The 144179-nt window shown below is 41.9% G+C and overlaps 1 protein-coding gene across 3 annotated transcripts; it reads right to left on the bottom strand.

Annotated features, from left to right (window-relative positions):
* Window positions 1–27812: 27812 nt before the first annotated feature.
* LOC124795036 lies at window positions 27813–97036 on the bottom strand. 3 transcript variants are annotated; one of them, XM_047258814.1, is made up of 5 exons: window positions 96921–97036; window positions 91999–92024; window positions 79730–79859; window positions 60631–60788; window positions 27813–28518 (listed from the first exon to the last, which is right to left on the bottom strand). In XM_047258814.1, exons 1-5 carry the CDS (start codon window positions 96964–96966, stop codon window positions 28291–28293), a joined length of 588 nt encoding a protein of 195 aa, XP_047114770.1. In that variant the 5' UTR covers window positions 96967–97036; the 3' UTR covers window positions 27813–28290. The 3 variants fall into 3 exon arrangements, with proteins under 3 accessions (XP_047114770.1, XP_047114771.1, XP_047114772.1); XM_047258815.1 differs by having other exon boundaries at window positions 60631–60785; XM_047258816.1 differs by lacking the exons at window positions 27813–28518; window positions 60631–60788 and adding an exon at window positions 76166–77253.
* Window positions 97037–144179: the final 47143 nt, after the last annotated feature.

The following is a 144179-nucleotide window of genomic DNA, read 5'->3' as shown; positions in this document are numbered from 1 at the left end:
TTCGAAAAAATTTTAGTTTTCAAACAATAGCAAACGTAGGATATAGCTCTTGCATAATTATTTTCATAAATATCACTGCCGGCCGAAGTGGCCGTGCGGTTAAAGGCGCTGTAGTCTGGAACCGCAAGACTGCTACGGTCGCAGGTTCGAATCCTGCCTCGGGCATGGATGTTTGTGATGTCCTTAGGTTAGTTAGGTTTAACTAGTTCTAAGTTCTAGGGGACTAATGACCTCAGCAGTTGAGTCCCATAGTGCTCAGAGCCATTTGAACCATTTGAAATATCACTTAGAAAGGCGGTATAATATTTTTGTAACACACTACACAGCAGACAATGTATTCACAGAAAATATACATATGCAGTACTGTATTCATATAATGATTCGGAGAAACTTAATTAAATGCTCAAAGTTCAGCTGAAACCTTAAATATAAACTGACCTGTTATAAGAACGCGTAGAGTAAGAAGCACTGTACTCGCTGTGTCGACAGCAGTGCTATCAAAGAGACGTTGCGTGATCTTGCGGATGACACACCACAAAAATGCACTGAAAACAGCAGTCGGTAGTAGCAAACACCAGACAGCTGAGGAGAATGGGAAAAACAAGTGTTTGTATAGGGCTATCGGCGGTGCTTTGGGAACAATAATACAATATGAGCATTTTTCGTACGGATATAGGAAATCTGCTTCGAATTCCTGCTCTATCCTGATAAATCTGCAGTTGACAATAAAATCCGAATGCAGCATTGCATGCTCACGCCCTGCATGTGTGTTGTCCTCATAGACCGTTAGATTTCGAGAGGCGTTAAGCAAGGAAACAAGAGTCTCATATATCCGAATATCTACTCCCCACATTTTACCTTTGCCGTCTACGATGACTTTAGGAGGGAAGTGCCATACGGTAGCTGTAATGGGATACCCGTTCATATTTCGTGCGGGTTCGTATTCGCTTTCGTCGTTAGCTGTCAAGTCTACCAAGGAGCCGATGAAGTTTACTCCGTGGTACGGATTGAAAGCTAGGATACGCAGTCCGTCGATTCCTACAGTTATCAATCGAGGATGAAAGAACTTGGATCTCAAAGCTTCAGCAAGCAATTGACGTGCAAAAACGTCGTCGGTGCCAGGAGTATCCAAGAACGAAACGACGACGAAATAGAGACGCTGACCACAGTTGGCGGGGACAGGTGATGGGAGCTGTTCATCACCGCTTAGTGACGTCACGATCTTCACCACCACGGACGCACTGCTCTGGGGCGCAGCCACTCCAAGCCGGTGCAGGTGATGAAGCAGTGCGGCGCCGAAAGACGCCGTCTGCTCGTCCGACGTTTCGGTGGTGGACACGTGAGCCTCTGCACCATCCAGGAAAATTAGGCGCGACGTTCTGAGAGCTCCCTTCAGTACATCTGCCTCTGGACGCTTCGGTGGTACCAGCATCGCTCCAGTAATGTTAGCCAATAGCCACGGTAGCATGTAGAACATATGCAGCATACTCCGCGTCTCATCTGCACAAAAATTTGAGAAATTCCATTTCTTTACTTCTTTGACGTTGATAAAGCAAGGTTATACTGACATAGAGTATAAGGGCCGTTCCGAAACCAACGCTGCGAGGATTCTGCAATTTCGAGGTTCACATAAATCCTGCATAAAGTCCAACAACCTTCTGCTGTCAATAACATACACTACTGGCCATTAAAATTGCTACAACAAGAAGAGATGCAGATGATAAACGGGTATTCATTGGACAAATATATTATACTAGAACTGACATGTGATTACATTTCACGCAATTTTGGTGCATAGATCCTGAGAAATCAGTACCCAGATCAATCACCTCTGGCCGTAATAACGGCCTTGATACGGCTGGGCATTGAGTCAAACAGAGCTTAGATGGCGTGTACAGGTACAGCTGCCCATACTGCTTCAACATGATACCTCAGTTCATCAACAGTAGTGACTGGCGTATTGTGACGAGCCAGTTGCTCGGCCACCATTGACCAGACGTTTTCAGTTGATGAGAGATGTGGAGAATGTGCTGGCCAGGGCAGCAGTCGAACATTTTCTGTATCCAGAAAGGCCCGTACAGGACGTACAACATGCGGTCGTGCATTATCCTGCTGAAATGTAGGGTTTCGCGGGGATCGACTGAAGGGTAGAGCAACGGGTCATAACACATCTGAAATGTAACGACCACTGTTCAAAGTGCTGTCAATGCGAACAAAGAGGTGACCGAGATGTGTAACCAATGGCACCCCATACAATCACGCCGGGTGGTACGCCGGTATGGCGATGACGAATACACGCTTCCAATGTGCGTTAACCGCGATGTCGCCGACCATCATGATGCTGTAAACAGAACCTGGATTCATCCGAAAAAATGACGTTTTGCCATTCATGCACCTAGGTTCGTCGATGAGTACACCATCGCAGGTGCTCATGTTTGTGATGCAGCGTCAAGGGTAACCGCAGCCATGGTCTCCGAGCTGATAGTCCATGCTGCTGCAAACGTCGTCGAACTGTTCGTGCAGATGGTTGTTGTCTTGCAAACGTCTACATATGTTGACTCATGGATCGAGACGTGGCTGCACGATCCGTTACAGCCATGCGGATAAGATGCCTGTCATCTCGACTGCTAGTGATACGAGGCCGTTGGGATCCAGCACGGCGTCTGTATTATCCTCCTGAACTCACCAATTCCATATTCTGCTAACAGTCATTGGATCTCGACCAACGCGAGCAGCAATATCGCGATACGATAAGCCGCAACCGCGATAGGCTACAATCCGACCTTTACCAAAGTCGGAAACGTGATGGTGCGCATTTCTCTCCCTTACACAAGGCATCACAACAACGTTTCACCAGGCAAAGCCAGTCAACTGCTGTTTGTGTATGAGAAATCGGTTGAAAACTTTCCTCATGTCAGCACGTTGTAGGTGTCGCCACCGGCGCCAACCTTGTGTGAATGCTCTGAAAAGCTAATCATTTGCATATCACAGCATCTTCTTCCTGTCGGTTAAATTTCGCGTCTGGTGTAGCAATTTTAATGGCCAGTAGTGTAATACGGGTGAAACAGTTACAATAATTACAGGCAGTCAGAGCTACCAAATAACGTAGCTACAATATAAGTCCTAAACTGTTGGCTCTTGGGACATCAGCTTAAGTGATTAAATTAGCGTGATCGATCAAAAATGTTCAAATGTGTGTGAAATCTTATGGGACTTAACTGCTAAGGTCATCAGTCCCTAATCGTACACACTACTTAACCTAAATTATCCTAAGGACAAACACACATACTCATATCCGAGGGAGGACTCGAACTTCCGCCAGGACTAGCCGTACAGTCGATGATTGCAGCGTCTAAGACCGCTCGGCTAATACCGCGCGGTCGAGATCGATCCATAAATACTGTAGTCCGATTAAAATTCAAGTATCATCTTCCACTGAATCAGTTTGAAAATTTTCGGACGAGTGCGACCAATTCGCAGCTCATATAGCACATGCACTTCGTTCACTCAGTGCCGGCCATTTCGTACGTAAAAGCTGATAAGGGTATAGAGCTGCACGAGTTTTGTGTTATTTCACATTGGGGAAGCATTGCCGCACATGAAACACGAAGTAAGTTCTGTGATACTTCGGCAGTGTGCAACAAAATATTTAAGCAATAACAGGTGAGAAAACTCTCTATGTCACAAGCAGAATGGAGGAGACGCCATATTGCTTTTAGTCATTGTCATTCGGAACCCATATTTGGTGAGTTTTATATTGTAACTTAGGTCCTATGGATATATACCATCTGACAGCACAAGTATATAGAGGATCTCTCGAAAATGCGTCGTTACTGGTACGATTTGTTGCAATAAAATGCCGGAAAACTTCATTTGATGGTTAAAGAATTTATGTAGTTGGATATTTTCGTATTATAACTTGTGTGTTACGGAAGAATGCCGTACCCAGGCAACGATACACTGAAAGTTCATCAAAAACGCCTTGCTCTTAGCACAGTTTGTTAAATTAAATATAAGTTAATAATACACTCCTGGAAATTGAAATAAGAACACCGTGAATTCATTGTCCCAGGAAGGGGAAACTTTATTGACACATTCCTGGGGTCAGATACATCACATGATCACACTGACAGAACCACAGGCACATAGACACAGGCAACAGAGCATGCACAATGTCGGCACTAGTACAGTGTATATCCACCTTTCGCAGCAATGCAGGCTGCTATTCTCCCATGTAGACGATCGTAGAGATGCTGGATGTAGTCCTGTGGAACGGCTTGCCATGCCATTTCCACCTGGCGCCTCAGTTGGACCAGCGTTCGTGCTGGACGTGCAGACCGCGTGAGACGACGCTTCATCCAGTCCCAAACATGCTCAATGGGGGACAGATCCGGAGATCTTGCTGGCCAGGGTAGTTGACTTACACCTTCTAGAGCACGTTGGGTGGCACAGGATACATGCGGACGTGCATTGTCCTGTTGAAACAGCAAGTTCCCTTGCCGGTCTAGGAATGGTAGAACGATGGGTTCGATGACGGTTTGGATGTACCGTGCACTATTCAGTGTCCCCTCGACGATCACCAGTGGTGTACGGCCAGTGTAGGAGATCGCTCCCCACACCATGATGCCGGGTGTTGGCCCTGTGTGCCTCGGTCGTATGCAGTCCTGATTGTGGCGCTCACCTGCACGGCGCCAAACACGCATACGACCATCATTGGCACCAAGGCAGAAGCGACTCTCATCGCTGAAGATTACACGTCTCCATTCGTCCCTCCATTCACGCCTGTCGCGACACCACTGGAGGCGGACTGCACGATGTTGGGGCGTGAGCGGAAGACGGCCTAACGGTGTGCGGGACCGTAGCCCAGCTTCATGGAGACGGTTGCGAATGGTCCTCACCGATACCCCAAGAGCAACAGTGTCCCTAATTTGCTGGGAAGTGGCGGTGCGGTCCCCTACGGCACTGCGTAGGATCCTACGGTCTTGGCGTGCATCCGTGCGTCGCTGCGGTCCGGTCCCAGGTCGACGGGCACGTGCACCTTCCGCCGACCACTGGCGACAACATCGATGTACTGTGGAGACCTCACGCCCCACGTGTTGAGCAATTCGGCGGTACGTCCACCCGGCCTCTCGCATGCCCACTATACGCCCTCGCTCAAAGTCTGTCAACTGCACATATGGTTCACATCCACGCTGTCGCGGCATGCTACCAGTGTTAAAGACTGCGATGGAGCTCCGTATGCCACGGCAAACTGGCTGACACTGACGGCGACGGTGCACAAATGCTGCGCAGCTAGCGCCATTCGACGGCCAACACCGCGGTTCCTGGTGTGTCCGCTGTGCCGTGCGTGTGATCATTGCTTGTACAGCCCTCTCGCAGTGTCCGGAGCAAGTATGGTGGGTCTGACACACCGGTGTCAATGTGTTCTTTTTTCCATTTCCAGGAGTGTATATTGGCGATTAAAGCCATCGAGATATCATAACGTAAAAGAGATCGTAACGTAAAAGATAGAGTTATGTGTTGCACAACTTTAGTGTGGTGTAAGTGACACAGGTCCAGAGCTATGAAATAATGTGTAGCTGTTTCCATCTCACTGTAACCAAAACAATTTTATTCCCGTTCACAGTTTCTAAAAGTTTTGGAACTTCCTTGTTAATTTAAGAGAAGTATGTTTCGTAGTGTTTGATGTTATGTAAATATAAATGTGCTCTCTCTCAGGGCCGGCTGGGGTGGCCGAGGGGTTCTAGGTGCTACAGTCTGGAACGCGCGACCGCTGCGGTCCCAGGTTCGAATACTGCCTCGGGCATGGATGTGTGTGATGTCCTTAGGTTAGTTAGGTTTAAGTAGTTCTAAGTTCTAGAGGACTGATGACCTCACATGTTAAGTCCCATAGTGCTCAGAGCCTCTCTCAGGGGTGAGACTGTTCAATTTTGTGAAAATGCTAAGGAGAATGGACCAACGAATTGCAGGGTTAGTTTTGCATCACTGCCTTGTTCCATCACACTCCCTTGATTCTTTATTCATCCACAAAATCTTATAGGTATTGGGATAAATATATTTGTAATGGAATTTTTATAATCTGATATCCTTGCTGACTGGATACAGAACTTTCCTTTTTGCATTATATCCTATTCATGCACATTGAAGGTTTAATTCATGTATACAAGGGTCATCACAACATGATTATCATGCGGACAAGGGTGGCGTTTTAATAGAGCTAACATAGGAATTTTTTGCCCGTTCATTTTCGTAAACAAATTGTATGATTTGCTAACCAGATAAAGCCGGTGAGTGCTGCTGAAGAGCGTTGCAGCTCCGTATCACGTTGAGCTTCAAAATCACATTGAACAGCACATCCAATGTGACTTGGGTGTTGTATGTCGTACAGCTAATTTTAGTGTGCCGACATCAGCTCACTCGCAATACACAAACGCCCTCTTCCTGCCTGCATGTATCTGTCCAGGCCCTTTGCCTCTTTCAGGAGAAACCACTCATTCCGACCACCAACGGCATTTCACACATTTACTAAATTCTTAGAATTTGTAACTTTAAAACACTTCCCATATATTTCACAGATACTTCATTGATACACAAAGCATTATAACACTGTGAAATAGAGCAAGATTTTAGCCGTTTGCTGTCGTTTTTCCACGTAATTATCACCATGCCAACGATACCCAAGAATCTGCAAGCTGTGCTCCTGAAAATCTGAACTAGCTGAAGCCAGCCACTGTCTTACAGCTTTGACGACAGCATTTGACTCTGAAAAATGTTGATCAAGCAGTCGGGAGGTCTGAAGGTGCGAAATAAGGACTTCTCGTTGAATGTGGTATCACAGTAAAGGCAAATGTACATGAATGGGTGTTGTCTGCTTCTCGGACATGTCCGAAAGAACAGACACCACGCAATCCTATAATAAATTCGCCTAGATGGGGAAGGAATGCCCCTTCTTCATCGCGGACGCACTAATAGGTCCCACCTCCAGCGGGAATCTCAGAGTAGGGAGCACGGAGGAAATGGAAGGGGTTGGGGGTACGTGGCGCTAGATGGGAGTGTGGGTCGGCCGAGAGGCGCGCTGAGGTAGTCCGCACAGGCGGCGCACCATGTTAGCGCATCTGCCTTAGTAAGCAGGAAATCCCGGGTTCGAATCCTGGTCTGGCACATCTTTTCACTCATCACTGCTGATTCCGGGTGAAGCGCCGATTCAGCTCGTCCTTTTCCTATTCTTTCATCTCCCCTCCACCTTCAATTTACACACAAGGTAAATTTAGCGATGAGTTCCATGGCTGCAAAACTATTGTGATGCCAGGCCTTATCGTGTAGCAACCGCGAATTTCTCTTCTTTTCTTGGCGGACTATGTAAATTCTGGATTTCTGCCTATTCATTTTCGCTGCGGTCTGAACCACAGCCTGTGCAATCGAGAAGACTGGGCTCACTTTATTTGCCTGTAGATGGCTGTTGTCTCGAACTCCTCTGTTGTAAAATTCACATGTCCGCACTCATGTCTTGTGGACACCACGTCTTCTGGACGCCACGTTTCATCTCCGGTGATGATGGTCGTCAGTTTCACCTTCATCATCGAATTGGTGCAATAGGTCACGACAGATTACAATTCCACGATTTTTCTGGTACTGTGTATGCATCCACAGCATTCATCTCACACACACTTGCCAGTAAGCAAGGTTGCATAACATCTCATGTAAGGCATTACAGCCGACATTCAGCTGTGCACACAGTTCCTTGATTGTAATTCGGCGATCATCACCAATAAGTTTATCGAGACGCTGTTCATTATAAAGGATGGCAGACGAACTATATCGATTGGGGCATGGTTTTCGTGTACGTACTTTTCACTACTACTAAAACGCAGTAGTCACCGTCTCACACTATTCGAACCCGCTGTACCGTCAATGGATGTCAGTTGGTGCCATTTGTTCAGCAGTGAGGAATTCAATGATACATAGGTGCGTCCATGTCTCACGCCACTTGCGAACGCTCACCTGCTGCCGCTGTCCATTGGACGTCAGAAAACCAACACAACATAATCAGGAAGACTAAAAAGTTACAATTAAGACAAAATGACGAGTCTCGGTCACCAAAGCAAAAAAAAAAAAAAAAAAAAAAAAAAAATTGGAGGCATGGTTTCAGAGCGACCCTCGTGTTCCACGTAGCAAAATTTGCTTACGCACCTCCCTCAAAAGCAACGAGCTCTCTCATTGACAGATCTTTCTCTGTTGTTTGCTAGTCTACACTTCCATTGCAGCAGTCTCATCACACACGCAGAAACCTGTATCTCATCTAAGAGCTGCAAAACGACAAACATAATCAATTCCAACGGTTCGAATGGCTCTGAGCACTATGGGACTTAACTTCTGAGGTCATCAGTCCCCTAGAACTTAGAGCTACTTAAACCTAACCAACCTAAGGACATCACACACATCCATGCCCAAGGCAGGATTCGAACCTGCGACCGTAGCGGTCGCGCAGTTCTAGACTGAAGCGACTAGAACCGCTCGGCCACCCCGGCCGGCCATAATCAATTTATAGCAGCTATACGCAACCTTCAGTATGCTTCTGAAATCATCTTTTCTACTGAAAAAATCAGATTTTGCAATCGAAAAAAAGTATATAAAAAAGAAATTACACTAATCGATGTAAGAACTGCTACACTCAGAAATAATGGCCCATTATGAGCATTCACTCGAATAGAAAAGTTAAGTTAGAGTAAGAAGTGTTATGATGGTATTACATTTAAGTGTCCTTGTCATTTGTGTATGACTGATAGACGGTTAATCATGACGTTGTCGGTACCACAGAGGAAATGTTGAATATATAAGCAACCCAATTAGCTGTGTTGCGAGGATATAAAGCAAATATTTATAAAGAAATAGCGACTGTGAGAGAGACCAGGCAGATATAGCGGAGAAAATAAATTTTAAGGAGAAGAACATAGCCTTGTGCAATAGGGTTACTCCAGAGCGTACGGAGAAGAGGAGATAAGGCGATGAGGGAAATGAGGCTTTCGGTGAGGTTTTAGTGAAAGGAGAAGGGTAGTATTTGTGCGGAAGTGGAAAGTGTGGAGAAAGAAGTTAATTGTGCAATTTTAATTGACACGAAGATTTCTAATGTGGTAGAAGTTAATGAGAGTAATGTGGAATTACCAACTACAAGAACTCGTAAAAACTTAAAAAGTTGAAATATTGTAACAGCCTGAATCATCTGTATTGCGAGAGTATGGGAGTAGCAATGTGGGTGGTGCTGATATATGGCAGTATTATGTACACTATTCAGTGGTTGTTGTTTCGTCGCCGTGGAGTCTGGGTCAGGTGTACAGGGAAGTGCATGTGCGGACGACTTTTGTTGTGTACCGAAAGGAACTGCAGATGGTAATTTATTTGCAGATACTGCATAGGATGCACAGGAAACCATTGATAAAGTTACTCTTGTTGTAAATAGTAAAAAATTGTTGGTAATGAAGTGATTCGGACGTATTTCATTCTGAATGACAAAGAATCGTTGCCACATGTAATGGTTCCGCCTCCTCAGAAATAGAGTAGGAAAAGAAACAATAAAAATGCTTGTGAGACTATTCACCGGGTGGAGGAGGCTAAATCCTCCTGTGTGCCAGAGGATCGGAAGGTTCACAAAAATGATAACACTCAAAATTTAACGCGTATTGGAGGTAGGAGTGAGCATCATGCACGGTGGAACTTCGGTGAACATTGTTCCAGCTAGAGTAAGTGGTTGCCAGTAACCAACAGCCCCAAAGTTCGTATGTTAAGAGGGAGCAACCAGTTAACTGCAGGCAAAATCGCTGAGCTTCAACTCGCGTGGTGCAGTACCACAAGTCTCAAGGAAACGTAAGACTGCAAGAAGGATGCAATCAGCAGTTAATATTACAGTGAGTGAAACAAGTGGAATTAAATGTCAACGTAATGTGTGTGGTAGTACCATACGTGATTCTAGGAGCGACCGCTACGGTCGCAGGTTCGAATCCTGCCTCGGGCAGGGTTGTGTGTGATGTCCTTAGGTTAGTTAGGTTTAAGTAGTTCTAAGTTCTAGGGGACTAATGACCTCAGATGTTAAGTCCCATAGTGCTCAGAGCCATATATGAACGTATGTGATTCATGTGCATACCAAAACAACGAGCAAAGAAACCACTGGACAGACGGAAAGAAAGGCCTAACGTAAGAGATCAGTTGAATACGACGATTTTCTGTGAGAAGACGATTGGTTAAGACATTTGCTAAGAGGGAAAAAGTTTTCCAGTATTCGTTTTTAACTTGTTGCGTGGTGGGTGAACTGAGTAATGTTTGCGGGTGAAAAACGAGAGAGTTTCAGTAAAATTACAACTACACGAGATTGACTGGATTACCTGTAACCAACAAGGAACAGTTAAATGCAGTTGAACATAGACACACTCTAATAAACGTAAGAAATTTATTGAATGAATCTATTTATTGATAAGTAATTACTAAGGGATGGATTGGGAGTAAATAATCGGTAACTACTGCCTTGGTAGTTTGTAAGTGGTGCTTCAACGGAGTAACTGTTATGTGTAAACAATAGAAAAGCCAGTGGACTAATCACGTAGGTTAAGTACACAGCCAGTTAATATTGTGGTTTAAAATTGTTAATTTATGTGGAAAACTGAATATACTATGCATAATTATGGGTTTTTTGCACTTACGTCGAATCCTTAACGGCTTACCATGAGGTGAGACGCGGAAGCAAGATCTGCCGAGGAAGGGAGGTGTACAGTGCGACCACTACTTTTTTGGCATAGCCGAGTAAGCGCTGCTAATGCAGATAATGGAAGAGGCCGTGGAAGTAGGTCACGCCGGGCTGCCCAGACGCAGACACAAGCAGGGATGTCTGCTGATATGGCAAGTGCTGACTTCAAGATATCGATTCCCACATGCCGCAGCTGAGCGAAGGTAACACTGACACAGCAGAAAGGCAGAGCCACTGTGGCCTGGATGACCTTGGTGTTCCATATCCAAGCCCCCTGATTTGTTGGGTCTTATTTGTTAGGAACTGATGCTGTAGCAAAACGAGTACAGACAAGGTTGGTATAAATACTCGTACTTTTTTTCCAGAGATAGTGGGGTCTGCCGGCCATTGTGGCCGAGCTGTTCTAGGCGCTTCAGTCCGGAACCGCGCTGCTGCTACGGTCGCAGGTTCGAATCCTGCCTCGGGCATGGATGTGTGTGTTGTCCTTAGGTTAGTTAAGTTTAAGTAGTTCTAAGACCAGGGAACTGATGATCTCAGATGTTAAGTCCCATAGTGCTTAGAGCCATTTGAACCATTTTTTACTGGGGTCTGCCATCCACCAGTCCAGGGAGTGTCCTACGACATTCTGTGTGTCTATATGGATCAACAAGTCACCACTCTAAACTCTGGCGCTCCTTACTGCTGCCTTGCACCTTCAGACAAGCAGGATGTTGTGGGCTTACCGTCCTCGAAACCACATGCCACTTAGGGGCGTTCTTTAGGTGCTACCCTGAAGGTCGACCACTCGCGCGCAGGGCCGGCTAGCCACTCAGCCGCCATCGCTTTTGTGGGCAAACTCCTCGCAGTCTGTCTCTGCTCGTGTGGTCACACCCCGATGCTTCTCGTTCACACTGGAACCATGGTGTGGTTCGGCGCACCTGGGCTCATCTCAGCTGGTGCATCTTGGCATCCGTGGTCTGCAATATACACAAATCGCTTGCCGCCCGCTGCTGTGGTCAACGTCGTTTTGTGGTCGCTGCCAGCATCACTCTACTAGAAACACGGCGCTGCCGATTGCGGCACCTCTCCTTGATCCACCCACAACTGGACCTCTCTGAGCATCGTCATGGCTGCTGTAGGTTATTGAGCAATAAACGAATCTACAACAGTGACATTTTCAAGTTGACGACTGCAGGGGTATAACTGCACCGTTCCACCCAGAATGGTGTAGGGGCTATAAACAGCTCCCTGACATTAACAACTCTGTTCCAACGAACACAATACTGGTCAACCATAGGATTTTCTGAGTTACTATATTCCCTGCTGTGTTCAGACAATGAACACCTAGAGATCAAAACTGCAACGTGAGATCCATATACATGTAAATTACATAAGGTTGCTTCTGCTGCTAGGTCCGCTCTCAAACTACCCCGGTCAACAGCCACTGTCTATGAGTTCTTTGGACTCAGGGCTACACACCAGCAGTGTTTCCACTGTCAAAACTGATGCCACAGTCCAGTGTAACTCCTCAGCCTTCGTGCCGTTGTAATACATGCACTAAAGTGATGTACAGTCTTGAAGACCGGTTCCTTTTGTTTGCCTTCTCTTCATCCGTACAAACTACTGAATTGTTAAGATGGCATCGTGATGATGTTTGGTTGACTGCCTCGTGGCCTTCTTGGATACTACGGCTGCAGTTTCGCCCAACATGATTCAGATAGATTCGTTCCTCAATCCTGCTTTGAGCCCCAGAGTTCTTAATGTCAGACTCCCATTATCCACTACATCTTCTTAGAACACACAGTCCGACAAAGTGTTATCCTGATTGCCCACACTTCACAGGCGCAATATCATTCAACTGTCTTCCGATTTTTCATAGATACGTAGCATATGGGTACTGACCGGGCAGGTATGTAGCACTAGGCTCGGCGAGTGGAGAAATTTTATTCTTGTTCACCCCCTGATGTTAGGGAGAAATTCGTACGTTCTCGTGAGTGTGCCTGAATTGCCCCAGCAGCAGTTGTAAAACGCAATCTTGTATTAATATTTACGTATCCAAAAATTTAATGAGGTGACTCAATACAGCTATCATAAATTTGAAGAATTGTGTGTTTGTCATCAGCTGTAAATATTTGTTATTTATTTACTGCTTCTTCAGAGGAATGTGGTTTTCCACTTGTTCAATAGAATTTGCACATTTATCTATTGTACAGCTTTTTTTTCCTGTGACGATGGTCGCTAGAGCGAAATTGTATAGCTGATGAAAAAATGCACTTCCTCATTTGCGTATTGATTTAAGTTAGCTCTCTAGATATCATTCTTGCGAGGGATCATAAAGAGAAGAATAGGCTAATTACAGCACGCACAGTGGCATTTGCCATTCTTCCCACATTTAATATGCGATTGGAATGGGAAAAAAACCTAACGTGTGGTATCTTGTTAGGTACTGTCTGTCATGCTCATCGCAGTGATTTTCAGAGTATGTTAAGTGACGTAGCTAACTTGCTATAATATAAATTGATGGTATGCCCCTATTGTTTTCAAAAGAAGGGGAAACTTTACTTCTGCAGTATTTACAATTTTGTGTATCACGTTTGTACCTTCTCTTACCAGTCTTCTCTATATGATGCTCTAATTTATGACGTTCATCCAGGTATATACCCCTAGGTATCTCATTACTAAGATTTTTTAAATCTTTACATTGTTTAATTTAATTTTAGAGTCTTACTAGTTTCCCTTCCAGCAGGAGGAACGTAGTTTTATGAGGTGCTAGTGACAATTTGACACATCGACACTACCCTTCAAGTTCATGGAGCGCAGCATTATACTTCTTTATTGTAATTCTTATCGACTCACTACTTACAACGAACAACACGTCGTACCAATAGAGTTACGATACCGCTGTCATGTAACTTCTGTAGTATGGGGTCTTGCGCTATATCCTAAAACTGGACCGCTCACTGACCCCTGCTGTTATATAACTGGTCAGTGCTTCTATCCCTGTCACGTATCGAAGAATACGATACCAGCATTAAATTTTTGAGATGATCCATCAGAATCAAAATTTGTAACTTGGTATTTATTGTAGTTCTAATAATATGAATAGCCGTATAGTTTCATGCACATAAATTAAATATGGAATTGACATGAAAGTTACTTTTCATACACATACATTTTTCATACTTCAAATTTACTTCGAAGTTGTAATCCTATTTTAAATTATCAATGTCATTCTATAATTTATCCTGTATAGTAATTTGACAATATTTGTAAAAAAATATTTAACTGTATATTAAATTCTTTGAATGTAAAACACTGGCGTATTTCAAGATCGCTAACTGCGACTTCTAGTTCAAAAATGGTTCAAATGGCTCTGAGCACTATGCGACTTAACTTCTCGGGTCATCAGTCGCCTAGAACTTAGAACTAATTAAACCTAACTAACCTAAGGACATCACACACATCCATGCCCGAGGCAGGATTCGAACCTGCGACCGTAGCGGTCGCTCGGCTCCAGACTGTAGCGCCCACTCCGGCCGGCTGCGACTTCTAGTACCTCTGTTCTTTTTCAGTAATAGTAGGTCTGTTATGGCACAAGTAGTTGTTATGGAGCTGGTGCAAAAAGTAATTACGAAGAAGAATTTCAGATGAGTTGATCTGATGAGTTGATGATACCAGAATGGAGGCGGAATTTGTAACACTATACTGAAATATGACCTGATGAATGAAGTGTCAAAACTGTCAAACGTAAACGGACCTAACGATACTGCCTAGATAAAAGTATTGTTTTTAGAAAGCCATGTTACCAGAGCGCCATTATATCGACGAGAGTCTTAAAGAACCCAAAGAATACACTTCATTTTAGTTATTATTTCAGTCCTCCTTCTCGCTTAAAATTCCTGCAGTGAATTAGTGTAACTATATCTGAAAAAGTGTACACGAAAAATAAACGATGATTTTTAATAATAATGTTGGTGATATTCGTCTTTTTCGGTCCTGAGCACTTGAACAGACGTGTCTCACGTGGTTAGAGTCTCTCAGGCAGCTGTACAGCACCTCCGGACACTTCAACTAAGGCAGTCAAAGAAATACAGCAACCAGATGTTATTCAAAGCGGTAGCAGTATCAGTCTGATCGCTAGAGTGAATGTAGAAGGTCTGTCACTAGTGAGATCACCTTATTTATTGACGTACTGGCGAGGCCTCATACCGTGTTGTAATCAATGATTTTGTATATTTTTCAAAATAATTTTTGGATATGTTACCCAGAATGTTCAGGAAACAAATTGGACTGTAGGATTTGGTTATCATAGGGTCCTTACCTTTACCAATAATCACTAATACGTCATTCTTTCATGGTGCAGGGATATCTTCGCTGCAAGAGACACCTTTTGTAACGTTGCAAATTGAGGAATTGGAGCACGTATGGTAGCACTCTGGGCGTCAAAATGAAGTAAATTGTGGAACTAAAATGCAGATGGTCCCAGTACAGGCACCAAATATAAAAAATAGAGGCGCTGGAATGCAGATGGCCCAAGTCAGGCGCCAAAGGCGTAGTAAAAATAGAAAATGATAATTAAAGGATACATATATTACAATCCCCGACAGGAATCCGCCCGGCGGATTAGTGTCGAGGTCCGGTGTGCCGGCCAGTCTGTGGATGGTTTTTAAGGCGGTTTTTCATTTGCGTCAAATACATTATGTCGGCGATTGCTGTGCAAACACTGTCTCCACGTACCCGTACACCATCATTACTCTACCACGCGAACATTGGAGTTACACTCCTCTGGTGTGAGACGTTCCGGGAGGGTCCACTGGGGGCCGAACCGCATAATAACCCTAGGTTCGGTGTGGGGCGGCGGTGGGGTGAGTGGACTTCTGTAGCCTGTTGAGAGGTTGTGTACAGCTGCGGGCTACTGCGGAGACGAAACCTCTCCGTCGTTTCTAGGTCCCCGGTTCCATACAATACAATACAATACAATTTCGCTGATAAAGCTAATCGAGTTGTGATTTAGTTCTACTGGAATTTCCATTGTCTTTGTCAATCTAAGATCAATTGCAAGCAATGAGTCTACATTTAATCGATACCATCAGCTAAAATACTCTTCGTTCATGATAAACTGAATTTTCACTCAGTAAAAGTTGGTTTTAACCTAATGTAACAGAAAATTTTTCATACAGCTTAGAACTGCTTAAAATTATTAATTGCTTAAAATTATCAGTCTGTTTTCATATCAGTCCATTTACTCTGTCAGCTCTCATCGTGTGATTCACGTTTCAACTTTTGGCTCCCTTTTAGAAATTGTGCGTAAAAATTCTGATATTTTCTAGAAGTCAGAACCACGTCTTATGGATCGTGATGTAATAGGTTTCGTGGAAGACAAATTACGTGAACTAATCCCACCAAGCACAAAACATGAGCAGTGCTCATATCATTTTTACGATGCTTTTTTTAAGGATTTCTAAGTTATTCTGGCTTCTCAATCAAAATATGAGGTAAAAAGATTTTAACTAAGATAAGTAGTTTCACCTAAAATTTTAATAAATATTAAAGCCGTAATCCGTGCTCGTAGAGCTTAACGTTAAGACGACCACGCACAATAAGCGGGAAATCCAGGTTCGATTCCTGGTCCACCACAAATTTTCATAAGAAGCTGGTACCGGTACAGATATCACTGGTGATCTTGCAGCTCTCGAAGAATGAAATTATAATGGAACCTAGACCTCTCACTGCTTACAGGGGTTGATAAATATCGACGGGGACAGTTGAAAAATGTGCGCCCCGACCGGGTCGAACCCAGGAAGTTGGAAAGTGTGGGTCTCACAGGGATCGTGCCAGAGATAAGTCCCTGCAGTCGCACTGTCGTCTGTGTCGTCGGTGCGACGGTGCGTCGGTGCAACAGAGCGTCTGCCATGTAAGTAGGCAGTCCCGGGTTCGAGTCCCGGTCGCGACACACATTTTTCAACTGTCCCCGTTGATATTTATCAACGCCTGTAAGTAGCAAAAGGTCAAGATCTCATTAAAACAACTTTTCATTGTCGTCAATCAGTTATACAGGTGATAGTTGTCCATATTCGCAACCGCGAATACATTTCATGAGATTCACAAACTAGTTGAAGAAGAGGCACAATTAGACTGCAATGAAAATTTTCAAAACATTAATATTCTGGTATAAAAAAGAGCACACAATTAAAGAACATTGAATAACTACTAAGATGATAAAGAGCGCACGAAACCTGGAACACGAACACAAAAACAAATCCAGCAGACATGCAAAATGGTTCAAATGGCTGTGAGCACTATGGGACTTAACTGCTGAGGTAATCAATCCCCTAGAACTTAGATTTACTTAAATCTAACTAACCTAAGGACACCACACACATCCATGCCCGAGGCAGGATTCGAAGCTGCGACCGCAGCGGTCTCGCGGTTCCAGACTGTAGCGCCTAGAACCGCACGGCCACTCCGGCCGGCAGCATACATTACTAAGATAATTAAATAATAGGTATCAAGAAATCTTAAGTTACAAGGTGAACGACAGAGAGAGGCTGACGAGTTGTCTGTCACGGCAGTAGAACATTTTGGCTGCTTCCTGTACGGCAGTGCGACTCACGAGGCCTAGCGGTGATGTTCTGTTCTTAGCGCCATCGTTCAGTTACGACATGTGGTACCGCGAGCCATAGTTAATAAAATGAACCAGGTAAGTGCTCACCGGATTAGCTGCCTCCCTACTCTTCTGAAACTTCAGCACTCAGTAGACAGTGTACCAACACTACATCTACATCTACACCCATACTCCGCAAGCCACCTGACGGTGTGTGGTGGAGGGTACTTTGAGTACCTCTATCGGCTCTCCCTTCTATTCCAGTCTCGTATTGTTCGTAGAAAGAAAGATTGTCGGTATGCCTCTGTGTGGGCTCTTATCTCTCTGATTTTATCCTCATGGTCTCTTCGCGAGATATACGTAGGAGGGAGCAATATACTGCTTGACTCCTCGGTGAAGGTATGTTCTCGAAATTTCAACAAAAGCCCGTACCGAGCTACTGAGCGTCTCTCCTGCAAAGTCTTCCACTGGAGTTTATCTATCATCTCCGTAACGCTTTCGCGATTACTAAATGATCCTGTGACGAAGCGCGCTTCTCTCCGTTGGATCTTCTCTATCTCTTCTATCAACCCCTGTCTGGTACGGATCCCACACTGCTGAGCAGTATTCAAGCAATGGACGAACAAGCGTACTGTAACCTACTTCCTTTGTTTTTGTATTGCATTTCCTTGGGATTCTTCAAATGAATCTCAGTCTGGCATGTGCTTTACCGACGATCAACTTTATATGATCATTCCATTTTAAATCACTCCTAATGCCTACTCCCAGATAATTGATGGAATTGATTGCTTCCAGTTGCTGACCTGCTATACTATAGCTAAATGATAAAGGATCTTTCTTTCTATGTATTCGCAGCACATTCACCTAACGTTTATATGTTCCCTGCAGTGTCACCACATACACTGCACGGCCCATTTTTCTTCACTAAACTGTTTCAAAAAAACGTCTACTTGGAAATATTTCAGCTAAGGCTGACGCCAAAACTTGATCCGGATTGAATCTTTCAGGTAGATGGAGGGTTCACACATTGTTAAATCAACGAGTTCAAAGCCGTTGGATGGATCGTACTCGACATAAGGACGCTGTGTTCCGCTCTTGGCTACCTATATCTCAGAACCTAAAACCCATTATGTTTTAGCCAACACTTTAAATAGGAAATGTAAATTTTCTTAAGTATAACGATGGGTAACAACGGGAAGTCTGACCCAAAGAATGCAAAAGAAGCTGTAGTAGTACACTCAGTGTGGATAATGCTAGTCGTCAGACCTGAGGTATTCTGCACTGAATTTTAGCCACACGTTTTGGTTTTGAGCACACAGATTTTCGCGTTTTCCCTCAACACTTGCGGAAGTTTACGAATTGAGTGGCAGTCTAGACTCGTCATTTATATGACATACATTTTCAAGCTTTTACACTAAGTAAATACTGGGAGTCGGCTTTTGTATGTAAATAAAAGTGTGAGAAGCACAGATTTTGCACTTATGTGGGTTCGTGACAGCTTCTACACTATGAGTCTAATTGTAAAAGAACAATGTAGCGTCAGTTTCTCCCACTGAAAACAGTGTACCCCGCAGAGTACAGGAAAGCACGTCTTCTCCATGGTACAGCTAACAATAAGAAACAAAAACCACATGGAGCAGATAACAGTAACAAGAAAGTAAAAAAATTGTTTATTATCAGCATCCGGCACAATTGAAAACATATCAGATGCATCCAATATGTCCGCCATCAGTGCTGCCACCATACTTACACAGAAACGAGTATATAGAGCCATATTAAACTATGCACAGGTCTCGGCGTCACACCAGCCAACATCTGCGCCTCCCATCTCTCTGCTGTAACTACCCACACTGCCCACTTTCTGTTACAAAAGTGTCGTGTGACGTCATTCTTAAGACATCAACCAAACCATACAATATGTCTTTTCATTCAAATAATATTTCATACAATTTAAAATGACACTGTTGGCCAATTAAACGGAAGATTTAGTGCATCATAAACAAAAAGCGGGATTCTTCACTGATTTTTCGGTTCTGTTTGTGTGCAAAACTTATTTATAATACATTACGTGACCCAAATTGACATGGGGATATAAGGACTAAAATATACAGAAATGAAACACACTACAAAATTGCCGAAATAAGAGAGTGAACATAATGTTTTTGATATGTATACCACGAGATTGCATTTGATGTGTGGAGTACAAATCCGAAATCGGATTCTGACAAGGTAACGTATTTCGAAAGTTCTCTACGCTGTGCTTCGAAAGTACATTCTCAGAAATTTCTTCCACAAATTAAGGCCAATGACACCAGTAGACTTATCTCGGCCAGGAATGCCCTCTTTGTCTGTGTTACTCTGCTTTTTATATCCTCCGTCAAGGGATATTTTTCGTCCAAAGTAGCAGAATTCCTTAACTTCGTCTATTTCATGACCAGTAACTTTGATGTTAGGTTTCTCGCCATTCTGTTTTCTGGTACTTCTCATTCCTTTTGTCTTTTCCTGATTTACTCTCAACCATATTCTATACTCATTAGATTGTTCATTCCATTCAAGAGATCCTGTTATTCTTCTTCACTTTCGCTAAGGATAGCAATGTCACTAGCAAATCTTATCATTGACATCCTTTCACCTGAATTTTAATCCCACTCTTGAACATTTTATTTCCGACATTGATTCTTCGATGTATACATTGAACAATAGGGGTGAAAGACTGCATCACCGTCTTACATGCTTTTTAATCCGAGCACTTCCTTCTTGGTTTTGTAGATGTTGTGCATCACCAGCCTTTTACTCCTGTATTTCCCAGAATTTCGAATATCTTGCAAATGGTTCAAATGGCTCTGAGCACCATGGGACTTACCTTCTGAGGTCATCAGTTCCCTAGAACTTAGAACTACTTAAACCTAACCAACCTAAGGACATCACACACATCCATGCCCGAGGCAGTATTCGAACCTGCGACTGTAGCGGTCGCGCGGCTCCAGACTGTAGCGCCTAGAACCGCTCGGCCACACCGGCCAGCGAATATCTTGCACCATGTCACACTGTCGAACGCTTTTTCTAGATCGATAAATCCTGTTAGCGTTTCTTGATTTTCCTTGGGCTTTCCTTCCATTATCAAGCGCAACGTTAGAACTGTCTCTCTGGCGCCTTTATCTTTCCTAAAGCCAAATTGATCGTGAAGTAATGGATTTTCCATTTTCTTTTCCGTTCTCCTATATATTATTCTTATCAGTAGCTCGGATGCATGAGATGTTAAGCTGATTGCGCGATAATTTTCGCACCTGTCTCGCCTTGATTCTTCGGAGTTGTGTGGATGATATTTTTCCGCAAGTCTGATGGTACGTCACCATTCTACACACCAAATTGAATAGCCATTTGGTGCCGTTACCCCCAAAGACTAGAAATCCCGATGCAATATATCTATCCCTTCTGCTTCATTTCATCCCTAGTCTTCCAGAGTTCCTTCAAATTCTGACTCTAACACTGCATCGTCTATGTCTTTCTTACCAACTCGAGTTTTTCCTTCTGTCAAATCATCAGACAAGTCCCCTCCCTTATACAGGCCGTCAGTGTATTCTTTCCACCTTTCGCTCTTTTCTCTGCCTTTAACAGTGGAATTCCGATTCTACTCATAATGTTATTAGATTTGCTCTTAATATCAACGAAGGCTGTTTTGACTTTTGTGTATGCTGAGTCAGACCTTCCGACTAGACTACCATTTTTTTCGATATTTTCACGTTATTCCTACAGCACTGCACGTAGAATGCTGTGTACTCCCTATATATATATATATATATATATATACTTCGTACTTGGTCTTAAATTCTTATTTTTCCTGCTAGGTTCTTGTACTTTTATCTTCCGTACTAATCTAACACATCAGTTTTCTTTTTCATTTTTCTGTACATAATTCTTGTCAACCACCTGGTTGCACGATATGTTAAGCTGAGTGTGCGATAGTTCTCGCACTTACCTGTTATTGCTATCTTCGGAATTCTTTGTGTGGCATTTTCCCGAGAGTGTGATGGTATGTCTCCAGACTTATAGATTCTACACACCAACTTGAGCAGATGTTTTGTTGTCCATTCTCCCAATTATTTTAGGAATACCGAAGGAATATTACCAATGCGTTCCGCATTATTTGATGCTACACCTTGCAAACCACTAAACACCGAAACCCCTATGACATCATGTCGATTTCAATTTCTTCTTCTGTCACGTTATTAGACAGTGCCTCCCCCCTTGTAGATGCCTTCAATTGATGTTAATTGTTTTGTGTTCTCGATGGCGACAATTATCAAACCTTCGCTATGTACTTATAGTGAGGATAACGCGGCTACTACATGCTCAGAGGTTTATATTTCCCTCCGTGTAGCCAAAACAGCTACTGTCCATCTATTTCTTGTTATCGTGGATTCTCAGTACTTGTAGTTGTAATCTATTTCCGGAAAACGTTCATTTACGCCAACAGTTGTAAAGGATTAGTGGATTGTGTCCTTTTATGTTTTCTTCACAGTGATATCCGGTCAACGAGTTACATTAGCGTCGAGGGAAGCACAAAACTGAAAGAATGTTGCAAAAAATAGTAATCCAAATTTCCAGTAACAAAGCTGCGATGTATGAATTATATCAGAGGAAGACACATAAACAAAAACAGAGTGCACAGAGAATATTAATTCAAATTCCTCTACAGGATGCTATAAGTTCACGTAGAGGCCAGAAATTAATACAAAATACTGGTGATATTTACAGGCTATCTATGTGTAGTAGCTAATGTCTAATGTAGTATTATTAGAGAGACATTATCACAATTATTGTAGAGACCCTAGCGTGATTTAGATCTTCTGTTTCTTATTATGCTCTTATCTACCACCAGCCACATGAGATTATTTCGGTGCTCTAAATATACAAATGTCATCACAAAGAGCTGTCAGTATTGCTGGACTACTCAATTATTTGTAAATCACACCTCCTGTCTCAATATCCCATCGATCTGCAGATGTGTGATGCTAGTAAGGACAAAGAGGGCAATCTTATTGGAACTATACACAGTACTGTTTTGTTGTCCACACTGTCATTTAAACAAACCTACAAATTACACATGAAGATTTTTAACAATTCTTTGAAATCATTCAGTCACACAAACATACCCTCTATGGAAAGCTATAATTATTAATTATATAATGCTCGTAATTCTTAACTCTCAGACCGTATGCTTTGTGTCTACAGAAAACAATGAATGTATGAATGGAGACGAACCATGGTTTAAAACTTATTTTGCTTACACAACCACTTTCCCCTAATTTTTGCATTTTTTCAGCATTGTGTTCACAAAATGTTTCTCTATTATTGTTTGGTAAAACAAATAATGACGTTAGTTAATAACTTAGTCCATAAACACTATTCTAATAATGTGTGCTTACCAGATCATGATTTTAGTTACAACACCGTTTTCTGAGCACATTCAGTCCGACTCGGCTGCGTATCCGCAACAAACTACCTTGTCAGCAATCCTTCCTATAGACCTCTTGCTAAGCGTTGAGCTGGACTGAGGCCGCCACGTCAAACTGCCGTCATACATTCTCTGTAGCTTTTAGGCTCGCCTTTGTGAGTGTACTCTCTCTGCTCGCTTTACTGGTAACGCCTGATGTATTAGACCTGATACACCCTCTCACTGAATACGGCAGCCTTTTAGTTGGGAGTGGTGGCTTTAACGTATGCTCGTTCATCTTTTTTTTTTTTGCTTTACTTCGGAAGTGACAAAAATATATAGTTCCGTTATGAATTCACGGACCAATGTCGGTTTAAATAATGTTATAGATGAATGACAAGAAAAAGAAACAGTCTAAACATCGTGAACACAGTGTGTTCTCTATAGACAAATGGTAGAAATTTTAAGTACTGAAAAATACAAACGATAAAATAATACTATCAAAGTCCTGTCTAATTTCACCTTTGTGAGCGTTCTCGACATCAAAGAAAAGCTAATTCTTAAACTTACAGTTTAGCTTTCGAGAGCGTTCATATACTGAGAAAGCGTTTTAAATATGACTGAAAATGTATGTTATTCTCTAGATAAGAAGCTACTGGCTACTGGTATTTGACCTGTCAGAGGCATTTGAGTATCTAAATTACAATTTCCTTTAAAATAAATTAGAATGTATCGTGGTAACTGCAAGTACTGCAAAATGTTTAAAATCGTTTTTTTCTGGTAGGAAACATTGTCAGTAGGGAAGAGATATGTATTAAGGTATTGGAAACTAATTACATGTGGTGTCCCACACTGTTCCATCTTAGAGCTTTTACTATTTCTTGTGTATGTTAATCACCTGTCATCAGTAACATTAACAGACTCCAAGCTTGCTTTGTTTACAGATGATACAAAATTGCAACAAACAGCAAAAGTATAGCTTAAGAAAGAGCGGTTGGTGAAATTTATGAGGCTTACATACGTCACAGTCGCTATCTACCGCTCACCAAACCTTTCTGCTCTTTTAATCCTGGCGACAGGTCCATGGGCATCCCGCGAGAAGCTACATTCCGAGCTGAGTAAATCCCATCCGCAATCATTGCATGCTTTTTGGATAGTAACCGGGATTGCTTGCCGAGGACTTAGGTTCGTTGGGTTTTCGATGGCTTTGGGTACCTACTATATCTGAATTGTTACTGCTTTCCTCTGCCTTCGTGGTCTCACGATTTGCTCCTTCAGAGTCGGCACATTTCCTGGTTCTGCTGCCTTGGTTTGTGGATGCTGAACTGCCAGTATTCACTATGCTGCCAAGAACTAGAGTAGAAAGAAAAACAGTGAGCATCTTTCGTTACAGTGCTGATCGTTCTTTGAGTGATGCCTTCCTGTAGATATTGAATTCGAGTTCTGCCCTACAATGATCCCTACCTTTTAATAACGACTGCAATAACGGTAGTTTTGATTTTAGTTCTCCAAGATGAATCAACATTCAAGGTTACCAGTACAAGGTGAGTTTTTTAATCCTACTTGTAAAAGGTAAATATAATTTAGATTTCACTGTTGATTGTTTTAGAAGTTTTATTTCTGTGTTTAAATTGTGTGTATCTTTTTAAAGGCCCATATGTAAGAACTTGGAAGTATTTGTTCTTTTTAGGGTTTTGTACCTTAATCGGTAAAAATGGAACTCTTATAGGATGACTTTATCGTCCATCTGTCCATCCGTTTATTAAGACTTTTTCTCCTGAGGAATGGGTAGAGGTATCGAGCTGAGATTTTTGTGATAGTCCTTCTCGCATTTGTCCGACTTTTTAAACACACATGTGTCAAATTACTATCGCCGTTATCGAGCCACAGTTAAAACCTGAAAGCGTCTCACGGGATTACAGTACTGCGAATTGCAGTTTATTTCTGTTGGTGTTAGCTTCGGCCCATGTGGTTTCAAATTTTGTTGTGTGTGCGTGTGTGTGTGTTTTCTAGAATTCCTGACCCAAGCTGAATGAAGAGACTAAACGCTATCTGGGCTAACCTCGACTTAGTCGCCATGTGTTACCGTATCTTTAATGAACAGATGTGTAGTATGTGATCAAAAGTATCCGTACAGCCACAAACACATACGTTTTTCATATTAGGTGCATTGTGCTGCCACCTACTGCCAGGTACTCCATATCAGTGACCTCAGTAGTCATTAGACATCTTGAGAGAGCAGAGTGGGACGCTCCGCGGAACTCACAGACTTCGAACAAGGTTCAAATGGCTCTGAGCACTATGCGACTTAACTTCTAAGGTCATCAGTCGCCTAGAACTTAGAACTAATTAAACCTAACCTAGCCTGAGGACACCACACACATCCATGCCGGAGGCAGGATGCGAACCTGCGACCGTAGCGGTCGCACGGCTCCAGACTGTAGCGCCTAGAACCATATGGCCACTCCGGCCGGCACTTCGAACAGGGTCAGGTGATTGGGTGTCACTTGTGTCATACGTATGTACGCGAGATTTCCACACTCCTAAACGTCCCTAGGTCCACTGCTTCCTATGTGATAATGAATTGGAAACATGCAAGGACACGTACAGCACAAAAGTGTACAGGTCGATCTCGTCTGCTGACTGACAGAGACCGCCGACAGTTGAAGAGGGTCGTAATGTGTAATCGGCAGAGATCTATCCAGACCATCATCACACAGGAATTCCAAACTGCATCCGGATCCACTGCAAGTGCTATGACAGTTAGGCGGGAGGTGAGATAACTTGGATTTCATGGTCGAGCGGCTGCTCATGAGCCACACATCACGCCGGTAAATGCTAAACGACGCCTGGCATGTATGGAGCGTAAACATTGGACGATTGAACATTGTAAAAACTTTGTGCGGAGTGACGAATCACGGTACACAATAAGACGATCCGATGGCAGGGTGTGAGTATGGCGAATGCCCGGTGAACGTCATCTGCCAGCGTGTGTAGTGCCTACAGTAAAATTCGGAGGCGGTGGTGTTATAGTATGGTCGTGTTTTTCATGGAGGGGGCTTGCACCTCTTGTTGTTTTGCGTGGCACTATCACAGCACAGGCGTACACTGATGTTTATAGCACCTTCTTGCTTCCCACTGTTGAAGAGCAATTCAGGGATGGCTATTGCATCTTTTAACAGGATCGAACACCTGTTCATAATGCACCAACTGTGGCGGACTGGGTACACGACAATAACATCCCTGTAATGGACTACCCGATTACAGTACTGACCTGAATCCTATAGAACACCTTTGGGATGTTTTGAAATGCCGACTTCGTGTCAGGCCTCACCGACCGACATCGATACCTCTCCTCAGTGCAGCACTCCGTGAAGAATGGGCTATCACTCCCAAAGAAACCTTCCAGCAGCTGATTGAACAATTGCCTGCGAGAGTGGAGGCTGTCATCAAGGCTAAGGGTGGGCCAACACCATATTGAATTCCAGCATTACCGATGGAGGGCGCCACGAACTTGTAAGTCATTTTCAGCCACGTGTCCGGTTACTTTTGATCACATAGAGTATTTGTTTCGGTCCTTTAAACTGAGAGTAATATCGTCTGTTGTTTTCTGCTCAAAATTTTGTTAAAACTTATTCCCGTATTGTAAAGTAAGTTGTGTGCGTTTAACTTTAAAAATGTCTAAGTATTTAACGACCTGAATTATCACCTTCATTGTGGCATCTGTTAAATGTTTTATGATGGCTTTTCATCGTTTATTTTGTTAATGTCAGAACGCCGCTAAGGCAAACAAATATTGTTAAAAGTCTTTTAATTTTTTTCTCAGCATCTTTCCACTCCCAGCTCTATGAACTTTGCCATTTCAACTTTCAGAGACATTATCACTAATCTTTGAAAAGGAACACTGCATGTAGTTAACACTGCATGTAGTTCAGAATTTGGGAGTGACAGTCAGGAGGTTAGCAGTGTTAAATTCTTTGGATTACAATGGATAACAAATTCAGTCTGGAGGAACAAACAACGGAACTGACGAACTACCTTAGCAAATCTTTATTTATATGCAGCTGCCAGAAACTGTAAAGAGCAAACACTCGTATTTCGTTTACTTACATTCCATAATGTCATCAGGACCACTTTTGTTGTAGTTAAACAGTCCAAGCTTAAGTTTTATGACCAAAAAAGCATGTTAAATGAGTTATTTGTGGTGTGAAGTCAAGACCGTTCTGCAGAGGCTTGTTCAAGGAATTGGGGGAACTAATTACTGCTTCCTAATATATTTTTTTCTTTAATGAAATTCGATATACCTTTTTCTCAAACCAAAAGTCCTGTTCATGAGATCAGTACTAGAAGCAAGAATGATCTACATAAATATTTCAAGTCAATTACTCTGGTTCAGCAAAGTGACCCTTATTCAGGAACATACAATTTCAATAACGTGCCAGTAGGAATAATTAGATTAGCTGCAACTGAAGCGTAGTATGAGAGGAACCTACAGGATTTATTGGTGGGCAGCTCCTTCTACTCTGTTGATGAATATTTTTTTTGATCTTGAGGAGCCTTATGCCACAGCTGAACAGGTCGCTAGACTAATTGGTCACTAGTTGTTCAAAAATTCTAAGCTACTGACTAATCAGAACATCAAAACCAGAAGTTTTCATACACAGCATGAAGACTTATTCTCCTCAAGTTGAGTACTGATGCTGATAGCTGACACATGGGACTCTACACTTTATATGAAGACTTTTGTTTTTGATGTTCTGATGATGGGCTGCGCACCAAACGTATCATTAAATAAGCATTTCTGAACAGCTGGTGACCAGTTATTCTAGCCACCTAGTCAGCAGTGCTATAGTTCTCCTCAAGTTTACATCATTGTCACATTGTTACAGGACCCCTGCGCGATTTCGTGTTTCACATTAAGTTATTTCATTTGAACCAGGTGGTGTAAATACTGTTCATAATGTCAGATAACGTAGTCATTAAGTGAAATCCGACTCCCGCTCATCTTCAGTGCAGTAAGGCGACCAACGTAAAGAAAAAGAAAAAAATGTTATAAATAAGTGCTGAAAAGCTTTTTCAGTTTAATGATGTGTGGATATAATAGATTAAGAATTACCTTAAGCACTCCATTGTTAATTACTTTTATATGTTTGAAACAAGTGTGCTATTACGCTTGAAATGAAAATATATTTCAGATATTTTATCAATTCCACCGCCACGAGTGCCATTTCCCCCAGGATTTGTTGAAGGAACATTGGCAATCTCAGTTTTTTTGTAAATATGTATTATATATTCTTTTTTTCATGACATATTCTTCGTCCTATGTATCTAAGGAACAAATCATATAACGTAACAACAGATTTTTAAATTTTTCGTTTACAGTCTCCTGCACGTTCTCAAAACCTACTCATTTGTTGAATTATGTAAATATGTCACGCAACGTAGTACGTCACAGTGAGCTCTATGTTTATACAGAAGAATAATACTTCAAGACTACATCACTACATGTTGCAATCCAGTGCCCAGAGTTCAAGACTAAATCTTCCTGTGGCTGACCCTAGAAGATTTATCACGTCCATGTTTTGCTACAATAAACTTTTTCGCATTTTGAATGCCGAACTTCTTTGTAGAATCAGCGTCAGACTTCCCTAGAACTTTGGGTTCGCTTCTAGAGATCCCATTTCCTGGCCTTGACGAAGGGGTCAAGGTCAGTTCGTTTCGATTATTGAATCTGAAACCATCTTGATGCTGCGATGTCGATCTCTGGAAAAAAAAAGTGGCGTTAGATTTCATTCCATTTCCTTGGAAGGAGCTTCTTTTTATGAGGCTATAAGTAGTAGAATCATAAACTGCTTCTCAAATAAATATAACAAAATTTACATATCTCACCTTACAGAAATTCTCTCTCACAAGGGGAGGCTACGACTTTCGGATCACGCATGAACTTCGAATTTTGTACACCTCTGACGGCCCATCAGGAAAAATGTGCAAGGAGTAAGGCGTACTACTTAAGCGATTTAGAGAAAATCGCAAGAGAAGTTGTGCGCGCCAGTGATGTACCGCTACGATGCGAACCTGAGCACTAACTGGCCGCGGTCACGTGGTTAGCGTTCAAATTCCGTAATCGGTCGATCCCTGGATCGAGTCCCGGTCATATTTTTCTCTAAGTTACAATTTTTTCGACACTACTCACATTATTTCGCACATACTACATTTGAAATATAATATGATGGCCGGCCGGGGTGGCCGTGCGGTTCTGGGCGCTACAGTCTGGAACCGCGTGACCGCTACGGACGCAGGTTCGAATCCTGCATCGGGCACGAATGTGTGTAATGTCCTTAGGTTAGTTAGGTTTAAGTAGTTCTAAGTTATAGGGGACTGATGACCTTAGAAGTTAAGTCCCATAGTGCTCAGAGCCATTTGAACCTTTTATAATAGGATGAAAAGACACGTGTATTTGCACGAACTTTTATTGAATTTTCAATGTTATTATTAATATAATAAATATTGTGCGACTTTTATTTCTATAGGCAACTCAAAAACTTTATCTCAAGCACCTTCAAATTTCTTCATATCTGATTGACAATGAACGCACCTGATGATGGCAACATGGTCGATTGCCGAAATATTGTGTCCTATGCACACTCATACCAGGCTGTTCATCCGAGATTTATTTAGTCAAATTACTTTTCGTGAAGGTGTAATAAAAGTACATCAAAACGTACATCGCAAATTTTCAGCACCAATAAAATGTTGCACTACGCATAATTTGGATCCAAATTGGCGGAAGAAAGAGAAATTTTTTCAAAATGTTAATGAGGTTTGATTTTCCTTGGAAACTCCGAAGATTCCTTGGGCGTGCGTTAAAACTGCATTCATACGATGTAATAATGCCTTCTCTGTACGAAAAATATCATCCTGCAATTTGTAATGTTGAAAGCATGTGCGACGTTACCTCATATTATGGCATATTATGGCATATTGTATGATGTCATTTACACTTTTATTTATCGATGTTTGACTTATTTGTTTTGGTAATAAGAAAATTTGCAAACAACCAAATATCATTGGAAATTCAAGTTCTTGCAAATACACGCTTATTTTCATCATATTACCTTTGAAATGTAATATGTGTGAAATAATATGACTAGTGATGAAAAAATGTGAATAAAAAAATAAAAAAAGTGCTACTCAATCCAGCGATCCACCGATTACGCAATTTCAAGGTTAACCATATGACCGCCGCCATCTTGCACTCAAGAGTCGCAACACACCGGTACAACATTGACGCATAAGACTTCTCTTGCTATTTTCTCGAAATCGCCAAAGGAGTACGCCTTGCTACTCGCACGGTATGTTGTCCTAACGGCCACTAAAAGTGTACAAAATTTGTAGTAAATCCGTGATCCTAACGTCTTGGTCTCCCATTGTCAATCTCTCTCTCTACCCCCACTGCTCTCAGTCTCTCTCTCTCTGCCAGCCTCTCTCTCCCTTCCATACCCTCTGTCTCTCTTTCTCTACCTATCTCTCTCTCTCTCTCTCTCTCTCTCTCTCTCTCTGTCTCTCTCTCTCACACACATACACACGCAACAGACACACTGATGAGCCAAAACGTTAAGACCAATGCCCTCCGCGAGATTCAACGCCGACTTGTGGCGCTGGCGGCACGAGATGCGGTAAAAGAGAAGTTCGTCTGGCATATTTAGCCGTGAATCTACTTCTGGGGAGCTCGGCCGCTTGGTGCAAGCTTCTTTATTTGACGCCTCTTCAGTGACTGCGCGTTGATGAAGATGCTGAAATGTTACTGAGAGCATCACACACACCCCATTCCGACCGGCAACAATCCTCAACGAGACTGGGAATCGAACCCGGGGTCCCGTGATCGAAAGACAGCAACTGCAACCACAAGAACAAATGTGGACCAACTTGCTATTAAGTAGCTGGTCATAATATTTTTGTTATCATTGTGATGAAACTTGTATCTACGAATGCATGCTCTCTCTGCGATATCCATTAACAAAATGTTCCCAAGTTTCAAGCCGTGTCAAATGGTAACTGCCTACGAGCTTTCGGCAGAGATCTCCTCTGTCATCGTCAAGTGGTTGACAGCTGTGTGAATGCCGCGCCGTGCTTGGCCACGTCGCCACCAGTGACGTCACTGATGCCCAGTCCCGCACCATATACGACAATGTTTTGGTAGCGGGACCGCCGCGCCCGCTTCAACTCACCAATCACAGGACCCTGGGCCCGACTGAGTTACAATCCACCATCTTTATTGAGGGTGGTGTCCGATATTTTGATTTATATTTCTTAATTTATTACGCTGTCTCAGAAGCCGTTGGTCCATTTACTAATAGAATTATCGTCGAATGAAATGTGGTGTCCGTTTTCCAGTGTATGCTCCACTACAGCCAATTTTTCTGGACAGCGTAGGTGGAAACATCTTTCATGTTCTATGTGTTGTTCAATAGCGCATACAGCCTGATCGGCATAAAACGGCCACATCCACACGGTATTTTATCTATTCCAGACGTTGTGAGCCCTACATCGTCTTTGGTAGGCCTCATTAGATGCCGGCTCTTTGCTGGGGGCCTGAAGATTGTGTCGATTTTGTGTTTCTTCAGGAGCCAGCTCACCTTTCCTGTTTTGAGCCAAAAAACGTGTCCTCTTCGTAGGCCTTCTGCTTTCGCGGGTTTGATAGAAATGCCTTCGAAGTTTGTCTGTTGTTGTATAACAGTCTGTTGTTGTAACTTTGTATTCCCTGCACGTTCCTGTCCACCGTAAACCCAGTAGGGGTCTCGGTCACAGTGTTCACCGGGAGCCCACATACACGCCACCAGCTACCACCACCCAGCACATAAATGTACTGATGAACATGGTACATCGAGCTGAAGCTGTCTCAGACGCCAATAGCTGCCGCTGGAACTAATCCACTTACTTAAAGTTTTCAAGGAAAACGGTTACAACAACAGACAAATTACGCAGGCAGTTTCATCTCAGCAGCAAAAACAGAAGGCTTCCGAATAATACACGAAGAAGATTACGTTTTTACCGTTTTGTAGCTCAATAACAGGGAAGATTAGCCTGCTTCTAAAGAAAAATGGAAACGACAGTCTTCAGGCCCCCAGCAAAGTTCCGGAAACTAATGAAGCCCATGAAAGAAGTGTAGGCCTCGGAACATCTGGAATATATCTTGAGGGTGTGGCAGTTTTATGTCGGTCAGATTGTCTGCACTATTGAACAGCACCGCAAAGAACATGGAAGGTGTTTCCGCATTCGCTATCCAGAGAAATCGGCTGTAGTGGAGCATGCCTTGGAAAAGGGACACCGAATTGCATTCGACGGTACTTGTATTATTAAGCGGACCAACGGCTTTTGAGATACTGTAGTAAATTAAGCAATAGAGATCAAAATGTCGGACATCTCCCTCAATAAAGACGGTAGACTGCAGTTGAGTGGTGCCTGGGGTCCTCTGGTTGGCGAGCTGAATCTGGCGCGGCGAGCGCACCACCAAAACATTGCCGTGTGTGGTGCGGGACTGGGCATCACTGACGTCACTGGTGGCAGCGCAGCCACGTAAGCACTCCAGCGGTATTCACTCGACTGTCAACCACTTGACGATGGCAGAGGAAATCTCTGCCGGAAAGCTCGTAAGCAGTTACCCAACTAAGCCGGCTTGAAACCCGAGAATATTTTATTAGTGACACTTGTAGATTCATTGACAGGAGGAATACTTTGGTGGAACGGAAACTTGTGATTGGTTGATTGCTACACATAATTATGCTACGGTCAACGTGTATCCTGTTGTCGTCTGAAACATGTGAAGTGTGAAACTGAAAACTGACCTACTGTTAGAGTGTGATATGTGCTCTGTCGGAACGTGACGTTAAGTAATTGCTATGCTCCAGGAACTACGCTCTGAAGATTTAGATCACCTGCACAAAAGGGAAGACTCTGGGGAAAATCGCGGTATGCAGAAGAACTATGGTTACTTCACAAGACAGATTGTAGAAGTTTTCTCTCTACGTGGATGCGGATGAGATCGCAGTTAAGCTTTTTAGCTGTACTTGTTATTTAGTACTTCATGGGGTAGGTTCCAACTCCAAAACGAAAACCATATGAATCTTATTTACTTATATTTTTGTCTGAACTATTAAATCATCAATAAAAGGACAGCTTCTATTTATGAAAAATTAATCATTATGAAGATAGAAAAACGTGATCGTACAAACAATTAAGGCTCTTACATTAACGTCAGGCTCTTAAAAAATTTTTTTGGAGTTACGTTAGAAAACAAAGAAAGCTCACTTCAACTTCGTTGAGAAATACGTGCTGAGATCAAAAAATGGTCAATTAAGTACACTATCAAGAAAAAATAAACAATGAGTTTCAATGAAAATGACAGAAGGTGTATGCAAGAATCAACTAAGCCTTATTTTCATTCTTCGCAATCAAGACATACAACTTTTCGTTACAGAAAAAAACAAATTTTTCACATGTATTTTTGGCATTTAGAGAATGTTTTGGTAGTTTTTGTGTCCCTTAGGGTGCGGACATATTGTAGCACCGTAATGCCTTGACTTTTTGGCTGATTTGACCCCACTTTTACCTGCACTACAGATTCGTCAACCTTTCTGTCATTTTCAAAATTTTTGCAATGACCTTTGTCCATTGCACTATGCAAGTCCCTAGAAAATTCATGAATTATTTTCCTTTCTTTGATATTTCCATTATCAACGTCATGCTCAGTTGTTTTATAAGGTGTCGACGCACCGTCTTGATTCTCTTACTGAAACGCTCTTTTTCCATAAAAATAACCAGATTATATATATAAGTTCGTGTAATAGATTTCGACCCCGACTGGTACGTACCTACGGAAATAATGGTCGCTGGTTAGCACGCGCCTGCGTAGTGCAAAAGCACAGCCGGTACTAAATATATACGGAAACGGATTGGTACCTTTGCGATAGAAACGGAATTGTAAGCAAGAGAGTTACACGTGGGGTAATAAATTACCGCCTGAATGTAGTTAAAACTCAGTAATGTAATAAATCTCTAGCATCAGCCTTAGACAGTTGCATAACCGGTTTTATAATTCTTACATTTTAAATGCATATAAAAAGGTGTAGTGTTGTCCACGTGCTGTATTTGAAACATTTCAACTGATGGTTATTTGACTGCTAATAACGTGTGAACTCTAATATATATACATGTGGAGGCAGTCACTTAACTGACAAATTTATATGAGGTAGCAACTTATATTTGCATGTTCACTTTTGTTCGTTGCATCTGCTCGGGGCGGACGTCGTAAGACATCCGTTTAAGTTAGTTGTTGATCCATTAACTCAGTTTTTTATTACAGAGGGTAGCTAAACCCTCTGACCGAACACGCTCGGCTACCGTGTCGGCTGTCCATCTGAGCCACCGAGGACACAGAGGATAGCACGGCTGCAGGGATTTAACTCTGGCACGCGAAACCCACATTCTCAACGTATTGTCCCGCACTACATTCGTAGTGCCCCCGTCCATTATACTCGTTACTCGCGGCGCGTTGCCGATTCCCGTAAGAGTTCGGGCACTGTTTGTGCATTCGCACAGAAGAAGAAGATGGTCAAGTAGCCGGTGAGCCTTAACTATATATTTACTAAGATGGTATCTGTTCTTTCGGACATGTCCGAAAGAACAGATACCATCTTAGTAAATATGAAATAAGTGTATATATGGATTACCATTAGCAGCCTTCGTTTCGTATTTGCTATTCGCTCACAATTTTTTATACCAACTATACTGTTTTCAACAATATCCCTATTCCAGTATAAGTTTAGCAATTATGTTGTATATATTGGGATAGGTGAACCTTAAAATTTCCCCGTATCGCTCCCACAGAGAGAGCACTCAAATAATGGCCTATCACAATGACACATATTCCTTTGAGTAAACAGCTGCACGTACACTGAGATTGGACAGACTAGTGCCGATCAGTTACATGATGATGATATTGATGACGATGATTCTGAAACTGAGGATGTGGATGGCAGATCTCAGACTTTGTTTCAAATGCACAAGTCTGTGAGCTTCCCCTAAGGAGACCTGCGAAAGGTGCGCCATGGTATCACACATGGGAGATGTGTGTAGCGCTTTGGTATATGCCTTCATTAACTTCTGCAGTAGTTCTTCGGTAGGGCACAGAGTGGGCTCCCTTTTTCCTCGACCACAGGAAAACACAGATTCTCATGCTTGGGAGGAGATTTTCATTTGCCAAAGCCGAAAAGAGACGCAAGACTTTCCATCAACCTCGATTTGAAAACTTCTTTCTAAACACCAAATTACAAGGAAGCTGCATCAACACACGTACCAACATACTCAGAGAGACACAAACATTTGCTCATGTAATGCTGCAAGCGTGTCTTTCCCGTCACCCACGATGTTGTTGTTGTTGTTGTTGTTGTTGTCGTCGTCGTCGTCGTCAGTCCGAAGACTGGTCAATGCAGTTCTCCATGTTTCTCTACTTCAACCAACATCCTTCCGAATATGCTTACTGCATTCACCTCTTGGTCTCCTTCTACGATTTTAACCCCCCATACTTCCTTCCAGTACTGAACTGATGATTCTTAATGTCTCAGAATGTGTCCTGTCAACCAGTCCCTTCTTTTAGTTAAGCTGTGCCACAAATGTATTGACTTTCCAATTCTATTCGGTAGCTACTCATTAGTTACGCGATCTACCCATCTCATCTGTATCATTATTCTGTAGCACCAGATTACAAAGCCTCTATTCTCTTCTTGTCTAAACTGTTTATCGTACGTATTCCACTTCCATACATGGCCTCACTCCACACAAATACCTTCCACACTTTCTAACACTTACATCCGTATTCGATGACAGCAAATTTCTCTTCTTCAGAAACGCTCTTCTTTCCCTTACCAGTCTAAATTTTATATCCTCTCTATTTCGGTCATCATCAGTTACTTTGTTGCCCAAATAGCAAAACTCATGTACCACTTTTAGTGTCTCGTCTCCTAACTTAATACACCCGGTATCATGTGATTTAATTCGACCACATTCGATTCTCCTTGTTTTGCTTTTGTTGTTATATCCTCCTCTCAAGACGCTGTCCATTCCGTTCATCTGCTCTTCCAAGGCCTTTACTGTCGGTGACAGAATTACAATATAACAGGCAAACCTCAACGTTTTTACGTCCTCTCTCTGAACTCTAATCCCTACTCCAGTTTTTTGTTTGTTTCCTTAACTGTCTGCTCAATGTGCAGATTGTATAACAACTGGGTTAGGCTATAACCCTGTCTCACTCCCTTCTCACACGCTGCTTCCCTTTCATGACTCTCGACATGACACCGTCTCGTACTGTACAAGTTGTTCACTGTATTTTTCCCCTACTACCTACAGAATTTCAAAGACTGCGTTCCATTGACATTTCCAAGAACTTTCTTTAGATCTACAATTTCTATAAACGTAGGTACGCCTTTCCTTTACCTATATTCTAAGACAAGTTGTAAGGTCAGTATTACCTCGTGTGTTCTTAGTTTTCCCCGGAACCCAAAGTGATGTCCACTTAGGTCGACTTCAACAGTTTTTATGTTTGTCAGTAAGAATTCGTTTTAGTGTTTTGCAACAATGACTTTACAATTGGTTGTTGTTGTTGTGGTCTTCAGTCTTGAGACTGGTTTGATGCAGCTCTCCATGCTACTCTATCCTGTGCAAACGTCTTCATCTCCCAGTACTTACTGCAACCCACATCCTTCTGAACTTGCTTAGTGTATTCATCTCTTGGTCTCCCTCTACAATTTTTACCCTCCACGCTGTCCTCCAATACAAAATTGGTGATCCCTTGATGCCTCAGAACATGTCCTACTAACCGATCCCTTCTTCTAGTCAAGTTGTGCCACAAATTTATCTTCTCCCCAATTCTCTTCAATACCTCCTCATTAATTATGTAATCTACCCATCTAATCTACAGCATTCTTCTGTAATACCCCATTTCGAAAGCTTTTATTCTCTTCTTGTCTAAACTATTTATCGTTTACGTTTACTTCCATGAATGGCTACACTCCATACAAATACTTTCAGAAACGACTTCCTGACACTAAAATCTATACTCGATGTTAACAAATTTCTCTTCTTCAGAAACACTTTCCTTGCCATTGCTAGTCTACATTTTATATCCGCTCTACTTCGATCCTCATCAGTTATTTTGCTCCACAAATAGCAAAACTCATTTACTACTTTGAGTGTCTCATTCCCTAATCTAATTTCTCAGCATAACCCGATTCATTTAGACTACATTTCACTATCCTCGTGTTGCTTTTGTTGATGTCCATCTTATATCCTCTTTCAAGACGCTGTCCACTCCGTTCAGCTGCTCTTCCAGGTCCCTTGCTGCCTCTGACAGAATTACAATGTCATCACCGAACCTCAAAGTTTTTATTTCTTCGCCATGGATTTTAATTCCTTCTCCGGATTTTTCTTTTGTTTCTTTTACTGCTTGCTCAATATACAGATTGAATAACATCGGGGATGGGCTACAACCCTGTCTCACTCCCTTACCAACTACTGCTCCCGTTTCATGCACCTCGACTCTTATAACTGCCATCCGGTTTCTGTACAAATTGTAAATAGCCTTTCACTCCCTGTATTTCACCCCTGCCACCTTCAGAATTTGAAAGAGAGTATTCCAGTCAACATTGTCAAAAGCTTTCTCTAAGTCTACAAATGCTATAAACGTAGGTTTGCCTTTCCTTAATCTTTCTTCTAAGATAAGTCGTAAGGTCAGTATTGCCTCACGTGTTCCAGTGTTTCTACGGAATCCAAACTGATCTTCCCCGAGGTTGGCTTCTACCAGTTTTTCCATTCGACTGTAAAGAATTCTTGTTAGAATTTTGCAACTGTGACTTATTAAAGTGCTAGTTCGCTAATTTTCACATCTGTCAACACCTGCTTTCTTTGGGATTGGAATTATTATATTGTTCTTGAAGTCTGAGGGTATTTCACCTGTCTCATACATCTTGCGCACCAGATGGTAGAGTTTTGTTGGGCCTGGCTCTCCCAAGGCTATCAGTAATTATAATGGAATATTGTCTGCTCCTGGGGCCTTGTTTCGACTTAGGTCGTTTAGTGCTCTGTCAAACTCTTCACGCAGTATCATATCTCCATTTCATCCTTATCTACCTCCTCTTCCATTTCCATAATATTGTCCTCAAGAACATCACCCCTGTATAGACCTTCTATATACTCCTTCCACCTTTCTGCTTTCCCTTCTTTGCTTAGAACTAGGTTTCCATATAAGCACTTGATATTCATACAAGTGGTTCTCTTTTCTCCAAAGGTCTCTTTAATTTTCCTGTAGGCAGTATCTATCTTACCCCTAGTGATATATGTCTCTACATCCTTACATTTGTCCTCTAGCCATCCGTGCTTAGCCATTCTGCCCTTCCTGTAGATCTCATTTTTGAGACGTTTGTATTCATTTTGACTGCTTCATCTACTGTTTTTTTATGTTTTCTCCTTTCATCAATTAAATTCGATATATCTTTTGTTACCCAAAGTTTTCTAGAGGTTTTCTACTAGCCCTCGTCTTCTTACCTACTTGTTCCTTGGCTGCCTTCACTATTTTATCTGTCAAAGCTACCCATTCTTCTTCTACTCTATATCTTTCCCCCATTCTTGTCAATCGTACCCTAATGCTCGCCCTGAAACTCTCTACAACCTCTGGTTCTGTCAGATTATCCAGGTCCCATCTCCTTAAATTCACACCTTTTTGCACTTTCTTCAGTTTTAATCCACAGTTCATAACGAGTAGACTGTGGTCAGAGTCCACATCGTCCCTTGGAAACGTGTTACAATTTAGAACCTGGTTCCTAAATCTCTATCTTATCATTATATAATCTATCTGAAACCTTCCAATATATCCAGGCCTCTTCCAAGTATACAACCTTCTTTCATGATTCTTGAACCAAGTGTTAGCTATGATTAAGCTGTGCTCTGTGCAAAATTCTACCCGGCGGCTTCCTCTTTCATTCCTTACCCCCATTCCATATTCACCTACTACGTTTCCTTATCTTCCTTTTCACACTATCGAATTCCAGTCACCCATGACTATTAAATTTTCGTCTCGCTTCATTATCTGAATAATTTCTTTTATCTCATCATACATTTCATCAATCTCTTCGTCATCTGCGGAGCTAGTTGGCATATAAACTTGTACTACTGTGGTAGGCGTGGGCTTCGTGTCTATCTCGGCCATAACAATGCGTTCACTATGCTGTTTGTAGTATCTTACCCACACCCCTATTTTGTATTCATTATTGAACCTTCTCCTGCATTACCCCTATTTGATTTTGTATTTATAACCCTGTATTCACCTGACCAGAAGTCTTGTTCCTCCTACCACCGAACTTCACTAATTCCTACTATATCTAACTTTAACCTATCCATTTCCCTTTATAAATTTTCTAACCTACCTGCCCGATTAAGGGCTGACATTCCATGCTTCGATCCGTAGAACGCCAGTTTTCTTTCTCCTGATAACGACGTCCTCCTGACTATTTCCCGCCCGGTGATCCGAATGGGGGACTATTTTACCTCCGTAATATTTTAACCAAAAGGACGTCATCATTATTTAACCATAGAGTAAAGCTGCCTGCCCTTGGGAAAAATTACGGCCGTAGTTTCCCCTTGCTTTCAGCCGTTCGCAGTACCAGTACAGCAAGGCCGTTTTTGTCAGCATTACAAGGCCAGATCAGTCAGTCATCCAGTCTGTTGCCCCTGCAACTACTGAAAGGGCTGCTCCTCTTCAGGAACCACACGTTTGTCTGGACACTCGCAGATACCCCTCCGTTGTGGTTGCACCTACGGTACGGCTATCTGTAGCGTTGAGGCACGCAATCCTCCCCACCAACGGCAGAGTCCATGCATCACGGGAGGGATTCACACCTGTCAGCACCTGCTTTCTTCTGAATTGCATTTGTTACATTCTTTTTTTAGTCTGAGGGTATCTTGCCTATATCATACTTCTTGCATACTGAGGGAATGGTTTTTTCATAGCTGGCTCTACCTTGTTTCGACTTAGGTCATCAGCGCTCTGTCAAATTGTTCTCGCAGCATCATATTTCCTATCCCATCTTCATCTAACTCCTCTTCCCTTTCTACAGTATTGCCTTCAAGTTCACCCCCCTTGTACAGACCACCTTCCACTTTTCTCTTCTTTGCTCAGCACTGATTTTCAATCTGAGCTCTTGTTATTCATACCGTTGCTTCTCTTTTCTCCAAACGCTAATTTTCCAGTAAGTTGTATCTATATTTCCTCTAGTGAAATATGCTACTAGATCCTTACTTTCCTCCTCTAGCCATTTCTTTTTAGCCATTTTGCACTTCCTGTTAGTGTCATTTTTTTAGACATTTGCATTCCCTTCTGCCTGTTTTACTTGCTGCATTTTTATATTTTCTCCTTTCATCAGTTAAATTCCATATCTCCTGCGACATGCAAGGATTTCTGCTAGGCCTTCTTTTTTTACCTATTTGATCCTCTGTTGCCTTCACTACTTCTTCTTTCAGAACCAACTATTCATCTTCTACTCTATTCATGCCTCCTGTTCTAGTCATTAGTTCCTAACACTCTTTCTGATACTCCCAACAATCTCTCGTTCTTTGAACTTACGCAGGTTCCATCTCCTTAATCTTCTACCTTTTTGCAAAAAAATGGTTCAAATGGCTCTGAGCACTATGGGACTTAATTTCTGAGGTCATCAGTCCCCTAGAACTTAGAACTACTTAAACCTAACTAACCTAAGGATATCACACACATCCATGCCCGAGGCAGGATTCGAACCTGCGACCATAGCGGTCTCGCGGTTCCAGACTGTAGCGCCTAGAACCGCTCGTCCACCCTGGCCGGCACCATTTTGCAATTTCTTCAGTTTTAATCTGCAGTTTATAACCAATACTTTGTGGTCAGAGTCAACATCTACTCCTGGAAATGTCTCACAATTTAAAAACTGTTTCCTAAATCTCTGTGTTATATAATATACTGAAGCGCCAAATAAACTGGTATAGGCATGCATATTCATACAGAGATATGTAAACAGGCAGAATATAGCGCTGCCCGTCGACAACGCCTATATAAGACTAGTGTCCGGTGCGGCTGTTAGATCGATTACTGCTGTTACAATGGCAGGTTATCAACTTTTAAGTGAGTTTGAACGTGGTGTTATAGTCGGCATACGAGTGATGGGACACTGAATCTCACAGAGATGAAGTGCGGACTTTCCCGCACGACCATTTCACGAGTGAACCGTGAATATCAGGAATGCGATAAAACATCAGAGCTCCGACATTATTGCGGCCGGAAAAAGATCTTGCAAGAACGGGACCAACGACGACTGAAGAGACTCGTTCATCGTGACAGAAGTGCAACCCTTCTGCAAATTGCTGCAGATTTCAATGCCGGGCCATCAACAAGTGTCACCGAACGATCATCAATATGGGCTCTCGGAGCCGAGGGCCCATTCGTGTAGCCTTGATGACTGCATGACACAAAGCTTTGTGCCTCGCCTGGACCCGTCAACGCCGACGCTGGAATGTTGATGACTTGAAGCAAGTTGCCTCGTCGGAAGAGTCTCGTTTCAAATTGTATAGAGCGGATGGACGTGTACGTGTATGGAGATAATCTCATGAATCCATGGACCCTGCGTGTCAGCAGCTAGAGCGCCCGTCACTTCTATTCGGGTTTCCAACAGTGAGATCGTAGGTACCTGCACAGTTCAGTTGGCGAGAGCATTAGCCAGAAAATTGCGGGTTTGGTCGTTGCAGCTATCTGTTGGTGGTGGCTGCTTGCTGGAGATTCCTGATGTCCACGTCCTCGTTCGTTCTGCTCTTCAGGTGACACATAGGTGTCGACGGAAAGAGTTACGTGGTGCAGAACTAATAACCATTTCTTTACGTGAGAATTGAACTTGTTTCCATATATATTTATAAATCTTTGTTTTTCGCAGGTTCGTCCTCGGCTGTGTGACAGTGAAAGGATGTGACGCCCTCACCAGCCTTCTACATATGTGAAAATCAGTCTGAGGAAGGTTGTTTGGTGCAAGCACTAACGGACGTTTTGCATCCTACTCACACTCGTCGATGATGGCGGAAGCCGAAACTGGCCATCTTCGTTTAAACCTCACGGAAAAAATCCACTAAACGTACTTCACTGTTTGAAAACCTGCAATTCACACGCAGATAAAAAAGTTAAATACAAATTTCAAAGATTTAGTCTTTTATTGAAAATAATACAAACCAATAAACATAAAATATTAAAAAAATAGTTCTGCTGCAGTTTTGAGGTATGAAATGAATACTACTAGAAGTTACGAAATCTATATGTTTTAGCAAAAACGGGAAATGAATAAAATTCAAAGGTAAAATTTCCTTTCAGATGTATGTCAATCAAGTTTCTAAGAATAATTGTTTCCATTTTAGGAAGGAAAACCTGCCATTTTCTTCTACTAAAATTACTGTTTTTCTGAAGTTCGACGATCTCAATGAAACGTGTGTTAACGCCATGAAGCCAAGTTGAAACATAGCAATGATATTTTCTACGTAACTGACAACTCCAAGGGGGGTCCCACGGAAGACGGAAAATGATTTATACCTCTACTTTGTGACCACCTTAGTGCGACTGAAGCGCCAACCTACCGCAATTTAAGTTAGCGTAAACAATTGATTTTGAATTCCCTCCTTATTTTTACTTTGTACAAATACCACGTAACTCGTGTGTAATTTTCACATAAAACTGTTTCCAAATTCCAGTCTTTTAGACTTGACATAATTTTGCAAATTTCTGAACAAAATTTGAATTTTCTTCCATTTTTATACAGGACAAATGAGTCATTTTAAGTAGTGTCAGCAGAAGTGGAAACTGGAACTGCAGGGCCGCTGCTGTCTACTTGTACTACATCTTCATCTATAAGCTGGAAGCAGGCTTACTATGTATAGCGGAGTGTATTTCTTGCACCACTAACATTTACTCCATGCCTCACTCCAGTCACGAGTAGTGCACTGGAAGAACGATTTCTGATAAGCCTCGGTGTGACCTCGGGTCTCTCTGATCTCACTTTCAAGATATTTTCGCGAGATATAGCCTACGTAGTAAAAACTCTTATAGGAATGTTCGCTCTCGGAATTTCAACTGCAAAAAAACACCGTTACGCGAAGGCGTGACGAAAAGGGTTGCTCTTCTTTCATTCTTCTTTATATCTTTTGTAAATCATGCTTCGTAAGGATCCCAATGTGAGAAGCAATATTCAAGTAACGACCGAACGGTAGCATTGAACGCTATCTCCTTTGTGGGTGGATTACATTTTACGAATCTCAGTCTGGAAAAATTTGAAAATTTGTGGTAAGGTCTTATGGGACCAAACTGATGAAGTCATCGGTCCCTAAGCTTACGCACTACTCAATCTAACTTAGACTAACTTACGCTAAGGACAACACACACACCCATGAACGAGGGAGGACTCGAACCTCCAACGGGTGAAGCCGCGGCGACCGTGACAAGGCGCCCTAGACCGAGCGGCTACCCCGCGCGGCTCTCAGTCTGGCATCTGTCTTTCCTACGTTAGCGTTGTACTTGGTGTCGAACATGGTCAGTCGCTCTCAGACAGTACCAGAGGGTTGCCAACCTTAACGTGAACGTACTATGAACGAAATGTCATCAAGAGTGTCACGTGCGCTCTCCCAATGAGACTCTGGGGAAGTTTGACATTTAACACACGCAAGTCTCGCTAAGTGTAATGAGTAGTAGTTTCCCTTTGTAAACAATATTACTAGGCATTAAAATTTCTAAAACTTAAATTCGAACATTCTGCTTTTTGGCGGAGTCTCACGGAATTTTCAGAGAAAACGCGAGGAATGTCGTGAGTAATTTTCTTTACTATGCTAATGCAGAGACTTCGGTTATAGGTAGAGTCATACGATTTAAACTGGTGCCAGAGACAGGCATTCGTCACAGATTGTTCTGAAATTGTTGCCTGATTATTACTTCTAGCAGATCGTTAAGGAACCGACTCGTGAGGTGGTGGCAGTGGTAAGTTCCTAAGGGACCAAACTGCTGAGGTCATCGGCGCCTAGGCTTACTGCTGGTCCCGGCGGATGTTCGAGTCCTCCCTCGGGCATGGGTGTGTGTGTGTGTTTGTCCTTATGATAATGCAGGTTAAGTAGTGTGTAAGCTTAGGGACTGATGACCTTAGCAGTTAAGTCCCATAACATTTCACACACATTTGAACATTTTGAACATTTGCTTACACACTAGATTAAGATCTAACTTAAACTAACTTACGCTAAGAACAACACAAACACCCATGCCCGAGGTATGACTCGAACCTCCAACGGGGGTAGCCGCGCGAACCGTGGAAAGACGCCTGAGACCTCTCGGCTACCCCGCGGTCTCGTGAGGACTTACATCTCCCAGTTACAATCAGAACTGAAATTTTCGGATCAGGACACTAGCGGTCACAAGAATGTCACAACATCAATGACTATAGGTGTTGTATGTCATACTGAGGAAAGTAGGAGATTATTTTTGCTTTGCAAAAATGACTGAAAACTAACTGGAGATTTTTGCATCGTCAGCGTCAAATATTCAGCTCAGAGAACGGAAATGTAAATCACAAATAGAGAAAATTCAAAAGTATTGTACAACACGCCTTTGCCTAGTGTACGTCAACAAAGCTCGTGAGGAAAGAGGAAGGCCAACTGTTGTTCAATGGCCCTGTTAGAAATTTTCTACAAGACCAAAGATAGCATCATCACGAATATATACGAAGTCAAATGCTAGGTGACAAACTGACGAAAAGCGTTAAATGAATTTAAAGAAAAATTTTGTCAACGCTAAGAATCCTAATAAGTGTTTGTCTTAAGTAAGGTTAGTATGCGAAACGAAATAATATATTCTGTCGCTCAGTGACCATATCGTCACCGAAACGGAAGATGACAGAGAAAAGGCCGAGAAACTAAATTTGGCCTTCCGAAATTAACTGACGGAAAAAAAATCGCAAGTCCAAAAAGGAATTGTGCGACGTAGAAGAAAGTTAGTAGGCGTGTTTCTACCTCTGAAAGATATCTATTCAGATTTCGCGCCATTCGCATAAGAGCGGCCCTAGAAGCTCCACTATGAGGATGCAAATCAGGTTTGCTTTAAATACACGCTATAAAGGCTTGAGCGTCAGTTACCTTTGAGATGGACTTGATGAGTTTATGTCAGTCAAGAATGTCTTTAAGGCGACGAAGACGCCATTGTCATCATCACGCTAAGTTACAACGAGGTCGTGTAATAGGGCTATGAGAACCTGGATGATCCTTTTGCGATATTGCAGAATAGCTTGGCAGAAATGTAGCCACTGTACATGATTGCTGGCAGCGGTGGTCACTGGAATGTATGGTCGCATGAAGACAGGGCTCCAGACGGCCACGTGTCACTACCGAGAGGGAAGACCATCGTGTTCGGCGTATGGCTCTGGCGCATCGTACTGCATCTGCAGCAGCAATTTGAGCAGCATTTCGCACCACATTGGCACAACGAACTGTTACAAATAGATTACTTCCAAAACAGCTCCGAACCAGACGGAATGTAACGTGCCTACGATAGACCCCAAACTACAACCATTTGCGACTTCAGTGGTGTCAAGTGAAACTTCATTGTAGTGCCTGGTGGGGGTCTAAGTGTGTTCTGATGAACACTGGTGTTGCTTTGATACTAGTAATGGTCATGTGTTTGTTAGAAGGAGGCCAGCTGAGGGGATGAAACCAACCTTTCTGCGTGCTGGACCTATTGGACCCACTCCTCGAGTTGTGGTCTGGTTTGTAATTTCGTATGGCAGCAGGACCACCTCGAGGTTGTCTCACGCACCCTGACTGCAAATCTGTAAGTAAATCTGTTGATTAGACTTGTCAATCAATTGAGCTGCCATTCATGAACAGAATTCAAGGGGCGGGTGTGTGTGGTGGGAGGGGGGTATTTCAAACTTCCAACAGTATAATAATACTCGTCCACATACCGCCTTTGTAGCCCAAAATCCTCTATAGAGCGTCGACACATTCCCTGGCCTGCTCGATCATCAGATTTGTCTCCAATCGAGCACAAATGGGACATCATCGGACGACAAATCCAGCGTCATCCAAAAACGGCATTAAGTGTACCTGTTCGACCAAGCAAGTGCAACAGGCATGGAATTCCATCCCGCAAATTGACATCCGGCATTTGTACAACACAATGCGTTCACGCTTGCATCCTTGCATTCAACATTGTGGTGCTTACATCGGTTCTTAAAGTACCAGCGTTTCACATATACAATGGCTTATCTCGTGCGTACATTAACCTGCGATCTTGCAAAGTTAATCACTTAAATATGTTATCCAGACAAATGTCTTCCTGAAATGTCATTACTATAACTATTTTTTTGGTATTGCGATTTTTTCCATCACTGCGGTTTCACCGCCTACAATCATAACACGGCTCCACCTTTCTATCACCATATGAAAACCTAAATAGTAACTATTTAGATACGCCATCGTGGAAAAAGAAATTTCCGCACTGTTACTTACCGAGTATTGGATGCAGAACTTCGCAGCAGACAGAACCCCAATAGATGTAAATCTAATTATACGCGTGTCCGCCAAGAGAATGTTGCATATTGTATGCTAACCGGGGACCCAGAAACGACGGAGAGGCTCCGTCCCCACCGCAGCCGCAGTGGTCCACAACACCACGATAACCGCTGTCCACTTCATCCCTCCGCCGCCCCACACCGAACCCAGGGTTATTGTGCGGTTCGCCCCCCCCCCCCCCCCCCCCCCCCCAGGGAACGTCTCACACCAGACGAGTGTAACCCCTATGTTTGCGTGGTAGAGTAATGGTGGTGTATGCGTACGTGGAGAGCTTGTTTGCGCAGCAATGGCCGACATAGCGTAGCTGAGGCGGAATAAGGGGAACCAGACCGCATTCGCCGAGGCAGATGGAAAACCGCCTAAAAACCATCCACAGAGTGGCTGGCTCTCCCGACCTCGACACAAGTCCGCTGGGCGGATTCGTGCCGGGGACCAGGCGCTCCATCCCGCTCCGGTAAGCCGTGCGTTAGACCGCTCGGTTAACCGGGCGGACAAGAGAATGTTACTGGGCCATATTTATAATATACAGGGTAAGTCATACAAAATTGTTTTTCGGAATATTTGTCGAAATACATGTCGGATTAAAAAAAAGGTGGTAATAAACGTTGTTCATCTCGAAAAGGGTCATCCGTTAACATAACGGTCTACTCCCTGCACCACCCCCAGGGGCGGAAGGGGGGAGTGACTTTGAAATCTTAAATAGGAACCCCTACTTTTTATTGCAGATTTGGATTCTCCTTGAAAAAATATGTAACTTTTGTACGAAACATTTCTTTCGTTTCATGATGGTTTCGCTGTAATCGGCAAACGTGGAAATAAGTTGACAATTATTGCAAAACGGTACTTTCGCAAAAAAATACACATCCGATTAAGACAATCGAAGTATTTTATTGGTATTTTTGATAATGCTACCATGGACGCCTCCCTCACTCGAATGAAGCACAAACCGTGATCATGTGCTCAGTCCGCGGTCAGACTGTTCATGTTACTTAATGATTCGGACTGTACACATACCGTGGAAACTGCTCCACAATGTTAACGGTTGCAGAGAGGGTCGATATCAGTGCCGCGTACTTTGAAGCTCATAGAAATCCTGACGAAGCTCGTCAAAGGGATTTTACTCTGTTCCCCTAAAGGAATGTTCCGTCTGCAACGACGTTTCGCAGTATTTTCCACCTCTTTACTGAAACGGAAAGTGTTAAACCCAGAGAAAGAGTCCGCCCGCGGCCTGTTCAAAATGGTGCGAATGGCTCTGAGCACTATGGGACCAAACATCTGAGGTCATAAGTCCCCTAGAACTTAGAGTTACCTAAACCTAACTAACCTAAGGACATCACACACATCCACGTCGAGGCAGGATTCGAACCTGCGACCGTTGTGGTCGCGCAGTTCCAGACTGTAGCGCCTAGAACCGCTCGGCCACCCGGCCGGCCCGCGGCATGTGACAAAGGAAAATAACACAGTGAATGTTTTAGCTGCGGTTGCTGCAAATACTCACATGAGTTCTCGGCAAATTGCACAAAGTTCAGGAATTTCGCAAAGAACTTCTCTACGCATACTCCATGTACACAAATGACATCCATTTCATCTGTCGCTGCCTGAAGAACTGCATGGCGACGATTTTCACAATATCCTGAATTTCTGCAACTGGATGCAGGAACAACTGCCAGTCAATGATAATTTCATTTCACAGATGCTTCTCTGCGGTGAATCCAATTTTACGAATCATGATCAAGTGAATCGCCATAATATGCATTATTGGTCAGTGGAGAATCCCTATTGGGTAGGCAAGTTGAACATCAACGCCCATAGAGTGTCAACGTTTGGTGCGGTATTTTAGGTACGCAGGTAATTGGCTCATACTTCATAGAAGGTAATCTGACTAGTCAAATTTACAGCGAGATTATGGATAATGTTTTACCCCTACTAATGGTCGATGTTCCACTTAAAACAATTCTGGATTAGCGGTTTCAACACGAATATTGCCCAGTGCATTATTCACGAATAGCTCGAGAAGTTTTAAATCGGAACTATCCGTGTCGATGGACTGAACGAGGAGGTTCTCAAACGTGGCCCGCACGTTCACCCGATTTGACTTCTGCCGATTTTTTCCCGTGAGGATGGCTAAAAGAAAGAGCTTACATGGATGTACCAACAACCACCCACGACATGCGGCGGCAAATTAACAACAACGGACAACAATTCGAGCATTTGCTGCACTGAAACACTTGTGAGAGGCAAGGGGACTCACATTAATCAAGCACCCCGAGATAGTGAGAGGCAAGGGGACTCACCTAAATTAAGTATCCCGAAGGGAACACATTACTACTACGTACACTTCGTTGTTCCTGGGTAAAGCTAAATGCATTGCGGGAGGGCAGACGGTGTCACATGATAACATTCTTCCAAATATCAAATAATGTACTTTGATTTTCCAAATCGGACGTGTACTTTTGTGAGATATTACCACCGGCCGCTGTGGCCGAGCGGTTCTAGGCGCTTTAGTCCAGAACCGCGCTGCTGGTACGGTTACAGGTTCGAATCCTGCCTCGGGCATGGATGTGTGTGATGTCGTTAGGTTTAAGTTTTCTAAGTCTAGGGGACTGACCACGTCAGATGTTACGTCCCATAGTTCTTAAAGCCATTTGAACCATTTTGAGAGATTACCGTTTTGCAGCAATTGTCACCCCATATTCATGTGACAAGATTACAGCGCCATCTATCACGAATCGAAAGACATGATTCATACAAAAGTTATATATTTTTTCACGGGTAAACCAAATCTGCACTAAAAAAATGGGTTTTGTATATAAGATTTCAAAGTCACCCCTCTTCCGCCCTTGGGGGTGGTTCATGGGGCCGAGCGTTATGTTAATGGATGTCCCTCTTCAAGGTGAACAACGTTTATTTCCACTTTTTTTAATCCGATGTGTATTTCGCCAAATATTCCGAAAAACAACTTTAAATGCCTGCATATTTCCGGATAACGACGGAAGCTTCGTGAGACTGGTCACAAACGATGGTAGTAGTAGAAAGATGACATTTCGAGGACACTTTTGATATCAAATTGATATGAAAATTAATTAAATTGATCAATTAATTACGTTACCCCATCCCCCTCTTATCATGCCCACATCCACCTCCACCCCAGGTGACGTCACTTGTTTTCTTCAGCCTGCACGTGGGTCTCCGTCCCCTCCCCTTCCCCAGTCTCCCCCACCTACCCTGTTGGCAGTAATTTCGAACTTTGGTGGGAATTCAGAAATTCGACGGGAATTTCGAATGTTGGCGAAACTTAAAAAATAATTGCTGGAATTTCTTCCCCCACAGCTGTGCTGATGTCCCACCTAAACTCCCACCTGGGAACTGAAGGGAAATTGAAAACGGCGGTGCCCTTTCCAGGACTCAAACCCTGGTCCTTCTGGACAGAAAGCCGAAGTGCACCCTGCAACACATGGAAACTAGACAGATGTAGGTAGGGGAGGAGGGTTAGGGTAGTGTACTTTATTTTGGTTGGGAAACTGAAGTAAAGATTGGTCATTATTATGTAAATGATCATAATGATTGGGCGTAATTACACAACTCCATGCATAACGTCACAAAAGAAGTTCCTAAAATCGCAATACAGCTCCAAAATTGACGACGCCATACCATTGATGTTATACTGCTGGGAAAAAATTTCACAATACCATTCGAAACTAGTGGCAAACGTATTCAAAAACACTACCCTTCACCTACAAGCTGGCAGCAAAAAAGGCTGGAATGGAAGGTACCACCTTTTCTTTTGTGTGGTGGGAAATATTTTCAACTGAAGAAATACTGGTGTTGGACAGAGGAGTTTAATAAGTGTATTACCTGTAAGCATACAGCTGAGGATTCTATCCATCACTGTTTGACATCAGTGTTCGCTATAGATGCTTCAACCTGCACTGCTCGACAATCACCCTACAGGTAAGGCAATTGAGGTCAATACACGCTATCACAGATGACGGAAAATGCTTCACTGTTCTAATTACAGACCGAAAATGTCGTGAAAAGAAAAACAGTACTTAATCAATGGGTCATAATGCAACACATGTACTGGGGATTGGGAAAAAATCATGGTAATAACACAATGAAAGCAAAAACAGACCCCATAAGATTGCAGACTCCTGTCCTACCACCACTCATCTCTCTCTCCCCTCACCTTCGGCAAGGATGGAGGTCTGTTCTATCTTGTCGCTGACGGTCCACAAGAGAACTTTCTGCTGGCATTGATGTACTGCCTCCAGTCTGCGGAAAACAGTCACAGACAGACAAAAGACAAGAACAAAACGCTTCATGCAATCTGTTAATTGTATTTCTCAGAAAGACTGGACTCCCCCCCCCCCCCCCCCCAGGAATAACAACGAATTTCTAGAGAACTCTCCAGACTGCTTTTTCAAACATCCACTGCTTGGAAAATAGGCAGCTCACAGCCTATGGCGACCGCAGTTCAAGGAGTAGACTCCAACTGATCTTTTGCACAGTCTTCAGTACAATGTATCCCCAATGAGCATGTTGCTGGACGGTCAGCGCTATCGACGTCGTCCAAAGCTACACATACAATAAACTGTGATGCCAGCATCCCTCAGAACAAAAGCGAGATAAATGAACCTACTCCAGTTGTGTGTGGTTTGTGTAAACGATCAGCTGCGACCTACTGAGCATGCCAACCACACCCCTAGTAGTTCCGCCAGCAAGTGCACGGCATTCTGAGTGGGAAAATAATTCTCTGTATCAGTAGTATTTAATGTCTACGCACCTCCTACAAGCGCGCGTCTATTAGAAAGGAAAAAACAATCAAGACGATAATAAATGTCCTCTTGCCATGAAAATAGATGCAGTCCATTTTCTTTTAATTTTATAAGCAAAATCGGTATAGTTTTTACGTGCGACTGTAGGGTAGAATCGGCATCTCATTGTTTTGCGGCCGCGCGGGTTTGTCGCGCGGTCTTGGGCGCCTTGTCACGGTCCATGCGGCTCCCCCCGTCGGAGGTTCGAGTCCTGCCTCTGGCATGGGTGTGTGTGTTGTCCATAGCGTAAGAATGTTGAAGTTAGATTAAGTAGTGTGCGGGCTGAGGGGCCGATGGCCTCAGTAGTTTGGTCCCATAAAACCTTACCACAAAATTCCAGTTGTTTTGCGACATCCAACCAAGTGTACAGCCGCCAATTACAGATAACCAAAATTCAGAGGTTGGGATATACACCCCCTATATATGTCCACCTTGCACAAAATCGGGAGAAAAAATTCCACAATTTTGCTGCGAAAACTACCGATCACCACAGAATGTCCTCAGTATTTTGAGACCATCATCGACGTAAATAAAAAGGGAGAATTAAACTCTGGAGAAAAAACGTCTATTATAAGCAACTTCTTTCAGCTTTATGGACAAATTACGCAACCTGAGAGTATCTCTCGCGTTCGAATTAGCATATGTAAATAAACTGTCAGGCACGTATGTATTACAAACATTTCAGACACATGAAGTAACATTAGAGAATACAGTCTTTCATGCCATTTTCTCACATCTCGGAAAAAAAACACGATCATTTTACATTTGACAACAAGAAACTATAATTCAAGAGGAATTCCTGTTTTGCGCACTATGGCAAGTCCTGTTTAATGAATGTGAAGCTATATCATACTGGCGTTTATGAAAGAAATCATGAGAGCCTATCTTGTAATACAACCTTCTATATGACTTTACCGCGTCTCTCTTCAGTTACATCGAAACCAAATACTGTCTGTGTGCTTACGTTTGACATTTTTGCTCCATAACTCCCCTCTGCCGATCTGCATGTAATATTCCTTTCATCAAGCAGACAACTTCTCACAGTAGCAGCAGATCCTTGCATTCTAGTTTTATAAGCAATTTATCATCACGTCTGTTTCCCGAAATCTACTCACATGTTGGCAAAAACACTACCATTTCGAGGTTCCACTATGAGCTATAACTCAAGTGGTGTCTACTTTATATTTAGAGGTTATGAAGTATGAAATAATGTAGGACTTGGGGTATTACCAGTTTTTAAACACGCACTCGTGACGATACTAACAAAAACAGTCATGATTCCACGAGAATAGATACAGCTGATTTCTATTAGTTTTACGAACAAAATAGGTGTAGTGCATCCAGACTTTAACCAGTTACATTACTACTTATAATAGAACCTGTTATAAGATTTTGCCGTGTCCCTGTCTTTTCCGCTATATCGAAAAACAAATGCCATCTGATTGTTGACATCAAGCATATTGCATATACACATATCGCTCCATTCGGGCTGGTGGCCAATGGTCAAAGTCGCTTGCACAGATCTGCGCAAATTTTTGTCGAGGAAGACCATATCCAACAAACTATCAACCATAAGAGTAGGTTCCTTCATTGTTTCTTCATAAGCAGCTTAATACATTATTATATTTTTTCGGATGTAACACATCCAAGCAGTATACAATCACAGCTTTTCACACCGTCATACACTTTGTTTTTCTACCATGACTTTGAGGACTTTGTCAGGTGCTAAATCGACAGTAACACTTTCGATCCATTGGCTCTCAGAGAAAGCTGAGCATGGAATGGTGTAAACTATCATTAGTAATGAAACTCAGAAATGATATTTCTCATTGACAAAAATATGAGAGACATTGCAACATATGAAAACTGGATGAGTTTGCAGCATTGTAGAGTGTTTCCAACAGCTATTCAAAGGTGCTGACCTAAATAGTTAATCTCATTTTTCACAGTGATCAGGTAATGGATGTCTGAGTGTTCCATTTCAAAGGGCATTGCTTCCTCATTTTGCAGTCATTTACATGATTACTGTTCCGATGTTGACCTTCGCTGGAAGGTGCTGTTCACAACACGTGCAAGGTAGTAGAAATAAAAAGAGGTACCGTTATCTTATTGGTGAAAAAAAAAACATGTGGAGGGCATCGCAGAATATGGAAATAGGACGAGTCTGCACCGTTAAGTAACACTTCCAACCAACTGTCTGAAGATGATGACCTCTACATTTAATCCCATGCTCCACAGTGACAAGTAGCAGATATCCAATGTTGCACCAAGGATCTCTCCATATCAACCAAGTGGTGCCAGTCAATCACTATGTGGTAATCAACAATATACTGGTGGATGGATGGGAAAGACACATTTGATACGGGACAATGTATTGTGATATGCACTGCAGCTGATAGCATGATCAATTTTAGCAATTCTACGGGTTGTTTGTAATTTCAACAGCAGCCAAAATGACACAGCAGAAGGCTTCCCAATTTCTGTATCATCGCTAAATCAGCCCTCCACTACTTTGTAAGTACCATATACTAGATTGCGAATGCAGATAGATGGCTGCGCAGTACGTCCATTCAGCCATATACACCAAAGTATACCAGACAGCGTCTTATACTGTTGCAATTAGCTTATCTACATATTTTCAGCACATCGACCATAGTGCAGAATTTACGATTAGACTGGCCATCTTTCCATGTGTGAATGGGCATTACAGAGTATTCTTGCAATCATAAGGTCGGATCCCTCCCACATTGTGCTTGATCAATCCTCCCTGCAACACGGTTGCCGATTTAATCTGCAACTGACCAAAAGTGCGAGGGTCCTACACCCACTACGTTCCACGTCTTGTGAAGGAACAGGGCGAGCTGTGTCCGTAACTGCTGTTCAGCAATGATTGTCCCACGCCAGTCTTACCCATGATACCCATCGAAATGCACAAAATCTCTACAGATACACGCATGCCGAGCTGGGTAGCACCTCTTATCACTGTAGGTTATAGTAGACATGAGAGCATTGCAGTGATATAACAGATGGTTAAGAAGAAATGTGTGGTTTATACATTATTGAGCTCCAGACAGATGGAGTTTGAAACATTTCACGTAAATCAATTGTGCTATCAATTCTGAAGTATTATTGCACTGTCTGGAGTCAGTACCAGGAAGGTACCAGAGCGAAAAAACTGATTGTAGAACATAAACACACACTCCTATGGTTACACAGTTCTGCGCCTAAATATGCTATATTGTTAAAGCCACATGGTTTCCTAAGAATTAGTCGTGTGGAATGCAAATGCAGAATATATTTGTCCAGCATCAGACATACAACCATCCTGCAAGTTTCCTACCCTAGTCACTATGGTGACAAACTTCAAAATGATGAAACTAGTTATTTCTACACTATTCTGGTGTCCTAGTAAGGTATCATTAGTGTGTATCCACCGCACAAGCTGCTTATAAACCAACTAGAATGAAGTCAGGAGATTGCTATAATGTCTCTTAGGAATGTAATGGATTTTATACTGCTTTTAAATCTGAAATGTATGTACCCTCAATCACACTTTCCACAACAGTTGTGCTTATTGTTAGCAGTAGTATCGCTTTTGACCGACGCGTGCATGTCTCACTAGGAAATGGAGCGAGGAAAAATCGACATGAAAATTCTCTAGAGCTGACACATTGAGGCACCACCCACGCCCTGATGCACGAAAATGCACACGAAGAAGCAGCAACTTCTCATTAGGGAATAAGCACCATGATCAGCAGCCAAAGGAGATATAACGGTCTTATTACTGTTTACAGCAGCGTCACCACGGCTCTGGTAGCATTCCTCTTACACAAGAAGTCCTGGTCTGATGTTAGATAGTTTTGCTCATGTGTAGAATAATATAACAATTTTGTCCTAACACCAAGATTCTCGAGTACAGCCCCCTGTGTGAGAACACAGCTGTGGACTGGGCTAGAAATGTTTCACTTGCTCTAATATAGCGCCTCTGTGTAACACTTATGTCGTCTCCGTTGAAGTATGCATTACGAAAACCAACGTAGTTGACGGAGGCAGGGGGAGGATTAAAACTGAATGCAGCCAGAGCATAATTTTTAAGCTTTTCTCAGGTAACCCCAATCCACCTCAATTTCCCGAATTTTATAGTACTTATTCTCAGTTTTATGTGCTCTCGGTCAATTTACGTAATTTTGCAAGTTGTTTTCGCGAATTCACATATGTCGTCGTATTTACCTCAATTTTACGTATTTCCCATCGATTTGTCACAATTACACCAGGTTTTCGTCGATTTTTATCGAATTTATGTCATTTTTTGATATTTTTTTGTTAGTTTTCCGAATGTATGTGGTCATATTGTTGGCCTACCCGTGCGTTGTTTGATTTTATGTGAGTATATTTGGGTGTCCTATACACCAGCCTACCAAAAAATACTAGGAATTCCGCTCTTCCCGATGATCTACATGCACGCATTGTGGATAGAAAGATCATGAAAAGTATAGTAACTCGCGACTCATACCTGCATGAAACTCAACAAGTGGTACAGATGGGAAACTCGTAGTCCAGAAATAAATCCGTATACTCTACGACACATCAGAGAGCTTGTTTGTAGATTCATGTAGCGTTGATTTGATGGAAACTCAAAGTCTTTCACAGTTCTGCATGCTCATATGACTTCCACTCTAGTGTGTAGCGATCTGCACCAGGGAGTTGACATGTGTATTGAGTTGATTTCTGCTACTGCACTGACATTTTTTCCCATAAGTTCAAATGGTTCAAATGGCTCTAAGCACTATGGGACTTAACATCTGAGGTTATCAGTCCCCTAGAACTTAGAACTACTTAAACCTAACTAACCTAAGGACATCACACACATCCATGCCCGAGGCAGGACTCGAACGTGCGACCGTAGCAGCAGTGCGGTTCCGGACTGAAGTGCCTAGAACCGCTCGGCCACCGCGGCCGGCATCCCATAAGTATATGTCCTTATTGCTTAGCATATGAGCTTCGGTACTTTTGTTTACACCTTTCAACTCTGCTATGTCACCACAAGCATGTCAAGACATCTACAGACTGTAGATTTCAGGTATTTTTTATGCTAGTAATAAGTTATTCGTTAGTTGACAGTGTGCCAACTGCACACATCCTGGTACGTAAGAGTTTCTCTTCTCTGTACCTAAAGAGTGCGCACCTCTGGCAATGTAATGTATAAATGAACAGTTAGAAAGTTATGCATTCAAACCGCAACCGTCCGCCAATGGCAGCTCTACACACATACATACAGAGACTATGAGTGCACACTACCAATCTCGAAATCTCGACTTCAACCATTATATGTTATTTTCGATAGTGCTACAACCCCGCAAATAGGGAAAAACTCTTCACAAAAGGATTCTGTAGGGGATGTAAGCACAGAAGAATCTCTGGTGGACCATCAGCGACAAGATGGAACAGGCCTCTATCCCTAGAGAGAGAGACGAGGGGTAGTAGGGCAGGGGGTTAAGACTGCCTCCAAGTTGGTTAGTTCGTGACAGCCCGTCAAGGACGACACAGCTGCAACTATTGCCCCTTTACACTCTTATGAGGTCGTTTCTTGCTGTAGTTATGTAATTACAATTATTTTTATCAATTCCAAGTACATGCGTTGCATTATGACCCATTGATTACGAGTGCTGATTTTCTTTTCATGACAATTTCGATAAGTAATTAGAACAGTGAAGCATTTTCCATCAGTTGTGGTAGCCTGTATAGGTCTTGAATACTTGGATTGCAGGGTGATTGTCAAGCAATGCAGGGTGAGCTGTCTGTAGCAAACTACGACGTCAAACAGCGATAGACGCAGACTTAAGCTGTGTGCTTACAGGTAACACACTTATTAAACTCCTCTCTGTCCAACACCAGCATCTTGTCAAATGAAAATATTTCCTATCAAATAAAACAAAATAGTACCTTCCACTTCAGCCTTTTTCCTGCCAGCTTGTACGTGAAGGATTGAGTTTGAGTACGTCTGCCACTAGTTTTGAGTGGTACTGTGAAATTTTTTCCCCAGCAATATAACACCAATGGTATGGCAGAGTCAATTTTTTAATTGTATTGTGATTTTAGGCACTCCTTGAGTGGCGCTATGCATAGAGTTGTGTAATTAGGCCTGGTTCTTATGATAAATTACATAATTAGGACCAATCTTTATTCCAGTTTCCCAGCCAAAACAAATAAAGTACAGTAACCTAACCTTACTCTCCTGCGGCTGGATAGTTTCCATGTGCTGGGGGCTGCACTTGGGCTTTTGGTCCAGAAGAACCAGGTCCTGGAAACGGCCCCACCATTTCTAATTTCCCACCAGTTCCCGGATGAGGAGTTGGGGTAGGTCATCAGCAAAGCTGCAGGAGAAATAAATTCCCATCATTTTTAAATTCCTCCAAAATTCGAAATTCCCGCCAAACTTCAGAATTTCCACCAAAATTCTAAATTCCCATCAATAGAGTTGGTGAGGGAGGGGTGAGGATGAGGAGGGGGAATGGATGGGGACCCATATCAAGCTGAGGAAAACACATGAAATCATCTGGGGGTGGCTGTTTGGGTGAATATGGTTGGGCAGGGTGAGGTAATTAATTACTAATTTATCAGTTTAATTAATTTGGATATCAATTTGATATCAAAAGTGTCCTAGCACTGCCATCTCACTACTACTGATTGTGCTCTCCTTCGGAAAGTTGCAACAACAGAGAACAGTAGCGAAATGCAGGAAGACTTCTGAGAGATCAATGGTTGGTAGCCGGCAGAAGTGGCCGTGCGGTTAAAGGCGCTGCAGTCTGGAACCGCAAGACCGCTACGGTCGCAGGTTCGAATCCTGCCTCGGGTATGGATGTTTGTGATGTCCTTAGGTTAGTTAGGTTTAACTAGTTCTAAGTTCTAGGGGACTAATGACCTCAGCAGTTGAGTCCCATAGTGCTCAGAGCCATTTGAACCATTTTGAATGGTTGGTACAACTGAACATTCACGTGAGTAAGCGTAATGTATTGTGCATAAATAGGCAAAAAGGTGCTGTTGACAATAAATCACGGGAAATGGTAACATCCGTTAAATTCCTAGCAGTAATAATCTGAGGCGACCTAAACTGGAATGAATGCGTAAAACTGATTGTAGGAAAAGAAAGTGTCATGCTTAGGTTAATCAGAAGAATATTAAGGAAACTCGATTCATCTCAGGAAAAAGTAACTAGCAAAACACTTTTTCAGTCGATTCTTCAGTATTATTCATCGGTCTGGGGTCTTTAAAAAGCTGAATTAGAAAAGGAGATGGGGAAAATCGAACGATGAGCTGCGCGTTTCCCCGTGAGATTATTTACACTGAAGAGCCAAAGAAACTGGTACACCTGCAGGGCTCCTGTGAGCACGCACAAGTGCCACAACTCGACGTGGCATGGACTTGACTAATGTCTGAAGTAGTGCTAGAGGGAATCGACACTATGAATCCTGCAGGGCTGTCCATCAATTCGTAAGAGTATGAGGGGGTGAAGACCTCTTCTGAACAACTAATTGCAAGGCATCCCAGATATGCTCAGTAATGTTCGTTTCTGGGGAGTGGACTCGACTAATGTCTGAAGTATTGCTAGAGAGAATTGACACTATGAATCCTGCAGGGCTGTCCATAAATCCGTAAGAGTATGAGGGGGTGGAGACCTCTTCTCAACAGCTAATTGCAAGGCATCCCAGATCTCAGTAATGTTCATTTCTGGGGAGTGGACTCGACTAATGTCTGAAGTATTGCTAGAGGGAATTGACACTAAGTATCCTGCAGGGCTGTCCATAAATCCGTAAGAGTATGAGGGGGTGGAGACCTCTTCTGAACAGCTAATTGCAAGGCATCCCAGATATGCTCAGTAATGTTCATTTCTGGGGAATGTTTTGGGCAGCGGACGTGTTTCAACTCAGGAGAGTGTTCCTGGAGCCACTCTGTAGCGATTTTGGACGTGTGGGGTGCCGCATTGTCCTGCTGGAGTTTCCGAAGTCCACCGGAATCACAATGGACGCAAATGGATTCAGGTAATCAGTCAGGCTGCTTTAGACAGGGTTCTTACGTACGTGTCACCTGTCAGAGTCGTATCTAGTCGTGTCCCATATCACTCCAACTGCGCACGCCCCACACCATTACAGAAACCTCAACCAGCTTGAACAGTCCCCTGCTGCCATGCAGAGTCACTGGATTCACGAGGTTGTCCTGTACACGTCATCCGCTAGACAAAATTTGAAACGACACTCATCCGACGAGACAACTGGTTCCCAGTCAACAGTCCAATGTCGAAGGACCCAGGCGAGGCATAAAGCTTTGTGTCATGCAATCATCAAGGGTACACAAGTCAGCTGATTGTTGATGAGCTAGCATTGAAATCTGCAGCAATTTGCGGAAGGGCTGCACTTCTGTCGCGTTGGACGATTATCTTCAGTCGTCGTTGGTCCCGTTCTTGCAGGATCTTTTTCCGGCCGCAGCGATATCGGGAATTTGATGCTTTACTGGATTCCTGGTATTCACGGTACACTCGTGAAATGTTCGTACGGGAAACTCCCCACTTCATCGCTACTTCGGAGATGCTGTGTCCCATCGCTCGCGCGCCGACTGTAACACCATGTTCAAACTCACTTAAATTCTGACAACCTGTCATTGTAGCAGCAGTAATCGATCTACCAACTGCGTGAGATACTTGTTATATAGGTGTTGCCGACCGCAGCGCCGTACTCTGCCTGTTTATATATCTTTGTATTTGAATACGCTTGCCTGTACCAGTTTCTTTGCCGCTTCAGTGTATTTGGTGCGAGAGCGTTACGGAGACGGCAACAAACCCCAGTGACCCAATGGTAGATGCTACAAGAGATGCTTTGTTTATCACGGAGGCGTCCACTATTGAAAAGAGTCGAGCAATAGAGTCCTTCCAGCACCGTAGTCTCGCGAAATGACCACAATGAGAAGACGAGAAATCACAGACATTAGAGCTGTTACAGATTTTTTTCAACGCACCCATCTAGAAAGGAACCGGGTAGGGAGGAAATGTTTGTGCTGTCAGAAGTAGCCTAAAAAACGCATGGTAATGATGGCTTGTGGAGTATAGGTGTAGATGTTCATTGTAAATGAAAATGTGTACTCAGATACGTTGGTGACCCCGTCGATCACGGTGGTGAAGGCTGTAGAAAGTGCTCAGACTTCTTTTGGCAGCGTAATGTGCAACTATTTTATGCTGTGAAAACTGATAACGCGTGCCTTCCCCATCTCGCACTGTGATGACACCGTTCCTGCATGCATATGTATTCAAGAATCGTTCTTGTATACATTTCCATCAGTGTTTGTGCTGATTTGGAAGTCAGCAGTTCACAAATGTTTAGGATAGTCGTTGTTTATTTTTTTTCTGTACCTCGTCAGATGTCCGTGGGTTGGAGCAGTAATTCGCACAGACACGTAGGTGTTTCCTGCGTCCAATGAAGAGGCGACTTTCTGGAGCCTCACTGGGGTAGTCGTTTCTGTGAGACTCTGTTGCGTTTCCTCCGAAGGTCGGGTACATCCGGTTTGCTGCTGTAAAAGAAGTAAATAGTATACAGTTATCTGCAATAAGGTGTTGTTCGCTTTTTAACCCATATCTAATACGTTAATCTTTATTGGAATTTATTTTTACACACTGCATGACGATGAGCTCGCTGGCTTCCAAATATACTGGAGACAAACATGTTAAAGAGATCAATATTTCTGACAGGCTGCTATTATATGAGGTAAAAACTACGTAAAGAAGAACATCGAACTATGGGTGATTGCGATCAATATTCGTACTCAATTAAAAGACCCTTTTAACGACAAATGTATCTTCTGAAGACATGGTGATCGACAGTAGTGTGGGAAAGTGTCATACGGCACGCAAAACACAACTGGATCCTTATTACAGCGAAGTATCAATTCCCAGCTCTATTCCATTCCGCCAGAACCATGAGTGTATTTCACAGTACATTAGAAGTACTTTTTTAATTATGTGCTTCTGGTAGATATTAGACCCAGCAGTTATCATGATGCAGTGTAAGGTTTAACACATTTGTTTTCACTTACTTCTTCTAAACACCATATTTGCACATTAAATAATCACCAGAGCATTACAGTTTGAGATCCAATCTTGAAGACGGATGTAGAATATCTTTTCATCTGAATAGAAATAATAGTTGTAAATTTGATTGCTCATTATGTCAACAAACATGTTCCTTGAGTAACAGTTAGATGTACAATGATCGAAATTTTGAACTTTCTTTTACATTCTCTGTAAGTTTTAATGATGTATCACTATTATAGTTGCGCTCTACCAAAACTACGGTTTCGGTTATTTGGATACACTGCGTACATGACATGGTAAATGGTAGTATTGGGATCAACTTCGTCCTGAGCCACTATGGATTGTTGCCAAATTTATTCAACATGGCGGCCTCTCTCCCATCTCCTTTTCCCTGAGGAGTAGGCGCGGCAATGTCGAACAGCTAACATCACCACCCCTCCATCACCACTCCTCCCCCATATCCCACTTTCCCTCCCCCCTCCCCTCCCCTGAATTCCATCCCCTTCTCCACTTCCCACCCCCTCCACCACTTGTGAATTGGCAGGAAAAAGTCTGGCCGGCCGCTGGTAGCCGAGCGGTTCTGGCGCTACAGTCTGGAAACGCGCGACCGCTACGGTCGCAGGTTCGAATCCTGCCTCGGGCATGGATGTGTGTGTTGTCCTTAGGTTAGTTAGGTTTAAGTAGTTTCTAAGTTCTAGGGGACTTATGACCTCAGCAGTTGAGTCCCATAGTGCTCAGAGCCCTTTTTTGAAAAAGTCTGTGCTCAGCTGCTCCCCCTGTCCACGCTATTTCTGATGTATATGTCCACCTGTAATTTTGAAGACCGATTGCTTTAGTTCTCAATATCGCCACCAGAGGGTGCTCGAAACTGTCCTACAGCCGCCCCCACACTTTCTGCCGCCCACTGCATCCACTTTTTCCGATCGCGTGTGTATTGTTCACCCTGTAGTCTGCCCTAATCGACAATACCTCTCGAAATTGGCAGGACAATGCTAAAACGATAACTAAAACAATTTATAAACTGATCCACACTTCGAAAAACGCTTTGTAAATGGCCTGAGCATAGCCGCATATCGCGAAAAAAACTTCGACCTTTACACGGAAAAATTTTGAAGAAGAGGAAACTGCTTGATCTTGGTGAAAAACAGTCCATCTGTACTATATATCAAATTAATTGTTTAACAATTTGCAGGAGTCAAATAGATCACTTAAAACACCACAATCTTACGATGATTCTTCTTCGTACTAAAATATACTTTCGACGCTTGATAATCACATACAAACATTTTGCAAACCAAGTAATTAAATTTCTGTCACAAATAGATGGTAGCGTCAAATATATCTCAAGTCTTGTACTCACCAACACTTGAGAACACAAGCACTCTCTTCCACCACAACATTTCCACCTTACACTGAACATACCTGGCGACAAAAACCAGACTGCATACATTCACGACCACGAAGCGCGCACCGTCCCCCAACTGCTGGGGGAACGCGCCGGCTCTGGCCGGGAGAGGCCCGCACATACTTCAGCCGCGCCAGCAGTTGCGGACGCATTTCCAGCCAGCTCATAGGCCAGTGAGACTGTCATCGTGAACGCCAAGCGATCAACCAGTCAGTTTACATGGCGAAAGGGGGGGGGGATAATCGTCCAGCACAAACACTCACCAAATTGATTCTTCTCATATTTCCACCTAAAAATTGGAGAACACAGGCAACACACACGTTAACTTACTGCTTAGTGCACTAGTCAGCCATCTAGATGGCGCTAGGAGGGCCGCCGCCAGGACTTGCCCCCGCGGCTGCAGGCACGAGTCGATTAGGCGGTAGCCGAAATCTTCCGAAATCTTTATTTCTACCCGCCGGTCGTGTGAGGCTAAGCTACCGCTTCCGGTCGGCCACTGGCCAGACGCTGTGAGACAAGCAGGCCCGGCTTGGACATTTAGTTCTAACAGTATTTCCACACAGACATAGACGCCCTAATTTAAAAAAATCCACCTTATCCAATCTCAGAAAGGGATTTTGTTGTTCATGAAACTTGAAGACAGAAGAAATCGGAGCATACACGCGTTTTCATATCGCTAAAGTATAGTTACTTCCTGGAAGTCTAAAACTATACAGTTGTATCCTCTGCGTCGGAGGTCACAGATTTGTCTGAAGCACATCATTATGATGTTGGCAGTGATCTTCCTCAGAGAAAAACAATGCTTAAAAATGGTTTCCAAATCAGTCAGAAATCTTTAGATATCTGCTTGTCAAGGATGGCGACGATGGAGGAAAGCGGCATGTTGGGCAGTTAAGTGGCAGCTTGCCTGTAGGATAAAGACATACAATACGTATCTCTAGCATTCATCATCTGCTGACCTGTCTCAGCTTGTTGATCGCCGTTCCTGTATTCCTATCGGCTGCTCCCAACCGTTACATTTATCTACATGCACCTATACATAAGAAGCTGAACGTAAGATTGTCGTCAGAGAGCAGAATTACCTATATTTAATCTCACGTTCAATTTTGGAAGAGCAAAACCCAGTGCTAGCAGGACAAAGGCCGTGCTCGCAGACCAGTGTTCTCAGATCAGTATTCATGAACAGGCTGGGTTGCTGCCTTCCTACTGGTTTCCTGAGGGAAATGGTGGGCGGATGGGTGGAGGGGGACAGAGGTTATATATACTCTCATCGTGGTTCAGTCGCCCTCATTTTGGCTCTGTCTACAGCTGCGCTGTTTTGAGTTTTCGCCGCCAAGATCAAAAGCTTCCCATCATCATCATCATCATCAGACACCAGCAGTGCTAGCAGCAAACGCCTCCGAGTTGAGGAAGAGGAAGTACTGTGTAGTTACAAAACATGCTTTCATCTTCGTGTGTGTGTGTGTGTGTGTGTGTGTGTGTTTATATTTAGGAACAAGTTAGAAACGGCAGTCATTTGTATTTCTGTTAGGTTTATTTTCTCAGCAAGTGTGTGATGGCACTTCACACTGCTGAAACTTCTCACTCAGTACTTTTCCCGTTGGATTATAATAGTTCTGTTAGGGTTTTTGTCAGAAAGTCTGAAGACTAGCCAAGGATGATTTTTGGTGCTTCCACTACTGGAACTTCTCGCTGCAGACTTTTATTTACTATGATGCGTAGAAAAAGGTGTTATTCTAATTGTTCTGTGTGAGTGTGTGTGTGTGTGTGTGTGTGTGTGTGTGTGTGTGTGTGTGTCACTATATTTTTGACAAGTAGTTCTTGTTATTTTTGCACCTTCCAGCTGTATTCCAGTCTTTTTTTCTCTTTGTTTCAGCGTACATTCATGAAATGCAAGAGAACTAAGTCGCGAGCTGGAGGATGAAAGAGAAGTTGCCTGTACAGAGCCTCAGGAGCAGTCTCCTCCTGCCGTGCCTCCACCAGCACATCAACCTTGTAGGTACATAATTTTTTTCATTTTCAAATCTTGCGGTATATACCCACGTCAAAGGAAGAAGAAGAAGTGAGTTTATACTTCTTGTTACAATAGACGACCTCAACGAAACTGACGCGGCAGTTGACAAATATCTTAACGGGGAACATTCCTCTCTCCCACTCTCTGCCGTACCACTCTGGCGTCTGTGGGTCTCCACCCCTCTAGTTAGTAGATCTCTGACACCACAGGCAACTGAGTCTGGCAGTAGCTTTCTGTCCCATCCTGTTAGTGACGGATACCAGGTTAGTGGCACCATACTGCAACTAAACTACTCAGTGATTGAGGATGCTTTTGAGGAGCAGATCTCAGTTACCCCTACAGAGAATGCTGTGAGAGGGTACTATGATCCGAGCAGCTTCCTTGAAGCAAGCATTCTCACTACAGAAAGGAAAGTCACCAAAATCATTAATGATCCACGATATCGGTCAATGAAGAGTGCTGCATTATTGCGCTGTGAAATAACACAGCCCCTCAAAAATAAAAAAAAGAATAAAAAAGTCTTGTCTACGTTTGGAGGGAGATTAAAGTGATGTCCTGGATCACCTCAATCGCTGAGTGGCTCCGTAAATTCGCCTTGAGTGCTGTATGGACCCTGTTTTCCGAAATGGAAGTTAGAGGTTCAGTTAAAGCACTCAGCTGTGTACTATATCTAGACAACCACTGTCATGTCCATGATACAGTCAATGGCGGGCACAGCTACATCGAGCTTCCTTAGGATATTTCACCTAAAATGGCTCGTATTAATGCCCAAAATAAAGAAGACAGCTATTGTTTTGCATGGTCGCTGCTGGCTTGCAAGAGAAATTACAATCATAAGGATCATCCGAAGTACCCAACTCGATACACTGGAGGTACTGACGTTCGTGGACTTTATAATTTTGATGGTATCGAGTTCCCCTTTACACTCCAGGACATTCCTAAAATTTAGGCACAGAATACCATGCTTATGGGCTGGGCGCTTGTAGCTCAGGTGATAAGTATAGAACAGAGTCGTCAGACCCGTTCATTTCTCGAAATTTGCTAATCACCATAAGATGCATGTGAACTTGCTGTTCACATATGAGGAGCATAAGGAGAAAGGATTATCATTACAGCTGGATCAAGTATGTGTCCACCCTCTATGCCCCCAATTGTCAGAAGATCATCATATGAAGCATATTTGCTTAAGATGTCTGAATTATTTTTCCACGAGTGACCCTTTGGCAAACATTAAGCTGATTGCTCTATCAGGAAATCGATACGTGCCATAATGCCTACCAAGGAAAACAAATTCTTTAAGTTTAAGAAGGCATTCCACCAGGAGCGATGCCGCTTAGTAGTTTACACTGATTTAAAAACGCCAACCTCGCTCCTGTGACACGCTGAGAAGGTGACCCCACAGTCTCACATAGTAATTTCACAGAAAAATATGTACCGTATGTGGCAGCGTACCAGTTTGTACCGTCCTGCGATTCGAGTCTTAACCACTACAAATCATGACTGCAGCGCCCAAGACCGCTCGGCTAATCCCGCGCGGCTACAAATCTTATGTCGTGGATAATACTGCGGTATGGTTACTTACTGAGCACGAGCAACTTTCGTAGGATATTGATAAGCTTTCAGCACCAACATTCCCATGACCACGTCGATGGAGAATGAAATTTTATGAGGAAGCGGTTGACTGTTACACACACATCAAAAAAAGTTTTGCATCACCCCGGTTCCCAGAACTCCTGAAGGCAGACGTTGACTGTGCATGCTGCATCACAGACACAGTCCCTTTGACTGTCCAGAGATGTCACTAAACTCCTCCAAAGATGTAAACAACCATGCATGGCCTATTACATGGAGAGGCTCTGACAGCCGATCAGTTCCAGTTATTCCACCACGAAGGAGGTACATGGCTCATGTTGTCTGTAGTTCAAGCATGCCTAAACGGAGAGTACCGCGGTTCAATCGCGTCCGCATTGTTTCTTTGTGCCAGGAAGGGCTCTCAAAAATGGAATTTCCAGGCGTGTCGGAATGAACCAAAGCGGTGTTGTTCGGACATGGAGGAGATACAGAGAGAGAACAATTGTCGATAACATGCCTCGCTCACGCTGCCCAAGGGCTACTATTACAGTGGATAACCACTACCTACGGATTATGGCTCGGACGAACCCTGACAGCAACGCCACCATGTTGAATAATGCTTTCCGTGCAGCCACAGGACGTCGTGTTACGACGAAAACTGTGCGCAATGGGCTGTATGATGCGCAACTTCATCCCGTCGTCCATGGCGACGTCCATCTTTGTAACCACGACACCATGCAGCGCGGTACAGGTGGGCCTAGCAACATGCCGAATGGACCCGCTCACCATTGGCATCACGTTCTCTTCACCGATGAGTGTTGCATATGCCTTCAACTAGACAATCATGGGAGACGTGTTTGGAGGCAACCCGGTCAGGCTGAACGGCTTAGACACACTGTCCAGCGAGTGTAGCAAGGTGGAGGTTCCCTGCTGTTTTGGGGTGGCATTATGTGGGGCCGAGTACAGCGCTGGTGGTCGTGGAAGGCGCCGTAACAACTTTATGATATGTGAATGCCATCCTCTGACTGATAGTGCAACCATATCGGCAGCATATTGGCGAGGCATTCCCCTTCATGCACGACAATTCGCACCCACATCATGCACATCTTGTGAATGACTTCCTTCAGGTTAACGACATCGCTCGGCTAGAGTGGCCAGCATGTTCTCCAGACATGAAACCTATCGAAGATGCCTGAGATACATTTAAAAGAGCTGTTTATGGACGACGTGACCAACCAATCACTCTGAGGGATCTAAGCCGAATCGCCGTTGAGGAGTGGAACAATCTGGACTAACAGTGCCTTGATGATCTTGTGGATGGTATGCCACGACGAATACAGGCATGCATCAGTGGAAGAGGACGTGCTACTGGGTATTAGAGGTATCGGTGTGTACAGCAGTCTGGACCATGACATCTGAATATCTCGCTGTATGGTGGTATAATATGCAATGTGTGATTTTCATGAGCAATAAAAAGGGTGGAAATGACGTTTATGTTCATCTCTATTCTACTTTTCTGTACAGGTTCCGGAACTCACGGAACCTGTAACGCCGGAAATGCATATCCTCCTATTTCCATCTATTGTACTATTATTTTTTTCCTTGTTTTGTTACCTCAAGATATGACATTTCTGTCTCTTTATATATTGTAATTGCTTTACTGTTTGTATATATATTTATGCATTTATGTCGATGTATAATTGGTTTGTTTCGTAAATATTATTTGTATTTTTACGCTGGGTCTTGCCTAGGGAAAACTGCTATCGAACGATTACATTGATAGGTCGTGTGAAGACTAAAAGTGTGTAGGATCTTTGGTAGTGTTAACTCTGCCGCGTGAAGCGCGGGCAGAACAGTGAGAGTCTGGCGGGAGTAGCGAGTGGAGCAGGTGTTGTGTGACGCTCCCGCGAGTTGCCGCGCTTTCGGGGTTTGGCAGCATGTAATTGCGCTCGACTCGCGATGATAGTTTCTGACATGGTGTCGCGGACGGGAAGCATTAGCTGGCGCACATCAAGAGCCCGTTTCGCCTGGTGACCGTGTCGAGAAGAAGGCGCGCCAACATCCAGCTTCTGCAACAGCGACGGCCGACAATGAGTGACTGTCGCCACCTCCTCGATCGACGGCTTCAAACCTTCAATCAACCAACAAGGAAGACTAAAAGCACGTAAAGTTTCAGAACTGTATGGCAGACCTCAGCTTTTCAAATTGGTCCATTTGCCTCGCAAAATTACAGCAACTTAGCATGAACCTTTGTTGCTCATTGTCCCAATTGCATTGCCAAGCAGGGTCCCTTCCTTTTCCGAAATGAACCCGAGTGTCGTTGAAATTCAAACGCCAGCATTAAAATAATATATTTAGATTTCACTGCTTTAATTTCAAAGTTCAGTAGCTGGCTACAATATTTAGGTTACACGAGCACAAATTTAGAGTGCGAGTTTTGTTAGCATATTTTAGCTTACCTGTGACTGCAGCTCAGCTTGGTACGTACTAAATTTTACTATTGTTAATAGTTCAGAATCATTTAATTCAAGTTCAAAGTAAAATCTCTTGTTTCTAAATTGCGTAGAGTCAAGTTGCTTTTGAAATGATTGTTGAGGTAGTCCAAGACTAACCGTATTTTACTGGATTTCGATGTGCTTCAGAAAGAAAGCTCACTATTAACTTCAGTCACTAAATTAACTTTCGATTTTCCGGTTTTATTAATTCTTTTGCTAAATTAAGTCAGAGTGTAGCGAAATTTATTACTTCTGACAAACTTTCAGTTTTCACACTACACGTGTCAACCTTCAGTTGCCACGCTTCTAGTGTTAATTATATGTGTAATAACCTTTCTTTTTCAGTTACTATAGTAATTGTCCTTAGGACTGGCGACCGTGATTTCCCCCAAATCTCAAATATCTAATTACCGCTAGTTAATTGTTAACGTAACGGCCGCACATTTACTTTCTTTATTAACTTTACCCCTTTTCAAAATTAATTTCCACCAGTTTCATTTGCATTTTTCCTTTCATTTAGATGTAACCCTTTCCTCCCTCTTTACCGACAGGTTAACTTCGGTGACGATTGCTTTTCCAAAACTCCCATTAGGTACACGCGGTTTCATTTTTCACTGTCATTAAGGTCGGTAAGTGAGGGGGAGGGGAGGTTAGGCAAAAATTTTTTTATGTCTGTATTTGTGCGTTATGTTACATAGAAAGGCGGAAACCCCTCGTAGGGATCACTGCCATCTTACAGGGAAGATCTATGATACAGCTCACAATACATGCAACTTGAAGTACCATTTACAACGAACATACCCGTTTCCTTTCAGAATTTAAGCGTATATGACGCTCTTGTTGGCTAATTTCGGTGCGCAGAAAGATCAGGTTTATGTCCTGCGTGAGAATTTTGAGAAGTATATTTCATGCTCCAAACGAATGACGCCAAGACTCACTCTCCAGTTCCTTGACTCGCTACGCTTTATTCAGGCACCACTCCAGAAACTTGTTTAAACTGTAGCTCAGAAGGACTTGCAAATCACTTGAGCCATAGTTCCTGACGGGGAGAAGTATCTGCTTGTGACTAGGAAGTGTTCAAAAATGGTTGAAATGGCTCTGAGCACTATGAGACTTAACGTCGGAGGTCATCAGTCCCCTAGAACTTAGAACTACTTAAACCTAACTAACCTAAGGACATCACACACACCCATGCCCGAGGCAGGATTCGAACCTACGACCGTAGCGATCACGCAGTTAAGACTGAAGCGCCTAGAACAGCACGGCCACACCGGTCGGTCACACTTCCTAGTCTACAGAGAGAAAAGGACTATTTACAACGTGTACAGAAACGAGACGGCAATTGTAAGAATCGAGGGACATGACAAAAAATGGTTCAAATGGCTCTGAGCACTATGGGAATTAACATCTAGGTGCTTCAGTCTGGATCCGCTACGGTCGCAGGTTCGAATCCTGCCTCGAGCATGGATGTGTGTGATGTCCTTAGGTTAGTTAGGTTTAAGTAGTTCTAAGTTCTAGGGGACTGATGACTTCAGATGTTAAGTCCCATAGTGCTCAGAGCCATTTGAACAATTTTTGACTAGGAAGTGTGTTTTCCCAGAAGAGTGTCGAGATTTATGCAAAACTCAATGAAACTAGATTACCTGACATAAATGCATTCTGCAGCAACCTTACAAACAATGCCATAAGGAATGCAGAGTATGGGCATGCTGTGAATGTCTGGTGAGAGTTCTACATATCCACTTTTGGAGAGTATGCACAGCTGTATATGGAGACAGATGTGCACTTGCTTGTAGATGTTTTCGCAAAATTCCGGAGTCTATGCATGACCACATATACCCTGGATCGTGCCTTTTTTTACGCCCCCTCCTGGGTTATCTTAGAAGGCTATGCTGAGTAAGTGAAGCGCAGAATCGAACTGTTGACTGAGGCTGACATGCTTCTTTTCTTTGTGTGAGGGACTAATGGATGGGTGAGATGTTCAGCACATCCGATAAATCGAGTTACATCATGTACGTTGATGTGAATAACTTATATGGGCATAACGTGCAACAATCGCTGCCAATTGGCGAGTTTCGATGGTCCAATGACGAATGCGTCGGATTAAGTAAAAATTTCCGCAGTGGTGGGGGTGTGGCGACTGATTCTGGCGTAGGGAAGCAAAACTCACGTACCCTATTAGTATAAATGATGCACGTAGCGACTTGTCACTGTGTCCAGAGCAACTAGTTCTGCCAGGAGGCCCCACCCCAAAACAATGCTGTCGTATTCTCCAGCAATATCTCAGCTTAGGGATGGAACTGGTTAGAATCATCTGGGCTATCACCTTCAAGTAGTCCCCTGATTGAAGCAGGATATTGATTTGAATTCGAAACAGAGAACGTCCACGACAAGTACTTCGAGAAATATTAATGAATTAATAAATAACTCAATTTTCGGTAAAACAATGGAGAATTTGAGGTAACATCGTGACATATTGTTTAGAACAGAATGGGATGGTCTTTGGGAAGTAAGAAAATGCATCTCCAGACCGAATTTTAAGTGGGTGACAATATTCAAAGAGAACTTTGTTGCTGTGGAGAAGGCGAACGTTCACGGAACCTATGTGTGTGGGGATGTGCATACTAGACCTATCCAAACTCCACATGTACCGATTCCACTACAGGTGTGTGAAAACTCTTTTCAAAGATCCAAATTTACTGTATATGGATAGAGATAGCTTCACCTTATGGCGCGAAGGGCCGCAATCCATATAACGTAATGAGGTACTATGATGAAGCATGCGACACTGCTGGGTACGAGGTTGATAATCCTTACGGTACTGTTCCACAGAACAAGAAGGTTATCGGACTTATGAAAGACGATGTGAATGGGTCACCTATTATGGAGTTTGTAGGTCTTCGAGCAAAAGTGTAAGCATATTGCACGTTGGAAGAAGCCATCGAGAGGTCGGCTAAAGGGGTGTGTGGCATCGAGAGCCCTCTTGATGGAAGATTATTTGACTATTTCCAGTGCCTGTAAAAAGATGTTTGCAGTGCTCTGCTGCAGCATATGGCGCGGCAAATTAGTATTCGATCGAGTGGACACAAGGCGCACACTGTACTGCAATTTAAAGTCGGTCTGTCGCCTAATGACGATAAACAGGTCATTTGTGAGAACAGTATTGAAACTAGGCCTTACTCACATTATTCATTTGATGAGACTTGAGTGTGCGTGTGTGTGTGTGTGTGTGTGTGTGTGTGTGTGTGTGTGTGTGTGTGTGTGTGTGTGTGTGTGTGTGAGTTTAAATGTTGTATGGATAACCTGTTTAGCATAGTGTAAATATTTTTAGTTGTGTATCATGTACACTTATGTAAGTATCACCTGCACATCATAGGAGCTTACATAGCTGTGTACTATGTGCACCTACAGATATTCCCCAGCACAGTGTGTCATTTGTAAATATTTCCGTGTGTGCTCATGTAGACATCGGTCTGCATATATATCATATATGCCAACAACGACAAAATGTCATTCCTAAATATACCTTGAATACAAAATGTGTGCTCCCATTGCTATGTACCGTGTACACTTGTAAATAGATCAGTTTTTAAGTTTCTCCCGCTGCCAGTCATCTAGCCCGATTAGGTTTTAGTGTAGATAGCTCCCACTTCATCAAAAACATTCTCAACCAGTGGTACTGAAGAATGTAAAAATATTCTCAACCATTGCTACAGTTTGGTGGACTGTGGAAGGTTTTGATTTGTCTAGTCATAGTTATTAGTAATAGTGTGTAAGCTGAAAGTGGTAGCAAGTCACAGTAATAATTATCTATGCACTGAATATCGGAACCAAATTGCATCTCAAGAACTAAACTGTACCCCCAGAACTACATTGTATCAACCAAACTGAATCAGAAGAACTAAATTGTATATCCAGAACTATATTGTATCTCAAGAATCAAGCTGTAACCTCAAGAACTAAATTGTTTCTGCGAGAACTGAATGAATGAAAGATTCATAACTATTCAAACCTACCCTAATTGTGTATATAAAAGACGTGCAAGACACAGCTGATAGTTCTGAACATGGGTGCCGTTAAGGAGCTGAAGTTTAAGATGGAGAATAACAAAATATATGTAATAGTTCCATGGGATTACGCCTGTCGTGCAGCACGTGTTTCCTTATGGGAGCAGGAGGCATGCGTCCAAGTCTGAGTCCATATGCATATAGCAAACGTCTAAAATTATTATATTTCCTGTGCTTGAGGAGAACCACAGATGTGATACGAACTACCATAGTGTGAAAGAAATAATGTATACATATTTTGAGGGAAAAATTCATTTATTTTTCATCCAACTCAAAAGTAATTTTATATTTTCATAAGCAGACACGACAATCTTTTCAACCATCTTCTTCTTGAGTTGGTGGAGAGCAGGGGACGCATAGAATTCCAGGTCTTGAATGGTGGCAAACTAAATGATTCGAAGCTTTCATGTGATCTTCCCCTTGCTTTTGACGTAAATGGTGGTATCCATGTGGTCGAATATTTGAAGCGACGTCACCATATCTTTATACAGTATTCCAGGATCATCGCAGCGAATTCCATTGTAGAAACGTGTTAACCTCCTTGCACGCCTCTGTGTTTTAGCACACTTTGCACTCTTGAATGACCTCTGTAATGCATTGTTTGCTGAAAATGTCTCTATCACACTAGCATTTCTGTGTTTGCTATGAATGCAACTTCTGTAAATATGAACTGCCTAAACTGATCATCATAGAAACCCTGAACGTCTGTAATGATGTTCACGCCTTGATATACCATTGTGAAATGTTCTGGATATAGTGCAGCACTTGTTGATTTATACAACTCATTGCACAACACCAGTGAGCAAGCAATAGTTAATCACACAGTCATGTAGAACTAGAGCATACGCTGCAATGTGTTCTGGGAAATGTGCGAAGATTCAAATTCAGTTCATACATCTATAGGTCCAGATTTAATTATCTCGCTCTGTTTTCAGCAGTCTATTACGATTATTGGCTTCAGATCCTTGAATTTCCGTGGGCATAGTAGACATCCCTTCTCTTCTTCATAGTAAGAAGCACGGAAACTCACACACACGCCATACGCTAGACTGTATACCTTTTCATCCCATTGCAGGTGTAAATTGTCATATGGGTATAATCTAGAGTTGGTTAACCTAAAACTGTCAAATTGGATGGAATCATTTGGTGTAGTCTCTCTTCCAGTTGTCTGAAACGAAAGTATGATGCATCTGGGGGTCTCTAATTGCACAGAGGTTTTAATAGACTGCCGGCCGCTAGTGGCCGAGCGGTTCTAGGCGCTTCAATCTGGAACCGCGTGACCGCTACGGTCGCAGGTTCGAATCCTGCCTCGGGCATGGATGTGTGTGATGTCCTTAGGTTAGTTAAGTTTAAGTAGTTCTAAGTTCTAGGGGACTGATGACCTCAGAAGTTAAGTCCCATAGTGCTCAGAGCCATTTGAACCATTTTAATAGACTACGTTTGTCTGCTTGCAGTTGGTAGCGCTGGGTACTTAATAATCTGCCATGACTGGAAGATAAAAGTAGAAATACACCAGCATTCCAAACTTTTAAAAGCTTCAAACGCTGCTCATCAGATACAGTAACGTCTGGCATTTTCCATATTATTTTATTGATGGTGATCTCGTTCTTCTCTCAGGCGCCTTGAGTGTATGAGTTACCTGTTGCACTCTGTACCAGAACAAGTTCCTGTTTAGAATTCAGAACAACTCACCACATGTCCTCAAATTATCCCATAAGCAGTTTCAGAGGTCTGTGTGCAGAAAATTTCTTGTAATCCTACACTGTTCTACCCACTGTCTCATGTATGAACCATCCAGCATTTTCTAAACTGTTCAAATCCAAGGGAGAAAAAGGGACATACATTATAAGAGTTGATGTTATACCTGTATTGTGTGTGTCGTCAATCTTGACCCCTTTAACATCGTACCATATCTCATGAAACAGGAACACGAAAGCATTACACGTAAGGTTCGATGTCACTGGAGGTACTATCTTTTTTGTAAATGATCCATTAAGATATATGAAACTCCTACAAGGGAAGATTACAGCATCTTGGTGCTTGATGACAATCCTAATTTCATAGTTCTTGTGGTTGAGGCATTAGGTCTGGCGTATAAAACACTCATCGTATTGCACTGTGATAGTTATATTGCGAGATTTCAGACCTACTGTTTTAAAAAACTTGTAGTTTGCACGTGCCTCGCTGTTGTGCTGTAAAGTGTGAAATTGTGCGTTGTGTACATTGGTTTTATTCCTGGTGCCTATACTGTCTTCGTTGACAGTATGAGGATGATGGGAATCTGGTGGCTGCTGCGAGTCCTGGCTGATTGAAGACCACCGTCGCTTCCAGTGCCGACAGGTTCCAGTGAGTTGAATGTTGTCGTAGTAGTCGTCGTCGCTTTAGCCTTCGACAGTTCCCAACTGGTTGAAGCTCACCGCCGCTTCCGGGTCCTTGCACATTCGAAGTCACTGCTGGTTCCATTTTAGATGCAGTTGTACAAAGGTCCCTCACCACTTATCTTTTGTCTTCTTCCAGTTGATGGGGAGAATCTGTAAATTGTATGAATCAATCTATTGTTGAGATAGGAGTTGGCAACTGTGTAATTTCGCAGAGAGTTCATCAATAGATTCAGTAACTGGTTTAAAGGTTTCTCTCAGTGTTTGGCCTCAATCCAAATGTACTAACTTTAACAGCTGTAACTTCTCTCGGACAGCCTTCTGTGTCACAATGACCTTATGCTTAGTCGACATTTTCAATCTCCACATATTTTTACAAATTCACTGAATGACACATCAATCGCTTCATGTTCTTAGTAAATGTGCTTTAAATTCAAATTGTCTTGTGAAGGCTATAGTGAAGTTTACATTATCCCTCATCAACAGTTTTGGGATTCTGGAATATGTCTGACTCAAATAAAACACATCATCATCCATATGATGTCAACAACTGAAACATCGTAGATTTTGATCCTGGTTTTCCACAGCAACATGATCGAACTTGAAGACAGTGCGTGGCTTTACTTTCTGTGGTTGGAGGATTTCACTGCTTTAAGTGAATGTCGTGTATGTTACGCCATGTATCTCATTCTTCCTCTTCCTCTTCTTCTTCTTCTGGTCTTCCTCCGCGCCATCACAGGACCAGTCACTTACAACAAAGTCCTTATGTCGTGGACGCTTCATCCATCCTGCCATGATACCGACTACATCAGATATTGACATGCATTAGGCTTTTTTAGAAAATATATGTCATCAACTAAGCTAAAGATTATACATACACCTGAAAGTGTCGTTTATCATTCACTTTATCAGTGACTTAAGACACTGACGTGATTCACACAACTTGCTGCTGTTGTAGTATTCTAGATATTGCACTGAAAATACTGATAGCAATAACATCATTATTATTTTTATTCAGTAGTCGTTTACAGGGTGCACCACTTCAACAAAATCAATTGGTTCTTTCTTCATCTTCATGCTTGCACAGAATTTGGCAAATAAAGCTTTCTTGCATGCACAGAATTCAGCTTGTATTTCCCTCAAAGTGATGGGTATTCCTTCAGTTTCTTCTTTTGGCACCGTGTTGATGATGTGTTCTAAATCGTCTACATGCACACTATACGTATGGAGACAGTTCAAAATGTCTTTACACACAGTTTGAACATGAGGCAACCGTCTATTAAGTCTGTCCAACACAATGGTTTGCACCATCTGTAGACCAAATAAGTTCATAATGGTGGAGTGCTGAAAATAAATGGACCGACCACCTCATCTCAGCATGAGTGCACCACCGACGTAGAATGATGATATAGATAGCGTCAGACCAGCACACCAAATATCTGGGAGAGAATGGGATGGATCAGACTCTGTGGTCATCTGTTGACTGATGTAGGGTTCTGCATTACACAAGTCATCTCATTCCAACTCCGTAAAGTGCACTTTGTCAGTTCTCGGTGCATTTTTGATCTCTAACATGACATGCCAGTCACTATCCACTGATGCTTCTATACCAATATTTGAGCGCTTTGAAGCGCTAGCTGTTAAATTATAACTTGAAGTGAATAGTATTATAACACTGGAAGGAACTGGCACCTACTCATCCACCACTAATACACTCTGTCCTTGTAGTAACACTGGAATGTTTTGGGATGGTGCATATGTCAGAGACCAGCACTGACCTGCACCGTGTGGAGTAGGACTCTCAGTACACTTGTTCTTGGAGTCAGAGGGTGGCTAAGTGTCTTCGTTACACAAGTCGACGTTGAGGATAGATAACAGCAGCTTGTCCTGCTCCAAATGCTGGTGAGGTGCACTACAGGATCCCATGGTGCTGCAGGTACTGAAAAGTCTGAGGTTGCTGCAGGTCCCAACAACTTGGTGACTGCTGCTGCTGCCAGTCTGGACGCATTGGAGGCTGCCGAACAAAGAAGGGAAGCAATAAGCATCCGCTATAAAGACATGGAGTTAGACAAAGTGATGGAACTTGACAGAGAAAAGGAAGAAGTACTATGTGCAGTAATAGTAGCACAGACATTTATAGAGTACTTACTCTTCTGCTTCTTCCTATTCTGATGGGAGACGCTGGATGGTCTCAGCTGCTGCTGCTGCTGTTGTTGTCGTTGTTATGACTGAGACTGATGGGCTACGTCGTTCAGCTTTTGTCCTCTGCATCACTCTCATGTGACTGGAAGTACCATTCATGCATTCTTATTGGCTTTCAGGTGGTGGATGGCAGGAATGCGTGTTCCTATTGATTCTCGAGGGTAGTATATTGGAGGGGGGAGGGGGCAAAGGCCATTTCAAGTTCCCTCAGTGGCAGATTTGTGAATTAACTCATTCGTCCAGGATTGTTGGTGAAGAACACACATTTGTCTCTTACAAATATTGATGGGCCATTTCGGAAAAGGTAGACAGTTCGTGCGCAGGTTGCAATCTGTATGAGCTGCGAAATGCATCTTCAGCCACCCTGCTGCAACACCATTATTTGCTGAAAAGTATTCTTCTTACGCTCATCCATTATATTTTGTTACCAACCATCATGTAGAGGGCTATTGATGTAGTTCTCAGCTGCATGTTTACATGCGGTACACTTACTAAATTCCTCCCTGTTTGACACCAGCATCTCATCAATTGAACACACTGTGAACACAGAGATGCTTACGCCAGAGTGGAAGAGTGGCTTGTCTCTTTGCGCTTTGGAAGACTGACTGGACTTATCATGAAAGATCAGCAGCTACAGCACATGTATCTGTCAGCATGAGTTGCGAAATGCACCTTCAACCCATCCAACTGCATCACCGTTATTTGAAGGAAAACATTGTTCTTACCCTCACCCAATATCTGTGCTTTCCAAGCCTCATGCAGGGCGCTATGGACACAGTTCTCAGCTGCATGATTATATGTAATATGGCTGTTCAACTCTTCCCTGTCTGAAACCAAGATTTCATCTACTGAGCACATCGTACAGACAACTGGTGAGATCCTTACACACCAACAGCTCAGCACAGACTATTTTCCCACCAATTCACAAGTGGGGGAGAAGAGAGGAAGTGAGGGAGGGTGGGATGTAAGGGGGGGAAAGGAAGGGAACTGGGAGAGGGGGGGAGGAATGGATGTGGTAATGACATCAGTACGACGTTGTATATCAACCCCCAGGGAGAGGAGGTAAGAGAAGCTGTCCTTTTGAATAAATTTTGCAACAATGCAGAGTGGCTCAGGACGAAGTTTATCCCACCACTAATGATAGGATTACCAGTGGTATTGGTGCCACTGGTAAGGATAGAAACATGAATGTGTGAGAGAGAAACTTGTAACCGATGACCTCTCTTTGTTTTCTGTTGATTTGTTTTGGACATAATTAGAATCACACGTCAGTCAGTGTTAGTCCACTGAGTATTTTATATCCTTACGAAATATAAATCCATTTTATAAGTAATAAAAATTAGAAGAGCAAATAATTTCTCTGCTTTTATGCAAGCAAAGCAATTACTTCTGACGCAAGGACAGTTTACATGTGCAAACATAAAAAAATCTATTTAATTTTTGTTGTTATTTTGTATTCAACAGATCGTTTTTCATCTCGATTAAAGGAAAAAGTGTCCTGTTATTACAAGTAAGTGCGGAAGTTGTTTATGAATAACGGAAAGATGTTTGTATAGAGCTTTTAATTATTTTTTTTTAGGAAACTGTGTTTCATAGCACTGATGATGAATCTGTATTGTTTTCTTTATTTCTACTACAACATACCCCTGTTTCATTTTACAAATCAACATTTTTCGAATAAGACCAGAATTAACTTCGACAGTTTCAATTTTGCAATACATACCATTTATTTTTAAGTAACAGACAGAAGGATAACGATGTAGAACAAAAATATTCCATAACTTACGCAGCCCTTATATGTCCTCACTCAGTTTCTAGACGGTTCTCCCTTCTGGTTTCTAGAGGAACCTAGCAAGAGACTGATTGCATACACAAGCAAAGCAATCGAAATTAGGTAACGCCCTATAGGTATGCAACACACTTAACATACAGGTAACGCAGCTACGATGTTAATTGTCCAAAGTTCCTTTGAAAACTATCATAGTGTACAGTTACTTATGATAATCTACAGTAGTTTCACAACTCTAATCATTAGGAATTAAATAGACATGCTCGTTTGTAATCACTATATTAATATTAAATTTCTGTATATTAATACTTGGCGATTGCGATGTCACTTGCTTTGTCCTATAAGCGACAGTATTTAGCTATGTCTGTAACAGTCACGACGAACAGTGTAGTCAAACAATGCATGAAGCCATTCAAAGAAATCTGTAAGACTCTGGACTGTCTGCTGCGTGCCTCAATTACAGGTAGTGTATCTCGTTGTTGTTGTAAGTCAGTCTTACCGCTGGAGGCTGGTGGGTCGTGTACCAGCTGTCCCAGACTCTCTCCCGTAGAAGACAGCCGCAGAGTTAGCAGCCTGCCACCCGCAGTAGAGCTGGGATGGTCTCGGCAAGTTACCGAACAGCGGCCATCCTACAGAGACAAGTGAAATACCCTGAAATAAACGCCTGAAAACAGAAATATTGGATGGTTTATTCAAGAGAAAGAGCTGAACAAACTGTGCAAGTCAACAACGCGTTGTTTCACCTCTGTCCCTTAGGCAAACAGTTTCCACAATTGTTGAATGTCGTTCTGAGGGATATCGTGCCAACTTCTGTCCAAGTGTTGCATTAGATCGTCAAAATCACGAATTGATTGAAGGGTTCTGACCATTATGCTCCAAACGTTCGCAGTTGGGGAGAGACCTGGCGACCTTGCTGGCCGAGGTAAGATATGGCAACCATGAAGACAAGGAGCAGAAAATCACACCGTATGTGGAAGGGCATTACCTTGCTGAAATGTAAGCCCAGCATGGCTTGCCCTGAAGGGCAATAGCATGGGGAATGAGATTTTCACTCTGCAGCGGAGTATGCGCTGATGTGAAACTTCCCGGCAGATTAAAACTATGTGCCGGACCGAGACTCGAACTCGGGACCTTTGCCTTTCGCGGGCAAGTGCTTTACCATCTGAGCTACCCAAGCACGACTCACGCCCCGTCCTCACAGCTTCACTTCTGCCAGTACCTCGTCTCCTACCTTCCAAACTTTACAGAAGCTCTCCTGCGAACCTTGTAGAACTAGCACTCCTGGAAGAAAGGATATTGCGTAGACATGACTTAGCCACAGCCTGGGGGATGTTTCCAGAATGAGATCTTCATTCTGCAGCGGAGTGTGCGCTGATGTGAAACTTCCGGGCAGATTAAAACTGTGTGCCGGACCGAGACTCGAACTCGGGACCTTTGCCTTTCGCGGGCAAGTGCTTTACCATCTGAGCTACCCAAGCACGACTCACGCCCCGTCCTCACAGCTTCACTTCTGCCAGTACCTCGTCTCCTACCTTCCAAACTTTACAGAAGCTCTCCTGCGAACCTTGTAGAACTAGCACTCCTGGAAAAAAGGATATTGCGTAGACATGACTTAGCCACAGCCTGGGGGATGTTTCCAGAATGAGATCTTCACTCTGCAGCGGAGTGTGCGCTGATGTGAAACTTCCTGGCAGATTAAAACTGTGTGCCGGACCGAGACTCGAACTCGGGACCTTTGCCTTCTATTTGTTGGAGCTCTTTCTCTTGAATAAATTATCCATTTTTTCTGAAACTTCAATCACTTGTTTGTCTGTACACTTAAATCATATCTGCCGATTTGTGTCCCATTCGGATAATTCTTTCGGTGTGTGCCTTTTTTAGTGTTAGAGTCTGTTTCAGTTGCAAAAATATTGTGTTTAGGCCAACATGATCTTTTCATGTTACAAAATTACTTTAATACATACCTTTATTGACAAATGAATGTATGTTTTATATGTAACTAGCTGTATAGGAATCGTTTGCATTCTGAAGTGGGTAATAAAGTGCAATCAGTTATTTCATTTGTATACCATCTAACTATTTCAAAATGTATAGCTGCAAACTAGAATTGCTATTTTGCTTTCGGGTACAAAGATCACTAAGTTTTTTGGCTGTCCAAAACGCAGACGCTGAACATGTAGTTGTCCTGCAAGGAACATGAGTCTTTCAAACCAACTCCACACCACTGGAATGCTTGTTCTTGAGTGTTATTGATAGACATACTGTACGCTAATATCACCTGAAATTGATAAGTTAGCTGAAAGGAGTGGAATTGTTGGTCTTAATATTGACTTGCGTATTTCACTTCCGGTCAATTTCTCTGCTTCTGAGATGTTGTTTAGAAGCTTTCCTGCGAGGGCATACCGGGAACATTGAGCGAATTTAGGAATTATGTCGAGAAGTTTAACTTTTCATCCTGGTTCATCACTCCATCAACAGATTTTGTTACACCTGCTAAAATGCAACAGACACTCTTTGTTACACGGTAACTATGGGTACACAGTTATCAATTGACAGTTCTCAAAAAAGTTTACGCTGGGCCGACGAGAAGCTGTAGATTCAAAACAAGAGAAGAATCTTTATCATCTGTGGTCACGCAAAACCATCGTTCATGTGTGTATTCGCAGTCCAAAGAGGGATGCAATAAGCAGCTCCGTCAAGTATGCATAGTGTCAGCGAGGTAGATACTGGAGTAGAACACGGTATGAAGTGAGTTCACTGTGGCAAGGCGACCGGTTTTGTTTCCTGTATGACATAAAAGCCTAGGTCCACGTGACTGCTCCAGTGTGCCTCTTATTGGTCGCTTCTGAAATCTTTGGCATTGTATATCGCGGACTATCGATCCGACAGTCTGGGGTAAAGATACAGAATCGTTCTCCACATTTTAAGGCGTTTAGTGTCGAAAGTGTCACTGTCAATCCTCTCGGTAGAGGGATCGACGCACCAGCTTGTGTGATCTGGTGTCTGTGGTTGCATTGTGCTTTCTAGGGTGGGGGAGGGGAGGAGGAGGAGGGGGGGGGGGGGTAAGCGGCATCGTCATGATGCTTCTGTTTCGGTTTCCTGGCCCTCACTGCTAGAGTAGGAAAGTGTTCCCACCCAACGAATGACTCCCTTAGACGTCGCTGGACCTATGGTTGATTGCCTCTGCCTGGTGTCGAAAGCAGTACCAAGCCCGCTCCAGAGTTGGTGGCGGTTATATCAAGGTGGAAGCTGCTAGGTGTAGTCGCAGCTGGTTTTGCAGTCATACCAGCCTCGTGCCATTGGCTTCTACAATCATCTGTCGTCCTCGGGCTGCTCTCATGACACCTAGTAGCCGTCCACGTACTTTCCCGAAATTGCCTTGTCCTATCTCTGTGACCAGAGAGCAGCGAGCGCGACGCTTCAGCTGGCGAGATTGTGTCGCAGACCGCAAGGGGTCTCAGCGTGTCCGGGGTCAGTGGCCATGCAGCAGTTTGCCATGGTGCGACTCTGAATGGGTGTTGTCCTGCAGGAGGCCAGTAACTGGGTCAGGATCTCGGCTTTGGATGCCTCTGATATAAGTTCTCTCATCTGCACTTGAAGGTGCGGACGAAGCCCTCAGCTTCATCATTGGAGTCTGTGTGGAATGGAGCTGATGTCAGGTGTGTTATGCCATTTCGAGAGAAGAAAAATACTATATGAGAATTGAGGGCCATTGTTTGAAGAGCTTGTTTCTGGGGCCCCTGCAATAGTAAATATTTTCTGCAATGTGTTTATTGTTTCCCTTGCTGTGGCATTTGGTATCCGAATGACTTTTGGGAATTTCCAGGAGGCGCCAATGACAATGAGCCACATCTTTCTGAAGAATGGATTGGCGAAGATCTCAATTATACACACACACGGGCGCTGCGACACTGGTCTGGCATCGAACCGTCGCGGGCGGCCAGAGTGGCCGAGCGGTTCTAGGCGCTTCGGTCTGGAACCGCGCGACCGCTACGGTCGCAGGTTCGAATCCTGGCTCGGGCATGGATGTGTGTGACGTCCTTAGGTTAGTTAGGTTTAAGTAGTTCTAAGTTCTAGGGGACTGATGACCTCAGATGTTAAGTCCCATAGTGCTCAGAGCCATTTGAACCATTTTTGAACCGTCGCGTGGGTACTGACAGTTGACACGCAAGCGGTGCAGGAGCGATCCGTCCTCTCTTCGACATGCGCGATGCCGAGCAAATAGGCGCGCCGCCTTGCAAACGTCTTCATGTGTGCCGTTCCCCAACAGTAAGCATGTTTGGAGCCTATGACATGCTGAGGCAGTGGCAGCGTGATGATCATTTGCCAGTCGTCTGTTGTCAGCGTCAGTACTTCATGTACGATGTGTATCATATTTTTGAGAGAAAAGTACATGCAGAGTTTTGCAAGGGAATGTAACTAACCTGACCCTCCTGAGGACTCATAGGTCGTCTCAAATGCCTGGGGGTTGCTTGACTGCCCCAAGATTCTGTGACTTCCAAACAACTCCCGAAATGGGTAAAATGTTCAGGACAAGGGAGCTAAATGACTGGCTTTTGATTCACACCCAAACTTTCTCATTGGTCATCATCTTTCTCCTGTAAGTAACATTCCTCTCGCCAAAGCTGCCCGTAATGTGAACCCATTTTACTTCTATTAAGGAAGACCGCCTCATTATCTCATCTTCAAATGCAAGCTAGTGCCCCTGGCACTTTGACTTATAGGTCTCGCAGGTATCCCGCCAGACGCGTCCCGAGGCAGATTTAAAAGAATATAAAATCACTGCTCGAATTTAAATGTAAATCAGATAATTGCTTCCCTACGCACTGATAGCAACAGGTATGCCACCATCAAATCCTGTCACACGAACTGTCTTCCAATCACGAGAAATAGTGGTCGTCTTTTCAGGCTACCGTTGGCACAAAAAATAAGTGTCCAGACAATCTTCGATAATTTTAACAAACTCAGCTGTCCAGGATGCAATATTTTCTTAAAATTTAAATCTGGTTCAAATGGTTCAAATGGCTCTGAGCACTATGGGACTCAACTGCTGAGGTCATTAGTCCCCTAGAACTTAGAACTAGTTAAACCTAACTAAGGACATCACAAACATCCATGCCCGAGGCAGGATTCGAACCTGCGACCGTAGCGGTCTTGCGGTTCCAGACTGCAGCGCCTTTAACCGCACGGCCACTTCGGCCGGCCATTTAAATCTGGTTATTGTTTCAATTTTCAGACAGAGGCTCCAGATGACATATGAAGCTAGTGCACGGAGCCGCTTTATACTATCGGTCTGCTACCTGTTATGAACCGCTAGCTACAACTATAGTTCAATTCTTTTATCTTGGCGGCTCGCGCATGCCCGCCCAGACGCGGGAGATTGCTGCGTTGCCAGTTGCACACGACGCACGCGCCAAGAGAAGCAGCGCCATAGTATAGCATAGTTCGCAAGCTTACGTTTAGGAGGGGAGCGCGCAGTTCATGAAGTAAAGCCATCACGGCCGTATTAACCCTTTCGCTGCTACAAAGACGTGTTCCCTGCATTCCGCACTGTGCTCGATTTTGTCACTGCACTGCTCGCCTATGCAGACACATGGTGTTCCGACTACTTTGACACTCTTATCATTCGATTCCACAAAAACTATTTGGCCCAAAAATTTGATTTTTACACATTTTCTTGACTGATACCTTCCCACCATAAATGACTTAATTTTGTTTCGATGTTCAATGCAGTTATTATGCAGCATTAAATATAGTAAACCACTGCACGAAATTTTGAAGAGTTTGCAGAGGTAAAAGTCTATAGCGTATACTTTCCGTATGGTCGATTTTAGTTGCCACAATGTTGAGAATGAAATGTGGACAAGATACCTAAATTTCATATAAAATTTACTGTATAACAATATCTCATTTCATTTAAGTAGAACATAGGTGTCGTATGTAATATTGAGAAATATTCCATCTTTCGCGACTGTAATAAAAGTTTTATTTACACCGGGCATGTTTAGCTTTATTTTAAAGCACTTCAATCAATCAAAAGGATGTAGACAAAATACATTAATGAAAACTGTAGACTTACAAAAACATTAGGACTTGAACATACCGTCTATCAGTGAAGTGCTCTGAGCTATGTCAAATATAATTTTTGTGTGTGGCACACACAAACAGCATTTATTTGCTAAAACACTGATCAGCCGACACAAACGTTGAATATTGTGTTACCGCAGCACAAAACTACGAAAGGTGACTTGGCAATGGAAAGAGACAAAATACTGTCCACTGAAGATGCTTCAAAAGAGAGAAATGCGTCTGGTCTAAATAAGTCGCTTATTACAGTTGCAGAAGAGGAATATATTTCAATACCATTGGTAAAGCTGCGACTGTGGAACAAACTAGACAGATAACATGAGTACCATTGTGTATATGCCATATCTTTCATTGATTGAAGTGCTTTAAAATAAAGCCAAAAGCGCCTGGTGTAAATAAAACTTTTATTACAGTCGCGAAAGACGGAATATTTCTCAATATTACATACGACACCTATGTGGTACTTAAATTAAATGAGATATTGTTATACAGTAAATTTTATATGAAATTTAGGTATCTTGCCCACATTTCATTCTCAACATTGTGACAACTAAAATCGACCATACAGAAAGTATACACTATGGACTTTTACCTCTGCAAACTCTTCAAAATTTTGTGCAATGGTTTACTACATTTAATGCTGCACAATAACTGCGTTGAATATCGAAACAAAATTTAGTCATTTATGGGGGGGGGGAGGTATCAGTCAAGAAGATGTGTAAAAATTATGTTTTTGGGCCAAATAGTTTTTGTGAAATCAAATGATAAGTGTGTCAAAGCAGTAAGAACACCATGTGTCTGCACAGGCGAGCAGTGCAGTGATGACAAAATCGCGCACAGCGCGGAATGCGGGGAACACATGTCTGCAGCAGCGAAAGGATTAATGAAGAGACAATGCACTAGAAATTTCAAAAAACTGCATTCAAACGAATAAAATTCGTGAAGTAAGACACATCGATATTGTTTTTAAAAAAAGAAAATAGTATGCACCACACAAGGTTTGAACTCATAACTGTGCACTTGGTAGCTCAACAGCTTAACCGTTACGCTAACGCAGCTCGCCTGGCAATGAAACTCCATGAGGACTGTAACAAGCCACGCAAAATACTGACAAACATTATTGGTATGACTATGAATTACTCATGCTTCATCGATGTACAATAGGAAATAAACAATTACCGCTGTTCTTTATTGTGAAAAAGTGGTTCGTGAGATTGATACAAACACCTTTCCTTGCTATCGCCTGAATTAGGAGTCTTATTGCTTGTTTGGTTTAATTAATTAATAGAATATGAAGCAATTGGTATAAAGAATGCATTTTCCAAACTTTCTATAAAAGAAAGTCTGCTATCCAGACATTGATTTTGTTCTATTACTTTATTTATGACTGAACATTTCTAAAACTGGAGACACTCGTCCGTGATCTGCACTGCAGTCGAGATCTGGCAACGTCGTTCTCTGTTCATTGGCTGACTGAGTTTTGTGACGTCAGATGCGCAGAACGAACCTAAACTCGGCCGCCAACATAAATGACGCGCACTTTAGTAGGATACTTACGAAAAAGTCCGATAAAACATCAGTTAGCACTAATGACCTGCACCTGCAAGACCCGTTAAGTGCAAAAAGTACTTTCCTATATTAGCTATCACAATTTTTTGCTTGCAAAACATTGGTAGAATACGAGGGAAATGCAGTCGATCTACAAAAGAGATTGGTTGCAAAATACACGTTGACCCATTTTAAAATATTGCTCAAGTGTGTGTGTGACCCATGTCAAATAGAGCCAACGGAGATACCGATAGTGTAGATCCACTGGAGGGCGTCCTGGAGTTGCCTTAAAACTTGAACTGTCAGGCACTTGTAAGACAGACGCAAGCTATCCTGTGAAAGCCTGCTTACGAAGTTTCAAGATCCGGTTTTAGATGAGGTATCTAATAATGTACCACAGTCTGCTACGTATTTTTCCCGTAGGCACAGAGAAGAAAAGATTAGACGAATTAGAGTGTGCACATAGGCGTTTAAGCAAATGTTCTTCCCGTGCTCCATACGTGGATGGTACTGGAAGAAACCCTGATAACTGGAACAGTGAGAAGTGCCGTTTTGGTGCACATTAGTGGTTTGCAGAGAGTAGCTGTTGATATAGAAACATCTGAAATACAGTAAAATTAGAAAATAACAAAATTCACGAAAAATGACCCAATCTGCACTGCAGCTACATGATTACTCTGCAGTTCACAGTTAAGTGCCTGGCAGAGGGTTAACAGAATCACCTTCAAGCCACTACTCTACCGTTCCACTCTCGAAGAGTGTGCGGAAACAAAGAACACTTAAATAATCCGTGCGAGTTCTGATTTCTCTTTCTCCCTATGTAGGTGGGCGCCAAAAAAATATTTTCACACTCTGAGGAGGAAGTTGGTGATTGAAATTTCATGAGAAATTCCTATCACAGTGAAAAAGGTCTTTGTTTTAATGGCTCCCAACCCAATTCGTGTATCATATCCATGACACTCTCTCCCCTATTTCGCGATAATACAAAACAAGCTGCCCTTCTTTGAACTTTTTCGATGTCATCCGTCAATCCTATCTAAAGCGGATCCCACGCCGCACAGGAAAACTCCAGAAGAGGGTGGATAAGCGTAGAGTAAGCAGTCGCTTTAGTTGACCTGTTACATTTTCTAAGTGCTCTGCCAATAAATCGCAGTCTTTGGTTAGCTTTCTACACAACATTATCTACGTAATGGTTCAATTTAAATTACTCGTATTGTAACCCCTAAGTATTGAGTTCAGTTTACAGTCTTTAGATTTGTGTGATTTATAGTGTAACTGAAATTTAGCTAATTCTTTTTAGTGCTCATGTGGATGACTTCACACTTTTCATGATTTAGAGTCAATTGCCACTTTTTTCACCATACAGATTTCTTGTCTAAACCATTTTTCAATTGGTTTTGATCATATGATGACTTTACATGACGGCAAATGACAGCGTCGTCTGCAGACAGTCTAAGAGGATTGCTGAAATTGTGTGCTAAATCGTCGATGTGCACCAGGAAAAACAGGGGGCCTATAACTCTTCCTTAGGGGAACGCCAGATATTACTTCTGTTTTACATGAAGACTCTCTGTCAGTTACTACGAACTGTGACCTTTCTGATAGGAAATCATGAATCCAGTCACACAACTGAGACGATACTCTATAGGCACTCAATTTGATAAGAAGTCGCTTGTGAGGAACGGTATCAAAAGCCTTCTTGAAATCTAAAAATATCGAACCAATTTAATGGCCCCTCTCGATAGCGCTATTACTTTGTGAGAATAAAGAGCTAATTGTCTTTCACAAGAACGGCTTTTTCTGAATCAGCATTGGCTGTTTGTCGATAAGGCGTTTTCTTCGTGGTGATTTATAATGTTCGAGCACAGCATTTGTTCCAAAATCCTACTGCAAATCGACGTCCTTAATATGAGTCTGTACTTTCACGGATCATTCGCATTTCCTTTCTTGGGCATTAGTTTGACCTGTGCAACTTTCCAATCTTTGAGTACAGATCTTTCTACGAGCGAGCGATTGCATATGATTACTAAGTGCGGAGCTGTTGTATCAGCATACACTGAAAGGAACCTTTCTGGTATACAACCTGGATCGGAACTTTTGCCTTTCCGCTACATCGAAGATATCTACTTCTAAGTTACTTACGTTGCAAGCTGTCCTTGATTCGGATTCTGCAGTATTTACTTCGTCGTCTTTTGTGAAGGACTTTCGGAAAATCTTGTTTAGTAACTCTGCTTTATTGGTGCTGTCGTCAATAGCATCGTCGTTGTTATCGTGCAGTGAGGGTATTCACTGCGTCTTGTCGCTGATGTACTTTACATATGTCCAGAATTTCTTTGGGTTTTCTGCCAGATGTCGCGACAGAGTTTCGTTTTGTAAACTATTAAAAGCATCTCGCATTGAAGTCCGTGTTAAATTTCGAGCTTTTGTAAAACTTCGCCAATGTTGAGGATTTTGCGATCTTTTAAATTTGCATGTTCTTATCGTTGCTTCTGCAGTAGTGTACTGACCTGTTTTTTGTACCATGGGGAATCAGTACGAGCGCTTATTAATTTGTTTGGTATATATTGCGATGGTGGGGTGGTACTGCGAATAAATTTCCACCCACATTGTGGTGAGCCTCTTCTCACACGCACGCTTCCCAAAAGTTACTGAGATGCAGTTCTTACCCGGAAACAGCTACAGAAAAAACAGCTGTACACCTCTTAACCACAAGTCGCACTAATTTTTTGTTTTCGGTGGAAGGTTAATAATACTTAAATGAAGGTATTTACGTGCGTAAAATTTCACTGTAATACGGTAAGCTAGCATACACCAATTACTTTACTCTAAGTTGTACAAAGTCTGAAAAGTCCATATGTACATTTCATTCATGACCGTAGCCAGTTTATTGTAATTATTAGTTATCCTCCACAGAAAGTTTACAAACGGATTGTTTCTTTTAGAATAACTCGCTGGAGTGTTGTTATAATCAGTCTCACGTAACAAAATGTTTACGTTCGAATTTAGCTATTTAGAATGTCATCAAAAGTTCCGAATTTCACACCGTGCATTAAACTGAACTATCCTCTAAACTTTACGGCACTTCTCAAACATTTTCGTACCGAAATACCGGAATATTAATAGTTTTCATCGGAGCACCTATCAATAGGTCCGACCACTATTAGATCCAAGCCCCGACTCTGCTCACTTCTCCACACAAAAGAATTTTCTGGTTCCCAAAGTACACTCGAATATGCTAATTTCTGACTTCCAGAGAAACATCACAGCCAGTCGGAAGACAGTATCGAACCCTCTCAATCCCGTGCATGTATACATAACCAATCAAAATTTATCACTGAATCAGGACATTAAATTAACATAAATAAATTTTGAAAACCCACAAATATAAAATTAACTCCCTCTTAACCGAAATCATAATCTCATTTCCGCAGTACCATAAATTGACGAAGTAGTTTATAACAAATTCCTCAGTACCAATGACTAACTCGTACGTCATCTCGAATATTCCTCACAAGACCAGTTACTCTATGTATAGCAAAAAAACTTCACACAAAACATTATTTCACATTCACATCTTCATTCACTCTCATATCCAAGCACAATTATAATATAAATTAATAAACAATTAGAAAATTAAACAAACAAAAGTGCAAAATGAAATGACAGAATTTCATAAGAATTCGTGGTACTTGTTTTTTTTTATATGTCGGAAAGAACGCTGTGTCCAGGATAGCGCAGTCGTTAACGCACCTGCCTAATAAGCAGGAGATCGCGGGTTCGAATCCCGGTCTGGTACACATTTACGCTCGTCGCCGCTGACTCCGCATAATGTCCCGCTGCAGCTGGCAGCAGTAACTCTCCTCAGTTTATATATGAAATTATTTTTCCAGCAGCTCAAACAGTGTCCGTCAGCTAGTGACTTCTACCAGACCGCACATAAACTAAATACACACGGGCAAGTGACGCCACTTGTCCAGCGCGTGACATACTGACCGCCTGTTCATTGCTCTTATGTGCGATCTCAATAGGCACGATGTACGATGCTACGGCTCAATATTTGTCAACTGCCGTCGATATTATTTCTTTGAATTTAAATCACATCTGGTCTGGACACAGATCACAAACTTATCAACGCAGTAGGTCTGTCCGCTCTTTTTTTCGCAAGACAAGTGCTAGTCCCGCCATTTTATGTAGTAATTTCGCATATTTTTATTTGCCTGTCATTTTCACTTTCGAAATCTGGCTTTCTTGGAATTTGGAGAAATGATATTATGTCGACAGGTAGTGACACATTTTTTTAATTGTATACTTCATATTTTCTTTGACGTAATCATGGAAAGTGTTTTCTATTGTTAATCGGTATCGGTCGCCACTGACCATCATCAGAACGATTGAGAGCAGCAGCAGATGGTCACCAAGTGTCAAATGCTAGTCAACCACGTGAAGGTATTCTTAATAGTTCTGATGACCGAATATGGTTATTGGAATCTCTCGTAAGGTTTTCAATACTTTCGCCATCTTGACTTTTTTCGTCAGTTTTACAGTAGCTGGGGGATTGGAAATGGTATAGTTACAGCAATGTCACCAAGAACAGCCATCTTAGCTGTGGACCAGTACCCTCCGATATATTTATGAGCCTAACTTCTATCTGGCTAAAAGTATCTGCAAGCAGATGGAGCACTTAGTATTATATGGAAGGCGCATAAAGGTCGAAAAATTTGGCTTAAAGGTTTGTATTAACCCTGTAACAGTGAACGGGCTCCTAAATCCTGACCGCCATATAGCAAAAATATCTGCCCGATGGCTGACACCACCTCAGTGATACCAGTAAATATTAACGGTTTTTAATTCCTGTCTCCCTTCTCTTTTTCTCCTACTACTCCCCCCCCCCCCCCCCTCTCTCTCTCTCTCTCTCTACCTTTGCACAAAGGTAAGATCTTTATTAGTGATCTGTCGCATTAGAATCGAGAAGAATATCAAAGTATCTCGAGATACTTTCAGACCGACAAAAATAAGTCAACTCCGTTACGAAACTACAAATCTTATAAAAGTAAACATTAATGTGAGAAGCTTCGGCTGAAAATTACTGTAGTCTTCATTTGTACTTAAATGTTTCATGGTTACTGTTCTTACCTGTGCATTGGTAACACTGATGAAGCCTGAAAAATGAAAAAAACAAAAAAGTTGATTTCAAGTTATGTTGTATCGGGAACAACCACTGTAAATATTATTTAAAGCTGACAAAGAATTTAGTACAACCTTGTACACTACGCTTAAAATTTTTGCATTGATAAAGATGAAAGTTTAAGCTACATTCAAGCTACATCATTGTTTTGTAATAATTCTCAAATTCTCCAGCGAGATTTACATTGGTCTGTAAAAGTTTTCTGCGAATCCTGAGAATTGTTTGGTTCTACAAGAACGATATTTAGGCGATTACGATGGATGGTTCACGAAATTTATTACGTCTGACGCTGCCAATACCGTATTAATAACGTCTTATTTTAACATAAGATTTCGATTTAAGACGGTAGAAACGTTGGTGTACACGTTTCTATAGAAAAAAAATCATCCAGAATATACAGCTTTAAAATGGAACTGAACATCTACGTAGTGCCATGTGAAATTTCACCGCGCAGCTGCTAAAAATAGTAAACAGGAGACACGTTCAAACCTAGGCATAAAGCCTGTGCGAATTTGATTCCGTGTACTCAGTAACTATGCCTCACAGACAGGCGCGTGAGGAATATATGCAGATGTCAGGGTTTGAGAGAGGACGTGTTGTTGGGTACAAAGCAACCGGTTGGAGTAATCGGCGAATCGCTCGACGTTTGAATAGGAGCGGTTCCACTATTCGACGATGTTGGCAGGCATGGTCACGGGGCTGAACACAGGATCAAGAAGGAAGTGGTCGACCTAGAGAGGTGACAGAAACTGAGGACCGAGCAAATGCCAGAGAGGAACTCAGAACCCATGATTCATCATTATTATTGATTTGACATGCAACTGGTGCTTAGGTGAAGACAAGAACTATTAATATGCAGATCATAGAAAGGGGACTGGGCTGAGGGTGCCCCTTTCGCCTGTTATCATTGACGTCTGTACACCAACAAGCCATTTTGCAGTGGTGTGGGTCAGATTCGGTCTATAATCTCATTGACTGAAGTAGAATTGTCTTCAGCGATGAGTCCCGCATCGCACTGAGCCCAGATTACTAGTGAAGAAGCCGGCCGCAGTGGCCGAGCGGTTCTAGGCGCTTCAGTCCGGAACCGCGCGACTGCTGCGGTCGCAGGTTCGAATCCTGCCTCGGGCATGGATGTGTGTGATGTCCTTAGGTTAGTTAGGTTTAAGTAGTTCTAAGTTCTAGGGGACTGATGACCTCAGATGTTAAGTCCCACAGTGCTCAGAGCCATTTGAACCATCTGAACTACTGAAGACGTACCTGGAGAAGCCCTGGGCAGCGGTGAGACACCAACTAGACTGTTGCCCATCATATGGCTTGACAACCAGAAATGATGGTCTGGCGCGCCATTTCATTTCGTAGCATGTCTTTGTCTGTCATCTGCGGTACTCTTTCGGCACAGTGGTACGTCTACGATATTCTACGCCCCGTCTTGTTGCCCTTCATGGCAAGCCATCGTGGGCTTACATTTCAGCAAGATAATGCCCACCAGCATACGGCGAGAGTTTCTACTGCTTGTCTGCGTGCTTTCCAGAGCATACCTTGGCCAATAAAGTTTCCGGATCTCTCCCTAATTGAAAACATTGGGAGCATCACGGGGAGGGTCCTCCAACCAGCTCGGGAATTCGACTACTTAAAGCGCCATTTGGACAGAATTTGGCACAATATCTTTCAGAAAGACATCCAACAATTTTGCCAATCAGTGTCGAGCCGAGAAGCTGCTTGCATTTGGACCAGAGGTGGACCAATGCGTTATTGACTTTCTGTTTGTGACGCTCTTCCTCTTGACTAAATCATCCAATTTTTCTGAAGTAGTCATTCGTTTGTGGGCGCATGTTCATCACATCTACCGATTTGTGTCCCATTCGAATAATTCCTTCATTGTGCGTCGTGCACTTGATTTTTGTGTGGGGTTTATGAAAGACTCAGCACCGAGCGAGATGGCGCAGTGGTTAGTACTCTGGATTCGCATTCGAGAGGACGACGGTTCAAATCCGCGTCCGGCCATCCTGATTTAGCTTTTCCATGATTTCCGTAAATCGCTTCAGGAAACTGCTGGGATGGTTTCTTTGAAATGGCACGGCCGACTTCTTTTTCCACCCTTCCCGAATCTGATGGAACCGATGACCTCGCTCTTTGGTCCCGTCCCCCAAATCAACCAAAGACTCCGCCTTCGTGTCTCTCCTTCCAACAACTTTGGATCAACCGCCATGGCACACAGCAGTAACTGCTGGGACGCTCTCCAAAGCGTGGGACGAGTTTGACTGTCGTCCGGACGTTTACTGCGTGCCCGGTTGAGAGCATAACGGATATTTGTCACAGGTAAATGAAAAATTTCATCTTAAACCCAACTCTAAAACTTACACATGTCTACGTATGTAAAAAATACACCCTTGTGCATTCGGGTGCTTCTTTTGAAAATAAAAATATTTAGCGAGATGAGTTAATATTCACCCAAAGTTTCCATCTTCATTCATGCAGAAAATTAATCTAGTAAAATCAAATGAATGTTTTTGAAACACGTTGTAATTTTTGTACTGTTTATGGGCATACGCAGAAATTCTTCCAGAAGGGCATGGCTCTAAAATTGCCAGTTTTGATACAAATTCAGAACTCCCCCTCTTACCGCTCCTCTCCGCCACGTCCGTCATGTGGCCGCCAATGCTAATGCCAGTGCTACTGTTCGACGGTAACATATGAAAGTTTAGAAAGAAAAATTTAAGGCGTAGTGTACGGAGATCGGTTCAATTTCAGAACGAGGAAAGGTACCGTAGAAGTGGTTCTAACATTGTGTTTAGTAACTGATAGTAGACTGAAGAAAGCTCAGGATTCCTTTCTAGGAATTGTGAACCGACAGAAAGCTTTCGCCAGTATAAATTAGAATAAAATGTAAAGCTCTCGAACGTCGTGACCCTTAAGACTTGGAGACACAGGAGAACTTAAATTATGTGTTGAAAGGAAGGGACAGCACACCTAGCGTAGAATATGGCATAAGGAAAACAAATGCATAGGTGGTGACGACTGGGAGGAAGGAGAAGAACGACTTGTTTAGCATCAAAACAATATACCAGTGAAAGAAGGGAAGAATTCTCATATCTAGGTAGCAGGACTAGGAAGGAAGGCCGAAACAAGGAAGATATCAGAAGTAAACCGGCACGGGCGAAGAGAGTTATCTTCAATAAACGAGCTCTACTGGCATCATATATGAACATGGATATGACAAAAAAGTTCCTGAAACAGTCCGTCCGCAGCACAGAATTGTGTGGAACTGAAACAAGGAACCTCAGATATTCAGAGAAGAAGAAAGTAGAAACATCTGAAATGTAGGCCGGCCGAGGTGGCCGAGCGGTTCTAGGCGCTACAATCTGGAACCGCGCGACCGCTACGGTCGCAGGTTCGAATCCTGCCTTGGGCATGGATGTGTGTGATGTCCTTAGGTTAGTTAGGTTTAAGTAGTTCTAAGTTCTAAGGGACTGGTGACCTAAGAAGTTAAGTCCCGTAGTGCTCAGAGCCATTTGAACCATTTTTTTGAAATGTAATGCTATCGAAGAATGTGGATAGATAAATGAAAAAAGTACTGCAATGACTGATGATGTTATTAAATCTGCGGAAGAAGGAATAAGGTAGTTGGAGATCTGCTCGGTATCCAGGTGTAAATAACTTGGCACTGGAAAAAGTACAATAATGAAATAACAGCTGGTTGGTTCAAATGGCTCTGAGCACTATGAGACTTAACTTCTGAGGTCATCAGTCGCCTATAACTTAGAACTAATGAAACCTAACTAACCTAAGGACAGCACACGCATCCATACCCGAGGCAGGATTCGAACCTGCGTCCGTAGCGGTCGCTCGGTTCCAGACTGTAGCGCCTAGAACCGCGCGGCCACTCCGGCCGGCAAATAACAGCAGGGGCAAGCAAAAACTAGAATACGCAAAACAGACCCTAGAGGATATTTGGTGTAGCAGTAACGTGGAGCTATGCTTGTACGGCTGCCACCTACTTATATCTTCTGATGATGTGCATTTATAGTCGCTTTATTCCTCTTTATAGTATCTATCCACAATTGCCCACTTAATTTTTACACTACGATCCACAAGAGTACGATAATATGCTGCATGCAACTGTTTATTTTTTTACGCTCGCCAATAGGCGATAGTAATTATAATCTCAGGAAGAAGGGCACTAGATGTTTAAAGCCCATAGAGAAACGAAATTCCTTTTGTGCAACTGATTGCTGATTTTTTCAACAGATATACAGTTGCTTAAGCTGTATCAGGTACTAAATTTGTCGTATTTGCAAAGTAAATGTGTTGTTTTTACTGCACAAATATGTTTTAAAATGACATGTAAGAAACCATCATCGTTGTTTTCTGTTAATCAGCGGCTGTTTCTGTCCAGGGGGTTTTCTACTGAAGTGGGCATATCCGTCCTATTGAATATGCACCACGAGTGTCCGAGAGGCAATTCTTTGACTTTTACTGAAACGTTGCACCGAATAGTCAAAAAGTGTAAATGTAATGTGAAATGTGCACAAAGTCATAGAGGAATTGGCACTCAGATTTAAGTTAAACTGCTCAAGTGTGTATTTTACCACGTGTATCCACAATGGATGCTGCGTTTACTTACAATAGTAAGATTATCATAGAAGAAAAATGTGAATACTGATGTAGAAACTGTATGTAAAGTGACCTGGCCCGAAATGATTTCTGCCGAGGAAACAAAAGTTCATTGAGGCATTTCTGGCTGCTTCAGGGTTTCTATCGACAATGTTGAAATCAGATTTGCCTTCGGGAATCGGGACCCTAGGGTTTTCGCACTGCACCTGAAACTCCTAAACATCCACACTTCAGGCACCTACATTAGTCAACTTACCCAAGCTGGAGAGAGTGAGGACTATCGAGCACACAGTGGCCCGCATTGTGAATGCAGTGTGACTGACCAGGCGCCGTAGACTACAAATGAGAACGCGCGCTCGTTCGTTACACGCCGACGGCGGCCGAAGCCGATAACAGCAATTAGACGACCTGCCCACGTTTCCTGCAGGCCACTCAGCAAGGACACCACTTCTCCTTTTCCACGTATCGTATCTCCACACGTTGTGTTCCCTCTAGCTAATGAACTGAAGGGTTAAAGCAGTTCACTGCTGCAAATCATAACGCAAACCTTTTGTGACTCTTGGTGTTTGTGAACACTCAGCATCCTGGGAAATAACATCAGTCATGCTTCACTTTCACGCACAGGCAAATGTATACCCAAGATCTGAGCTAGTGGGAAACTTATTCGTTTCAAGATGAATGGCGAAACAGTTTTGAGATTTCATAACAAAGAGTTCCGGGTACACTGACTACAAGTCAGTATCCATTACCTGCTCCGCCTTACTGGAAACTAAAACTGAACTGAAACGTCTGAGTGTGTAGCAGGGCAGGATTCGATTTCTGCACATCAGAAGTATGTACAAAGTACAGTCAAATGAAAAAGATACAGATGAAAAATAGCAATTGAACTGTTTATTATTTCAAAAGTTATCACCAACCGGTGTGAAACAAGACGGTCAATGCCTTTATCGAAAATGTTGGCCGTCGCCTACGTAAATAACATAACCCAGCAGTTTGCCCTCGATGGCGAGTGTTCATCGGAGACAAAGGTATCGTCAGGAGTGCCCCAGGCAAGTCTGATAGGATCGCCGTTGTTCTCTCTCTATATATAGGGCGGGCAGCAATCTGCGGTTGTTAGCTGATGATGCCGTGGTGTACAGCAAGGTGTCGAAGTTGAATGGCTGTAGGGAGATACAAAACGACTTAGACAAAATTTTTAGTTGGTGTTATGAATGGCAGCTAGCCCTAAATGTGGAAAAATGTAAGAACAAACCTGTAATGTTCGGATACAGTACTACTAGTATTCTGCTTCACGCAGTCAAGTCATTGAAATGTCTGGGCGTAACGTTCAAAAACGATATGAGGTGGAACGAGCATGTGAGAATTCTGATAAGGAAGGCGAATGGTCGAGATCGGTTTACTGGAAAGGTCTTAGGGAAGAGTGGTTCACCTGTAAAGGAGACCACATATAGGACGCTGGAGCGACCTATTCGTGAGTACTGCTCGAGTGTTTGGGATCCATACCAGGTCGGATTGAAGGAAGACATCGAAGCAACTCAGAGGCGGGCTACTAGATTTATTATCGTTAGGTTCGAACAACACGTAAGTGTTACGGAGATGCTTCGGAAACTCAAATGGGAATCCCTGTACGGAAGGCGACGTTCTTTTCGAGAAACACAGTTAAGGAAATTTAGAGAAGCGGCATTTCATGTTGACTGCCGAACGATTCTACTGCTGCAAACATACATCAAGCGTAAGGACCACGATGATGAGATAGGAGAAATTAGGACTCATACGGAGACATGAAGACAGTCGTTTTTTTCCTCCGTCTATTTGTGAGTGGAACAGGAGGGGAAATGACAAGTAGCGGTACAGGGTACCCTCCGCCACGCACCATACGGTGGCTTGCGGAATATCTATGTAGATGAAGAACCGAGATTGCACCAAGGCGCCCACCTCTTCGTCCGAAGCAAATCGACGGCCATGAAGGTCTTCCTTCATGGTTCCAAACATATGGTAATGGAATGGGGAGAGATCGGGACTCTATGGAGTATGAGACAGGTCTTCCCAGCGAAACTCCTGCAACGTGGTTAAAAAACTTCGGCAATATTTAGGTGGGCATTTTTTGCAGGCTGTCTCGACTACGCTGCAGAAGTTTCGATGGGAAGCCCTGCCACATCCCCCACGCAGTCTCGATCCCTTCCCTCGTGATTCCTATATTTTTGGAGCCCTGAGGAAAGGCGTTAGCGGCCGTCGTTTGCTTCGGACGAAGAGGTGCACACCTGGGTGCAATTATGGACCGCAAACCGAAGCATTTTTCGATGAAGGCACACTGGGGAAAACTTATTAAGTTATGGGGATTATTTTTGAAATAAAAAACAGTTCAACCACTTTTTTCCATTCGTCCCCATTTTTTTTTGACTTCTCCTTAAACTCTTTCTTAATGTATTATTCTAATTGCACATGAAATGTGAAGATACCAGATAATATTTTATTTTACTACTTTAAACACCTGTTTACCTTTTATGAATGTTAAAACTCTCAGTCATAAATTAAAGTAAAATTTTTGAATCAATCCCTATTTACGGTGTGTATATACAGAAACTGATGAAGTGACCAAAGTGTTTTAACACTTGTTTTCATTAAGTGGCAAGCTTAAGGTATCCACTGTATCATGGCTCAAAATACCCATCTAAACGATGAACAGATTGCCTCAGAAATATTTCCTGTTCACGTTAAAAATGTGTAATTCAAAACTCTGGATAACACAAAATACTCTATAGGACTATGCCACGCGGTATAACGTCGCGACCACCTGTTGAGAAAGCATGAAATGATTATGTGTCACTTATCGGTGGAAGCTGGAAACCTAAAACTGCGACATTCGGTTCGAGGGAATGAGCACACCGGTGTATCTGAAGGGGCTTGACATTAAATTACAGATCCATGTGTCCAGGAAGATTTCATCCAAGAACTGACAAACAAACAACGCCCAGCATGGCGGTGGATCACCTTGCTGAAACACTACTAACGCTTGAAATCCCTGTAACTGCGGTGTGACGTAAGGTTCGCACATATGCAGGTAAAATGTTGCCGTAATGCTCAGCGAAAAGAACGTCTAATAATTGTGTTGTGTCTTGAGCCACACTGTGCATTCACTTTCTAGCTGTACTACGATAGGGCGGCCGAGGTGGCCGAGCGGTTCTAGGCGCTACAGTCTGGAACCGCACGACCACTACGGTCGCAGGTTCGAATCTTGTCTCGGGCATGGATGTGTGTAATGTAATTAGGTTAGTTAGGTTTAAGTAGTTCTAAGTTCTAGGGGACTGATGACCTCAGATGTTAAGTCCCATAGTGCTCAGAGCCATTTGACCCATTTTGTACTACGATACGTGGATTCTGAGATCCGAAGATCAGGACATTATACCTATATACATTTTATGAGATGTGGGAAGTGGCTCCATAGGGAAAACAACCTTTTTTAAGGTAATCATTGTCCATATCGATTCGTTCCAGCATGTTCTTAGTAAACTCAGCACGTCGGGGCCTGTCATAGGTCTGAAAAACATGTAGGTGTTGTACTTTTCGTGCAACGTGAATGGGTACAGTACCGCCCGACATTGAAAATAGGTACAACATACTTCATTATTTTTGTCAGAACAACACATTTTTTTTGTAAAATAACTCAATTTCAATTAATACAGCGAAGCCGGATACCAGTGTGGGAAAGAATGACAATTTATTTATTTAAATTGATCACATGTGCACTCCCACAAAGTAAATCCCTACATCCAGTTTGGTGAGATCTGTGAAATGAATGAATGTATGGTCGTCTGCTAACCACAGATAGTGAATGTGAATATATGATCATCTTTGAGACGATCCTTTGGCCACCTTTGGTGGGACCAAAGAGATGAAATTTACCTGAGCTCTGTGAGCCTGAAATGTGGCTGACCAATACGGTGCCAGCCGCGGTGGTCTCGCGGTTCTAGGCGCGCAGTCCGGAACCGTGCGACTGCTACGGTCGCAGGTTCGAATCCTGCCTCGGGCATGGATGTGTGTGTTGTCCTTAGGTTAGTTAGGTTTAAGTAGTTCTAAGTTCTAGGGGACTGATGACCACAGCAGTTGAGTCCCATAGTGCTCAGAGCCATTTTTTGGCCAATACGGTAGCAAGGTGCTCCCCCACTTCGACAGAGGTGTGAGAGAACCTGGAGAACGGCCATGTTTCAGCACTCTGCCGCTGGATCTTGTGCTGTTAAGACCTTTTTTAGTTGTGCTCCATAATGACAAAAGAGTGGAGACATGGTATGCATGTGGAATATTTAAGAGTAGTTTGAAATAATAATTTCTCTGTTTCAGGAACTTTTGTGGGGAGAGTTAAATGTTAGGCAGGTAATATTAATGGGATTGTAGTAATCTTCGGAAGTGACCAACGGTCACAATGAAACCACGTGTAGCAATAAGTTGAAATACTTCCATGTGCTTAAGTTAAGCTGAATTACTAGCGTGTGTACAATAAGTTGAAATATTTAAGAAATAGTGTGTGTACCATAAGTTGAAATATTTAAGGAATGGCGTGTGCAGGACTTGAAATTAGAGACGAGTACTTCCACGTGGTGAGTACTGTGTGAGTCTCAAACTGTGTATGAGACAAAAGATAAAGAGAAGTACTCGTCCATGGTATCAGTTGAGGACTCGCGTGTGTGATGAATACGTTCTTAATATTACTTTGCGTGATATAATTCCGTGTGACGCTAGATTCAAACTCTGAGAGAGAAGCAAGGTGAGTCGGCCGTCTATCCAGCAACGCCACTTGGCTTGCATTGCACAGGAAGACGTGTAAATATCTCCAGAGTTCATAGTAGGAAAGTAGAATTACAAAGTGGGCAGTGTCGTGTGAAACTGGGATAAATACTAATTGAAGTGGGAAAGCTGAAAGTGATAGTGTTGTGACTATTTAGTGTTTTGTATTTCATGTCGTAGTGTGGTGTATGTCATGTAACTTGGGTATGTGTGGTTTGCATGGGAGAGTAGCAAGGTAGTTTCAAAAGATTAGTGGGTTATGCTTGTTCCTTCTGTACTGCTCGGTCTGGAGGATAGTTTCGTGATGATGATTGTGAGAGTCGAAGTGTGAGAAATAATAAAAGATCCACCATCCTATCCAGAAAGTGCACTGTAGCGTAAATAATTACGAGACCATAATATAGAGATTCACCAATGTAAAGCCATGCCCACTGGGCGGAATTTCTCATGTGTTATTGTTGTAGGTTATAGAATTTGTGTGTTTAGGTTAGAGAATTTATCGGAATAAATAAGATAGTGAAAAGAAAAAGATTGGTGGACTTTTCCTTCGAATTGTATGTTGTCATAATGTCCCGAATTTATAATGTGCGCGCCAATCATATTCAGTGCGGTGGCCACGTGTTGACAAAAGCCGTTAAATAAAAAAAAGAAAGAAAATGTGGTATTGCCAGTGCGTAGTGTACAGTCAGAGTTCTGTAAATTACTGATAGTCAGATGCGTGTTTCCGTTGCGTACTAATCATATAGGAGGATAACTTGTAACTTAAGTGTGAGTACTAGAGTTCATGTTACTCGGTAAATAAGAATGAATCCACTCGCTTGGCAGACCACTCATCTTGCAGGCCTGTCATTCTTTCCCACACTGGTATCTGGCTTCGCTGTATTAATTGAAATTGAGTTATTTTACAAAAAAAATGTCTTGTTCTGACAAAAATAATGAAGTATGTTGTACCTATTTTCAATGTCGGGCGGTACTGTACCCTTTCAAAGGAAAAGCAGCCTTTTGCGTAAAATCTTCACTACAGTGCTCTGAGCTATGTCGGTTTCTCTTGGAACACGACGCACCGGCTTCCGCAGACTGCGTTGAAATACTGAAGTCACGGTATCAACAGTTTCGTCGATCCCTCCAGGTATGCCGCCTCTTACATTGTCACCAACATTGCCAGTCTCTCTACACTTTTCATACCGTCCTTTAATGTTCTTCTCATCCGACAGGTCTCTTCGAAACTGTAGTTGAACTATAATACGCAATCGTGTTTCATGAGACCTCAATACACATTGCGCTTTCTCCTTCACAGACGCCATCGGCGTCCGCCGAAATTCTAACACTGCCATTTTTGATCCAATTGATTTTTGAGTTTGAAAACACGTCTTGCCCAAAGGGCGGAATTTTAACAGAAAGTTTACAAAACTAGTTTATCTCAAACGCTTATAATTACCAACCTACTACTTATAAGGTAGTATATTTTAAAATCTAAATGGTCTGCAGTCTTTATTCAACAATCAGGAAGTACATCATCAAATGATTACAACAAGGTAACTAATGGCTTATGAAGTATAGGTAGAAAATGTTCACCAAAAATTATTATATTCCGGTGGAGTTACGTTGACACAGAATTTAGAAAATGTGCAACATAAAAAGTTTAACAAAATTTGTTTTGAAAGCTACATTTTTTTGCATTAGTTGGAACGAGCATAAGCCAGTAGCAAGATTCGACGGGATGAATGTGGGAAATCTCGCAAAACCAACCACAAATAAGGTGGTAGAACCGTCTTTTAACAACCTAGGACTGTGTTGAACATGGAGTTCTATAGTCATCGATAAAAACTGCTAGAAATGTCTAAGAATGATCAAATTTAAGAAACGTAGACCATATGTTATCATCGATTAATGACAACACATAAATTTTACGTATGGAGCCTAAAGGACGGGAACTGTACGTTCTGGAGGAGCTTGGAATTTATATACAAGTAATGTCGTCTCGCCAATAGTTTTTCAATGTAACTACTTGATGGCCTGGTGTTGCGTAGATCATCTCCAGGCTCCACCACGTATTCTGCCTGCTACAGTGTTTTCTGTTTAGATCCACTTTCATATAGTAGTCCTTGTTCCTCTGTCAGCTCCCCCTCCCCTTTTTTTTAATATAACGTCTGATGTAGTAAAATTTTCGTGTACAGGTTGTCATCCAAGGTCCGCTCAAGCACCATTCCCTTGAGTTGCCGTATGGTTCCATCCTCTTTACTATTCCATCCTTGTTGTGTTTTACGCTTCGGGTTTTCTAATAATTTTCATCCCTGACCTTTCCTTTCTCTCTCTCTCTCTCCTCCCTCCCCCAACCGTCCTCCTCGCCCCTCTTTTATTTCCAATTGTGTATTTTCTATCCATATTCCTCACTGACATGAATTTGTTTATAACGTGCACTGCCTGTCTATGCTATTGTAGTCTGCATGTCCTACTTTCGTGTGCTACTGTAGTTACTCAGGGTGGCGCATGAAATGTGTTACCATTTTTGAATATAAACTTTATTGTCAATACAATCTGAAAGGAACATATACTACAATGAAGAGCCGTCCATGGAGATTTGTTCTAACTCAGCACATGCTCAATATGTCCACCATTTCGTTTCCTAACTTCCTTCAAACTAACACTGATGTTAGTGATTATCCTACGGCACATGTCTTCCGTAATTTCACTGTAAGCTTTAAGTATAAGTCTTCTGAGCTCCATTAAATCACGTGGATGTTTCGGGAAAATTTTTTCCTTTAGGTACCCCAAATAAAAAAGTCACACAGATTGAGGTCTGGACTATTGGGGGGGGGGGGGGGGGGGCAATCTTGTCCGTCATTGAAGCGACGTGGAAACCTGAGTGAAATGATCCACATGTCGAAATGCTCGTGTAAAAACTCCAACACAGTGTTTGCAGTATGTGGCCTTCCTCCATCTTGCATGAATCACTGCGTGTTGAAGGGCGAGGAAGTAGCAAGAAGCTGTGGAATGAAGCTATTGCGAACCATGCTCAAATAACGCTCGCTGTTCACAGTTTCTCAAAGAAAAAGGGTCCAATAAGTCCGTGACTGGAAATTGCTGCCCATGCTGTAATCCTCGGAGCATAATGTTGTCGTTCACGAAGCACTTGTGGGTTTTCAGTGGCCCAAAAGCGTACATTTTGTTTGTTAACCATGAAACGTCCCCTGTGAACAATTTATACATGACTGTGCTTAAACTGACATACAATATTTTTAGCGCAACGCAATCTGACTTTCAGAAATCCCTATAAAAGAATGGCCCTGACTAACATTAACCTATGCGTTTCACAAATCGTTTACCTCACAAAAATCTTGGTTACTCGAACTACTGCAATACAGCGAGCGCCACTACTGCCAGCTAAATAAAAGATTCAAACTACGGAAGGCACTAACTACTGATAGGCATAGTTAGCAAAATGAAAGATTTTAATAGAGAACAAACAATGTATTTACCTTAATAGTCATAATATATATAGCAGTTCATGACAAATTACAAAACTCCGCCATCTCTCTCCCCACATCCACCACTGCTGGCGGCTCACCTCCAACTGCGCAACGCTGCGCGCTGTTCACATCCAGCCGCCGCTGCCCAACACTACAATGGTAGACAACAATGCAAACTAGCCACAGACTGCACACAGCACAGCCAGTGATTCTCACACAGAGCGCTACGTGGCGTTACCAATAAGAAAACCTAAACAGCCTACTTACATAGCCCCCATGCTTCCCACAAAAAATTTTACAAATTGTTTTGGGCAGTGGCCACTAATGATTTGAAAAAATTTTTCATAATTACAATAACAAAGAAATCAAATGCACACACTTATTGATACAATGTTGGTCAAAAGCTAAAATTTTGTCACAGTCCATAAAGACAGTCCTGATCATTCATCATAATAGTAATTACAGTTTTTTTTCACAAAGTCTCATTAGTAAAAGAAATTGCGCACAGAAGTTGTGGATTTCCATGCAGTCTTGAAGAAGTAGTGTTGTCCTTCCAACGGAAAGACAGCGCTGACTCTCTACATGCAGACAGGTAATGGGTCACAACAGAGCAAACCCACAACAGAGTCATTCGAAGTTTTGAAGAGTATTGGTGGGTAGGTCATCACAGAGCAGACCCACTGTAGTCCTGGTGGAGATTACGGTATTGGTGGGCCACCAGAGGTGCTGACCCACTGCAGTCCTTGTAGAAATAATGGTATTGATGGATCATCAAAGATGTAGACCCACTGTAGTCCTTGTAGAGATAATGGTACTGGTGGGTCATCAAAGATGCAAACCCACTGTAGTCCGTGTAGAGATGGCCAGCAGCCATCTGTTCTGACTGTGCAGGTGCACAATCACCATTGAAGAGTCTTGTGGATAATATAGCAAGTCCATGAACCACAACTTGTGGACTCACAAAGTTTCTGGAGTTGTCCTTAGAACCAGCAATGCTGTTACCCAGTCCCTTGCTGAATTATTAACACACGTGCAAACACTAACAGTCCCTACTTCTCACATATTGTCCATATACTATGACCAACAGAAACGTGTGCAGTGAAACTTACAAGTTAATTAATTTGATGAATTGGTGTCAAGTACAATTTTATAACATAAGAACACAGTAAGAAAGGTTCAAAATATATCATTAAAAACATAACAATACAGATAACATTTGTAGTAAAACAGGCTTTACAAAAGAATAGAAATAGACATGCATATCAGTGTTACAAGAATTATGACATAAGTACATACATAAAGATCAGAATAACTTTTGAAACATCAACTTCACATATGAGCATTAAAACAAAACAGAATAAATAATGTCTAAGCATCTTTACAAGATAAATAACATAGTATTTGAAAAATTCTACAACATAAATCTTATTAGCTAAACACTTAAAGACAGGAAAAAGACAAATACACAATTGTACATACACACATAGCAAAATAATACAAAAGGAAAGGACAGGGTTTGTTTTACTGCAGTATTTTGCCTGGAGATCTCCCTTGGTTCTTCATTATTCCCAAAAGTCCTATCTATACCTGCTTTCTGTACTTTTTTTTGTATAACTTCTCAATGCATTTCTTCCAATTCATTGCAACTCATTCTATTATATAGTCTACCCCCTCTTAAGCTAACTTAAATGTACTGAGCTCAGATGCTGAACTAAGGGACGAGGCAATGCAGCAGCACAAAACAATTAATACAAATAGCAATGAAAAAAATGGAAATTGTCAAAGCAAGCAGCAATATTATAACTAATATAAGGCAATGAGCAGCAAACAAGAAAAATAAATCAGTAGTAAAACTGGCTTAACAGAGTAATGTATAGTGAAATTTAGTAGCACTACGCTTGGCAGACAATAGCAGAAAATGAAATAGCTTATACCTAAACATGACAAAGCTCAAGCAGAAAAAATAGTACACTAAAAATGGCCATGTCTAATACCTATGTCACATCTTAACACTAGAGTGATGCATCACAAGAACTTACACTAGCAGATAAGTTACCAAATCGTAAAGAAATTATTTATGCAATTCCTGTGAAGGGAAATGTCTATTTATGTGCCCTCGTTTTCTTGGAAGTAGATCATAAATTTCTTATTGACTGGATCTGTAGGCATAAAATAACTATATTAGTACATATATTAAATTTTATTTTAACCAAAGCTGTTGGTGTGCAGCTAGAAACTAGATATTAAAGAAAATGAGCAAATATGTACAAAGGAAGGCATGAAACATCATTCATTAGCCATATGGCATTTCATAAGGTAGTAAAAAATTCTCTCAATTCTCGAGAAAGACGCTTGTCATAATCAGGTGTGCAGATGTAAGTATCTTTCCAAGTAATGAGCGTGTCGTATTTGCGATGCTTTCTACAAAGGAATGGCAATAGCGAGGATAATGGCCTCTTTTTTTTTTTTTTTTTTAAACCTAATGGCTTTCTTTTGTCAGACGACTACCTCTCAGCTGGGCGCCCAAAACGCATTATGTGCAGGAGGTCACTTAACTTTCTTGCTGAAATATTTACGATGGCAGTTTCCGCCAGAGTGACAGTCTCATCTAAAAATATTTCACAGGTCAAGAATTTAGGTTACACATCTGTAGAAACAAAATCCTATCAATATAACAGCGTCCAAAAAATTTTCGCCAGCATTGTGATACATTCACGCATATACACACATTTCATAACTCTTAAAGTACGATTCTTGGTTTCCAACAACATTTTTCACAAACCAGAGTCCCTAACCACTAGTCATTACTCCCTACCTTATTCGTCGACACTTCTTCAATATTTCATCATAATAAATACGTAGCATAATCAAATTCCTCATATAGCATCAGCTTATTGATCATAAACAAACCGCAACAGCGTAATACACATCGTGATCATAACATCATGAAACCTCAGCCAAATCTCAAAATCGTCGTAGCTTCCTTCAGTAATTTCAAAACCTAAAAAAATTTCTCTGCTCATGTCAAAAGTGTCATCTACTTCAAATGTACTTTAAAAATCATTATCCCATACCAAATACATCATTCAAAGCTGTCATAGTATCACAATGGTTCCGAAAAAATATGAACAGTTCACAAAGTACAGACAAAATACAATTTCGTAAGTGTGAAGTTATTCAACTGTGTAATTACGTAAACATCTGTCACTGATATAGTAAAAAGAATGTTTGTTTCTCTGTCAAATAATCAGATAGCTGTGTAATTCTGTGTTAGAGAAATATGGTACCGATGTGTAAAGTTGTATAAGCAAATACCATATTAGCTAGGGCTCCTTGTGCTTGCCAAACACATAGTACACAAAGTAGCCGTGTACCCCCCTGAGGATCAATGTAATTATACCCTCAGGTGTTACAGATTACAACAATGGATTGAAATGTATTACGGATAACCTTTGTATTATTGTACTTCAAATATCTTTAAAAATAAATGATTTAAGTACAAAATTAATCACTCAAATACATGTCCTGTAGCGCTAAATGTGCGTCTTGCTGTATGATAATCTATGTGGAAGTGTCGTAGTTATTGTCCCCCGAAAGCTAAGTTCTGCAGAAGCCAATGTACTTACCTCATGATAAACAAAAGTGAAATGCCTTGCGTATAGATATCTTAGTTATTACGCTTATTGCCATGATGAAGAAAGTACTGTGCTGTAACGTATTAAGATTCCAGGTTCGAATCCTGGCAGGGGCGCCATATGAAACGTCCCCTGTGAACAATTTATACATGACTGTGCTTAAACTGACATACAATATTTTTAGCGCAACGCAATCTGACTTTCAGAAATCCCTACAAAAGAATGGCCCTGACTAACATTAACCTATGCGTTTCCCAAATCGCTTACCTCACAAAAATCTTGGTTACTCGAACTCTGCAATACAGCGAGCGCCGCTACTGCCAGCTAAATAAAAGATTCAAACTACGGAAGGCACTAACTACTGATAGGCATAGTTAGCAAAATGAAAGATTTTAATAGAGAACAAACAATGTATTTACCTTAATAGTCATAATATATATAGCAGTTCATGACAAATTACAAAACTCCGCCACCTCTCTCCCCACATCCACCACTGCTGGCGGCTCACCTCCAACTGTGCAATGCTACACTCTGTTCACATCCAGCCGCCACTGTCCAACACTACAATGGCAGACAACAATGCAAACTAGCCACAGACTGCACACAGCACAGCCAGTGATTCTCACACAGAGCGCTACGTGGCGTTACCAATCAGAAAACCTAAACAGCCTACTTACAACCACACCGTCTAAATGAAAATGCGCCTAGTCTGAAAACCAAACGTTATTGAGAGTTTCTTCTCTATCCTCCGCCCACTGAGCAAACAGTAGTCTCCGCTGCTTGTGTTCGTCAGTGAGGCCGGTCGGGATGGCCGAGTGGTTCTAGGCGCTACAGTCTGGAAGTGCGTGACCGCTATGGTCGCAGGTTCGAATCCTGCCTTGGGCATGGATGTGTGTGATGTCCTTAGGTTAGTTAGATTTAAGTAGTTCTGGTGGACTAATGACCTCAGCCGTTAAGTCCCATTGTGCTCAGAGCCATTGTTCTTCAGTGAGCTTCTGTGCACAGGTCATCTTGTATGGGTACATATGGAGGTCACTTTTAAGACTGTGTTGAACGGAGCGTCTGGATATTTCCAGTTGCACTGCTGCCTTTCTACACGATTTCCCGGGACTTCTCTGTACAGTAACTCGTACCGTTTCAATATTCTCCGGTGAACAAACCGGCTTAGGCCGAGGTCGCTTCGCTTCCAATACTGTTCTTCCTGTACAAATTTATCGTACAACCTGTGGATGGTCTTCTTGCAAGGGACCCATCGTGTGTTAAACTGATGTCGAAAGCGCCTCTGAGTCACAACAAGGCTTTTCGTTTCATGAAAAAGTAACACAATTGCCGATCGTTGCTGTGTCATCAGTCTTCCATTGTCAGCCATTGCTGCTTACTAGTCTCCTAGCGGCAGTATCATGAATTACACTTCATTTCGTAACTCATTTGTTTTTCCAAGCTCTGCTGGTACTGCCGGCCGGAGTGGCCGTGCGGTTCTAGGCGCTACAGTATGGAGCCGAGCGACCGCTACGGTCGCAGGTTCGAATCCTGCCTCGGGCATGGATGTGTGTGATGTCCTTAGGTTAGTTAGGTTTAATTAGTTCTAAGTTCTAGGCGACTGATGACCTCCGAAGTTAAGTAGCATAGTGCTCAGAGCCATTTGAACCATTTTTTTTCTGCTGGTACTGCTGTAGAGATCCCAGCGGGATATCTAATGTGCGTCGCAAATTGTGAAAGAAATAATTGGTAACACTTTTCGTGCGCCACCCTGTATATTTCTACCAACACTGTGTCAAGATTTTGGTCTTTTCTCCAAGTTTGGCATTACCTAATTTCCAATGTGCACGGTAGAGTTCCACACTGACACTTAGTTTTCATGTTTTTATTTTGCTGTTTATTATGAAAATTGTAACCACTTTATTTATTCAGTAGAGTGTTTTGCTCACTGTTTATGCATTTCCTGATGAAATAAATGTGTCTCTGTGAACCTTGTGAGAGTACAAGCTGTGGCGGCAGCTTAGAACGGCAGTTTTCCGCCGAAGACCACGTGGCTGGCGGATGCTACGGGCCCGTGGCGAGCGGCTATCGTGTACGCGGCGTTGGAAAAACCCGAGTGGACGCTCAGCAGGGGCGCATGTGGCCGTGTTTGCGCTCTTGCGAAAAATTTATATGCCACAGAAAAATTGATAAAAACGTAACTAAAAGTGACACGGAAGTGCGAGTTGGCACTCATGGACAGAAAAATACGTACAGCTAAATTATCTAGAAGCGCCACAAAAATATGTGATATTTTAAAAGTTATTGTTATCTAAAAAGCTCAAAAGCTAACATCTCGGCAACGCTTTGGCCAATTAATATGAACAAAGTGTCTACGGATGCGGCTAGTAGAGCTGAATCGAGAAATCATAGCCGATTTAGCATAATCTGTACCATTGTTGACTGAGAGCTCGGAAACTGTGTTTTTGGTAACAAATAAATTTAATCGCACGAAACTAGCGGCAGCATTCTAAAGTTTAAAGAGGTAGATGAGTAATTAAGTATGTGTTTTTGTTTGTTTATTTATGTTAAGTATCAAAAATCTGGGGAAAGCAATATCGCCCCACAAGAACATTATTTGTGGAAAAACGACAGCAGATAGAGAAACTGGACCTTAAATTGTTATTGCCCGGAAAAATTCCATATTTTTCAATATACACTACTGGCCATTAAAATTACTACACCAAGAAGAAATGCAGATGATAAATGGGTATTCATTGGACAAATATGTTGTACTAGAACTGACATGTGATTACATTTTCAAGCAATTTGGGTGCATAGATCCTGAGATATCCGTACCCAGAACAACCACCTCTGGCCGTAATAATGGCCTTGATACGCCTGGACATTGAGTCAAACAGAGCTTGGATTGCGTGTACAGGTACAGCTGCCCATGCAGCTTCAACACAATACCACAGTTCACCAAGAGTAGTGACTGGCATATTGTGACGAGCCAGTTGCTCGGTCACCATTGACCAGACGTTTTCAGTTGGTGAGAGATCTGGAGAATGTGCTGGCCAGGGCAGCAGTCGAATATTTTCTCTATCCAGAAAGGCCCGTACAGGACCTGCAACATGCGGTCGTGCATTATCCTGCTGAAATGTAGGGTTTCACAGGGATCGAATGAAGGGTGGAGCCACGGGTCGTTACACATCTGAAATGTAACGTCCACTGTTCAAAGTTCCGTCAATGCGAACAAGAGGTGACCAAGACCTATAACCAGTGCCACCCCTTACCATCACGCCGGGTGATACGCCAGTATGGCGCTAACGAATACACGCTTCCAATGTGCGTTAACCGCGATGTCGCCAAACAAGGATGCGACCATCATGATGATGAGTACACCATCGCAGGCCCTCCTGTCTGCGATGCAGCATCAAGGGTAACCGCAGCCATGGTCTCTGAGCTGATAGTCCATGCTGCTGCAAACGTCGTCGAACTGTTCGTGCAGTTGGTTGTTGTCTTTCAAATGTCCCCATCTGTTGACTCAGGGATCTAGACGTGGCTGCACGATCCGTCACAGCCATAAGGATAAGATACCTGTCATCTCGACTGCTAGTGATACGAGGTCATTGGGATCCAGCACAGCGTTCCGTATTACCCTCCTGAACCCACCGATTCCATATTCTGCTAACAGTCATTGGATCTCGACCAACGCGAGCAGCAATGTCGCGATACGATAAACCACCATCGCGATAGGCTGCAATCCGACCTTTATCAAAGTCGGAAACGTGATGGTACGCATTTCTCCTCCTTACACGTCGCATCACAACAACGTTTCACCAGGCAACGCCGGTCAACTGCTGTTTGTGTATGAGAAATCGGTTGAAAACTTTCCTCGTGTCAGCACGTTGTAGGTGTCGCCACCGGCGCCAACCTTGTGTGAATGCTCTGGAAAGCTAATCATTTGCATATCAAAGCATCTTCTTCCTGTCGGTTAAATTTCGCGTCTGTAGCACGTCATCTTCATGACGTAGCAATTTTAATGGCCAGTGGTGTATTATATATGTTTTTGTGTTTAATTTAAGAATATTCGTAATTTTTGTCAAAAATTGTTTTGAGTTAGGCAGTCGTTTCGAGGGTGCATGGGACGGTCATCTTTGATGACTGGACAGTTGGGTTTGAGCGACGCTAAGAGACGGACGCGCCGCCTATCTGCGGGTAGCATTGGGTTGGTAGCCACGATCGGGGACAAGTATGTACGTGGCAACGTTCGAAAACGATCAAGTTGGGTGCAATATAGTAGTTTAGGACAGCAGACAACAGTGTATTTTGTGTACTGTGAACAGACTGTCGAGTGTCATGGTCGTGACATACGAATTGTGAAGTGTTGTAGCATTAGTTATTAACGGCTGCCCTTACTTAGAAGCCCCTCAGATTGCATTTTAAGTGTTTAGTGAATATACTGAAGAAAAGTAGATTACTTGTTCAAATCAACTTGAGTGATTAACTGTTTTAAATTTCACCCCAATACCTGCCTGCATTGTTTTGTTATATTTTATCTCAGCTTAAAAATTGAGTTTACGACAAGAGTGAGCTGGCACCCTATGACGAAAAACGTAGCCAAACATTGAGACCAGCCACATCTCTGGACCGCACAGTTAAGCTGAGTGTAACAAATATATATATTTTCGTGCCATAGCACATGGAGGATCGAGCCAAACTATTCAAACTTTAATGTGTAGTGCCTAGTACAGTCGCAACCTCGGTTCCCTCCATTCTCCGGTTTTAATTTTAATCATACGTACTTTATTTCAACTGATTCTACACCTACGTCTGCATCTACATGGATATTATGCAATTCACACTTAAGTGCCAGACATGTGGTTCATCAAACCACCCGCACAATAATTTTCTATCATTCCACTCTCGAACAGCGCACGGAATTAACGAACACCTATATCTTTCCATGTGAGCTCTGATTCCCCTTATTTTATTATGATAATCATTTCTCCTTGTAACAGGATGACCGAAGCGGGTGACGTGGTCGGGGTTGTAGGGCGTGGCTGAATAGAAGAAGGTGGCTGTTTTAGCAATCTGCCTCTTTATTGTTGGTTCTTCCAATACAGTTTCTGGTAGCTCAGCCCCACCGCTCGTGTCGTGGTGGAGATGTGTTGATGTGCGCTTCCCGGGGAATGCGACGCCATGCTCGGTCAGGGGCTGTGAAGGTGGTAGGAGGTTAGCAGCACGAGGCCCAGCCTAGCTCGCCTCCTGCAGATGCTGTGGTTTGTGACGATGCCGGGAGTCGCCGGTGCAGCAGCGGGCAACGCCCTCCGCCGGTCGGTCCTCGGGGAAAGCGTCACCGATTATGACGATGTAACAGCGACAGAATGCCCAATCGGTCGACCCAATGCCGACGCCCACCTCTGATGCTCTTAAATACTGCAGACCGCTGCTGAATCCGCCGGTTGCGCGGCACTGTGTTTGTTAGAATGTTCTCGATGAGTTGGCTAATGGAACCATGCCACATGTGGCCCGCATCTGTCTAATTCTACTAATGCTGCGTTCTGGCTGTTGATGGCTGCCGCACACTTACACACATACTGATGCTCGTTGCAAAACTGTGTCACCTGCATAACGTCCCGGCCAACCTTCGTCCGCTGTCTGCCATGAGGCTGGCGCATTGTGCACTAAAACACACTAAATCACAATTTCGCACCATATTTCCTAAAAATAACCCCTTGTCCTCTACAATTTCTCCCTCGTACGAAAAGAAATCGGCCCTGAATTCAACCAATAACTCAAAACAACTACAGTTCACTTCACAAACACCACAAAATGCGATTGATTCACTATTTACACTGTGTTCATTCACTTCTATCCTCAGTCCAATCTTTGTTCATAAACATTAATCAGTGTTCTGCTGCAGTGCCTCACAACTGATCACAGATTTTGTCTGGACCCTTAGGTTAAAGGTTGGAAGGAGCGGGATTTGGGCTACCTTCCTCTTGAGCTGATAGTACACTAATCCTAAGACATAGATAAAAATACAGGTGGCGGTGGTTGATGATCCAATAACTAGTCAGCGTTGCTTATGCTCATTACCGTACTCATGCACTTGTTGAAAAAGATGTTCCATAGTTATGCGTCCATCCTGAGCTGCTAGCATTCGGTCAAAAGAGGTGAGCAAAGTCGGGTCTACTGTGCTATTCAAAAGAGTGACATTTTCTTTCGTGACGAATTGCTCTGGTTTGTCAGGTACATAGATCAATGTGCGTGTTATGTTCATGATTGTAGCTCCAGTATTCATGGATGGTAAACAGAAAGTTGGCCCTGAAATGTCACACCGTTTGCTGTTAATTAACAGTCCCTGCCCCTGCAGTTCTATTCTTTGCGTACTCCCTTGCTTACCCTGCTCATAACAAACGGAAATAACGACTGTGTTTTCCATTACTGAAAATACCCAATGTGGACCCACTTGCTGAAAGAACTGCACCGTGCTTCCTATAATTTCCTTAGGGCACTCCGCGACTGTTTCTTGAGAGCAGACTAGAGAATACTCACAAGATTTAGGAAGAGTGTGTAACAATTTCGCAGGGCAGATGGTAACTGGAGCTGTTCGACAACGCAGCAAGTCTTGTGCATGAGCTTGTCTGTTACGAGCCACTAACAGTATTTCCCGTATGGTTAATTGTGCGAATTTCTGCAAAATTTCCCACTTCACTGGGTACGTATGCAAGGCATAACATTCAAATTTACAATCCCTACATGTTAATGGCATTATGATATGAATTCTCAGCAGGGTTCCCATCCATGTAATGGTAACAGTGGCCATTTTGTAATACAGAGATAAGTGTTCGTCTGTTAATGTCGTCAGTAGCTCCAGGGATGCGGGCAATTCCGATTGAACTTTCCGTAATCCTTGCTGAAGTTGTTCCGAAGGTAACAGTACTGGTGTTAGGTGCTCGCGCATTGCGTGCAACACAGCCTCCTGTAGTTCTGTGGATTCTACGCATGCTTCAGTAATACTATCAGCAAGAAAACGAAAAAATGGTTCAAATGGCTCTGAGCACTATGGGACTTAACTTCTGAGGTCATCAGTCCCCTAGAACTTAGAACTACTTAAACCTAACCAACCTAAGGACATCACACACGTCCATGCCTGAGGCAGGATTCGAACCTGCGACGGTCGCGGTCGCGCGGTTCCAGACTGTAGTGCCTAGAACCGCTCGGTCACTCCGGCCGGCAACAAGAAAACGGAGCAGCTTAGCGATTATCAGCTGTGAATCGATGTTATCCAACCGAAGTCGTGATTGGTTGTGTCAGCTGTGGTCTTAATGTGGGACATAAATGTCACGGCCAAAGCTCGCAAATGGCGCGTATTATTAACTACATCTTTCTCCAAACTCTCTAGTTGGGTTGTGTGAATATCTAGCATCCCTGGTTGCTATTCACATTATCCTGTACCTGCCGTAGAGTTTCAGTAATACTTTTAATATCTACCACGTCAGCGGTCCCAAAAACAGTTTTTAGGATATGGCCAACTGCGTCTAACCATCCTCTTTTCCCTCGACGTGTGGGATTGACCATGCAGTTTGCCATAACTGAGTTTATAAGCATGCAAAAGCTGATCGCAGTAGCTGATATTCCCCCTGTGTGTCATTAAACCTTGACTGATTAGCCACCATGGAATGAAATTCATTAAATGTATCCTCTAATTTACAGATATCGTCTTCAACCGCCCAAATATTACAGTCCACCCTTAAGGTCCATTGATGTCCGGACATAATTACGTCTGCTTGTCGTGAGAACGAAACACCACTTCATATAGGATGTACCTTCAAGGCTTCAGCTAAGTTGCAACAGCAAAACAGGATAACTATGCTGAGAGATACTGCACACCTTCCCTCTTCCCTCTTCAGCACAACCCATGACGCTGGAACTTCTGGTCTTACCAGAACGTCACGCCTCCTGAGAAACCAAAGAAAAACAACTCACATTAGCTCTTCCTTTTTACACATGGCCTAAGAGCATAATAGCATGTCTGAACGCTTCCACAATTAACTTGGTTCTCTTGTTGATCTACTCCTTTCTTATTCTTTTTCTTAGATTCATCTTTCTCTCCACTAGAAGTTACTGCAGACAATGAAGGAAGTTCCTCAAAATTCCCCTTGAAAGGCCTAATTCGGCTCACATGCACAATAGGAGGGCGAGTTGGAAGCTGTAATTTTACATTCACCGGCGATGTCATCTTGATCACCTGCTAAGGACCTTGATACCAGGATACAAATTTTTTTGTTTTGTCTTTTCGCGCATATGGATTAGTCATCATCACCCATTGTCCTACATGATATTTGGGTAAAGCCACCTTCTATTGTGAACTTTGTCCTGTCTCTCTAACGCTTTGTGTTCATTTTTTTCACCTGCCGCCAGATTGTTCTCAACTTTGTGGATAAATCCTTAACAGCCAAAATATCGGTTCCTGGTGGGGTCTTGAGCAATTAAAACTTAGATAGCATCTTCTGACTGAACAGTAATTCATACGGAGACAATCCTGTACTTTCATGCACTTCTGAGTTATACACCACAGTTACAATCGCCAATAGGGTATCCCAATTGTTGTGTTGCGAATTTACGTAATAACTTAACATCTTAGCTATTGTGCGATGAACTCTCTCGGTCCGACCATTATCCTGCGGGTGTAATGCGCTTGTTGTTGCAACAACTTGCATAACTGTTTTATCAAATCGGACATGAAATTTGTCCCTTGATCTGTAATTATAGTTTCAGGCGTTCCCAATTTCAATATCCATTGATGTACCATGGGATGAGCCACTGCTGCAGCTCGCTGGTCTGGAATAGCTGTCATAGACACATAGCGCAAAAAATGATCTGTTGTTGTTAAAACATAGCGATTACCCGCTGGTGTTTGCACAAATGGTCCCAAGACATCTAAGCCAAGTAATTGAAAAGGTCTATCCGCTTCTGGTAGTCATTGCAACACAATTTTCTGATGACTCAATTCTGCCCATTGAGCACACGGAATGCAATTCTTTACGTACTGATAGACATCTTGCCTACACGTTGACCACCAAAAACTCTGTGCCACCCTCCTCTCCGTTGCTCTAGGACTCGAATGACCAGAAAACATTGAATCATGTGCTAGCCTTAAAATTTCGCTTTTCAATTATTCTGGTTCGACTATGCGTGGACCGTTCCTAGTTTTACGGTACAATATCCCATCTTCCACGACGAACTGTCACTGCAAGGTAAATCGTTGACAACCCGTGTCGGTGGTTTGTGCCTCCTCCCATTCCTTCTCATTTATTCCTGTGCATTCCATGGCGCATACTTTACGACTCAGACCATCTGCTTTTCTATGCGATTTACCCGGTCGATGAATCACGTCAAAAACGTACTCATTAAGACACAAAGCCCACTTAGTTAATCTGCTCATTGGGTCTTTAAGCCCTAACAACAACTTAAATGCTGCATGGTTAGTAATCACCTTGAAACGTCGTCCATGCAAATAACACCAGAAATAGGTTATTCCGAAACTTAATGCCAATAACTCCTTCTTGGTTGTTGAGTAATTTTTTCTGCATTGTTTAGCTGTCTCGAAGCATATGCTATCAGGTGTTCCTGCCCATCTATTTCCTGACATAATACAATACCCAAAGCAAAACTGCTAGAGTCACAAGATAATATAAACAGTTTACTAAAATCTGGAAAAGCCAATACTGGACTAGATTTTAACAATTTTTTTAACTTTTGAAAACCTCTTCGCATTCTGCTGACCAGTGAAATTTTGCTCCCTTCTTCAACAACTGCATGAGGGGGCTTGCAATTTCCGCAAATTTTGGAATATACCTCCTGTAAAAATTTGGCGAGATCTAAATACGACTGCAAATCTTTTACTTTTGTAGGTATCGGAAAATTCATTACCGCCTCTACAAGTTTTGGATTCGTGCGGGCACCCTCCTGTCCTATAATATGACCTAAATAACGGACTTCTTGCAACAAAAAATGACATTTTTGCATATGAAGAGTTAACCGTGCTGCTTTCAGATGATCGAAAACTTCGCGCAAACGGCGCACATATTCCTGCATGTCCCTTGAGAAAACAATTATGTCGTCCAAATATACCATACACTGATTAGGTTTCAGTCCTCGCAACACGCTATCAAGTAACTGTTGGAAGGTTACCGGAGCATTTTTGAGTCCAAAAGGCATTCGCCGATACTGAAAATGACCTGTAGGTGTTGAAAAAGCTGTCTTCGGTCGGTCTTCCAGGGCGACCTCCAACTGGTGGTACCCGCTTCGAAGATCCGTGAAGTACCAACACTGACCCAAATTATCCAGAGTTTCAGTGATATTAGGCATTGGGTATGCATCCGATACAGTTTTTTTGATTCAGGATATGATAATCACAACAAAAACGATATGCCTTGCCCCCATCAGGTGATTTTTTTACCCACTATTACCACAGGAGCGGACCAGGGACTACTACTGGTTTCTATTATCCCATCTCTAAGCTGCTATTTAATAAATTCTTCCATGACAGGCTGTAAACATTTTGGAACACGATATGGACGTTTATACACCGGTGCTTCATTCCCAGTGGGGATGTAATGCTGAACTAACGGTGTGGCAGGCAGTGGACCATGAGAATTAAAGAACTCTTTATATTCTGTCAAAAGGTTCTCCATGACTTCTCTGTCTTGCCCTTCTAAATGTGCTACTTTACCCCTCAGCGCGGACCAGCTGACAGACTCTCCCGGCCTTGTGTACTCTACTGCAAAATCCTTTTCCAGTTCATCTTTCCCTATTATCTCCAGATTCGCTATTACGGTACCCCATGCTAACTGCACCTCTTCAAGGCCAAAATTATCAGTACTGACAGGCACAACCTTTTTTCCTTCTATCTCCTGCACGTAGGATACGCTACAGCGCGAAAACACTTCATTTTATCCAGCAGCTCATTCTCAGACAAATGTTCAACGACACACAACGAATTTACCGGCACACTAGCTGCAAAATCTGCCCAGATTATTTTCCCTGTACCCTTCGGTATAGTATCCCGCGAGTTAAGCGTAGGGGACATTGTACGCAGTTTAGGTGGCCCACCCAATGTCTGGGCGGTTCCTTGTGACAATAGTAGTTTTTCGGCCTCAGAACCTAGGCGAAATTGTATTCTGTCCAGTTCTACTGTACGCCGTTCCAGGTTAACTTTTGCGTGATGCGGAAGCAGGAAATCCAATTCGAGTATGACGTCATAGCTGCTGTCAACAACTGGAAGAACTTCTACCTTCACCTGGAAGTTCCTTATTTCCACTCCGAAGTTTAACACTACTGATCAGAGTGACTTCACCTGTCCCGCACCCATGCCACTTAAGCCCAGCGTGGTGGTTTTAATTCTACTTTACCGAGTGCATTTCTACTCGCCACAGATACCTGAGACCTGGTATCCAATAAAAATTTGTACGGTCTGCCCCTCACCAAGCCGGTCAGAAAAAAGTCTGCCACTGATTCTGCACTACCATTAATCCTTACGAGGGCTGTTGCACAGTGGACACATCACCCCCTGCCCTGTTTAACTGAGGGGGGTGAGGCCCACCTTGCGGTTTCCAATCATGTTTCTGCCAGGACCCACTGCAATTACTCTCCCGATGACCCCAACGTCTGCATTTCCTGCACTGCACTTCCTTGCACTCGCATCTAATGTGTCCCATCCGACCACATTTGAAACATTTTATTTCTGCATTTAACACTGCTTTCCTGTCCCGCGTCTTTGTTACTGCTTCCTCTAACGCCACAGCGATTCCGACTGCCTCATTGAGAGCCTTAGGGAATTCCATCCTAATCTTGTGGGAGGTTTCGGATTGTATTCCCCACAAAAATGCGTCTAGTGCCCTCTGCTCAGCTTCCTGCAGAATGGCTTCATCAACCCTATAGGAATCTGTTATCTCATATGTATTAACATTAATTTTTCGAATTCGATCTACAAAAGCTTCTACTGATTCCCCATTCCTTTGATACATTCTATTCAATTGTTCCCGATAATATCTAGACGTTTTTTTGCCTCCGATACCTTTCCAGCAACCCATTTGTGAATACTTCAAATGTCTGAGCATCCCTTAATTCTTCATGGCATGTAACGTACGCTCTGGCATCCCCAGTTACTTTCAACTTAACCACATGCAAAAATGTTTCGGCACCCCAATTTCCCAATTTAGCATCCATGCTAAGGTTCCCAAAAAAAATCATAACATCCTTCCCAGCGTTTCCTGAGAAAGGGGTGACCAAAAACACAGCGTTAGTGTCAAGAATTACTGCATTAACAGGAAACTGTTCCTCGCTCGCTTCTTTAGACCAAGCAAGCTCTATCTCCAATTCTGACACTCGCTCAAGTAGCTGCTGAATAGCCACCTCGGCTGACACAGACTGCTCCATCACTACCAGCTATCAAATCAAGACTACAGTAAGCCTAGAAAGAAGAATAGGAAGGGAAGACGGACTATGCTACAGGTTCAGACAAACCACCAAACGGAAAATTGGCACTTACTTGTCATTTTGCAGGAGTTGCTGATCCATTGTTGCCCTTTTCAGGTGCCACATATCCTCGTCGATTACCAGCCCCAATTTCCTCCAAATCCAGGGAGAAGACCACTTCTGTCACCAATTGTAACAAGAGTGTGTGATGCGCTGGTTGCCCAACTGACGCCATTTGTAATAGGATGACCAAAGAGGGTGACATGGTCGGAGTTGTAGGGCGTGGCTGGATAGAAGATGGTGGCTGTTTTTAGCAATCTTCCTCTTTATTGTTGGTTCTTCCAATACATTTTCCGGTAGCTCAGCCCCACCACTCGTGTCATGGTGGAAACGTGCTGATGCGCACAGCCCAGGGAACGCGACGCCATGCTCGGTCAGCGGCTGTGCAGGCGGTAGGATGTTAGCAGCATGAGACCCAGCCTAGCTCGCCTCCTGCAGATGCTGCAGCTCTTGACGACGCCAGAAGTCGTGGGCGCAGCAGTGGGCAACGCCCTCCACTGGCCAGTCCTCATGGACAGCCTCACTGATGCCGACGACATAACAGCAACCGAACGCCCAATCGGTCGAACCGATGCTGATGCCCACCTCTGATGCCCTTAAATAGCGTAGACCACTGCTGAATCTGACGCTTATGCGGCGCCGTGGTTATTAGAATGTTCTCGATGAGTTGACTAACGCAACCGCGCCACATGCGACCCGCACCTACGTAATTCTGCTAATGCTGCGTTCTGGCTGTTGATGGCTGCCGCACACATACACACATATTGACGCTCGTTGCAAAACTGTGTCACCTGCGTAACGTGCTGGCCAGCCTCTGTCTGCTGTGAGGCTGGCGCATTGTGCACTGAAACACGCTAAATCACAATTCCGCACCATATTTCCTAAAAAGAAGTCCTTGTCCTCTACATCCCTGTGTATGTTGGTATCAACAAAATATTTTCATATTCAGAGGAGAAAGTTGCTGATTGAATTTTCATGAGAAGATCCTGCCACAACGGGAAATGACTGTGTGTTAATTATGTCCAGTCCTGTGTCATTCCGTGACACTCTCTCCCCTATTTCTCGACAGTACTTTCTCTATGTACTCCGTCAGTCCCATCGGTAAGGGTCTCACACCGCACAGCAGTACTCCAAAAAGAGGACAGACAAGTGTGGTGTAGGCAGTCTCTTTAGTAGATCTGTTGCATCTGCTAAGTGTTTGACCAATAAAACGAAGTCTTTGGTTTACCTTTCCCACAACATTTTCTGCAGGGTGTCCTTAAAGACTGGGCACACAAGGAATTCTAATAAATAATAATAAAGTACATTTTAGTCACTTTAATATTAATAAATAATATTTTCAACATGACCTCCAAGCTTTTCAAAACATAATTTGATGTACTTTGTAAGATTAAGGTGAACTCGATGGGATAGGTCTGAATTGCCATAGATTTTAGAACACTGACTGATAAGGCGTTCTGTCAGATGGTTTAAATTTGTTGTCTTCATCGAACATACTTTTTCTTTCAGCATACCCCAGAACTAGAAATCATGAGGAGAAAGGTCCGGCAAACAAAGGGACCACTCCACATAACCTCTTCTCCCAATCCAATGACAAAAATTGTCATTCAACCAATCTCTAAAAGCTGCTGCAAAATGGACAGAGGTCCCATCCTGCTGAAACCAGTTTGGAGGTCTCTCACTCAAACGCTCAATTTGAGGCATCAATTTGTCTGTCAGCATGAGAGTCTCAGGATGAGTCTCACCCGTTGCATGTTCATCAAAGGAGAAAGATCGTAGTACATGAGCTTTACACAGACCGCATTACAGCATCACCTTTCATCAGCCCTGCAGTTTGGATGGACCCATCAAATGGAGATTGCCTTTTGACCTGTATCGAAGACTTTGTCTGTTGACTGCACCATTGGCATAAAACACAGATTCATCAACGAAAAACACACAGTCTTTAGTAAAATTGATATTTTCACCCAATTTATCTGCAAACCACTCACACATATCTGTGCATCTATTGAGGTCATCTTCATTTAAGTGATGCAATATCTAGAGATATTTTGTGGAAGGTTGACCTTGGAACATCCGACCCCCTGGATGTCCAATAAAGCGATTTCTTTGGGCTAGCATATATATTGGCCAAGACAGCCTCTTTTGTTTCGTGAGAAGTTTTTGGCCGTCGAGAATGGTGTTTGTCCAATACTCTGCCCGTTTCTTTAAAGTTGGCGATTAATTTTCTGATGGAACTAAAACAAACAGATTGATGATGTGGGTGTCAAAGGTTAAATTCGTTCGCAATTTCGTGATATGACTACACTTCTCGTCCACTTAAGAGTACCACTCCAAACGTTCTTCTTCAGACAGAGTGATCATTCAACCTGAAGAACAAAAATTATTGAATTATTAAAATTTATTCTTTTATTATCAATTTATTAATAATTGTAGAATGTAGAATATTTCTTATAATTTATTAGAATGCCCTATGTATCCAGACTTTGTGAAGACCCTGTATGTGTTCTCTCCAATTTAAGTTGTTCGTAATTGTAATTCCTAGGTATTTGGTTTAATTTACAGCATTTAGTTTTGATTCCTTTATCGTGTAAGAGAAGTTTAGCGGATCTCTTTCAGCATTCATGTAGATGACCCCAATTTCTCGTTATTTAGGGTCAACTGCCAATTTTTGCACCACAGAGATATTTTTTCTAAACCATTTTGTAAATTTCTTTTGATCTTCTGATGACATTATTAGATGATAAACGACAGCATTAGCTCAGATAAGTAACAGCAGAGGACCTATAGTACTACCTTGAGGAACGCCACAAACTGTTTCTGTTGTATTCGATGACTTTCCGTCAGTTACGAGGTGCGTTCAAGTTCTAAGGCCTCCGATTTTTTTTCTCCAGACTGGAAAGAGATAGAAACATGCGCATTGTTTTAGAATGAGGCCGTGTTCATTGTCAATACGTCCCAGATGTGGCAGCACTGTACAGCAGATGGAATTTTACCGCCAGCAGCGAGAATGAAAACTGTTTTAAATACTTAAAATGGCGACGTTTTCCTTACTTGAGCAGCGTGCAATCATTCGTTTTCTGAATTTGCGTGGTATGAAACCAATTGAAATTCATCGACAGTTGAAGGAGACATGTGGTGATGGAGTTATGGATGTGTCGAAAGTGCGTTCGTGGGTGCGGCAGTTTAATGAAGGCAGAACATCGTGTGACAACAAACCGAAACAACCTCGGTCTCGCACAAGCCGGTCTGACGACATGATCGAGAAAGTGGAGAGAATTGTTTTGGGGGATCGCCAAATGACTGTTGAACAGATCGCCTCCAGAGTTGGCTTTTCTGTGGGTTCTGTGCACACAATCCTGCATGACGACCTGAAAATGCGAAAAGTGTCATCCAGGTGGGTGCCACGAATGCTGACGGACGACCACATGGGTGCCCGCTTGGAATGTTGCCAAGCAATGTTGACGCGCAACGACAGCATGAATGGGACTTTCTTTTCGTCGGTTGTGACAATGGATGAGACGTGGATGCCATTTTTCAATCTAGAAACAAAGCGCCAGTCAGCTCAATGGAAGCACACAGATTCACCGCCACCAAAAAAATTTCGGGTAACCGCCAGTGCTGAAAACATGATGATGTCCATGTTCTGGGACAGCGATGGCGTAATCCTTACCCACTGCGTTCCAAAGGGCACTACGGTAACAGGTGCATCCTACGAAAATGTTTTGAAGAACAAATTCCTTCCTGCACTGCAACAAAAACGTCCGGGAAGGGCTGCGCGTGTGCTGTTTCACCAAGACAACGCACCCGCACATCGAGCTAACGTTACGCAACAGTTTCTTCGTGATAACAACTTTGAAGTGATTCCTCATGCTCCCTACTCACCTGACCTGGCTCCTAGTGACTTTTGGCTTTTTCCAACAATGAAAGACACTCTCTGTGGCCGCACATTCACCAGCCGTGCTGCTATTGACTCAGCGATTTTCCAGTGGTCAAAACAGACTCCTAAAGAAGCCTTCGCCACTGCCATGGAATCGTGTCGTCAGCGTTGTGAAAAATGTGTACGTCTGCAGGGCGATTACGTCGAGAAGTAACGCCACTTTCATCGATTTCGGGTGAGTAGTTCATTAGAAAAAAAAATTGGAGGCCTTAGAACTTGAATGCACCTCGTACTACGAACGGTGACCTCTCTGACAGGAAACCACGAATCGAGCCGCATAACTGAGACGATATTCCATAACTACACAATATGATTACAAGCCACTTGTGAGAAACAGTGGCAAATGCCTTCTGAAAATCTAGAAATACGGAATCAATTTGAAATCCCTTGTCGACAGCACTCAACACTGGAATTTACTGTGCCGTCGATGGCGAGATCATTAGATACGAAACACAAGCAAATCCATCGCGCCCTTTTAAAGAAGCCGATAGTCTTCACGGAAAACATAAATCAGGATGGCCATATAGGATTTTCAGCCACCGTCCTCTTGATCACTTCTGAAGTTCAGTGTCTGAACCATTGCGTTACCTCCACCGGTAAAGTTATTCCGCCAATTTGTAATATGTAAAATGTGGTTAAATAAAGTATAATTATGACTAATGTATTCTGCAAATGATCATAAACACAGTTTTATGCCAGTGCTCTGTCATTACCAGAACTGCATAATCATGTGCACATAATCCCACACAATACTGCTAAAAAGTAACTTAAAACAGTCATGTAAGTGTTTATCATATTCCCATATTTTCCGTTGAGGAAGTGTATTACAAATGTAAAACTGACGCCCTCTATATGATAGACTTCACAAATATTATCCACGGAACATGCAAATAACTAAACTAAACCAACTAAATCAAAATACACAAAATATAGCACCAATGGCTCAATGAAATAATTAATCATGAATTTCTGTAGGACAACGGATAATGCCTTTAAGATTCGTCTGGATATACGATCGACAGTACCTTTAACTTACAACAAATGCAGACAAACACATACCTATTAAGAAAACGTAGTTAATGTGCGACGATGTGATACTTACTTACAGTAAAAGCAAATCGCAGACACAGATTTATTACAAACGGGTATACAAAACCCTCTTAAAGTACAGAAATCTTTGCAAGCGTCCAAAACTTCTCAAAAACGTACCTGTCTCGCGTAAATATATGATGAAATTTGTGAATTATTAGTTGTTAACAAGGATTTTGTGGCCAATATTTCTGAACACTACAGTTAAGTTTACATTTGACGATATAACACTACCCAATACATCAAGTTCATGTAACGCACAGATTACATTTACAATTGACGATTTAACAATACACAAATATCACGACAGCTGAACGCGTTTTGATAAAATCAACACGAGAAACACGCTTAAATTTTATGTTGAATTCTTTTATCTAAGTTTTCGAAATTAATTTATGTAATACGTGTATTTTACTTGAAGCCAAAGTAAGTGCTGGGAGTAGGCTTATATATTCAAGCATAAATAAATAAACGTGCAACACAGCTGATTATGCGTCCACTTTTACACCAGCGTGCCGAATATTAATACGGCAACTTCAGTGTATCTCACAAAAACAACATGAAATATCGAGCACAAACAATGCACATCCGTATGGGGTGGTTAACACACTCAGATAAACCGTTAACGTAAAGCTCTTCTGGCTAACAAAAGAGCTCTCTATGTCAGCGGCAATCATAATCATTGTATCATTACTTTGTACATGAAATTCTTCAGTGGGTCTGTGACTGTGCTTGTGTCAGTTAATTTCTTCCTGCCTTAGTCATTAAATTCCTCTTCTCTTTTTTTTTTACTTCGATGCATTTTGCTTACGCCATCTGGAGACCTTAAAGGAGTAGATATGTTGTATCTAGTCAAAACTGAACATCCTTACTTAACATCAGAAGTCAAACAACGTAGATGGTCAAGGAGAACTTTGGCTCATCAATTGTTACGAGCAGGAACAACTCATCCCTAAAGGTATGTGCATGGGGACAACCGAATCAGTCCAGAGAGAGCATCTTAGTGTCATCCAAAAAGAAATGTACTTCATTATCACAAAAGACGATGCAAGGGAGGAAGCTACTGTCGAACTGCCAATAGGATCTGACCTGACTAAGGAACAACATCGGCAGGTGATAGCCATTCTGCATCAGTTTTTTGGATGTTCTGAAAACTGTAGTGGAGGAAGACGTACCAGACAGTTCATGACAAAATACCACATGAACAATGGGGATTATACACAGAGTGCCGTCAATTGAACCACGGAAAATCCAGGAGCAAGTGGAGAAGATACTGCAAGATGAAATTATTCAACCTACAGAGTAATCCTCATCCTCTCCAGTGGTCCTTGTGAAGAAGAAGGATGTCACATGGCATTTCTGCAGCGACTATTAACTGTTGAACAAAATCATGAAGAAACATATCCATTGTCATGCATTGATGACATCCTGGACTGCTTGAAAGGAACGAAAAGGCAACTGGGAGTTCGAGGATGATAAGGCTTAAGACTGATGGCTTCTATGAGTTCAAAGTGATGCCATTTGAACTGTGTGATACTCCAACCTCTTTGAACGTATGATGGACAACCAGTTTCGACACCTTAAGTAGACAACATATCTGGATGACTCCTCGTTTTTTTTTTTTTTTTCAACCCATTTGAAGAACGTCTAAGCTCGCTGACAAACATGTAGAAGTGCATTCATACTGCAGGTCTCCACCTGAATTCGAAAAAGTGCCGCTTCATTTCCCAAGAAATAGAAATATAGGAGCACCTTGTGAATAGCCATGAAAGAGTCTGCCCTGAACCACAGCAAATAAGTGCAGTCACTGATTTTCTGTTCGGCATATTTTTAATTTGAGACGTTTACTCAGAATTTGCTCATGCTACCAATGATTCTTAAAGGATTTCTGTACCAAGGCATGTGCCTTGCAAGAACGATTGCACAGAGAAGTCAAATTTACCTGGAATGAGGAGCAAGAAAGACTTTTCCTTGTCCTTAAGGAGAAGCTAGTATCTTCTCCTGTTGTAACATTCTAGCATTGTATGACAGGAATAACAATACAAAACTTTACATTGATGCTACTAGTACAAATTCAGGAAGGTGCTAAAAAGGTGATAACTTTTGCTTCCAAAATAATCTCTAAGCCTGAGAAGTACTATTCCACAATTGAGAAAAAGTTCCTTTCAGTTGTTTGGGGCACCAATAGGTTCTCACTGTATGTATTTAGCAAACCATTCACCAGTGTGGCAGGTCACCACTGTCTATGCTATCAGACCAGCTTGGATGATCCACAAATCGACCGGCGATAGAGGCACTGAGGCTTCAGGAGCACAAAGTCACAATGGTATACAAAAACTGACACAAACACAAGGATGCTGACTGCCTTCTAAGAAATCCTTTGGCGGAACACAACAGAGTGCGCTAAATGATGTTGCTCCTGAAAAAGGGAAGATCTAGCATTGCCAGAAATCATAGAAGCCTCGGAAAAGGAGTAACTGACCAAATGAGGATTCCAGTTAATAAATGGAACACTGTATAGGAGGAATCATGATCTGATGGTGTAGAAATAGTTGCTCATCATCCCAGTTCATCTATGGCCAGTGATCCTGAAGTATTTTCATGACTATCCAGTACCTGTCATCTAGGATTCATGAAAACTCTAGACCAAATCAGATGCAGGTATTTTTTGTGAGGTCTCCACCAATCCATTAGACACTGATGATGATGATGATGATGATGTCGTGTGACGAGGGCCTCCCGTCGGGTAGACCGCTTGCCTGGTGCAAGTTTTTCGTTTTGACGCCACTTCGGCGACTTGCGCGTCGATGGGGATGAAATGATGATGATTAGGACAACACAACACCCAGTCCCTGAGCGGAGAATATATCCGACCCAGCTGGGGATCGAACCTGGACCCTTAGGATTGACAGTCTGTCGCGCTGACCACTCAGCTACTGGGGGCGACCATTAGACACTATGTGAGCCACTGTAAGGAATGACAACACAAGAAGCACCAGTGGCAGTTACTCACTGGGTATCTGCTACCAATCCCACTTTCAGCCGAGCCATTCCACCGAAATGGAGTCGATCTGTTGGGGAGGTTCTTGACATTAAGATATGGGAAGTGATAGTTAACAGACAACGCTGACCACCTCATCCCTACACTGTCACCAAGTCTGTGCTGACAGCCAAGGCTCTGGAAGTTATGAAATTCTTTGTATAAGACATCATATTGAAGCACGGAGAGTCCCTTGTGACACTCTCTGATAGTGCAAAAGCTTTCAGGTGAGACTAGTATCAAAGATAATTCCATGTCGTAACATCGCTCGTAGGATGACAAGTGCCTACCATCCATGGACAAATGGCAACACAGAACATTTTAATAAGACATTGGCAAATATGCTCTCAATGTACATTTATGTTGAACAGAGAACATGGGATAAAATACTTCCAGTCATGACAATTGCTTACAACACAGGAGCAAGGCATTCAAGGCTTCATACCATTCTTTCTGCTTCATGGTTATGAGGCTGAAATGAAGCTTCAGCTGGGTAATATTCAGGATGACTACATAAACACCTCATTATCAGGACTGAAGAAGCAAGGCTGTTGGCTTGCATATCGGCATAGGACGCCCAGGAGAAAGACCAAGAGTACTATTATTCAAGCACCAGCCACGGAACTACAGCCCAGGAGACTTGGTATGGATTTTTATGCCTCTGCAAAATGTGTGACTAATGGGAAAGCTATTAAAGCGCTACTCTGGCCTATTTCGTGTCCTTCGTCATTTGTCAGGCGTCTATGAATTCTTCACCAAGAAGACAAAAACACAGAAACATCATTCATATTCTCCATATTGAACCCAACTGCATTCGTGGGATCGATAACAGGATGTTCAAGGAAACTGAAGACCCACTCAACTACCGTGAAACTTCGATGGGAGTAGCTGTCATTGATGCTCATCATAATTAAGAGAACGTAACAAAACAACCAGAATGAGAGAATCCACCAACGCCGCCAGACAGAGACCAGTGACAATATATAGATTCAGAGTGCTATACGACTTTACAGTGAGAGCTTCAGGAACAGTGGGTCTGTTTCGCCAGGAGAGGAAGCAAAGTTTTGAGCTATGGTGCCATCAGTGTGATGTAGTGGTTAGCTTCATTGCTTAATGTACCGACTGAGGGTTGCTGGTTCAAAGTCAACCACCAGCAGTTATTTGTTTTCCGTAGTTACCATGTCGGAAGCTTCTTCAAATACCTTATGTTTGCAGTATTTGTATGTCTGGAATATTCAATGGATGTATATATAGGAGCTTTCTGGGATATTCAGTGTTTGTATAAATTACTGCACTCTCTGCCAGGAGATGTGTTCTGTTCTGGCTGTAAGATGGTGCCAGTAATAAATATACTTTCATTTCTAAGTGTTGTGATTTCTTGACGACCCTACCTTCAGATTTCAACTTGATTGTGGTTTAAACATGACAATATGTAGACCAGAAGTCTCGCAGATGAATTTGCTGCCCGGACATACAAAAAAGAAATGCATAAATCAAGTTCCATGCAGCCAATATACTGTGTAGTAATGAGTTTGCGCTGACCGTGGAAGTTCTATGAATCACGTTCAGATGGAAGAACTATAAACTGAAAATGAATTTGATAATAAGGTTTCGCTCTTGTGAAAAAATGAAATCATGTCAGTGAAAAAATTTTAACTATCGAAAGAAAGTTTCCTGAAACCAGACAAACAGCTAATGGAAATCCATCAACTCATTGTTCGAAATATGCAGTAAATCCTGAATCACTGTTGGATGGCAGAACCACTCTCAGTTTGACATGCACCAAGTGTATCGACGAATAACGTAGGAGTTGCGCTGAATTCTACCTCAGCGCTGTTGGCATTGCACAATTGCAAGTATTTATGACTCATAAAAGATCCTTCTGTTCGGTTGCATTCGTAAAGTCATTCCACAGTGTGCTACCACACTTGTGATCACATGGAAAAAAACTGTATTGTGAGTAGATACACCCAGAATGATGCAGCCTCCGCACAAATGAAGCAGCTGGGATGCGCCATTCGTATGATGATTTTGAAAGATCGTTTCCTGCTGAGTAGTGTACCACAGCAATATACGAACAACTATGAAGGGTTTTTTTTTAATGCAGAGCCATTCCTTACCAGGCAAGAAAGTTTGTGAATATATAGTGAGAAATACGTAAACTAGGAGCCAATGTCTTATTGAGGCATATTGTAGATTCTAAAGGCTAAGTTAGCTGTAGAAATCTGTGAAAAACCAACAAATGTTTACAAAATAAGTTGGAGGGTTCATGGAAGTAGTTCTAATGATTTTGTAAACAAGGATGACGAAGCCAATACAAATCATTATGGAAATCAATTAATCATGAAGAAAATGGCCGACATACAGAAACAAAAGAAATAGAAATTATAAGAGAGCTGCATATGCCATTTGGAGGCAACAGAAAACGTGCAAGGTGAGTAATGCAATCATAAAAACAATAACAATTCATCTGCTAGTCATAAAGTGCCAAGAAAACAGATATAGCCTTGGCTTCCGAAATAACTAGACCACCAATGGCGTTCTTATAAACCAAGTGAGCAGATAGATCGCAACTGGTGAAGTCAAATTTAATGTAAATGTGGAGGATGAATGTAATCACCCATGTACAACAAAACTGGAAAACTAAACCTGACCTCAGTGTACCCTTACATAGAAGTCAAGGAGGAGGACAGGAGCAGTAGCATAACAATATACCTTTTACTATATAGTGATGAGACTGACTTTTGGGATTAGCTATGACATTAACAAACGTCTACTACACAAGCCATGAGGCTACTGAAAATCATTCTTGATACAGGTGCTGCTATAAATGTTATTTCTACTGATTTATATAAGAGGATAGGTGAGGATACAAAAGCAGACATTGTACCTGTTACCAACTGTCAGGTAATGGGAACTATAGGCACCAGATATAGAAATGTAAAGGTACAGGCCCACCCACTTATAGACCTAGGAAACGTAGCTATAGAATGCACATTCCTAGTAGTAGATGGCTTACTACTGGACTACACTCTAGGCATGGATTTCCTAGATTAAAGGGATGCAGAGATCGACCTCCCTGCAAAGATTTTTTTAAAAATAAATGGTGTTATCTGAGTCCAGGGACTTGTTAACATCTTCACTATGGAAAATGCAGTCATGGGTTAAAAACAATCAACAGTGAAAATACCAGCTCTCTTGTGCATTACTTGCTGTGGATAAACCAGGAGGCAAAGCAAGACTTGTGCTAGATGTCATAGCCATAAACAAAATCATTACTTGTCTGAACTATGCCAGAGAACATATAGGAACAAACTTAAAGATTACATGGGTTTAAGTTTTTAACTATTACCGATTTCTATGGCTCTTACTGTTAGATCCTGTAGCTCAGGGTCTACAAAGTATACAGATTTTGTTTACAAAGTTGGGATTTACCAGTTTAAGGTGTTTCCTTTCTGCTTGGATGATACTTCAAGTATTTTTATTGTAGCTTTTGATTCCGTGCTAGGACCTGAGTGACTTTACAGGTTAAGACTCATTGTGGATAACTATGACATAAACATGGTAAGATCATATTGGTGTGATAAAGAGAGTATAATGTAGATTTTTGGAGGACGGCATTACTCCCAACTTAAAAAAATTGAAGTATGGGCACAATCAGATAAAATTCTTAGGACATTTGATTTCACAACATGATAATCTTACAGAAAGTGAAAACGTAAGCGAAACAGAAAATTTTCCAATTCTATGAGCTAAAAAACACTTAAAAACTATTCTTGGACTAGTATCATTCTGCAGAAGGGTTGTCCCAAATCAACTGTTAACTTGTTACCCTCTTTTAAATCTCTCTAGGAAAATGTACAGTGGTACTAATCGAAGGATTGCCAACTAGTGTTTGACAAGATGCCACATTATTCTAATATCTGGTGTGTTACATCAGCATGATCCATCGGTTGAGTTCCATCATCTAACAGATGTATACGAAATGCATTGAGAATATCGACAACCACTAACTGTGTAATGGAATGCGATAATGAAAATTTGTGCCAAACTGGGACTCGAACCTGGATTTCCCACTTATTGCGAGCAGTCGCCTTACCATTTACCCATCCAAGCATAACTCATGGCCAGACCCAAACTTCCATATGTTGTCAACCATATGTCTACAATCTGTACTCATATATCCATTATTTATACTCCTGTACAGGGGAGATATTTTACTTGAGAGTCATCGCCCTGTGTTGACAAATTTTCATTGTAACTGGCAATGATGTAGGTACTACAATATCGTATTTACCCAGGTTCGAGTCCCTGTCCAGCACGAGTTTTCGTTGTCGTCATTCAACTATACACCTGATGGTTGTTAATACTCACAACTGTGAATACATTTCATGTATTTCATAACAAATGTAATTCTCACAGCGTCTATTCCTTTGGATATGCATGCATGTCTGAAGCAGCATTGCTTCATAATTGGGAATAACGCAGGCCTGTAATGTCATATTTGACAGATGTGTCTTGTGTTTGGTTAGGAGCCTCTCTATTCCAAGTATCAAGCACTGACAGCAAACCTGTGGTTTGCACCATAGGAGTTTTCTGTAAAATTGTGTCTGACTACAGGAGAGACTAGTCAACCTCCAATTTGGAAACCCTCGCAGGAGTTTGGGCTTTCAAGAAAATTCACTACTACTATGCACGGAACTACACGAAAGTATATTGTGATAATCAAGCTCTCAGCTTCTTACTGAGCTGCAAGCTTTGGTATGCTGCAAGAATATGATATTGAGATAATTCACACAAAAGGAGAAAATAACATACAATAGCAGCGAATGCTTTAAGAATGGGCGTCGAAGAGATGTGCAGAATTATAGACCTATATCTCTAACATTGATCAGTTGTATAATTTTGGAACACGTATTATGTTAGAGTATAATGACTTTTCTGGAGACTAGAAATCTATTTTGTAGTAATCAGCATGGGTTTCGAAACAGACGATCATGTGAAACCGAGCTCACGCTATTCGTCCACGAAACTCAGAGGGTCATTGACACAGGTTCCCAGGTAGATGCCGTGTTTCTTGACTTCCTCAAGGTGTTCGATACAGTTCCATACAGTCGTTTAATGAACAAAGTAAGAGCATATGGACTATCAGACCAATTGTGTGATTGGATTGAAGAGTTCCTAGATAACAGAATGCAGCATGTCATTCTCAATGGAGAGAAGTCTTCCGAAGTAAGAGTGATTTCAGGCGTGCCACAGGGGGGTGTTGTAGGAACATTGCTATTCACAATATACATAAATGACATTGTGGATAACATTGAAAGTTCACTGAAGCTTTTTGTGGACGTTGCTGTGGTATATCGAGAGGTTGTAACAATGGAAAATTGTACTGAAATGCAGGAGGATCTGCAACGAATTGATGCATGGTGCAGGGAATGGCAATTGAAGCTCAATGTAGACAAGTGTAATGTGCTGCGAATACATAGAAAGAAAGATCCTTTATCATTTAGGTACAATACAACAGCTCAGCAACTGAAAGCAGTTAATTCCATAAATTATCTGGGATTAGGCATTAGGAGTGATTTGAAATGGAATGATCATATAAAGTTGATCGTCGGTAAAGCAGGTGCCAGACTGAGATTCATTGGAAGAATCCCAAGGAAATGCAATCCGAAAACAAAAGAAGTAGGTAACAATACACATGTTCGCCCACTGCTTGAATATTGCTCACCAGTGTGGGATTCGTACCAGATAGGGTTGATAGAAGAGATAGAGAAGATCCAACAGAGAGCAGCGTGCTTTGTTACAGTATCATTTAGTAATCGCAAAAGTGTTACAGAGATGATAGATAAACTCCAGTGGAAGACTTTGCAGGAGAGATGCTCAGTAGCTCGGTACGGGCTTTTGTTGAAGTTTCGAGAGCATACCTTCACTGATGAGCCAGGCAGTATATTGCTCCCTGCTATGTATATCTCGCAAATAGACCATGAGGATAAAATCAGAGAGATTAGAGCCCACACAGAGGCATACCGACAATCTTTCTTTCCATGAACAATATGAGACTGGAATAGAAGGGAGAACCGATAGAGGTACTCAATACCCTCCGCCACACACCTCAGGTGGCTTGCGGAGTATGAATGTAGATGTAGATGTAGATCCTTGAAAAAAATTCATTACTGTACCTAAATGTACAATTTATTCCAGCAGGTAATGCTCAATATTTTCTGCTAGTAATTCCACATATTTTATATTTAAAATTAAATTAATCCAATCCTGCATAGAAAAAAATCGCTAAAGAGTAAGAATGTTCTCCCTGAATATGTTCATTTAATGCTGAATATGTGCATTTAATGCTGTATGTTAACCTAATCTTGTAAGAGGTAGTGGCTTTGGATGTCCTAGTATTAATGACAACATTTGTAAATTTACCAAACATATCAAGTTGCTGCAAAAAGACGACTTCACCAGTATGTCTTTGATATATTCCATCTATGTTTTATAAATCTTATGGTATGACGTTAACCAATTAGTTATTGGCTGAGATTTCTCATTTTTGCATACCCAGTTTTGTTAAAGGTATATAAAATACCACTCACAAACTATGTTGTTTGTACCATTATTTCTCATCTATCCATACCGAGTTTTGTTAAAGTCTATAAAATAATGGTCACAAACTTTGTTGTTTGTACCATTATTTTCTTACCATACAAACTCAGAATGGTATTGATGTGATCTTGAGATAAGTCTAAATTTGAACCATTATACCAAGAGCACTTGATTGGTTCATTTGGTTCATAAACATCTGAATGTTGTAAACCTAATGCATATTTCCTTGAACTGAAACTTCAAATAGACTAAACTAGAATTTTGGCGTATTACCATCAGTTTCCAATTACCACATGTTTTTATCGTTACTCAAATGTACCTCTACTGCATCATTATTCATAAATGTAAAAAATGCATGACCTACCACATTATATTTTGTACGTAGTTTGTTTGGTCATTGATGAGCATATATTTCATGATTATGTGTTTGTCCTTTACATGTAATTAAAATATCAGGACTGACGCTGTCATGACAAAACTGAATATCGACATATTTTTACCTCAAACGAATTGCTGTCTCTGTTATTTGTAATTTTTTTCCTCCTTTATAGTTCAACATTATACTTTTTATCCATATATAAATACTAGTTCTAAAACAAGTATTTATATCTTTTACAACACATCTAGACCTATTTATAAAATTTAAAGACTTTTCACTTAGCTCACGATGTTACTCGATATTATGTGTTAACAGAAATAACATTAATGCTTGTCTAAGTACTTCACTCAGTCGAGTATTTTCATTGTCTTGTATATCCAAGTAACCAAAATTATTCAAATTATTGTTTTACTCTTATCATCGGACCTCAGGGTCTAAGTCAGCGATTGCTGTAGCCATCTCTGGCGCTGCAACTAATATTTTTACAAACAATAATACTAGAAGTGTCTTTATTTATGTAAATTAAAAATATAGTAAGATGACTCACTACATTAGCAAAGCTATTAAAAGTAGGGAGAATCTAAACACGCAGATGCAGATGATTCAGGAAAATCTGAAAAACATTTTAACTCCAGCAAAACACTGGGGTTAAAAGCTAATGGAAAATCGAGTATATATTACCAATAAATCTGGATCATATTTGAAAATTTAAACACCACCAGTCTTGAGGTATTGAAAAACATGAAAAGTTAATTATTTTTATTGGTGAATCTAAATAAATTCTAGTAAAATGATTTTCTATTAAATTAAGTCGATCACAGACCTGGTGCAGCATAGAGCTACCTCAACTTTATCAACCATAATATTACATACAATACGAAGCAAGCATATTTTATTATTAATCAACAGAATAAGCTGTGGTTTATACAAATCAGGTTGCTGATATTTTAGGATATGAACGCCCCCATGATGCTACAACAGTCCATGTTAAAGAAAAACACTGTATAAGGTATGAACGTTTAAGTAGCAGTAAACCACTGCTACCTAAATGCGTACAAAAATCGACCAAATTTATCATTGAACCTGGTATTTATTCTTTAGTTTTGAGTTTGAATATGATTGTTACAGAAAATTTCCAATATTGGATTTATGAAGAAGTTTTACCATTCTCGAAAACATAGAGAGTACAAGATTAAAAATGAAGCAAAAGAAATGTACCAAGGCCAGATAACCCACTTCGAAAATATAAATAAAATGTAGTATTTGAGAATGCTTTAGGAATAATACAAGAAAGAAATAGAGAAAAAGATACTGTAACTACATATTCTACCTCAAACAGTTAATGAAAGTTTATGACAATCTTTTCTTCTTTCAAGATTATCCTGTGCAGGGTATGATTAAAATTTTATGTTATTAGAGCACAAAGAAGAAGCCTACAAAAAAGAAATAAGTTATATTCAAAGTATACACCAAGATTTTGAAGAACTGTTAAGATTTGGTTACAATCCCAATTCAGTAAACTTATACCAGAGAATGACAGAAAATTTACATATTGTCTTCTAACATAATTTTTACAATATTTTTGAGGACTATACACAACAAAAAATAATTCACAATGATTCTTGATGAGACTGAGTTAATATTAGATTTGAATCCAAAGAACAAGTATTCTATCTTACAAATTTTAAATATGTCTTTTAATAACATTTCTACACAGTATACGAGAAGAATGATCTGTTAACAATGTATCAATACACTGTTTATGAAACATGATTACCTTTTGATTTCACAAATTGATGACTTTGACCAATTAAACATATAGAGGAATCTACTTCAGGCTGTGCTATAATTTCATTAAGTGTTATTATATCTAATAGAAAGATGATGACAGATACTGATACTTAAAACATTTTCCCATTACCTTTACCTTTAATTCAACAATAAAATCTTCAGATCATAGTTGTGTATGTGATATAGCATCCCAATTTAATTCATCCTCAATTCTCTCACAAGATCTTCAGACAATTCTTGTTCATATTCTAGAATATCTCAGTCATACTTGTCTTGAAATTCCCTCATGAAATCTTCAGATAATTTTTGATTATTTGTTATATCAATCCAATCTATTTTGTTGTGAAATTCTCTCATAAAGTCTCCAGATAATTTTTGGTTATGTGATATAACAACCAAATTTATATTGTCTTGAAATTATCTCGTAAAATCCTCATCTTGATATATGTCACTTCAGTTTATCCTGAAACTCTCCAATAAAAGCTTCAGATTTTTTAAAACATTGAAATATACATCCATTCAAACTAATGTTGAAATGATCTTATAAAGTTTTCACATTTTTCACGAATTCTAAATATATATTAAAAATCTAAATTATCTTGAAATTCTCTCACAATGTTTTCAGGTGATATACAACGTCCTGATATTAAATGTTTCCAGACAACCTGAACAAATGGATTTTTTTCTTTTAAGGTAATCAACAACTTCATACCCATATGCTTCATTTGTAAAGTACATTAGATATAAATGTCTAAAATTTAAATTTTCACACATAAGATGACTCACTTGAATTAAGTTGTTATTTATCATTTAATTTATTCACCATATTGTTGTTATTGTTGTTGATGATGTCATCATTGCTGCATCAGTTGATTTCATTGTTAATAATGTAAAGATGTTATTAATTTCTTAGCCTGGAATATCCTCTAATTGCAAGTTCCTTTGCATTATCTTTCAGCTCTTATAAAGCAGAAATGTTTGGTTCACTGTTGATGTTGTGTAACCATTGTTGATAAAATCAATAAGATGCAGTCTTCCCATATTGGTACTACCTCAAAATCCAAATTTTATTGCTGTAGCTTTTAAGGCTTGTGCATTCTCCAAATATATAACAATTTTTGAACGACTATATTGATAACTTCTGATGTTCCAGATAGGAACAATTTCCCACCTGAAAATTATGATAATATTGCAGATGAGTCAAATTATTCCTGTGAAAATACTATTACTTTTATGGAAATATAGTGGATGGAAAAACACATCATTAAATTTTTAAAACATGCATTGATCATGAATGATATTTTATATTTTTCATGATATTCCAGGTGGTGTGAGCACACTGCCTGAAATTTTATGATTTCCTAGTCCAAAAGTTTTGGCCCTGTAAGTATGAAAATTCAAGGTAAACGGATTGCTTAGATTAGCAAATACAAAGATTTCCAGGGTGTCTACAATAATAAAGATGTTCATAACCATAAACAATTATTTTTAACAATTATATATCTAAAAATGGCGTCAATCTCGAGCGAATCTGTCTCAGCTGTCACTAGAGTCTTTGTACTTCAGAAAGCTTCTTTAGTGAATGTTTTTGAATTTATTAATCATAACAAACATGAACTAAATCTGGGCGTTGGTTCAAAGATACTTGGTCTCCATTGGTTGAGAGAAGGAATGTGCTTGTCATGAATGATGTTTATATTTTTTACATGACATTCCAGATACAAAAAAAATTGGATATGAATATATTAAGGAGATCTAAGGGCTACTACCTCGAATTTCTCAAACAAAATGAGATTCCTATCATTGAAATAGAAGAGGGAAACATTCATATCAGTAAAAAATCAGTTTTCTTTACTTTCAACTGCCCTGTCTCCACTAATTTTGAAAGGCTATTTAATTTCTTAGATTTTTTCTATGATTTAATAATAATTTTATGTCTCAAAATCTACCTCTTAATGTCGAGTTTGTAGACACATTATTAAAAAATATAACTGAATATTTGCAAGAGCTAAAGATTTCATATCAAGAATTTGTCTGCCCCTGGTAGCTGAGTGGTCAGCGCGACAGACTGTCAATCCAGAGGGCCCGGGTTCGATTCCCGGCTGGGTCGGAGATTTTCTCCGCTCAGGGACTGGGTGTTGTGTTGTCCTAATCATCATCATTTCATCCCCATCGACGTGCAAGTCGCCGAAGTGGCATTACATCGAAAGACTTGCACCAGGCGAACAGTCTACCCGATGGGAGGCCCTCGTCACATGACATTTCATTTCATCAAGAATTTCATAAGTGACACAGTTTTTTTCAGTTTTCCAGACTGCAATACTATAATGAATGAAACATATATTTTTTCTAATACTTTCAAGGTCTGTGATATTAGACCCTTCATTTTATTAATCGCAATACATGAATTTTTCAGTAATAGGAAGATGCGACTACCCAAATATTGATCAAAAACTTTATTTATCAGAGAACTAGGTCTATATTCCCTTATTTTCACAAAAATAAAAAAGTTTTAAAATTTAATAGATGAAGTTATGAAAATAAAAGAAATAATGAATCATTACCAACTTTAAACATGCAGACACACATTACAGTTATTAAGAAACCTAGAATATATTAAAGTTTAAAATTACATATAAAAATTCGATAATAAAATTTAAAAATACAAAATATTTTTCCTATTACATTTTATTTTTTATAAATGGAGCCTGTTTCAAGAACATGTAATGCTGTAGCACCTATGATAAATGTTTTTTAATTTCTTCAAAAAACAACAAGATTGTTCATAATAGTAAAGAAGTCTTGTAATCATTGATAATGAGAGTAATCCTTGGTTTACAGCTAAAGATGTTGGAGAGAGACTGGAGCATAAAGGTACTAAAAAGGAAATTAGTAAAAACTTAGATGCATATGACACTAATATATTAGAAAATATCAAGGGGGATTAGTAGTTCTCATTACGAGGAAATGAAATAAACACCATGTTTAAACTTCCCGGCAGATTAAAAGTGTGTGCCAGACCGAGACTCGGACTCGGGACCTTTGCCTTTCGCGGGCAAGTGCTCTACCGGGTGAGCCACCCAAGCACGACTCACACCGCGTCCTCACAGCTTTAATTCCGCCAGTACCTCGTCTCCTACCTTCCAAACTTCCCGAGTTCGAGTCTCGGTCTGGCACACAGTTTTAATCTGCCAGGAAGTTTCATATCAGCAGACACTCCGCTGTAGAGTGAAAATTTCATTCTAGAAACACCATGTTTATTAATAGGCCTGGTTCATATTCATTAATTTTAACTATCAAAACACAAACAAACAAATCATAAAATGGGTTATGGGTGAAATTTTGCCATCCATTTGAAGAATGTGGTGTATATAAAGTATAAATAGGAATTGAAAACCGACAAGAACAAATAGAAGAATGGCAAATTGATAAAAAAGACTTGAAAAGACGAGAGGAAGTATATGTAGAGTAACTTAATGAGGAAGGTAAAATAATTAGAGAAATGCAGACTAGTGTCTCTACACCAAATGAAGATATTTATTTGAGACATGCTTGTTCTTTTAAAATTATTTGATGATAACTATAAATATGATTATCATATCATTAGAGTTGTTGTTGTTGTTGTGGTCTTCAGTCCAGTGGGTGGTTTGTGCTACTGTATCCTGTGCAAGCTGCTTCATCTCCCAATACCTACTGCAACCTACACGCTTCTGAATATGCTTAGTTCATTCATCTCTTAGTCTCACTCTACGACTTTTATCCTCTATGCTGCCCTTCAATACCAAATTGGTGATCCCTTGATGCCTCAGAACATGTTCTACTGACCGATCCCTTCTTCTAGTCAAGTTGTGCCACAAACTCCTCTTCTCCCTAATTCTATTCAATACCTTCTCATTAGTTATGTGATCTATCCATCTAATCTTCAGCATTCTTCTGTCAGCAACACATTTCGAAACCATCTATTCTCTTCGTGTCTAAACAATTTATCGTCCACGTTTCACTTCCATACATGGCAACGCTCCATACAAATACTTTCAGAAACGAATTCATAACACTTAAATCTATACTCGATGTTAACAAATTTCTCTTCTTCAGAGACGCTTTCCTTACCATTACCAGTTTACATTTTATATCGTCTCGATTTCGACCATCATCAGTTATTTTGCTCCCCAAATAGCAAAACTCATCTACTACTTCAAGTGTCTCATTTCCTTTTGTTTCCTCACCTGATTTAATGCGACTACGTTCCATTATCCTCGATTTGCTTTTGTTGATGTTTATCTTATATCCTCCTTTCACGATGATGTCCATTCCGTTCAACTATTCTTCCATGGCCTTTGATGTCTATGACAGAATTAGAATGTCATTGGTAAACCTCAAAGTTGTTATTTCTTCTCCATGGATTTTTATTCTTATTTTGAATTTTTCTTTTGTATCCTTTACTGCTTGCCCAATATACAGATTGAATAACTTTGGGGATAGGCTACAACCCTGTCTCAGTCGCTTCCCAACCACTGCTTCCCTTTCATGCCCCTCGATTCTTATAACTGCCATCTGCTTTCTGTACAAGTTGTAAATAGCCTTTCGCTCCCTGTATTTTACCCCTACCACCTTTAGAATTTGAAAGAGAGTATTCCAGTTAACATTGTCAAAAGCTTTCTCTAAGTCTACAAATGCTAGAAACGTAGGTTTGCCTTTTCTTAATCTTTCTTCTAAGATAAGTCGTAGGGTCGGTATTGCCCCACATGTTCCGACATTTCTATGGGATCCAAACTGGTCTTCCGTGAGGTCAGCTTCTACCAGTTCTTACATTCATCTATAAATAATTCGCCTTACTATTTTGCAGCCGTGACTTATTAAACTGATAGTTCGGTAATTTTCATGTCTGTCAATACCTGCTTTCTTTGGGATTGGAATTATTAAAATCTTCTTGAAGTCTGAGGGTACTTCGCCTGTCTCATACATCTTGCTCACCAAATGGTAGAGTTCTGTCAGGGCTGGCTCTCCCAAGGCAGTCAGTAGTTCTAATGGAAAATTGACTATTCCCAGGGCTTTGTTTCGACTTAGGTCTTTCAGTACTCTGTCAAACTCTTCATGCAGTATCGTATCTCTGATTTCATCTTCATCTACATCCTCTTTCATTTCCATAATATTGTCCTCAAGTACATCGCCCCTGTATACACCCTCTGTATACTTTATCCACCTTTCGGCGTTCCCTTCTTTGCTTAGATCTGGGTTTCCATCTGAGCTCTTGATATTCATAAAAGTGGTTCTCTTTTCTCCAAAGGTCTCTTTAATTTTCCTGTAGGTAGTATCTAATTTACCCCTAGTGAGATATTTGTCCTCTAGCCATCTCTGCTTTACCGTTTTGCACTTCCTGTCGATCTCATTTTTGAGACATTTGTATTCCTTTTTGTCTGCTTCATTTACTGCATTTTTATATTTTCTCTTTACATCAATTCATCTTCTGTATATGAACTTCTATATCTTCTGTTACCCAAGGATTTCTACTAGCCTTCATCTTTTTACCTACTTGATCCTCCGCTGCCCTCACTATTTCATCCCTCAAAGCTACCCATTTTTTATCAACTGTGTTTCTTTCCCTAGTTCCTGTCAATCTCTTTCTAATGCTCTCCCTGAAATTCTCTAAAACCTCTCGTTCTGTAGGTTTATCCAAGTCATGTCTCGTTAAATTCCTGCCTTTTTCCAATTTCGTCAGTTTTAATCTAGAGTTCATAACCAATAGGCTGTTTTCAGAGTCCACATCTGCCCCTGGAAATGTCTTACAATTTAAAACCTGGTTCCTAAATCTCTGTCTTACCATTAAATAATCTGAAACCTTCCAGTATCTCAACGCCACTTCCATGTATACAACCTTATTTCATAGTTCCTGAACTAAGTGTTAGCTATGATTAAGTTATACTCTGTGCACAATTCTACCAGGCAGATTCCTCTTTCATTTCTTACCCCCATTCCATATTCACCTACTACGTTTCCTTCTCTTCCTTTTCCTACTATCGAATTCCACTCACCTATGACTATTAAATTTTCGTCTCCCTTCACTATCTGAATAATTTCTTTTATCTTATCATACATTGCATCAAACTCTTCGTCATCTGCGGAGCTAATTGACATATAAACTTGCACTACTGTCATAGGCATGGGCTTCCTGTCTATCTTGGCCTCAATAAGGCATTCACTATGCTGTTTGTAGTAGCTTACCCACACTCCAATTTTTTTTATTCATTGTTAAACCTACTCCAGAATTACCCC

Source organism: Schistocerca piceifrons, chromosome 4 (assembly GCF_021461385.2).
Source record: "Schistocerca piceifrons isolate TAMUIC-IGC-003096 chromosome 4, iqSchPice1.1, whole genome shotgun sequence".
In the NCBI taxonomy this organism is placed as follows: Eukaryota; Metazoa; Arthropoda; class Insecta; order Orthoptera; family Acrididae; genus Schistocerca; species Schistocerca piceifrons.
This window is presented reverse-complemented; position numbering and strand designations above follow the sequence as displayed.

What these genes read in the sequence shown, in the direction of transcription:
- LOC124795036 (XM_047258814.1), bottom strand. Translation starts at nt 96,966, where the DNA reads ATGCGGGCCACTGTGTGCTCGATAGTCCTCACTCTCTCCAGCTTGG. An exon ending in TCAGTGTTACCAATGCACAG is followed by an intron (nt 79,860 to 91,998) that starts GTAAGAACAGTA and finishes TTGTCTCTGTAG; the next exon opens with GATGGCCGCTGTTCGGTAAC. An exon ending in ACCCACGGACATCTGACGAG is followed by an intron (nt 28,519 to 60,630) that starts GTACAGAAAAAA and finishes TTTTTTTTCCAG; the next exon opens with AGATCGACATCGCAGCATCA.